The sequence below is a fragment of the Schistocerca cancellata genome, chromosome 8, assembly GCF_023864275.1.
Source record: "Schistocerca cancellata isolate TAMUIC-IGC-003103 chromosome 8, iqSchCanc2.1, whole genome shotgun sequence".
Classification (NCBI taxonomy): Eukaryota; Metazoa; Arthropoda; class Insecta; order Orthoptera; family Acrididae; genus Schistocerca; species Schistocerca cancellata.
The window spans coordinates 505,971,702-506,115,880 of NC_064633.1; the positions used below are offsets into that span (position 1 = coordinate 505,971,702).

General features: G+C 41.4%; 2 protein-coding genes across 2 annotated transcripts; both read left to right on the forward strand.

Moving 5' to 3' along the window:
• The first annotated feature begins 3,827 nt into the window (after positions 1–3,827).
• LOC126095654 (putative odorant receptor 85e) lies at positions 3,828–15,774 on the forward strand. Its single transcript, XM_049910413.1, has 3 exons — positions 3,828–3,973; positions 7,362–7,545; positions 15,637–15,774. The coding sequence occupies exons 1-3, from the start codon at positions 3,828–3,830 to the stop codon at positions 15,772–15,774; spliced, it is 468 nt and encodes a 155-aa protein (XP_049766370.1).
• Positions 15,775–25,481: 9,707 nt separating this feature from the next.
• On the forward strand, positions 25,482–72,900 carry LOC126095101 (odorant receptor 67c-like). The gene is made up of 4 exons (XM_049909805.1): positions 25,482–25,569; positions 25,765–25,875; positions 61,139–61,294; positions 72,686–72,900. Exons 1-4 carry the CDS (start codon positions 25,507–25,509, stop codon positions 72,743–72,745), a joined length of 390 nt encoding a protein of 129 aa, XP_049765762.1. The 5' UTR covers positions 25,482–25,506; the 3' UTR covers positions 72,746–72,900.
• The last annotated feature ends 71,279 nt before the right edge of the window (positions 72,901–144,179 follow it).

Here is a 144,179-nt window from a genome sequence, read left to right on the forward strand (position 1 = left end):
ATTGTAATTAAATTATGGAGTGTTGTGTGTCATTCTGTGTCAGTGAGTTTGGATCTCCAGTGAGAAAAAGACGACGATACCCATCACTGAGAATGTTTCCAGGAAAACATTAAAATTAGTGACTAGTTTTGGCTGAAATAATAATATAACGAACCTTTTATACCGGAAGTGATACATACCATTTATGAATTTTGTCAACATAGTTAGTCGTAACCGAGTGTGACTCATAGCAGCCAAAAGAACTTACACATCGTCTGAGAGTAGCTTTAATAGGAACATGAACTGTGGGAAGTTGTGGTCGTGTTAGTAATTTCGTAGTATTTCGTTGTTAGGTAGCTATCACTGCCCAATACAACTTCGCTTATTAAAAGAGCTTTGGAAGTTTCAGTATATTATTTCCACCGCAAAGGAAAACTATGTACCCCACTTCTTTACAAAATCTACTGCATAGCTATAGTGGATATACATTTACAGACATCAGTCCGAAGCAATTTAACTTTTAACTCAGGCTAGGGGACAGACTAATCAAGAAACTAGTCACGTCATTTATAGCAATTATAGAACGCCTGGGATCATCAAATGGTTCAAATGGCTCTGAGCACTATAGGACTTAACATCTATGGTCATCAGTCCCCTAGAACTTACAACTACTTAAACCTACCTAACCTAAGGACATCACACAACACCCAGCCATCACGAGGCAGAGAAAATCCCTGACCCCGCCGGGAATCGAACCCGGGCGTGGGAAGCGAGAACGCTACCGCACGACCACGAGATGCGGGCCGCCTGGGATAATCGAAATAGTCTTCATTATTACTGGTCCTATTCATCGAGCCTTTCAGCAATGTTTCCAAAGCGAAATAATTTAATTAAAGAAAGCCCATTTCATATAATTACATTTAATTTTAACAGAAATATGTGATGTAGTACAATAACTGCTGAACGCAAACATACAGTGTTAAAGTTGGAAAGTTTTACCGTATGATAATCTCACTGGGGCAGCCAGTAAAATGTAGTTGAAACCCATCTCAAATTTTGGATTTTGCGGTTGTAACAGCCTAAGACAAGATACGGAAGTTGGAATGCCAAGCGTGGCGAAGATGGCACAAAATACGTTCATTTAAAGAGAGAAAAAAAGTACAATAACATTAGACGCTGCACCGCCGGCCGCTGAGGCTGAGCAGTTCTAGGCGCTTCAGTTCGGAACCGCGCTGCTGCTACGGTCGCAGGTTCGAATCCTGCCTCGGGCATGGATGTGTGTGATGTCCTTAGGTTAGTTAGGTTCAAGTAGTTCTAAGTTCTAGGGGACTGCTGACCTCAAGTGTTAAGTCCCATCGTGCTCAGAGCAATTTTTTGACGCTGCATCCATCAAGCCACATTATTGCCCTTTTTTGACCTATCGCTTCACGTTCCTCGGCGTCCTGACGTTGTTATCGAGTACAGAAGCGGTGTTGCACTATGTATAGCACGAGGTCTAGTGAGGTAGACAAATTATTTGGTGTATCTGCTTATTTAGCTGAAAAGAGCTGGCTGTACAATAGACTGGATCTTGAAGAACCCTCGCTTCCGTTTCCGGAAAGATATGGAGACGTGTAAGAACACTGAAAGTAACACTGCTTCTTTACTCAGAGAGAGCACTAGTTTTATGCACTGCCAAAACTTGAAGTAGTTGTAATATAGTGATACATGGAAGTTGTACTTGAGTGGTAAAGAGATTAGAAAAGTAGAGAATGTAAGATTATAAAATCTGCTACTACAGAAGAGAGCTACTGTAACGTCTCTTAGCAAAACACATATTATATGTGGTAAAAAAGGAGAAAATAATAATTGAACTGGATGATTGTAATTGCGTGGACAACGATTGTGTGAACTTTGTGTAATAAAGAGAAAACATTATGTGTCATGTTTTATACTTGTATAGAATTATGTACCGTTTTTTGAAGATAATATCTGTGTCGTTTTCAGCTATTTAAATATTATTCGTGGTGCAGAGCTGCGCTACGAACGAACGAGCCGCTGCCGCGGCGCATTCAGTCTCCATTAAATGAAACCAATCATACCGTAAAGAAGCGGACAGGTGATAGTGAACTAAAATTATTTCTTTCAGCTTTCGGAATTGCAGAGCAGAGCAGCAGATTTTATGATATGTTTTACAGGTGGACGCGGGCTTATTAAGAGTGCAAAAACATAATTTACCTTCAAAACATAAAAGAAATCTTGCTGTGCGTAGTTCTGGTCTGGCAAACATTATAGTAAAAACATTTTTTTTCCTGATAGTAGCCTCATGTTCTCGTATTAGTCATGGTAATTATTGGTGTTTTACTCATAACAAAAATCCACTGCAAAATTTTGATGTTGAAGAAACATTGCGTACTGTGACATCAGTATTGATAACGAAATAATTTTCAGTAACCTTTCAATAAATTTAAAGTAAGGAAGATATGTTGTACGTTATAGAGAGTTACAGTAACGAAACAATGTTCCTTTAATAGAAGGCCAAATTCAGAATAATAAGAACACAATATATTTTTTTTGTTGAAAATTAATTATCCAAAGAAAGTCACAGCACAGCATCCTTAAAAAGTACAGGGCTATTACAAATGATTGAAGCGATTTCATAAATTCACTGTAGCTCCATTCATTGACATATGGTCACGACACACTACAGATACGTAGAAAAACTCATAAAGTTTTGTTCGGCTGAAGCCGCACTTCAGGTTTCTGCCGTCAGAGCGCTCGAGAGCGCAGTGAGACAAAATCGCGACAGGAGCCGAGTAAGCGTGTGTCGTGCTTGAAATGCACTCACATCAGTCAGTCATAACAGTGCAACGACACTTCAGGACGAAGTTCAACAAAGATCCACCAACTGCTAACTCCATTCGGCGATGGTATGCGCAGTTTAAAGCTTCTGGATGCCTTTGTAAGGGGAAATCAACGGGTCGGCCTGCAGTGAGCGAAGAAAAGGTTGAACGCGTGCGGGCAAGTCTCACGCGTAGCCCGCGTAAAATTGGCTCATGCCACAACTGGAGACCGACAGCGCCGACTTCATTTTTCAACAGGATGGTGCTCCACTGCTCTTCCATCATGATGTTCGGCATTTCTTAAACAGGAGATTGGAAAACCAATGGATCGGTCGTGGTGGAGATCATGATCAGCAATTCATGTCATGGCCTCCACGCTCTCCCGACTTAACCCCATGCGATTTCTTTCTGTGGGGTTATGTGAAAGATTCAGTGTTTAAACCTCCTCAACCAAGAAACGTGCCAGAACTGTGAGCTCGCATCAACGATGCTCTCGAACTCATTGATGGGGACATGCTGCGCCGAGTGTGGGAGGAACTTGAATATCGGCTTGATGTCTGCGGAATCACTAAAGGGGCACATATCGAACATTTGTGAATGCCTAAAAAACTTTTTGAGTTTTTGTATGTGTGTGCAAAGCGTTGTGAAAATATCTCAAATAATAAAGTTATTGTAGAGCTGTGAACTCTCTTCAATCATTTGTAATAACCCTGTATTTCAGGGCTCCTTTCGTAGCAACATATTTTATCTCATATATTAGTTGTTACGCGAGCAGTAACGAAGCAAAGAGAGACAGCGAAACTACAAACTATACTAGTTGACTAAGTACGTAATGAGGTAGTGAAGAGAATTAAGAGGGAGGAAGCCTTGGGGCTCAGTTTGACTAGAGAAAAAAAGTATTCATTGGTGATGCGCCTTCTGAAGCACCAGACAATAGTTAATTTGGTCGTAGTGGTAAGTGCAGAGCGCGAGCACGGTTTGTGGCCGCAGGTGGGGGAGAGCTTCCGCCGAGGCGCTCCCGGGCGCATGCGTCGCTGGCTGCGGCGGTCGCGCGCCTACACGCTCGTCTACTTCGTGTACGGCACCATCGTCTGCCTCTTCTGGCTGGGCCACCCGCTGCTCATCCAGCAGACCACGCACACCATGTTCAGCACCAACAGCACCAACCACAGGTCAGCAGCGCTCCGCCTCGTCCCCCTCTCCAAATACAACCCCAATACAGCAAGCACTCTACACGCAGCAACCTGCATTCGTCGGATTGCGAGTACCGGAATCGTACGAAACTCTTCCAGCACCGTCTGCTTCAATTCACCACTGATATTATGTTTCTTGTTTAAAAAAATGGTTCAAATGGCTCTGAGCACTATGGGACTTAACTTCTCAGGTCATCAGTCCCCTAGAACTTAGAACATCACACACATCCATGCCCGAGGCAGGATTCAAACCTGCGACCGTAGCGGTCGCGCGGTTCCAGACTGTAGTTCCTAGAACCGCTCGGCCACACCGGCCGGCTTCTTCTTTCAGCACAGTATAGAACATAACCTTTCGAATCAACACACACTCCGCTGCTGAGTGATCATTCATTCTGGAAACATTCTCCCAGTCTGTAACTAAGCCGTGTCTCCGAAATACCCTTTCTTCCAGAAATGTCAGTCCCGCAAGGTATACAGAACTTCTATGAAATTCTGAATGTAGGAGATGAGGTACTGACAAAGTAATGCAGTGAGAGTGGGTTGTGAGTGGTGCTTGGATAGCTCAGAATGTAGAACACACGCACGCGAAAGGTGAGGGCGCCAGGTTCGAGTCTCGTTCTGGCACATAGTTTTAACCTGCCAGGAAGATTCGTCACCTAATGGTTCTCGTTTCGTGGTACTGCTTAACGGAAATGTGTCGGGTATTACTTACAATAGAAAAGGAGTGCCTTAACGGTAGCTAAACGCTCCACATATAGGTTTGCACACCAATACTTGAAGTTTTAGAAAAAAAAAATATTTAACGAAATATATATATTTTCAAAAGGCATTTTAGACACCTCGTTACAAGCGGTTTATAATGAAATTGCGGGCCTGCTGATAATCGCCTGAGGTTTGCGAATGAAAAGTCTACAGTCAATTGAGAGGAAACCATGTAATGAAACGAAATACACGTCTGGCGTTCTCCAAGCTGTTGCAATCTGGGGTGCCCTCTTTGATTCTTTGACGACAGTTGAACTAAATGAGGAAACAGAGAAAGTCCAACGAAAAGTGAGGCCTTTCGTCACAGGATCTGTTAGTCGGTGAGCTTTACAGAAATAGTCAACAAACTCTACTGGCGGATACTACAAGTGAAGCGTTGTGCATCACAGAGAGGTTTACTATTGAAATTCCGAGAGAGTTCCTTGAGGAAGGAGTCAGCAAATAATAGCTTCCTCCGACATAAGTCTCGGAATGATCAATACGATAAAATTCGAGAAGTTAGAGCTTATACAGAGGTTTACCGATAATCGATGTTTCAATGCGCCATCCGTGACTGGAAAAGGGATGAGGGGATCGGTTAGTGGTTCCAGGAGTACCCTCCGTTACCCAACGTAATATGGCTTGCATGATACAAATGTAGATGAAGCTGTTAGCTATTGTTTAGTCAAGTTGTCAGCAGACCAGATGCTTTCAATTTGGTTTAAACAAAATAGGCAAGGACCTTGTCGCAGCTGTCACACCGGTTCCCGTCAGACCACTTGGATGGCTGGCCGCCCCCGTCTGCAGAGCGCTATTGGAAAGCGGAGTGCACACAGCCCTTGTGAGACTAATTGAGGAACTATTCGACTGAAAAGTAGTGGCTCCAGCCACGTAAAACTGAAAACGCCAGAGGCACATGCCCCTCCATATCCCGTGACGCCTGGGTGCTGAGGAAGACACTGTGGTCGGTCGATACCGTTGGGCATTCAACGTCTGTTCGGACGGAGAGAGAGAGGCTGGGAGAGAGAGAGGGTGGGAGAGAGAGAGAGAGAGAGAGAGAGAGAGAGAGAGAGAGATTTGGAGTTATACAACACATTTTCATCGTGCAAGAAGCAGCTAATGACTCTAAGCAATTAAATGTGTGACTTCCTCGGTTATGTTACCGTTATACTACAAATAGTAAAAATTAACAGTTGTCCGCTCAACTGAATATTCAGCGATTATAATCACAGGAATCACAAGTGAGAGCGATTTTTGTCTTCTGGAGGAATGATAGTCTGTGATGGATCAGTCTTTCGATTCTGAGTCAAACCACTGCAGTTCATTACGATTTTTGTCGTCACTTTCTGACAAACTCATTTTAGATCCACGTCGAACGGGCAAATCGTTAAGCAACAATACATTTCCTTTGTTGACCTCAGCCTCCTAATATCACGCCATTTCTGCGAGACAGTCAACGCAGACATAGTCACCAGGAGCAGGAGGAGGGTAACACCACGTCGGCCGCCGCTGAGATTGCTATGCCTAACGTATTATCTCACCCGCCATCGAAGAAGGAGTGATCTACGCCACTCACGACGTCGTCCGTCAAGCTGAGAACACGAAAGATGAAAGCGGCCATCTGTCAACACGCTGCCACATAAACAACAAGGAGTGATATACACATGCCAAAGTCCTTTCATCATCCTCACACGCCTTCATGGAAAACTGACTCTATCTGCCACGAAGTTTCATATCAGCGCACACTCCGCTGCAGAGTGAAAATCTCATTCTGGAAACATCCTCCAGGCTGTGGCTAAGCCATGTATCCGCAATATCCTTTCTTTCAGGAGTGCTAGTTCTGCAAGGTTCGCAGGAGAGCTTCTGTAAAGTTTGGAAGGTAGGAGACGAGATACTGGCAGAAGTAAAGCTGTGATACCGGGCGTGAGTCGTGCTTCGGTAGCTCAGATGGTAGAGCACTTACCCGCGAAAGGCAAAGGTCCCGAGTTCGAGTCTCGGTCGGGCACACAGTTTTAATCTGCCAGGAAGTTTCATATCAGCGCACACTCCGCTGCAGAGTGAAAATCTCATTCTGACTCTATCGAGTTTTTCTATGAAATAGTCCTCTACCACCCTCTGCCCCTTATTTGCTCAGTTGCTGTGTCACGTGTATGTCCAGACAAATTATCCTTGAGATTTGTATTTGTATTGATGGTTTAATAATAACTGTAAATATTTTATCATAGTAATCCTTCAAATAATTTGTCTTACTAAAGTCATAATGCTTAGTTATCTTCAAAAAGGTATTGACTGCAAACGTTCTAGAATAAATGGTCCTCTAGCGTTAACTATATGTTTCTATGACAGTCTCACGGTATAGCCACCTACGTGCTGACAGAGGTTGACTATCGAAAACGGTGACACGTGTACGTTTGGCAAATACCATCAGTCTGTGTCCCCTTCCCAGCATATTATAGAGCCAGTTCGTTGATTTACACCAGGGAATTTAGAAAACCAGTCGTTCCCAAAACATTGTATTTGTTCTGAGTGTCTTACCGGCAACCGTAAAACTTAGATGTGATGTATCAGAAGACGTCTTGCTGGCTGTATATGCCGTGCCGTGCAGTGCTGTGACGCCTGTCCACAGCCGGATGTCGGAGACGGCGGAGTTCCCCAGCGGCGCCTGGTACCCGTTCGACGTGCGCGAGCGGCGGGTGTACGGCGCCGTGTACGCCTTCCAGTGCCTGGCCATCTACTTTGCCGGCATGCTCATCATGGTCACCGACATCATGTTCATCACGCTCATGCTGCTCACCTGCGGCCAGTTCGAGGTACTGCGTTGAAGTATACGAGCTTTCCTAAAGTTCTCCAGCTTTGTCATTCGCAACAGAGCACGAAATCTGTAATCTACATTAAAATAATAGACAAAAGCTTGTAGTTGTAAAAACTATACATTATTCGTAGAATGTTGAAACTGCACGATTCATTTTAACTTTATATCTCCAGTAGCTACCTGCATTTACAGCAATGAGCCTCACCGTAGTCTATAGACGTCTTCTACTCTGCCAAAACTCACTGACGCTTTCATGTTCAATTTACAGTTTTACCAACTGCCAGGCAACGTATATATGGTGCCGACACCCTCTGGATTCTGTTAATACGTGTGGTAGAATGCCATAAACCATAGAAAACATACAAGTACTTCTACAGTTACGGTATTGACTCGCCCTAAAGTGTTACTACAACTTAGATTGTCGAACTCTTGTAGTATTACATAAAGTTAGTAAAGGGATCAGAATCGTCTATACAGTCCCCCATTAACTATGCTGTCATCGACATCGAGCTAGACAAGAAGAAGACTGATTTACTCAAGTCGCTGCCTCGAAACAGAAGAGGAGGAATTATATTACTGAGACACAATCATTGCACGAATGCCGAAAGATTTTGCAATCATTGACTGTCGAACGGAACTGGGAGAGCTTCATCACATATTCAGGAGAAGTGAAAACCTCAATTAAGCGAAAGTAAGCGTAAGGAGAAAAATTAGAGATACGTACAATGACTCTGAAATTAAAATTATGTCAACCGGTGTGAGCACAAACCTTAAGCGGTTCGAGATCCTCCATTGATTCACTCTGTGACCGTATTCGCACCGAAACGGAAGATAACAAAGAGAAGACCAAATACTGAATTCGGGCTTCCGAAATTGTTTCATCAGCTAAGATCGTAACAAGGGCCCTCCTTTCCATCACCATACAAATATCGAAAGGGCAGATATAGTGATAACTGATCACGACGCACGAAAAAAAATCGTTTTATAGTGGAAAGGCATCAGGACCATATGACTTACCTGAAAGGTTCTACAGAGTTTATGGGAATGAAATTACCCCATTATAGCAGGAGTATTCTTGTACATCGCTAGAGCAACGAAAGTTCCTTGTAACTGGAAAGAAAGCAGGTCGTTCTCGTTTCCAAGAACGGTCGTAGGACAGATGCACATAAGCCTGTATCAATGACCTCAGTATGTTGTATAATTATAGAACATATATTATACTCATTTGTTACGAAGCTTTTGGAAAACGAAACTCTCCTCTACAGATATCAACTTACACTTATCAAAATAGTTTTGCATCACCTAGGTTCCGAGGGTTCAGGAACCTGTACAGAAAATTGGAACAGAGATCAACGTAAACATCATTCACGCCCTTTTTATCCCTCATGAAACCCACACATTGTATGTTGTTGCACCTTACAGCGAGACCTTCAGAGATGGTGGCTCAGATTGCTGTACACACCGGTACCTCTAATACCCAGTATCACGACCTCTTGTATTGGTGCATGCCTGTATTCGTCGCGGCATACTATCCACAAGTATTGTCCTCAACGGCGATTCGGCGTGGATCCGTCAGAGTGGTTGGTGGGTCATGTCGTCCATAAACAGGTCTTTTCAATATATCTCAGGCATGTTCGATAGGATTCATGTCTGGAGAACTCGCTGGCCACTCTAGTCGAGCGATGTCGTTATCCTGAAGGAAGACATTCACAAGATGTGTACTATGGGAACACGAACTGTCGTCCATGAAGACGAATGTCTCGCCAATATGCTGCCGATATGGTTGCACTATCGGGCGGAGGATGGCATTCACGTATCATACAGCCGTTATGGCGCCTTCCATGACCACCAGCGGCGTACGTCGACCCCACATAATGCAGTGAACATCCACCTTACTGCTATAGCTTCGCAGTGTGTCTAAGGCGCTCAGCCTGACCTGGTTGCCTCCAAACACATCTCCGACGATTGTCTGGTTGAAGGCATATGTGACAATCATCGGTGAAGAGAACGTGATGCCTATCCTGAGCGGTCCATTCAGTATGTTGTTGGGCTGATCTGTACCGCGCTGCGTGGTGTGGTTGAGAAGATGGAACTCGCCATGGACGTCGGGAGTGAAGATGGGCATCATGCAACCTATTGCGCACAGTTTGAGTCATAACACAACGTCCTTTGACTGCACGTAAAGCATTATTCAACATGGTGGCGTTGTTGTCATGGTACCTCCGACCCATAATCAGTAGGTAACAATCATCCAGTGCAGTAGTAACCCTTGGGCTGCCTGAGAGAGGCACGTCATCGACAGTTCCTGTCTCTCTGTATCTCCTCCATGCCCGAACAGTATCTCTTTGGTTCAATCTGAGACGCCTGCACACATCCCTTGTTTAGAGCCCTTGATGGCACAAAGCGCCAATACGGACGCGATCGAACCGTGGTATTGACCGTCTAGGCATGTTTGAACTACAGACAACACGAGCCGTACACCTCCTTCCTGTTGGAATGACTGGAACTGATCGGCTGTCGGAACCAGTCGGCCTAATTGGCACTGCTAATGCATGGTTGTTTACATCTTTTGGCGGGTTTAGTGACATCTCTGAACAGTCGAAGGGACCTTGTCTGTGATGCAATATCCACAGTCAACGTCTGTCTTCAGGATATTTTGGAACCAGGGCGTGCAAGACTGAATCTTTGAATTTCCCTTTTCAGATTTTATGGCGTCCCTGCCACGTTAAAGCTATTCATAATCCTCGCCCTGACAGGTAGAGCGTGATCCTTTAATTGGTTATTCAAGCTTTACCTCATGATCAACTCCCCGTTGGCTGTCCCCTCCAAGAAATCCAGATGAGGAACCATCTTCTGCCAATATCGAGATCATTCCGACACTTTTTCAATTACAGGACACATGATACGTTGACTCATATCACGTGTCTTTAAGGCAGTGGCTTCCATTGCCCTCTGCATAATCGTGCTGCTCATTATTGCTGATTCTTTAGCCTTAAGGGCAATTTCCTACCCAAAAAGAAAGAGAGTGACCTGAACCTCTGTCGCTCCTTCGACCGCTCTGACAAGTTCGCTGGCCGAATGGGGGTGACTTCTTATGCCGGAAGTATCCGGCCGTCAATCCTGATTTTTATTCAAAATTTGAGCGGTGGCGTGGTTGATTACTGATCAAAGACGCTGCTCCTGGAGCTCGCATTACCTGCCAGTGGAATTTAATGAGGAGTGCGTCCGCGCATTACATTTATAGAGGCTTAATGTTCTGAGGGACACAATCTAGGTGGATGAATTTCTGTGGTGAAATGGCAGTTCACGCTTTCTCAAGAGCCGAAAACGGAAAAGGCAGTGATCTGGGACTCTCTGGTCTGGAGCGAAGCCAATGTTCTACCTAATCCCAAAGAATTTCTGTTTAGTTCAGTACGGGACTCTGTGCAGACCTGTCCACATTGGGAATGTTATTGTTCATAATCAACGGTCTCCGGGGAGCTGCTTTATAGCACTGTCTCCGAGCTGTTCTTCTGCAGTACACAGCGCATGTAATGTCAACATTTTTCAGAATGAAACGTTACCCTTACCGTAAAGATGGGACGATAATCTAACGAAGGAGCACAGTCCCATACCGCAATATCGCGTTGTCAGTCCTTTATTGTTGGCACTACGCATGACCGGAGGTACCGTTCTTAAGGAATGTGTCACACAAACCGTTCCATTTCATTGCCACAGGTTACAGCATGATCCATCACTACCAACCATTCGTCATGTGGCATTCGCCGTCCGTTGGTGTTGCTGCTTACACCTCCTCAAGTGTCTCTTATCACTGACTCCCGACACAGTGGTTTACGAGGAGCTGCTCGATCATTGGGTTCCATTCTGTTCAACTTCTTGAGCACTGACACTGCGGAAGCTTGACTTATAGTAAGACTTTGAAACTCACGACGGATCCCTTCAATTCATTTCATACGACTTCTGATAGCCATGTTACACAACGCTCGACGGTCTCTGTTGGCCAGTACATCAGGTCTGCCTGGTCCTGTTTTAGCTGCTGCTGTTTTTTCGCGTTTCCACTTCACGTTACAGAAGGCTACTTGGGCAACTTTAGAAGGCTTGTAATGTTCCTGATGGGTTTGTTACATCGGTGACATCCACGTCAGATGTCGATGAGCTTTCCTGCCCGATCCACTCTGCTGTTCTTGCTTCTGTACAGGCAACGCTATACTCCTCGCCTCCCCTTTATACAAAGGGTCCTGTAGTGTCGCGAATCAATACACGATAACTTTATTGCAGTAAGCTACTTTGCAGAACATCCCGTTGCATTGGAGCCATTGGCTGTGAAGGAGGCAGCCAGTGATGTCTTATCAATGACACATTTCAAGCTGCCACTATGCTAGCCGTGGGAAGCGGTATCTGTGTCACTTCGAGCAACTGAATGTTGAAACCCTTAAGAATCAAAATAAACTATATTAAATATTATTTAACTTTGTTCAAAGTCGAAACACTGCCTTTTGTTATTCAGGAGAATATGGTATACAAATTTCAGCCTTCTATCAGTCATAGTTTCTGGGTTACAGAAAATTACCTAAAACACCCCAAACCGACACTGAGACTAAAAACTTTAGTTAGGAATAATAACAGTTTGTCCTTTAGTACATTTTAAATGATGACTGGAGTTCACAAAATTTCAGGTCAATTTATTTGGATTTTCATATTAAAAATATTAACTACTTTTCATTTTCGAAATATAAAACCCAGAAAAGATTATTATTTTATTAATATGTATTTGTTTTGTTGTTGTGGAATGAATGAGAATGAGTGAGAGTGTGTAAGTGGGACATACATAGAAATTCAGTATTGTATAACGTACCACATTACGTAACTGTGTAGTGAGAAAGTTGTGTTTTCCCCTCATTGCTGATGACATATGTGTAACTGTACTTGCTTTTGTAACAAGCCAGCCAGAATAGTCGTTTGTAGAGTAATAGTTTTCTAAATAGATTCCCAGATTAATTTTCCTTTCATTTGGTTGTGTTAAACATTATATTAATATTTGAATATTGAAATAACGAGAATGCAACTGGGAATAGTGATTGGCGTAGAACAGTTTTGGCGCGAGAATGATCTCGAACGATTGTTCTGATTGGCTGGACATTTTGATCAACCAGAGTTCAGCAGTTCCCGTGCGCTGCCGGGTAGTTATAGGCTGTGGAAGGAACAGCACTGAGTAGTCGCCGGGCAGCTATTGTACGGGCAGGAGGTCATGTTGAACGTGTCCGTCTGCATTATGTGTAAAATGAATAACTTACTGGAATTTCGCTTGCAGATTGTGTTTCTGTAGAAGCAGTTGCATTTACGGACAGTTCTGTGAAGTTTGGAAGTTATAGAATTGTTCTGTTGGAAAGATTAATTCGTGTGAAGTTTCGACCTTTGTAAAAATTCTGTGTGGCACGTTTTGTATCCGTATATGGAATATTTGGCGATCAATATCTTTAACAGAAATCCACTGAAAAGAACTGAATGTGAAACTCAAACATAGTAACGGAGTATTGACTGTGAAATCACGTAATTCTTGGGATTGGACTTAAGTACATTTCTGGCTGCTTTGCATGTGTACTGGGTTGCGTGAACTGTAAACTAGGACAATGATGTTGTTCGCTAATTACATGGGGCTCATGGCAGGTATTTCTTTTAAACTGAAATGGAATACAAGATTCGTTTCAGAATTTTGGCATTTTACTGAGAGAACAAAGCAACCACTTTCCGCCCTAAAAGTATTATAAGAATTTATGGGACAGCTTGCTACCAGAGTTTACGCGGACTTTGCAACGTAAGTACTCTCGGCGATATCTTCAACGCTGCTTTTACGTCGTCAGCGCAGTGCATACGTAAGCAGAGATAGGTGAAGTTTTTGCAGTGAACAGTACAACGAACGAGAAAACTTTTGTAACCCGTCACGCTGCAGACCGTTTCTCGTGGCATCTGATGTTCAATTTCGCATTACGGAATGATGTAGGGTTACTTCCGGTAATACTGTGTATGTAAGTATGCGGGCGACCAGAATAAAAATATGTGACAAACGTTTCCTGAGAAAATATGTATGCAACTTAAACCTACAAACGTAAATGATAGTATGAAATAATACGTAATACAACGAAGTAATTCAAATTTCCTGTAGATATTTCCTCCTGAAGTTGTGTAATAAATAAAGGAATGCACTTCGTTTTACAAGGATGACACATACAGGAACAGAAGAACACTAATTATCACATAAATACATATTTGGAAATTTGAAAATTTGTGGTAAGATCTTATTGAACCAAACTGCTGAGGTCATCGGTCCCTAAGTTTACACACTACTTAATCTAACTTAACCTATCTTACGCTAAGGGGAACACACACACCCATGCCCGAGGGAGGACTCGAACCTCCGAGGGAGGGAGCACATATCTGCCAATCTCATCTATATAGGACAGCATAATTGAACTCACAGTCCTTTTGTTGCTTTCAGTAGACGTTAATTTCTCTCTGTATCCATAACGAACTCTTATTATTTTATCGTTATATCATTCAATATTGTACGTCAAAAGGACTTCCACTTTTGACTATACACAAAAATCTCCCTTGCGCTCACATTCCTTTGCAAATATTGCCCATATTTCAACTTAGATACCCCTTTCATTAGGCTCTCTCATACAGAAAAACCTGCAATACTCATCCATTGCATTACGAATTAGTTTAGCATCCGACGCTGATTTGCCAGTATATGAATTAGCTAACATGAACAGAAAATTTTTCTCATCAGGGTCCTGGGTGCCAATGACTTTGTCTCTCAACTACAATTGTCTATTTACCAATAGATGAATTAGTCAACATGAACTCAAAATTTTTCTAATGGGTGTCCTGGGTGCCAATGACTTTCTTTCTGACTTATACTTACAGCGATATATCTGGAATTATTTGTTGCACATACTCGATTCTCTGTCTTCTTCTAAATGGGTTACTCGCAAAGCTTCCTTCTAACAGGGTAGCAGTTATTTCCATATGCGTTAACAAACGTTATATGAAGTTATCACTCCAATTATTATTTTCTATATAGTCTTTTAAAAGCCGATTCTGCCGAGAACACCCAGACATATTTTACAAGTCTACCAGTCTGCAGCTTTCTTCTGCGACACTACATCAGAAACCAGTCGATTTTCTTCTCTTAGCGTTTTCCTACATTCCGTGATTATTCACTTACATACTATTCTGAGCTCCGCAGTAGAATTTCTATATATTTATTTTTGATTAATGTCTATGTTTCATACCAGAATATTTGTCTTGCCGGGGTAATGCTCTGTTTGTCTTTTGTTAGTCTCCTTCTTGTCTAGTCTTTGCTTCGTCCAACATGCCTTATTTGCATCAAAGGTGGCAGAGTTACTCCCTTTCGTCAAGTATGCGGCCCTCGAAAATCCTCTTACGTTTGTTGTTATCTGATTTCTGCTACCCCAGGATACTTTCGTCCTTCCTCTTATTCACCCTGAATCGGTACTCCGTGCTCAGTAGACGGTTCATTTTATTCAATATGTCCTATAATCTTCCTTCTGGTATTTACAGGTAATCAATTTATTCAAACAGACAGTCATTGAAATCTTTCTACCCTAAATTTTAATTCCACTTCTTAACCTTCGTTTAATATCCTTCATTGCTTATCGCACATACAGACTGAATAGAAAAGAAAAATGGCATCCTTACCTAACACCCCTTTCACTCCATGCATTTTTCTCTTGGTCTTCCATTTTTATTGATCATCCTTTGTTCTTGAACTTAATGTACATTACTCTCGTCTTCCTACTGTTAAAGCTTTTGTGAGAATATAAACCTATTGCACTAATGTGGACAAGTCACTGAGTTCAGAACGACGAGATGTATTACGTTCATACAGTGTAAAGTTGTAAACACTGTTGTATCGTGACGTCGGTAAATCATGTCTGTTTAATGTCTGTAGTTAGTAAATCTTTGTGCTACAGAAGTGCTAGCCTACATTAAACACCTTTTGAAGAGCTGTATAGAGAAATATATCTTCATGTACTTTTTCAACTCGGGGAAACTGTGCCCACAGGAGCTGGGAGATAAGCTGCGAAACTGCTGGGAGATTGCTGCCGCCAGGACACTGCGCCGTGCAGGGACCACGCAGGAGAGAGAGCTGCACAAGGTGGTTGCGCACTGCGTCCAGTACCACGACATGCTGCTCAGGTAAACAACTGCTGCCACTCGTAAACACTCTGCTCACAGCGCGTGCTGCTCGGGTAACTGACTCCACTCACAGATACTCTACTCACTCTGTGCAGTACCCTGGAATGCTACCCACTTAACTGCTGTCACTCGCAAACACTCTTCTCACTGCATCCAGCACCACGACATACTGCTCAAGCAACTGCCGCCATCTTGTCACCAGTCCAGAACCTGCTAATGTGTTCATAATCCAAACGATAGGTACCTAACCTCCAAAGATCGTAGTTCCTGATAAGCTCTGCATATTTCATCTGCGCTAATCCTCATTGTTCTTTGATCGATGAAGTTTCAACTATGGTACAACCGGCAGCCTGAATGACACGAGTACGCATATCTGTTGAGGCAGCTGTGGTATGGATTCTCCTGTAGTGCACCAAATGCGGAGTTGAGAATGTTTCCTCAACAATAACAACTGTTATTTTGCTGCCTTCGATATGGATTGTCAACGAAAGCATTGCAAGCGATGGCTGATACTAGGAATGAGTTTGCAACATATGCTGAGTGGTAGCTTTCCATGGGCAGCATCCTTGATGATGCAGAACGCCATGTCAGCTTGGTTATGTATGAATGGGGCAGCGAATACTACTGGCTCTCTGTTACGCTGGTGGAAAATGTACAGGCCGCAGGATTCTCGGAGACTGTCGATGTCACGCACTGCATGACCACTTCTACGCAGATCCACCTCAGCATGGAACCTTAGCGCTAGCTGATGCCGCATAGATCAGTGGCTTCACCTAATTTTATGGTCCATATATCGTTAGTACAGTTATTGATATGGAAGAACCTACAAATGATGGACTGAAGACGCACCTTGCATAGGTTGACTTAGACAAAGCATGCGATAATGCACCCACCAACAAACTGTGCGGTAAGTTGAAAGAGATAGAGTTGGATCAAAGGTTGCCTAAGTCTGTTATGAAATTTCATGAACACAACACAGAGAGTAAGGACTTGGAATAGCTGACCAGAAAGATACGGGATGAGTGGTCTGTAGCAGGGATGTGGTCTTTCACCAGCCCTCTTTAAGCTGTATCTAGGATCACTCCTGCAGACTTGCGTAAGAAATACCAGGTTATGGGACTGACAGTAAGGGCTGTCAAGATATTCAGCCTGTATTCTGCAACGACCAGATTGTAAAAGCAAAAGGTGAAGATGATATGATCTGTATGATACGAAAGCTTAAAGGGGAATGCAGTAAGGTTGGCCTGGAGAGAAACATGAAGAAGTATGAGTGCTTGGCTACTGGAGCAAAAAAAGTAAATTATATGGAGGTCGATGCAGAAGTAACTGTACGTATGGAACAGACAAATTATCTTTGAGCAATATTTAGTAAAGTGGTATTATTTAATAAACTAGTTGCATAAAGTTGTAGATTTAATAAAGGACGAGCTGTGACTAGGGCAACGAGCTCTTTCCTGTGGAACAAAAAGATAAGTAGGACAACGATGCAAAGAATCTATAAGACTGCAGTTCTGAGAGTAGTTTTGTACGGAGCAGAAGCATGAGACTTACGCAAAAAGAATGAGAATAATCTGCTTGCCACTGACAGGGATTAGTTAAGACAAAGTGCAAGCGGTAATAGAATGGATAGTATAATAAATGACGTAATCTGACAAAGGATGAAAATGGTTTGGGATATATGAGGCGGCATCCAACAAAACAGCTCATGTGGTTAGGCCATGAGAATAGGACGAATGACGACTGGGTAACAAATACGATACCACGATGGACAGCTTCACAGCGGAAGAAAAGACAATGTGAATAAGATGAATGAAGACAGGATACCAAATAGAATACCATGACAGACACCATCCCAGCGGAAGAAAAGGGATCACCCACGATGCAAATGGCCTAATGATGTGGAGGAGACAATGTGAGCAAGGAATATGATTGTTGAAGAAAGTCAAGACGGGATCAGATGGCGTGGGGGGGGGGGGGTAGCAAGAGCTCGAATCATAGATAAACCACGAGAAGAGGAAGACAGTAAATCATATTGACGTGGAAGAAGCCATTTCAAATACATACTTTAAATACATATATGAATATGAGCAAATACCGACAATATCCAAGGTTTCTTTAATGCTGTGTTAATACGTAGTTCCAGCCCACCACAATTTTTATACAAAATAGATAGAATATATTTAAGACTGAAAGGAGTTGTAAAGAAGAAACACTTTTAGATATTTGTTTATTTACACGTCAAGTTCTGTAAGACCAAATTGAGGAGCAAATTTCCAAGTTCGTGGAACGTATCAGTACATGGAATTACAACTTCAAGTAATAACAGATAAAAATAAAAGGTTTGTCAACAACAAAAAAGTCAAGCCACAAGTTTCAGTAAATGCAGTCAACAATATAAAAATCTGCTTAATTTTTCAAGGAATCTCTCAACCGAACAGAAGGAGTGAAAGGAGTGACCCATGAGGAAACTCTTCAGTTTCGATTTAAAAGCGCGTGGATTACTGCTAAGATTTTTGAATTCTTGCGGTAGCTCATTGAAAATGGATGCAGCAGTATACTGCACATCTTTCTGCACAAGAGTTAAGGAAGTCCGATCCAAATGCAGGTTGGGTTTCTGCCGAGTTTTAACTGAGTGAAAACTGCTTATTCTTGGGAATAAGCTAATATTGTTAACAAGAAACGACAGTAAATATTGAGAGGCCAATGTCAAAATACCCAGACAAGGGAGCAGGGGTCCACCACAAGAGATTCGCGAAACTTACACCACTTATTGCCCGAACCTCCTATTTCTAAGCCAAAAATATCCTTTTCGAATGGGAAGAGTTACCCAAAAATATTATACCATATGAAATAAGCGAATAAAAACAAGCAGAGTAGACTAATTTTAGTGTCGAACAATCACTTACTTCAGGCACCGTTTCAGTAGTAAAAATTGCAGCAATATGTCTTTGAACAAGATATTTAATGTGGGCTTTCCATGACAGTTTACTATATATCTGAACATCTAAAAATTTTGAACTGTCCGCTTTCACTGATCATATGCCCATTCTGTGAAATTAAAACGTCGGTTTTTGTTGAACTGTGTTAGAAACTGTAAAAATCGAGTCTTACTGTGATTTAGCATTACTTTACTTTCTACACGCTATGAACTTATGGCATGAACTGCACTCTCTGGAACCGAGCCAATGTTGCACACAACATCCTTCACTACCAAGCTAATGTCATCGGCAAACAGAAATATTTTAGAGTTACCTGTAATTCTAGACGGCATATAATTTACAGGTAAATAAATAAGGAACAGGAGTGACCACAACATTGAATTCCTGGGACACCCCTCCCCCAATTGACCATACCCCACATCACAGCCACTCTTAAAACTGTGAATAATGAACTTCTGCTGTCTGTTGATAAAGTAAGAGGTGAACCAATTAAGAAGTATTCCTCATATTTCATAATGGTCCACCTTCTGGAGAAATATGTCATGATCAACACCATCAAACACCTCACTTAAACTACAAAATAAGCCTAATGTTCGGAACCTTTTGTTTAACGCATCCAGTACCTCACAGAGGAAAGGGAATATTGTATTTTCAGTTGTTAAACAACTTCTAAATCCGAACTGTACATTTGATAGCAAATTATGTGATATAAAATGATCAATTGTCCTTACACAAACTTTTCAATAACTTCAGCAAACACTGATGACATACAAACAGGTCTAAAATTGTCTATATTATCCCATGACAGATCTTCATCTTCAGCGATTTAATTATTGACAGAATCTCCCGGTTGTAAGTATCACAGAGGAGTATTTCAGACGTTAGTCTCGGAAAGGCATTTCCTAAGAGAGTTATGATTCCCCGTAGAAACTAAATTTTTATTTAATTCACCAGGACTGCACAGAAAATGATTGTTAAATACTGTACATATTTTTGGTTTATCAGTAAAAGAAATATTTTTACTACGAACTGGTTTTACATCGCCGACCATGTGCTGCTGACTAGGCACTTCCTTCACAACTGACCATATAGTTTTAATTTCATCCAGTGAATTAGCTATTTTATTTGCGTACCACATACTCTTTGCCTTCCTAATGACATTTTAAGCACCTTAAAGTACTGTTTCTAATGGGCAACTGTAGCTTCGTTATGACTACTTCTAACATTTTGATATAATTCCCGCTTTGTTCTACATGATATGCTTATCCAACTAGTGAGCCACTGAGGCTGCCTTTTACTGCTAAAATATCCCGTTTAGAACGTTCTAATGGAAAACAACTCTCAATGAGTATGTGAAATATATTAAGGGAAGCATTATATTGGTCATTTATGTTATCGGCACTATAAACATCCTGTCACTCTCGTTCGCTGAGGAGTTATAAAGACTCTCTATTGCCGCTGGATTAACTTCCCTACATCGTTTGTAATTATATTTGACATTTGGTTGAGTACAAAAGCCTTTTAGTGTTAAAATTTGTGCATCATGGTCAGAAAGGCCATTCTCTCTTTTACTAACAGAATGCCTATCCAGTAATGAAGAATGAATAAAAATATTGCCTATGGCTGTGCTACTGTTACCCTGCACTCTAGTTGAAAAAAACACAGTCTGCATCAGATCAAATGAATTTAGGAGATCTACCAACATCCTTTTTCTTGCACCCTCACATACAAAAATCATATTGAAGTCACCACATATAACTAATTTCTGGTACTTCCTACACGGTGAATAAAGACCCCACACTACCTTGGACAAAAATGCTCTGATGTCACAGTCAGAGGACCTATAAATAACAACAATTAGAAGTTTAGTTTCGCTTAATTCAACTGCCCCTGCACACATCCAAACATCTGTTCAGTGCACTGCCGTAATACGTGTTTGGATTCACATGGAATATTGTTTTTACGGACATTGCCACTCCGCCTCCCTGCAAGGAACTCCATGAAAAACTACGAGGTAATTTGTATCCTGGTTAAGGAAGCCTCTGAACTGTCAAATTATTTAATTGGTGCTCCGATATACCAATAATTTCAGAGTCACATCTGTAAGCAGTTCACTAACTTTATCTCTAATACCTCTTATATTTTGACGAAGCATGCTCATTCCTTCTCTATTTGTAAACAGGACGTCCTCTGAAGGTGATTCAGTTTCGAATTTAATTATGTCAGACATTTTATAGGTCCGCGTGAATGATCGAAAACTTTGGTGGCAGCAATTAGCAGACTTCGTAGGAACGACTACCATAATGGGAAACAATCAGTGTAAATTTTCCTTCGGGTATTGTATCTGTTCCTTTTGAACTGCAGTGTGTCTTTTGGAACAAACTTCCATGGATGGCTGTTTATACTTACACAGTGTCTGCGGAGGCACAATCAGTATTTATTGATATGACAAGAACAGCCACGTGAACCAACAACGTCCGGTAAACATAAGCTTTATAATGCATACCTCACGAGCTTTGAACAGTTCTTCATCCCTGATACAGTGTAACTGTCCCTTCTACAACAAGCTCCGTGCAGATCTTGTGAGCTATGAGCACACGTTTACTGGGAAAATGTATTTCACAATAGCGAACATAAAAAAGTGCTCATAGCTCTAAAGGTATACATTGTAGGGCCCACGTATGCAAGATTATTTTTTCTTGTTTTGACCTGACTAGCTCCTCCCAAAATAAGAAACTCGAAGAACTTACAGTAGAAGAAAACTGTTTCACATTATCGAGGATATAATGATTATAGTTCTGAAGATATGCTTTTTAGACCCCATGGTTACTAGGCATTTTTGCATCAAATGATCATTTGTGTAATATCCTTGAATAGACACCAAGATTCTTGGGATGTCCTGGTCACTTTGAACCATTAGTCAAAATGTCCTAACTTCTATAAAAGTAAAGGAGGAACACAGGTGAACATATTATTACGTCAGCAGGCTTTTGAGCACAAAAAAAGTTTCTTAAAGGTAAATTACTCCTAAACGTAATTCCACTGAATGTTACTGAAGGAAAACTGGCAAAATATGTTAACTTTCCGATATTTCTCTCCTTAAGATTTGCGGTTGTATTGTTTGACACGTTCAAAAATGTGTTCCTCATCTCTATATTCTCAGGACTAGATACTTTTTTGGTTTATACCTTACTTGTTGTACATTAATAATTGCTGCAGTACCTCAAGATGTGTTGCACTGAGCAACTGACTTTTTAAAATTAAGAGTGAGTTCACTTGAAGATAATCACTCAATAATTCTTTTAAGATCATTAATTTCCATTTCTTCTGTTTCCTGTTGGAGTGATCACAAGACTGATGTCATCTGCACAAGAAACAGTTTCTCCTTGTTGTATATGAGATGCAAGGTAATTTACATATAAGAAAATAATGGTGGAGCTTATATTGTGCATTGTGGAATCCTATAAATGATTTCTCCTCAAAAAAATGAATCTCCCCTACTACTACCAGCTTTTTTTGTATTCTTTTGTTTATCTATAAGATTATCCATTGGTAGAATATACCATTGGTTCCATAAGACATGAGTTGATCGGTGGTGATACTGTGAGTAACGAATTCAAACGTCTTAGATAGATGACATAATATACCAGTTAAATCTATTTCGTTATTTAATGGTTGCACAGTTTGGAGAGTGTATGTGCAAGTGGCATTCTCATTTGAGCAAATCTTATGAAATAGAAACTGTTATCATGTGGTTCACACAGATTCCTAATCTAGAGTATTTCACTTTCTAAAAACTTTTGGAAATTATTTCATATGAGAAACTGTCAATACTTACTGATATCTCTTACAATGAAATATTTAAGTACTCCATTAGTTTTCATTACATATTTCAGACGAGACAGCATTTGCTATATGTGAAGAGTACCATAGTGCTGTTTTGGGGAAACTGAAATGAATATTTTGTTTTGGGAGAATATATACTTACTTATTTTTAGGACAAGTGATGGTTGAGACATTATTATCATTGAATTTAATGTGAGTTGCATTTTCAACACATTGTTTTGGTTTTTCTCTTGAAGTGCTTGTCAGTACATTTTGCTTTGCATTTAAGAAATGAATATTAAACATGCCTACCATATGTGATTATTGATAATCATCAGAGCTATCCTGTTATGTGTCTGTTGCTTGTTCCAACACATTTATGTAGATGTAAGTCTGTTATGGGAATTATTGGTTTCTAACATGAGGTGCAAGTTCTTAGATACTGAACAGTTTTTCAGACTGGAGTAGTTCATGTGGTGTGCAACTACTGCAGGATCTGTATTCTTTCTTCAGGCAGGTTCATATCCCTCCTCATCTCACTATGTATTAATCTCCTTGGTAATCCATAATTTCCCATAGGTATTTAACGTGCTTTCAGATTAGTTGTAGGTAAAGCTATTTTCAAATAATGTTATGATTTTATCATGAAACATTGTAAACTTATTCATTTCACTATAACTCTCTCCCCGGATCATCTTTTGTAAAATTTTATTAAAAATTCTTATTTTCACCTAGAGGAAAACTGTTAGATATTTTCTTATTTTTGCTAAATTACTAAGCATTATATCTTACAGAACATTTGTTAATGGGTATACAGTTATTTCCTTGCCTTGATGTTCATCAAAGAATACATTACGAATAAGAGTTCCACTATCCTGATCCATCTGTGCTTGAACATTATATACTGAGACCAAACTACAAAATCGAAATACGTTTTTCAGATCATTTTCCTGGTGGAATCACTTCAGAAATCACCAAACACTATTAATAGCTTGTTGTTGTCTAACATACAGCATGACAACGAATACAGTTATCTTATAATCATTTCAAAGTTTCTCAGTGAAGATGTATATACAGTTATTAGTGGAAGAGAATGTAAATGTGTTCGATAGGTTCGATCAATTGTAGATAAGATCTTGTAATACTGTAGGGTGCGGTTAAATTTATTCTTTAATGTGCGAACGGTTTAAATGGAAGACCATTATTCACCACATATTGCATGAATGTCATCGACACAGGAAATTTCTGTTAAAAAGGTTTTTTGAAAATTGTAGTGAAACAATGCAATTCTTGCTGTTAACAAAGATTATAAATATCGCTTGTATTTTTATTGCGATTTTCAACATCCTTCTCGTCTTGAAGATTCCTGTGTCCATGACATCTGTTCAACATGTGAACATGTGCTTGATTATTGCATTATACCTAACCCAAAACCGTATAAAAATATCACAGCTCATGATGGGCTACTTTTTCAGTGAGAGTGATTTATTTTCTGTATGAATTCACAAGCATTCCCTTCTGTGTGATGGTTTCTAACATAATATATTTGTTTCAGTGTTATTAAGCTTGTTTTCTGTTTTTTTTTAATGTGAAACAACTCTTTTTCCAATATTCTTCATGAGAAAGGACTAAAGTGTCATCCTTTAGATTTACCTTCTCTCATCCTGTGGCTTTGTGGTGTTCAGACAGGCAGAGGTCTACAAATTTTCCAGACAGGGAAGCTCTTTCACTTTATTTTTAAACCTTATGTTACGATCAAATAAAAAAAATAGCTCTGAGCACTATGCGACTTAACTTCTGAGGTCATCAGTCGCCTGGAACTTAAAACTAATTAAACCTAACTAACCTAAGGACATCACACACATCCATGCCCGAGGCAGGATTCGAAACTGCGACCGTAGCGGTCGCTTGGCTCCAGACTGTAGCGCCTAGAATCACACGGCCACTCCGGCCGGCTCAAATGAACATTCCTTGATGTGGTAGACTTAGTCGAAACTTGCAGTATGCCACCGGTGTTCAGTTGGGGTTAAAGTCTTACCATGAGTCTACATTCAGAATTATGCATAGTCGTGTACTCCCAACAGTGTAATTGATATACCCCTCATTACCGATCATGTTTCGTGGTTATTTCTCATGCATGTTTATCAATGAGTGCAATGTTAGTAGCATTCATTGTATGCTTAGTGATTAATCAGTTGTAAGATAATAGCGAATTCGGTGCTCGTTTTAAATAACTGAAATTAATTCTCTAACATTTATTAAAGGGTTTATTTCTTCACCGCCTATTTCTGTTGACGGAATTTACGTAATGAAAGGATACTAGTAAATACATTTTACTACTTGTTCTTATTAGTATTAAGGTTATATCTGCATCGAGGAAACGTTTGATGCATCAGAATATACAGTTTTCACTCTGTGATGGAGATTCGTCACGAATTTATAGACCATGCATGTTCTTCGTTTTCCTTCTGACAATAATTTTTCTAACTTGTTTCAAGAGTGAAAAAGCTGTTGAATTTCTTGAACTTCCACAGAGATGGATCCTCGTGATTTATCAATATCGAAAGAAATTTGAAAACTCATAAATGAATGAAATCGCATTGAGAGCAACCATTTGGAAAAAATAGAACATGAGACTTATTACTAGTTATTTTAATTTCTAGAGGCAGTATATCAGTGTGCTGAAGGCGAGGAATGCTTGAAAGTTTTCATCTAATTTTGTCTGCTGCAGTCATCTATTAAGTTTTCCTTAGATATGACCTTGATTTCATGGTTTAGCTTAGTGCCTCAAATATTCTATGCGATACTTACTGCACTATGATGACTGTTCGATGTAACATTTATCACCTTATCAGCGTTGTCAATAATTTCCTCTATTCTACTTTTTCATTTTTTTGTTGTAACCAAAGCATGCATGAGACCGCTCATATTGCAGGATCGTGGGTGACATAGAGGACCTACACTGGACGTCTATGCTCGTAAACTTCGTTCTACAACTCATCATACTGAGCTTCTCTGCTTTCGAGGCCACAGCAGTAAGTCCTGATTCTAATTACAAACTCCTGCCTAATTTCTAAAATTTAGTGAAGTAATCTTTGAATGGAGTTGTTTGTGCTTCATTCTCGTTACAAAATACGCTTACATCTTAAATAAAAATATTTATTCTTGTTTTTAGTGTACACAGTCAAATTCTATCATGTCACTGTTTTCCATTTGCTTTCCAATTCCAGTCAGCAGACCTGGCGAGCCCTTTAAAAGGCACAAACTTAATGACGTACCTCGTACTGGCCATATTCCAGCTGTTTCTGCTCTGTCGCTGCGGAGACAAGCTGATGGAAGCTGTGAGTATTCGCGCACTAAGCTGATGCGTCACATTCCATGAAACGTAATATATGTAGGTTTTTCTGTCGGTTTCCGGGTATTACAGCTTGATAAATGAATTTTATTTGTGACATTCTGAGTAAGAGGGCAAAGAGATACGGATATGGTTCGTCAAGGTAGAAATATTACATTGACTGTTGTGAAGTGTATTCAGCATACTTTCTGGTCGTTTGTAATTCTCCGAATGAAAACTGCCGTTACCTCTTGACCCGAAGCAGAGGCAGTCGGCTGTCACAATACTTGCATAATACGAAAGAGGACAAAATCGCCAAATTTTGCTACCGACCCGTACTTTGACATCTGTGGCAGGGAGCAAAATCGAAAAAATTGAAAAAGGAAAAAAAAGATTGCATAATGAATCTTCGACAATAAGCTTTTAAGTCCAGTTTCAATCTCATAGAGGACTAGCGCTATGCCGGTCCGGTTCTCATGTAACGGAAAAGCCGTCAGAGGCGCAAAGATACTTTCCTATATGTAGTACCCAAGACACCGAGAGTTTTCATAATAAAGAGACACTGAGATTACCTCAAAATGAATGAATACTCTACTGACAAACAAAACGCTCTAAATATTGTGCGTTAGACGTTTTAGAGGAGATAAAAACTTGAAATATCACTGTGTCCTTAGACACTGTCATTCTATCTAGTAATGTGAAATTGTGAAACTGTCCAGTACGCGGTCTCGTAAATCCTTCCTACTAGGATTAATTAGGAAGGAGGATTAATAGACAAGGTCACGTCGATGAAATGGTCATTAGAGAAGAAGCAAAAGTTTGACGAAAGGCAAACAGCAGAACGAAGTCAGCTGTGTTCATTTCAAAGAATCTGACCTAGGATTAGGTGATTGATGGAAAGCTTGGAAAACATAACGCTATACGGCCGACGGCGGAATGAACCACTGTCCTTCCCTAAGCTACTCCATTGTCTTATCACTGTGCCATCTCTCTTGGTCCTACTATAATAGATCTTACCATTCACGAACAAAATGGAATCTTGGCACAGTAATTCTGGGAAGTGATTTTGGAAGAAGCTCTCTGAAAAGGCACCAGCCGTCCAATCTCTACTGATACGTCACTCTAGACCCACATTCAATATCCGCAAGTTATCGTATGGTCACTCCTACCTTTAACACCTTTCCCCTTCCACCCACGAATGAAAGGAGAAATAGACGATTGTGTTCCTCTGTACGAGTGCTGCTTTCTCTTGTACTAAGTTCTCTTATCTTGTCTTCACGGTCCATACCGAAACTAACGTTGGGGCCAGTAAAATAGTTCTGCATTGAGCTGAAAATGTGGTTCTTTGAGGTTTATCAGCAGTGCTTCACATAAAGAACGTCGTATTCTCTTCAGAGGTTCCGATTTGAGCTCACGAAGCATCTCCGTAATGCTCGTGCTTTCATGGAAGCTACTGCTGACAAATCTAACAACACGCCTCTGAATTGCTTCGATGTACTCCATTATACTTACATGGTGGTGATCGCAAACACTCGAGCAGTGCTCAAGAATAGGTCGCACCAGTATTCTATATGCTGTCTACTTTATAGATGACCTATGCTTTCCTAAACCGCCCAACAAACCAAGCCGCCCATTCGCCTTTCCTCCTAACGGCCTTGCGTAGTCGTCCCATTTCATATTCCTTCGCAATGTTACGTCTGGATATTTAATCGACGTAGCCGTGTCACGCAGCATATCACAGATACAGTATTCGGTCATTAGCGGATTGTTTTCCCCACTCGCATTCACTAACTTTCATTTCTGCACATTTAAAGCGAGCTGCCGTTCATCACACCAAATAGAAATTCCTGTAAGTCATTCCGTATTCTCTTCCAGGCACTCAACGACGACGATACTTCCCATCTCTCCCTCTGTCTGTCAGAACATGGCACTAGTGTACTCACTCTTGTCTCTGATGAACACTTACCGTCGAGGACAACACACCGGATTCTAAATCGAAATGTTTCTTTCCCAATTACCCCTGAGGCGCATATTAAGTCGAAGAACAACATATTATATCTATTCTTCCAGTTAACCAAGAAAGGAACAAACATTTGGATGGATTTATGTAATGTGTCGCACTGGCTTCTGTTACTCAAAAAGACTACGAGCCAATCACGTAACCGGGAATCTATCATCGTGAGTCAATGGTGAGAAAAATGTGTTTAATGTAACGCTTCACCAACTGGGGAATGGGGTACCCCAAGCTCTGAGATACTAATGTCTCTGGATATTTGCCAATTTATGTCTACTAAAGTGACTGTCCATATGGCCTCTCCCACATTAATCGAATCATTTAAAATATTAAAACGCAAAAGCTCCTTTTCGACAAGTTAAACCTTTGAAAAACAACGAATTACGTAATTACGTCAATGTAACCCTGGGGATGTTTTCAGCTACACATGTTAGGCGTAAAACGTGCGTTAGACAATGATCTAAAGCCCAAGAAACCTATGTCGCCATGGATATAAATACGGGTCGTGAGATCACTCGAGCTCACTAGTTTCCAACATTATCATTCACTAGGATGCCGTTGGCGTACTCGCACTATTTGTTTCGGGCACAGAAGTAGTTTTTCTCTTTTCTGCACATAATCAAATTATGAACACTATTTTGGAACTAAAATAGAGCGTTTCGTTTAACCATAACAGGACTGATGGAAATGAGTAAGCTGAACTTCAGAATCACACGACAGGAGCATCATATGTCGGATGAGCTCGTAGTAGTATGAATTGTCAGTATACGTAGAAATTCCTCTTCGGGCGACCGTAGTGGGAATACCCTCACTGGAGACTATCGTCCCAACTTGTGGTGGAAAGTTGAGAACTTTGATGATTTCTGTTGCACTGTGACCTACGGTTCATTACCCTATGTTTTCCGTCATTTGTGAGACAGCTACATTTTGTAATTATACCAGGTACTGAAACTGTACTTCTTTTACCTCACTTCCGTTATTAGCATCAGAGTTGTATTTGATATGTTAGATGTGGACGTGGGTCATCTTGTCTGGAATTTGGTTGGTTTACATAAATATCATCTCCTCTTTCTACGAATTTTAATCATTTAGATTTTAATAGTGTCATCTTTCAGCTGTAAAATTTTGGCTTCCTTGTGTATCATTTACAGTATCAAAATCAAGTAGAAATTAACCACATAACTGGAAGATATAATTTCTGTTGTGTAACAATTACGAGAATACAGAGAATTAAAGCCATTACGCACACACAAATATTGCCTTACAAAGCCATGTAAATACTTAAAGCGAAACGCGGAATGCGACTTTTATAGATAGGAGCACAGTTAAGGTAACCGAGACGGCATTTATTAGGGTGGTGTAAGTTAGTTCACTGATAGACTACATAAAGAGTGAAATGCAAACATTAGTACGTAGGTGGTCATCGTTAGAGTCATCTCTACACGGCTCTCTGTAGACAGCTGAAAAGTGCCGGGATAAATGGATAATCCACAAACAGCACGTGGATGACAGTAAGCTTCTCAAAGTCGGACAGACAACTGGGAGATGGATGACACAATATGGGCCACGACAGTCCTTTACATGAGACGAGACGAAGAAAAATGCTAACGCAACACGCTCTCGAAAACCCATTCCGATATTACTTCTGGGGTGGCCTGTAAGTGTGTGCTCTAACGGCCACAGCTCATCTCAAACAAATCCTTCTGGCTTGGTCACTGTCTCAGTGAACAGTTTGTGTTGCAAGTTTTCGGCGCCTTATACTGGTTCTGGTATGGGAATTCATATGTTTCTATTGAGTTCGGCCATCTGGCGATGTAATTTGGCAGTATCCAAGCGCCAGCAGATGAGTTCCCCAACAGTAGAGTTTTACTCACTATTTCTTGTTATATCCTGTATCTCCTTCCAGTAACATTCCATTTCTTATTGCTGTCTGCGAGCGACGTCTGTTCTTCGTCTACTCGTGCTGCTTGCTCAGCTAACGTGACTAGCATTTCTCTCTTATGCTCTGGAATATCTGCACGTACTTCTGTTGTTGGCTGCGACTTCTAATCGATTTTTAGGGATTGCTTGGTAGCCAACTTGCAGGTCCCTGTTTAATAACTACTACCGCTGTTCGTGTTGCTGCCACACTACTCTGAAAAACTAATTCCGATTCTCATCCTGGGTCTCAGAATTTCATGACTGGTTCTTAATATTTAAATGAAAAGTCCGAAGAAACCTGCACTGCATAGCTCACACTTAAATTTGGGATAAGTCCTAGCTTTCACTCTAATACTACAACGCGCAGCTCTAAATTTGCCATTCTTTTCCCAGTGATTCACTTAATAATGACAAACCCTTAAAGTATGAAGGAACGCTTAAGTTGTGTATCTATAAACTGATATTAAAGAGATGGTAATAATGGCTTGGAGATGTTTGGGAAATCTAAATACGGTTTTCAGAACTGAGATTCCTATCGGTCTGAAATGAAAGAATTAAAATCACTATGTACTATCAGCTCTTAACGAGAAAACCACTGAAGAAGTGGAAGTTACAGAGCATGCAATGGAGAGATGGACATGGGTAACTACTGGAAGAAACAAGAAAACAAGTAAATGGACCAGGGAACACACAAGAGGGGAAGTACTAATTTCTCCAATAAAGGCAAGTAGTTGTGAGCGCGGAGCATTCTCAACGGATGGTGATTTGTGGGATTCCAAAGAAATATACAAATTAAAATTTTATACTCTCAAGTTTCCTAACCGACATGCACAATTTACAAACAATAGTACCGTACAATAGTAGATACCAGTTTCTTTCCGTGATCTTTATCAAAATTCAGCATCAAAATTCTGGTCTTGAAAGTGAATACGATGATAAATTGCGTATTTCTCTTTAATTTTTGGAAACTGTTTTCTATTGCATTCTCAGTTACTTATGATTAATAATTTTTTGACCAATATTTCCTTTCTTTATTTTCACACTTTGACTGACTTACAGTATTTAGCCTATCAGAAAATCCCCTGTTTCCGGCGCTTGAGGTAGCTGTCAGGACCAGAGGGAACTACATGAGTGACAGTAAGCTCCGTCGAGTTTTACGAGTCGACTTTATGCGCTACCCAGTACGCGAGAGTCCATATTCCCAGTATCGAACACTTTATTGTCCAGAAATGTAAATTAAATGCAGTTCGTGCTGCCAAACCTCCAACTACTTTTTATTGAAGTAGATCACTATGAATCACGTGTGAGTCCAAATTTCTTGACGGACAAGCGGGTTTCAATGCCGCGCCAATACATGGAGAAAAGGTTGCAGTAAAACTATACTCAAACTACACAAATGAAAACGTCCCATTAGGGATTATGTATCTCTCACCACACTAGAAGGTAAGAATAAATTCCTCAAAACCTATATGGTTCGAATCAAGAAAGAAAGGAGGAAGAGACAGACAGAGAGAGAGAGAGAGGGACAGAGAGAGAGACCACAACTGGTGCAATCATTTCGTTATATGAATAATTGTGCGGCTTATTGTCCAATTAAAGACGGTAAAAACACCCAGTACTCAAGACCGCTTCATGACTTAATTGAATGCCTAAACTGCGACTTATAATTAACATTTAATAATCAACTGGAGTAAGTAAAGTAGTATCATTTAGTCCACATCAAGTAGGAATGTAGTATACTGAAGACTTAACTCTACAAAGAATGAAGCAACTGATCGTAACACTGAAATTATTTATTAAAATTTCATGGTATTATGAACGTCTCAACTGCAAAATCTTACATGGTTTTAATGCAAAGCTAGACAAAAATCTAAACAGCTGTTCTAACTTACCACTTCCTTACTGATATTTGTGCTGCGACACTAACTCTGTATTTTATGGGCTGAACAGATACACCATTGTTAAACCTCTTGATAATAGTGATGAAAACAAAAATGTTAATACGTGGCATCCAGTTCCTTTACTAATATCTTTCTATAACCAATTCTGCTATGTAGTATTCTGTGCTGTTGTGCCATAATTTAGGACAAACAGGTACTTAGTACGTCGAACTTTGGTTTTAGAAGGATTGCTCGTATAAGTGTAGTAAACATACACTTATTCATTTATTAATATAAGACAGCTACTGGAGTCAGTGAGTACAGGAATATGGTCCGAAAATTTGTTTGTGTATACAGAAGAAAATGCCAGCTGGAAGTAATATATAAGTGAAATTCTCTAACAAGGAGGTTCAGAAAATGTGTGCTTTGCGTTATTAGTTGTTTCAGAAGCAAAGAAACCAAGATATAAACTCTTTTAGAATATTTCGCCTAGGTGATTTTGGCAAGTAATTTTCTTGGTCACTTTATCAACGTAGAAAGAAAGAATTATCATCAAACACCACGCTATGAAGGAAACAAAAAGACTTCTGTTATGAGATCTGGAGAGGTGTTAATTACGCAGCAACAAAAAAGTCTATAATCGTTTGCTCATTAATATAAAACGTACCACGAGAGGAAAAGCCGATTTTGGGATTTATAGCCAAATCATTTCTTCTGTAGACAAATTTTCACTTAAAATCTAGTTACATGAGTCGTACAGAGATAACTGGTTTGTTTTTAAATGTAGGTGTGTCTCATTTAGAGCATGACGCCCAAATGCATTAAATTTAAGTCAATGTGTTATTTCGCAAATTGTAAATGGCAGAAATGTAGCCAAAGTTACAAAAATATTTAAACATAGCATATACACTTGCCCATACATATTATTTATGCATAAATCGTGAAGTTGATCTAAGAACCAAAGTAGTATGAACTAACTGCAGTCAGCTACATGTCCCTTGAACTTTATCGCAGAAGGGATTGCTGTAAAAGTAATATTCAGTTAGGGTCTGAAAATAAAAGCTCGCAAAAATCTAAATCTTGTTGCTGGCCTGCACACGTCCATTATACTTTTGGTACAAATAAACTGATTCAGGACTGCTACTAAAACAGTTTAACCAGTGTTGGAAGTATAATCCACTTCGTCACTGTCGCATTAGAGACTATCCAAATACTTTCTCTTTTTGAAATTTCAAGAGCTTAAGCCGAGGTTCACATGAATGTCAAACACAGATTTAGGGGCTTCCGATTTTGACAGGAAGGCTGTTTACGTTTCTGCTTGACATCGGATTCACCTGATTTTGAAACAGATGAACGACACGTATAATAAATTTTTAATACTTGTAAGCATCTCATGCTACAATCATATCTGACAATGTGCAAAAACCATTTTGAACCTCTAACTGAGTTGCTGCTGTTTACGCTTGAAATCATATCGTTCAAGTGATAACGCTGTTTCATAACACAACAGGCAAAATATTTTTAGTGAAAGTCGTTACTTTAGTTTTCAGTTGGTGTAAGACCTGCAAGATATTTTGAAAGCTGTCCGCAACAGACATGAAACATCTTCGAAAAAATTTAAAGCTATATAAATAAACATGTATGAAGTTTAATTATCTCAGTTTACTTAATAAGTAAATGGCTTCTGTCTCTAGTGCACTCATACATAAAACTGCAACCTGTACTGTAGGCACGAAGACCAATTCCATTTGGAAGAAACAACAATATGGATACGAAGAAAGCTAACTAAGAGTTTGTGGACACAAAAGGCAAGACCTGAAATAGGTGTGGAAAACGACACAACTCCTACTCGCATAAAAAATGGAGCGAAGGAAGGCAGAAATGATGGGCCATAAGGTACTCTTAAACAAAAGGCCTTCCAAAAGAAAAAGGAAAAAATCTGAGGAAATGAAAGAGATCGATCAAAATCTCACTAAAAATGTTGTATCCAGGAGAAGTTAAGAAATAAAGCGGTACTGAAAGAGAAAAGACCATGAAGAGACAAGACATGATATGGAAGTCCGAATTGTATGAAGTATGTTACTTTCTTTTTTTCTTCAGTCGGTCATAAAGCCGAGCCTATACTGAACAAAATAAGTACATTTTCTGATCCATTCAATCAGATTTTTCTCCCTTTTTTATTGTTGGATTCGATAATTAATTTCCACATTTTTCGATACAAAACCAGTAAGGCTATACAGTCTTACAGAAACCGGGATACTATCGCTCAATCCGTACGAGAGTCCCTTGGTAGTATGGTCTGAAATTTTAATATTCATACAAGGGCAGTTCAATAAGTAATGCAACACATTTTTTTTTCTCGGCCAATTGTGGTTGAAAAAACCGGAAATTTCTTGTGGAATATTTTCAAACGTTCCCGCTTCGTCTCGTATAGTTTCACTGACTTCCGACAGGTGGCAGCGCTGTACGGAACTGTTAAAATGGCGTCTGTAACGGATGTGCGTTGCAAACAACGGGCAGTGATCGAGTTTCTTTTGGCGGAAAACCAGGGCATCTCAGATATTCATAGGCGCTTGCAGAATGTCTACGGTGATCTGGCAGTGGACAAAAGCACGGTGAGTCGTTAGGCAAAGCGTGTGTCACCATCGCCGCAAGGTCAAGCAAGACTGTCTGATCTCCCGCGTGCGGGCCGGCCGTGCACAGCTGTGACTCCTGCAATGACGGAGCGTGCGAACACACTCGTTCGAGATTATCGACGGATCACCATCAAACAACTCAGTGCTCAACTTGACATCTCTGTTGGTAGTGCTGTCACAATTGTTCACCAGTTGGGATATTCAAAGGACAACGCAAGACGCAAGACCTCACACAAGTCTTCGCACCCGAGAGGAGCTCACAAAACTTCAGTGGACTGTTCTTCCTCATGCACCCTACAGCCCCGATCTCGCACCGTCGGATTTCCATACGTTTGGCCCAATGAAGGACGCAATCCGTGGGAGGCACTACGCGGATGATGAAGAAATTATTGATGCAGTACGACGTTGGCGCCCGACATCGACCAGTGGAATGGTACCGTGCAGGCATACAGGTCCTCATTTCAAGGTGGCGTAAGGCCGTAGCATTGAATGGAGATTACGTTGAAAAATAGTGTTGTGTAGCTAAAATATTGGGGAATAACCTGGTGTATTTCAATGCTGAATAAAACAACCCCTGTTTCAGAAAAAAAATGTGTTGCATTAATTATTGAACTGCCCTCGTACTAATGAACGTACAGTTCCAACCTGATTCTTCCGTGTCTGCGCGACGATGGTGAGAGATTCACTTCGAGTGGCGGATGTATTTCTCACTGAGTCAGTGCTTCAATTTGTTGGTACTTCTACTCGTACTAGTACCGAAACATATCCCGACATCTCCCACGCTCCAATTTCGTCCTCATTCTTAAATTTACGTCTGACCCGTCGTGACATGGAAACAATGAGGCCTCAGTAGGTCGCTGGAGGAGTTGGCATCATTTCTGCAAGTCACCTGATTCCCGTAAATTCCGGTGAAAGGGATCATGATCCCTGACACCACGTTCAATCACATCCTGCACATCAAACTGGAACCCAACATTGTGCTCCACGAAACACTTTATCACACTCCTGAAAATGGCGCATTATCCAGTTTAAAAGTACCACTACCACAGGGAAACATGATCGACATGAAGGAGTCTGTGTGATCTACAACCAGTGTACGACACTCCTTGGCCGTCATAATGGCTAGCACAAGCTCCATTGGACCCTTGGATGCCCACTTGAATGTACCCCAGAGCATAAAGGAGCTACCGCCAGCTTGTCTCCGTCCAGCAGCACAGGTGTAAAGGAGCTGTTTCCCTGGAAGACAATGGATTCGCGCCCATCGACATGATGAAGATATCGCTATTCACCGAACACTTTCTCACTGCACCAAAGCCCACTGACGATGGTTACGTGCCAATTTCACTCGCAGTAGCCGTGGTGTTAACATAGACACGTGTGTGGGTCGTTGGTTGCGGAGGCCCTTCGTTGGGAGTGTTCGGTGCAGCCATATTTGTACTCTCCCCAGAGTTAAAGTCTGAAGCTTCGGCCATAAATATAATAGACTGGCCCTGACGTCATTTTCGTGGCTCCAACATCTCTGGGCTAAAGTCACGTGAATGTTGGCAAATCATGGTTGTTTCATGTTGCGCTTATGGCTGTACTCAGCGTTTTGTCGGGGAAAATGGCATTAAATTTCACGTGTGTTTCTATGACAGTGCAGATGCGTTTATTGAAACCTGCTGAAGTGACATTTATATGTTTTTTACACTTGAAATAGAGTATCACGTAAATTAAAGTGTTGAAAGTGATGCCTGTAAAGTCAGACTCATATTAAATTTTGGAAACTATCTGTGATGATTCGGTTACAGAAGTAAATATAACTGGTTCTCGTTCCTACTCATGGGGTCCCTAAGGATGAAGACCGAAGGCAGCTTTGGATACAGGCCCTGAAACGGAAAAAACTTTAAGCCATCGGCACATACGCGCCTTTTTGTATATACAAGTGAGATTATAATAAGGTAAGAGCACCTATAGTCGACACTTGAAGAGAATTTTTTTCTACCTTCTAATACTATTAAATAAAAGTAGGCTCCAAAATTATTTTCTGAAACTTCAAAGTCTCACCTTTCATCTAAAATATCATTTTTTTTAAACTGATAGTTAAAACTTTCGTAAAAATAGTAGGAACTGAACCTTTGAAGTGCACCTAAAATTGATACTCTAAAATGGACCTGCTCCTAAAGTCGACAATTTTGGCACCTATAGTTGACATAATTCCCATATCCCATTTTCTTTTAGAAAGTGACTAGAGCTCAAAACGCGGCGAATCCAATATTTAAAGTTTTGACACGAGCCCACTCTTAGTGTTTAAAAGAATTTTTACGACATTTTACTTTAATTGATAGTTTATAGTAATTTCATCCTGCTGCCCACCAGAGGGGCATTCGATGTATTTGTTAGATTTTATAAATGATACTGTGGGCAAATCCAGGTCAAGTGTAGTTCTGCCATAATTTTTCGCAAATAAAAAAGGAAGCGTTTGACAGTCAGTTGAGAAATGTGGGTAAAATACGATACAAACATAGGATGGCAGACCGCTGATTTGAAATCCCGCCACGTTTTGCCAACAGTCACGTGGTTTATGTTGGAGCCACAGCAGCCCTATAGCTTCTGCACAGCAAGACCAGTCTACTAGTATCTATGGTCGAAGGTGTGAAGTTAGTTTCGCCATGGTTCGCCACCTGTCCTGTCTTATGAGTGTGCCAAGACTACAACGTGTGAAATCTGTAATGAGGGGTGGCCGCCCGACTTCACGACGTCTGGACGTGGTTTCACCTCGGTTTCTTGAGGTGTTGAAGACACTCACCACAGCCCTCTTCGAACACCCGAAAACTCGCGGAGTTTCCGAAATGCTCGGGCCAAGCCGCCAGGCCATCGCAATCCGCCCTCGGTCTAACTCAGACAGAACGCGCGCTCACTGATGCTTCACGCAACGAGCATGTTTCTGACTGGCAGTCACTCCTCGCCAGGTGACGCTGCTATCTACTGGACAGACTTAAATGCATAGTAGGTCTGCGGTCATAATGTACTGGCTGATCAGTGTTTTGGTTGCAACCAGTATGTGAGTTTCCCATGGAATATGTGTGTAACTTACTACGAAAGACGAAATGCTCGCAGATACGTCTTGTAACTCAGAAATGCATGTACCTGAATGTAAAATCTTCTCCGGAGAACACTTAGCCAAGGTTCATTGGAGATCGTACTGCACGTCTTCTTATGGTGAGTAGGCAGACGGTTTTCGATAAATATTGTACTACGTCGATCTACCAATTTTCAGACGTCAATAACTTGCTGTCGTTAAAATACATGAATTAAGGGGCTCTGGAAAGGCCCAAAATCATGAAAAGTTCAATTTTTACTTTTTTGCGATTTCTGAATCTGCAGATATTACCTTTCAAAAGACATATAATTCATTCAATTCCGAAGACTACAACTATTTTTAATTTTTTTTTGAAATGTGTTCTACATGGGCGTGACCCACTGCGGCGCTGTTAAACTGCTGTCAAATGGTGTTATTATTAACGTCCGTGTTCATCAGGTACATTTTAGTGATGTGAGATAAAGTGTGTGTTGTGGCTAACCTGTGATGGTTCAATATATATCGCTGGTGTGATTGTCGATTGTTTCATGTTTATTTACTCTGTCGTTATCTCGAAAATATTCGTAATTAATTCTGTTTCTTGAGTCTCTGTTTTGTTGAAGTATAATAAGGAGTAAAAGTAAAGTTATTAGAAATCCTCTGAAGGCTTTTAAGAAGAGGAGAAATGTTGGAAAGCCAAAGGTATGTGTTATTACTGTAAATAATAACATTCTAACATGGTACGAGCGATGCTTGCTTTAGACAAGGAACGCCTTCGGGCTGCAGACAGGGCTGTAAAGAGTCTAGAAATACAAGCAAGAGTATACAGGAGGAGGAACAAGAGGAAGCTGGAGGAGGAGTTTGCAGAGGATGAAGATAATCCAGCCTATGGACCTGGAATGCACTAAAAAGTTAATCCAATCTTCGTCGCTCGATTCCCAAAACTTTTATTTTCTCATACTAATTACATTTTTTCTAAGGATCTTCCAAACATATTTGTTTCAATCTTTCAGTAAATGTTTCACAGTACCTTCTGCATAAATTAACACAGCCTTTTTCCAAAAAACTGTATATTTTTGAATATATAAATAAAAAATTGCAAAAAAATGTTGTGAATTTTCATTACAATTGAAAAAAAATTATCTTTAATAACAGAACTAAAATTTGGAAAATCCCTGTGTTAAGTTGTAGCCCATATTCCAATAAATAATCTGTCAAAACTTCAACTTCCTACCTCAAATAATTTGTGAGGAAAGATGTAATTTATAAGCGTTATTTTAACATTGCAAGTATAGGGCGTTCCGGAGCCCCTTAAGATGCTTTGCCATGAAAGGTCCATCGGTGACTCAATAATTAAATTTTACGCGAATGAGCAAAATATCAGACAGATCGCTACATAAATGTCGAACATTTATCATAAAACATAATTTAATTTAGAAACAAAGAAAGAAATTATCGTTCATTATGTTTAATTAATCATTTCAAAAGTAAATAGTAAATAGAATCTCTGGATGTTCAGCCACCTGACATGCACCGATGCATCCCAGTCGATACAAGTAAGCCTACATTCATTCAATATTCATTACGTAGGATGTTAAGAGTCCCTACATCACAGTACAGGATCAATAAGGAAATTGATAACTTGAAGCAGATTGAGAGAAGAAATAGATACACCAGCTCTACAGTTACACGTGTAAACAATAAATTATAACCAAACAAACACTGTTTTTAACCTTGTTTCAAATTTTATTATTAATGTTATTGAACAAGCTAGGTTTCGGGTTATAAGCTCACTTTCAAGTACATTACTGATTCCAAAAGATGATAATACATAGATAAACGTGATTCCAATGCAAAGATAATCTTAAGTTCTTGGGTCTAGATCCATAGCTTAATGTACACTTACATCAATGACCATTTTTTAACAAATTGCAACCATTATTACACATTCACCAATTATACTACAATGACCGGACTAAAGTTGTGCATCAGCTAAGATAATTTTAACTATGATGGACTGGGGTACACAGTCTTGCTTCTATCCTGTGGTTGTGATCTCATCTAAAAGGGGTGAAAAATTGAATTTGTTTTCTCGTTTAAAAATAGGTGTGGGGATATACACATCTCTTTTTTTAATTTCTAAAATTTCTCATTGTCCGAGTTTCGGCCCCCTTCCTCGATGTGTAGGACTTGTACATCTATTGTATAATTGTGATTATTGTTCAGGCACTGTTCTGCAAAGGCTGAATCGGGCTTCCTCAATGTCCAGCTTTTGTGGTGTTCCTTAAGCCTGGTACATACTGATCTCCTCGTCTGTCCAGTGTAACAAGACTGACGCTCCCGGGATGTGATTTTATAAACCCCACATTTTTGTGATAGCTGGTTGTTTCTCTTTTGCATTCAACAGGACACCACTTACTGTCTGAGGAACCTAGAAAAACACAGAGAAACCCTTTGCCTTCAAGATGTTACTTATTCTATTTGATATTTTCCCTAGAAAAGGTAATCTGCACCATTTCTTTTCCAGTTTGTCTATGTTTTTCGTTGTGGACAGTAGAGACCTGGCTTGCTTCTTTTTACTTGAAATTTTATCAATGGTGATGGGGTCAAATTCATTATTTATGGCCATTGTTTTTATTGTTTTGAGTTCCTGGTCAATGCCTTCTTAGGACATAGGGACAGAATGGAGACGCTGCATCATGTGATGGAATGCGGCAAGTCTGTAGGTTGTAGGATGTTGGGAGGAAGCCGGCATGAAAGTGTCAGTGAAGGAATCTTTTCAGTAAATATTAAATTTAGCGTTACTGTCTTCTATCTTTAGGTTAATGTCCAGGAAATTTACGTTGCGCCTCTCTAACTCCATGATGACATTTATGTTAGTGTGCCACTGGTTGATATTTTCCACAAATTGATGGAGTTGTCTGTTGGAAACTTTCCACATACAAAGAATGTCATATACATATCTGTACCAATAAACAACATGTTTTGCCAGTGGTTCTCTCTTCAGAAAATAAGTCTCCTGCTTGTCCATGAACATTTGTGCTAGTAAGGGGGATAAAGGTGAGCCTATTCCCAGACCATCTGTTTGCTGATAACAGCTCCATTGAAAGCAGAAGTTATTTTGGTTTAAACAACATTCTACTGTACTAACAATGCTCAGCTGCTCTTCTAGATTCTTGTTGTGAGAACACAATGAATGTGACACAATATCTATACAGTATTGCACTGGAATAGATGTGAACAAGCTATGCACATCGGACGAGACTAATTTTGCGTTTGCTGGAAACGTATTATCCGTTAACTTGTTAACTAAATCGAAACTGTTCTTAATCCTGTGTTTCCCTTTGAAGTTCAGCTTCTTCTTCAAGATGGCGTTGATTCTCCTGCCAGTCTTGTGTACTCGAGCAAGTATTGCTGATAACACTGGACGGATAAGCACTTCCGGTGTGTGGAGCTTCGGTAAACCATACAGCCATGGAGCCCTTGGGGTCATTTGCAGCACGCTCTTGCAGGCATGTTCCGAAAAGATATTGGAGCACTTGTTTACTACCTGCTTAGCCTGATCATTGTAACTAACTGTGAGGTCTCTCTGTAGTTTTTCTATCCACACTGATTGGAAAAAAATGCTCTACTTCGCTTATATAATCTGTTTCATTTAAAAGCGCTACAGTCCCTCCTTTATGTGCCCTTGTCGAAACCACATGTTTTCAATCCTAGTTTTAAGTTCCTTCATGACTAAGAATTCGTTGTTCTTCGGATATCGAGCATGATGTTGTTGTTGTTGTTGTTGTGCCTGCCTGATTTCTTCCACACGCTGCACTTCTGTTACCATATCTTTGTGTAGGGTTAGTTCCAGATGTACCCTTAGATGATATAACACTTGAGGTTTTGTTATCATCTCTCGAGCATATTTATGGCCGTTTGATAATAGCTTTTCTTCTGGCTCAGACAGGGTGAATGTTGATAAATTAACAATTCTGTCTGCAAAGTGGATCGGCATATTTGGGGTTAAGGTTCCCCCTTCAACGATAATAACGGTTCTAACTACTGAAACGTATTGTAAATGATGTCTGAAACCGTTTCCGTAACAGTGTTGCCCAACCACATAAATTCGCATGGATGAAGCAATTGAGTAAGCTGCATAAGTATTAATTTCAGGTGCAAACTCACATTATCACGAACTCTGAACCAATTCGAAATTTCTTGTTTAATCCACAGTTTTTCTGCTGCCTTCTGTCATACTGAAGCTGAGCTTTCTTTGGTCTTGATGGTATCGTTCTTTGGTGTTATTTTGTATTTTAGGCACTGTTTATTAAACCAAACATGTAGACATGCTCACGCCTTCTTAGTGAGGAATCGTCTATACAACCAAGTTAAGGTTGCTTGGCTTGAATTCAAAATCATTGTAATGAATCAACTGTGGGTTCTTGGTGAAACATTCTAAATTAACTAAACGAACACTGGTTTTAGCCTTGTTTCACAATTTATTATTAATGTTATTGCACAGACTAGGTTTGGGGTTATAAGCCCATTTTCATCTTTGCCTTGTCATCATGTTTAGCTATGAATTATCATATTTGGGGCTCAGTGATGTATTTGAAATTTGGCTTATAACCCGAAACCTAGGTAGAGCAATAACATTAATAATAAATTGTGAAACAAGGCTAAAAAAGTGTTTCAATGTTTCACCAAGAACCCAGAGTTCATTCAATTAAAATAAATTATAACGCAGACGACACGTACCTCCATTAAGGAGGAAATGTAATATTGTCAGTATGCCATACCGTGGCACATATTCTGATAGAACTAGAAGGTACCTACTTAAACCGAACTTAAAATTTTCCTTTAGAACATAAAATACTTTGGTACACGGGATAAGCATTAACATTTCACAGAGGATGAATAACTACACTGCTGGCCGTTATAATTGCTACACCAAGAAGAAATGCAGATGGTAAACGGGAATTCATTGGACAAATATATTCTGCTAGAACGGACATGTGATTACATTTTCATACAATTTGGGTGCATAGATACTGAGAAATCAGTACCCAGAACAACCACCTCTGGCCGTAATAACGGCCTTGATAAGCCTGGGCATTGAGTCAAACAGTGCTTTGATGGCGTGTAGAGGTTCAGCTGCCCATGCAGCTTCAACACGATACCACACTTCACCAAGAGTAGTGCCTGGCGTATTGTGACGAGCCACCTGCACGGCCACCAATGACGAGACGTTTTCAATTGGTGAGAGATCTGGAGAATGTGCTGGTCAGGGCAGCATTCGAACATTTTCTGTATCCAGAAAGGCCCGTACAGGACCTGCAACATGCGGACGTACATTATCCTGCTGAAATGTAGGGTTTCTCAGGGATCGAAGGAAGGATAGAGCCACGGGTCGTAACACATCTTAAATGTAACGTCCACTGTTCAAAGTGCCGTCAGTGGCAACAAGAGGTGACCGAGACGTGTAACCAATGGCACCCCAAACCATCACGCCGGGTGAGACTCCAGTATGGCGATGACGAATACACACTTCCAATGTGCGTTCACCGCGATGTCGCCAGACACGGATGCGACCATCATGATGCTACAAACAGAACCTGGATTCATCCGAATGACGTTTTGCGATTCATGCACCCAGGTTCGTCGTTGAGTACACCATCGCTGGCGCTCCTATCTGTGATGCAGCGTCAAGCGTAACCGCAGGCATCATGTCTGAGCTGATAGTCCATGCTGCTGCAAACGTCGTCGAACTGTTCGTGCAGATGTTTGTTGTCTTGCAAACGTCCCCATTTGTTGACTCAGGAAACGAGACGAGGCTGCACGATCCGTTACAGCCATGCGATTAGGAGACCTGTCATCTGGACTGCTAGTGATACGAGGCCCTTGGGATCCAGCACGGCGTTCCGTGTTACCCTCTTGAACCCACCGATTCCATATTCTGTTAACAGTCATTGGATCTCGACCAACGAGAGCAGCAATGTCTCGATGCGATAAACCGCAATCGCGATAGGCTACAATATGACCTATATCCAAGTCGGAAACGTGATGGTTACGCATTTCTCCTCGTTACACGAGGCATCACAACAACGTTTCACCAGGCAACGCCAGTCAACTGCTGTTTCTGTATGAGAAATGGGTTGGAGACTTTCCTCATGTCAGCAGGTTGTAGGTGTCGCCACCGGCGCCAACATTATGTGAATGCTCTGGAAAGCTAATCAAGGCATATCGCAGCATCGTCTTCCTGTCGGTTTAATTTCGCGTCTGTAGCACGTCATCATCGTGCTGTAGAAATTTTAATGCCCAGTAGTGTATTTACACTCCAGTTCGTTTAAAGTAACTATACTGGATCGAACATTTGAAACTCGCTTCAATGAACATGCACTTACACAAAGTAAAACTCTGCCACATATACGTTTATCAAAATACAGCCATAAAAGCAGTTATTTCAGCAGTAACACGGAGAATTGGCGTGTAACAAACGAGAGGCAGCATCTTGGCATGCTCGAAGTGCTCGAAATTTATACTGCCAAAAGAGAAGAACTACAGGCCTCTTAATGAACAAAATTAATTTTTCTGTAATCCTTATTTCATTATTTAGACGATCTTCTTCCTGGAAATATACAATGCCTGTTGTTCTGCTTTGTTCCGCTTAGATGGACATATTTTTCATACCGGTTGGCCGCAGATGGAAGGCGGTCGATGGAAACAGCATACTGCGATATGGTTAACACGTCGGCATATCGGTCGTCTCTCAGTCTCGTTTAATATGTGGTGCACTTCTGAAGTTTTCAGTATGGAGCTTCGCTCCCTATCAGGTAGACAGTATTTGGCTTGTATATGAAACGTTTTAGCAGTGCGAATGTGGACAACCATCAGCTGTATAATGGAATGACGATATGTAAATTTATGCCAGACTGGGACTCGAACCCAGATTTCCCGCTTATCGCATGTGGTCGTCTTACCCCTTATCATTTGACTATCTGATCACGACTGAAGGAGAGACGCAAGCTTCCACATGCCGTCAACCATGTGTCTACAAACAGTACCCGTACATCCATTATGTGTGTTCTCGTACAGGGGGGATATTCTACTTAAAATCATGTGCAGGCATGTCGAAAGGAACATTGCATTGTGATTCAGATTAACATAGGCAAAGCAGTATTCCAGTCAAGTAGAATGTCTCCCCTGTTCGGGAATATACAAAATGGATGTACGAGTACAGATTCTAGACACGTGGTTGATGACGTGTGGATGTTTCGGTCTGGCCGTGATTCGTGCACGGATAGCCAAATGGTAAGGCGACCGCTCGCGATGGGTGAGGAATCTGAGTTCGAGTTGCGATCCGTGATAGATTTTCGTTGCCTTCATTCAGTGAGACAGCTGATTGTTGTCCATATTGGCAACTCCGAATACCTTTGACGTATTTCATAACGGCTATAGTCGTCGCAGTGCCTGTTCCTTCGCAAATGCATGCATACCCGGAGGAAATCGCATAGCAATTCGGAATAACGCACGCACTGCGATATTGTACCGTATTGGTTCAAATGGCTCTGAGCACTATGTGACTAAACTTCTGAGGTCATCAGTCACCTAGAACTTAGAACTGCTTAAACCTAACTAACCTAAGGACATCACACACATCCATGCCCGAAGCAGGATTCGAACCTGCGACCGTAGCGGTCGCGCGGTTCCAGACTGTAGCGCCGAGAACCGCTCGGCCACCCAGGCCGGCAGTTCCGTATTGTTAGGCAAGGATAGCAGACGGTGTTTCTATAGTGAGCAGAACCTGAGAAGACCGCTACAGACTCGTGAGCCCGTACAAACTGTCTGATTCTTCAAGGTCCGTCAAAAATTAGCAGAAAGACAAGAGCAACGGAAGTGGCAACTTAGAGGTACTGCGGAATAAGAAGCCAAACGAGTAAACTAAGAGCGAAGTCCTAAGGCTTATGGAATCCAGAAATCAAAAACAACGCTGTTTTCCGATATCAGTACAAGGACATAGTGGAACCGCGACTGACGACGTATCTGTCGCAGTGTCAGCTTTAGAGGGGGGCGGGTGCACTGACAGGCCGGCAAGGGGGCGTGGCTGCATGGCCAACGCTGCAGCGGCGATGCACTGCCGTCTAGCGGCCGGGCCGTCAGCGAGTTGTACGCCCTCCGTCGAACATTCCGGATAGCTGGTCCGTGATATCAGAGTTCTGTCCATTAGTGAAATGTGTAGAACTAAAAATATTAACAAATGGTGCACAAAACACTATCTCAAACATTAGAAAATGCCATAAACTGCATATGCCGATCTCTACTGTGCAATTATGTATGTGAGTCTAAAATCGGTCCCTAGATTGAAACTCCGACCTCCGACGTCGAATAATTATGTTTTCTTGCTACACTATCTTCAAATTACAACAATCTCTCCCACTAGACCGAGCAGAAGTTCCCATATGACCAAGTGTTTTCAATGGTGTTTATATTTTATCGTCTGCATTTACATTTCGTCATATGTGTACTGTGTTCGTGAAAATGCCATGAGATCCCATTTTAGAAGAAATGACGCTGTTTATGAAGTTAACGTAGTGTGGAGCGAGAAGCATTTAACACTCGGCAGTTCGAAATATTTGCGTTACTGATATGTAAAAATTCCACTGGAGAAAATACGAAACGTAGGTGACACGGTCATTTCGTGGAGCATCACCTGACGTCGGCGAAGAAGCAAGTTCCAGATATACATATATATATATATATATACTAGGGTCATTCAATATGTAACGCCACCCATTTTTTTTTTTATAAAAGCCATTAATGTACGTGGACAAATGTTCATTCTCGTGCTTCACATTTGATGGTTGTTCTGTGCGCTGGTGAAGCTTCGAACTGTTCTGGCAGACGGCAGAGCCGTACTACAGCGTCAAAATGGCGTCTACATACGACTCAAGTTACAAGTATCGTGCTGTTATTGCATTCTTGTTTGCAGAAAAAGAAACCGTGTTGAACATCCATAAACGTTTGTGAGCATTGTATGTCAATGCTGCAGTTGACAGGAGTACCGTTGCACAATAGGTAAAGAAACTCAGAGTCTCAGGAAATGCAAAACCGGAGCTCCATGATGAGCCACTTTCGGGACGTCCTGTTAGAGCCACTGCTACAGACTTGCTGAATCGTGCGGACGCCTTTATTCGTGCCGACCGGCGCATCACAACTCAACAATTGTCACTGCAATTATCGGTCAGCATTGGTATGCAACAATCGAGATTCTTGGATACTGAAAGAGGAGCTGACGATGGGTTCTAAGAATGTTCGCAGCGGACCAAAGCCTCAAGGAAAGGCCGCTTCATCTGCATTGTTGTAGCGTTTTGAGACCAAAGGAGGGGCCTTTCTGTCACGGATCGTTACGGGGAGCGAAAGCTGGGCGCACCACTTTGCGCCGGAAACAAAAAGGCAATGGCATCAAAGTGGAGTGGCATCATCCTCATTCACCACAAAGGAAGAAATTCAAGACAGCCCCCTCTGCCAGAAAAGCCATGGTGACACTCTTCTGAAATTGTGATGGCGTCATTCTCGTGGACGTGATGCCAAAGGGGTCAACCATCAACTCAGCAAAAACATGGCTACGTCTACAGGACAAGAGCTTTCACCAGCAGGGAATACATGCTCTTCCACAACGTTGGCGTACGGCCATAGAACGTGATGGAGACTTCGTAGAAAAATAGGACATGTATAAGACAAGGTGATGTACATTGTCACAAAATTCTGACTGTTAACAGTTACAATGTTCTGAGAAAAAAATGTGGGACATTACTTACTGAACGACCCTCGTATTATACACTCCTGGAAATTGAAATAAGAACACCGTGAATTCATTGTCCCAGGAAGGGGAAACTTTATTGACACATTCCTGGGGTCAGATACATCACATGATCACACTGACAGAACCACAGGCACATAGACACAGGCAACAGAGCATGCACAATGTCGGCACTAGTACAGTGTATATCCACCTTTCGCAGCAATGCAGGCTGCTATTCTCCCATGGAGACGATCGTAGAGATGCTGGATGTAGTCCTGTGGAACGGCTTGCCATGCCATTTCCACCTGGCGCCTCAGTTGGACCAGCGTTCGTGCTGGACGTGCAGACCGCGTGAGACGACGCTTCATCCAGTCCCAAACATGCTCAATGGGGGACAGATCCGGAGATCTTGCTGGCCAGGGTAGTTGACTTACACCTTCTAGAGCACGTTGGGTGGCACGGGATACATGCGGACGTGCATTGTCCTGTTGGAACAGCAAGTTCCCTTGCCGGTCTAGGAATGGTAGAACGATGGGTTCGATGACGGTTTGGATGTACCGTGCACTATTCAGTGTCCCCTCGACGATCACCAGTGGTGTACGGCCAGTGTAGGAGATCGCTCCCCACACCATGATGCCGGGTGTTGGCCATGTGTGCCTCGGTCGTATGCAGTCCTGATTGTGGCGCTCACCTGCACGGCGCCAAACACGCATACGACCATCATTGGCACCAAGGCAGAAGCGACTGTCATCGCTGAAGACGACACGTCTCCATTCGTCCCTCCATTCACGCCTGTCGCGACACCACTGGAGGCAGGCTGCACGATGTTGGGGCGTGAGCGGAAGACGGCCTAACGGTGTGCGGGACCGTAGCCCAGCTTCATGGAGACGGTTGCGAATGGTCCTCGCCGATACCTCAGGAGCAACAGTGTCCCTAATTTGCTGGGAAGTGGCGGTGCGGTCCCCTACGGCACTGCGTAGGATCCTACGGTCTTGGCGTGCATCCGTGCGTCGCTGTGGTCCGGTACCAGGTCGACGGGCACGTGCACCTTCCGCCGACCACTGGCGACAACATCGATGTACTGTGTAGACCTCACGCCCCACGTGTTGAGCAATTCGGCGGTACGTCCACCCGGCCTCCCGCATGCCCACTATACGCCCTCGCTCAAAGTCCGTCAACTGCACATACGGTTCACGTCCACGCTGTCGCGGCATGCTACCAGTGTTAAAGACTGCGATGGAGCTCCGTATGCCACGGCAAACTGGCTGACACTGACGGTGGCGGTGCACAAATGCTGCGCAGCTAGCGCCATTCGACGGCCAACACCGCGGTTCCTGGTGTGTCCGGTGTGCCGTGCGTGTGATCATTGCTTGTACAGCCCTCTCGCAGTGTCCGGAGCAAGTATGGTGGGTCTGACACACCGGTGTCAATGTGTTCTTTTTTCCATTTTCAGGAGTGTATATAAGACTTTCTGTAAATTTTGATCCGCAGTGAATCAGATCAGGAATTTCCTAGGGCACTCAGCCATTGCGTGTCAGGGGCTAATTTCATACGTTTACCGTACAGTTACTGTAACCTTCTGCTGTAAACCACAAAAACTTTCTAACCGAGGGTTCCTTCCAATCACATTGCGAAAAATATCAATCACACAAGCCAAAGACTCATGTTACCAATGAAGAAATATGGTGTATTTTGCTAACTTGAAATGTCATAACATGCGGCTAAGCTCCAAAAGGGAAGCTACACACACCTCGCGATGAATTTACACCAAGGATACAAGCCGAATGACGGGAGCAAAGAAGCAGATGGGTGTGTTACGATCGTCGGAAATAGAACACCAATAATATGTTGCATATCCAACGACACAGGGGTTGTGTGATCACAATTTCAGATAAACCATCGTAAAATCCGCGTCAAGGGTCATTGCAGCACCTTATTGCTCCTCGCCACTCTCTGGTAAAACCAACGAAGTACATGACTATCCAGGATATTGGTAGGGATATGAGACTATATTCCTAGAATTAGTACAATTTTGTGTGAATGTAACCCCTTCTCACATAAGGTGACTACTGTATTAAAGTACAGTATTTCATCATATATGGTGCTTACAGAGTAACCTGGCGTTAGGACAGGTTAATTTGTAGTCGATGAGACCATATTACTAACTTCTGTAAGGGAATCGTTTGTTGAACAAACTACAAGAGGAAGTCGAATGAAAGCATTAGATATTGTTTCTAATATCTTTTGCTGAACCAAAGTGGGACGTAAGCTTATCATTTCTCGATTTAATCTCCCTGTCGTTTAACGCACTTCTTCTAGTGCGTATGAAGTGCAAGGATTGCTCTTTAAAAAATTTTTAAGGAAATGTATTTTGATCGTGTCCGCAGTTACTCGTGCATCGCCCGCTGGATGGTTGGTTGGTTTTGGCGGGAGAGGACCCAACTGCGAGGTCATCGGTCTCATCGGATTACGGAAGCATGGCGACGGAAATCGACAGTGCCCTTTCAAAGGAAGGCATTTTCCAGATTTAGGGAAATCACGAAAAACCTAAATCAGAAGAGCCGGGCGCGGGTTAGAACCATCGTGCTCCCGAATGACTAGCTGGTGTGCTAACCAGTGAAACACTTTGCTTGGTCATTGCCTGCTATACCTGATCATCAGTATAAAATTTGTTTCCTCCACATCTCTCTCAGGGGTCCCACCATATGACGATCACTCGGTTCGAGGTCTGAGGCGCACGCTGAAAGTGGCTGAGTATCGAAGTTGCTGGACTGAGCTGTCATGACACCCACCTTGCAGACACTTTAGGAAACTCAAGCACTTCATAAGTGATACGAAGTGCTGAGCCATTATCTTTCAAATATGCAGCTGATTCATCCACCGTCAAACGGCGATTTTCCACCACAATGGCTTCAGCTGCCGCAGTATACTCTGGTGTCACAATGCGGTGTGGCTGACGCGGTAGCTGAGCTACACCAGTTCCGAAATAACTGCTTTATTTTCACTCATACATTTGCTCCAATGATAGACATGCATAAAAACACTGGACTTTCATTCGTCGATTGGTTCAATAGGCTTCGTACCTTCACTGCCCAGTGTAATGGGACGCGAAATTGAAGCGTCACCCATCCATCAGTGTCAGTCCAGTATACAGGTGAATATAAATTTAATTTAGTGTTTTGTTTATGTATTTCTGTAATCTTTGTAATTGTTGTGAATTGTCTAAAGTTTTGTATTTAAATTTTTATGTTTCATGTACGGAGAGGGCGGCGCAACGAACGGAGACAGCATCTTCACTGCCGGGGCCAGAGACAAACTTGCTGGCCACTATACGTCGCAGGTCGACAGCCAGAGAGCAACAGAAGATCCTGAAAACGAGTTGTTGCGTCGTGCTTCTAAAAAACTGAAAAAAATAAGATTTTGTATTTTTGTACAACAAGGCGTCATAGAAAGTTTAATCATGTTGTAAATGGTCAGTCCTATCTTGTCAAGGCTCAGGTTCACGTCTATATGTATGAAGATAATAAACTAGTGGACACTGCTAAAGTCCAAATACGTGTTCCGAGAATTTATTTATGAATAATTATGTGAATGAATTGATTATTAATTTTGACAGCGTTCATCGCGAGTTTGAATCTGGAAAGTTTATTCAATGTAGTTCTAATATTTGTTAAATTAGATAACTTGCATTAATATAATTTCTGAGAAGAAACAAAACGACATCTAAATTGAAAAAAAGTTTGCACAAACAAATTTGAGTGAGTGACGTAATTCTGCGCATACGACTCAAATGATGATGTTTTACAGTTTCGTTCAAGAACCATTCAAAGACAATTTAAAAAGAATTTAAATAATTTTGAAGTGTGTTGTAACTGACGTAGGTGACGAAGTCTGCACATGGTCATATGTCAAAAGGAAATCATTTATACAAAACTTACGTCGTTACACTACACTGTGGCGACCTTATAAACAGGACTTGTGAGCAACTAAGACGAAACAAAACATCGAGAGTCCTTCGGAAATCAACGCGAGTTTTCGTGGAGCCTTCACCAGCCAGCAGCGACTTCGCGGGTGTCGGTATCTGACGGAGCGCAGCCAAGCAGTACGGTCACGCGGTTATTCCACGAGAAGGCGCATCTATTGGGCAGCAGCTGAACGGTGCAAACCCCGACAACCTTTCTCTCCCTAAACTAACAGGCCCAGTACGTCAGCTGGGGGGCGTTCTCCCGGCTGGTATTAGAGGTGTTGCTGAGGGCTTCGCCTGCCGACGGTGGGGCCGGGCGTGGTTGCAGCCAGTGACGTCTCCGGTGTTCGACTCAGCGTCCTGCCGGTTGCGGAAGCGGGGTCGCAGCATCTCAGCGGCTGCATCGACGGCTGTTACTTCTGCAGCCCATAGCAGCACACTGATCACCAAGAACTACAAACTACAATATTAGTGTGCGGCGAGTCTGTTTTAAGTTGGAAGTGGAGTGTTGTATATAGGGAGTGTGTTTTATAGGATTGTTGATTACAAGTCTGCGTGTGTAACTAATTAATATCTTACAATAATGTCGGGAAGTGAAATGTCAGACGAAGAGCAATCCATGTCCGATAGGCGCATGAGATCCCTCTTTAGGGCGATCGCTAAATTAAAACAATCTAACGGGGATTTTTTACCTAAATTAAAACAGTCTAACGATGAATCTACTGCTAGATTAAAAGAGGAATTAAAACAATCTAACGAATAAGCTACTGCTAGATTAAAAGAGGAGCTAACAAAATCTACAGACAGTTTACAGGAACATCTTAATGAAACCAGTCGAGAATTAAGTGACAAAATAGAGGCTTATAAAGTTGAAATGCAGGAAAAAGTAGTAGGACTTAGTAATAAGATTGCTGATAATTGTAAAAGGTCAGAAGAACATATCCAGGAATCCCGTGAGGGAAAATCTCGCATGCGAAATGATATTACTGACTTAACCAAGAGACTAGATAATGTCAATGTCTTAGTTGTAAATGAAATAGAGAAAAATAACGATAAGTTACGAGATGATTTTTCTATGCACGCAGAAACTGTTCGTAGAGAATTATTAGAATCTATTAAAGAGGTTTCTACCAAATCTGTAGAGACTTCTTGAATAGATAATGTAGAATTAGAGACATTAACTCATAGAGTAGAAAAAGATCATTCTGAAATAGAAAACATTAAATTTTTAATTACTGAAATATGCAGAAACCTTGAGACTTCCAAAGATCACAACATTGACGTAGGTACAGAGCGTTCACATCGTGAACACAGTGAAGAATCGATATTAGCTAACCGCGTATCCAATACAGAAATGCGAATACAGGGAATTACTAAACGGTTATCGGAATTAGATAATAATGAAAACATTTCAAGTAGTAAAGGTAATAACGTAATCAGAGACAACAGTCGCATCGTGTTTGCTAGCTCGGACGACAACAATACAAATAAAGAAATCACGGCAAGCCAATCCGATGCAACTCCGTCTCTGCAATCTAAACAAAATCCAACTATGTCTCTCGCAGAATGTTGTGATGATATAACGGCAAATTAAAATGTAGCAAGTCGATTTCCTGTATTCAATCCAGGAGGCGAACTTCACCCTATAATCTTTATAAAACCTTTTGAAACTTAATTATCTCCTAAATGGAGTAATGAAAAACGGATTCAATTTGTAATAGGACATTTAGAAACAGAAGCTGCGGAATGGGCAGTACTGCATAGAACTGAATTTAGGGACTGGGATGATTTTGTTAAGCGGTTTAAACAAAATTATTGGTCGAGAGGAAAACAACAACACTTAACTTTAGAGTTGTTAGACCCTCCTCCATATTCTAAACGGTTGGGAGGTTATAGGAATTATTTCGAATGGCATTTAAACCGTGCTAAATTAATTGAAGAACCAATTATTGAAAGTCATCTAATACGAGTTCTAATTAGTAGGTTACCATATTATGTAACGGAAAGAATGATAGAAAGGGAATGGTCATAACCTTGCGAATTATTAGGATATTTAGAACAGTTAGATATACTTAATAGAGAATGGGAAGATGAGAAATTTAGATTTGGTAGAAATGACAATCCTCGAAATAATAATAATTCAAAACCACGAAAATTTAACAACAAAAATCATAGCCGGTTTTGTTATATAAAACGTCAATCTAAAGATAAAGAGAGCCAACAAAATTGTGGTAATAACTCTAAAATGCGGAAATTACACAATAACGATAATGAGATAAATCATTCTGAAGTAATTAATGAAGGTCAAGTTGTAGGTGACGTTATCATAGAAAGTTCGGAAAACTATTAAATTCCTTTAGTACGGGTCGACTAAAGGGAACTGTTAGTCAAAATTATACAAGACCCAATTGCAATTGATCGTTAAGCTGCCAAAAGGAAGGTGATTGGCAACAAGATTTACTTCAGGAAGACAATCGGATTAGGAAGAATATAACTTATAAACCCGTTATTAAAGGTTATATTAAAGATACCGAAGTTAATATTATAATCGATTCGGGTAGTGAAGTAAGTATATTATCTAAAGAATTATTTCAACTTGAAAGAAAGTATTGGAATTTCCCAACCTTACCTGTAACTGGGGTGAAAGTTATGGGAGTTACTGGTAAAAGAAGTCAAAATATTACTGAGGAAGTTTATTTAACTTTTCAAATTTCTAAACAATTATTTGCTCACTCCATACTTGTCGTAGCCAACTTGAATGTGGCTATAATTTTAGGTATAGATTGGCTGTCTAAATATAAAGCTATATTAGATTTTAAAGACTCTTCCTTAACCATCCATAAGGAGGCATGTGCTTTTAAAGTGAGGTTTCCTAATAATCAAGTACATGAAAATTGCTACGAATCCTTACAGATTAAGTACACACAGACCATGAACCTATTAATAGATTCTAGTGATCTTGAATATGAAGTATACCAATGTGATGCTAGTAATAGTATCGAAACCGAAGTGAAAGAAAATTGTTATTCTACGAATTGTCTATCCGAACGAGAAAAGGAAGAGTTGGAATCTTTAATATTAGAATTTAGAGCCGTCTTCTCAGATAAACTGGGGAGAATCCAAGATTACGTTTGTAAACTTGAGATTAAAGATCAAACACCATTCTGTAAGAAACCTTATCCTATTCCAGTACAGTTCAAAGAACCGGCTAGTAGAGAAATAAGTAAGATGCTAGAACAAAATATTATCGAACGATCACGTTGTGCTTTTAACAGTCCTTTGTAGGTAGTTAAGAAAGCTACTGGTGGCGTACGACTGGTTCTGGATGGTCGTGAATTAAACAAAATTATAGAGATGGAAAGAGACAGACCTATTCCTATGGAGGACGTACTTCCCAAGATTGCTGGTTCTCGTTATATGAGTACAATGGATTTAACTGCTGGCTACCATCAAGTAATATTACACCCGGATTCACGGCAATATACGGCTTTTCTTTTTGAAGGCAGATCATATCAGTTCCACGTTTTACCTTTTGGACTTAATATATCAGTGTCAACTTTCATTAGGGCATTATATTCTGCTTTGGGTCAGCAATTATTACAAAAGATTATTTTATATGTTGATGATATTTTGGTAGCCACTAAAACGTGGGAAGAACATGTAACGATATTACGGGAGTTGTTTGACCGTTTAATTGGCAGAGAAATTACTTTAAAATTATCTATGTCTTACTTCGGAAAGGAGGAAGTGAGATTTTAGGGGCATATAGTGGACAGTAAAGTTATTAGGCCAGACCCGGCACGGATTGAAGCTATTGCTCGATGCCCGAGTCCTAGAAATTGGAAACAACTGAAATCATTCTTAGGAATGGTAGGATTTCTGAGCAGATTTCTTCCAGGGCAGGATATTGTTAATCCTAAATTACTGGATTTATTAAAAGAGAAATCAGTATGGCTCTGGGGAAAAGAGGAAGATGAAGTTTTAATAAGATAAAAGGAGCGTTAACAGAAGCTAAAATGTTATACCATCCAGATTTCAATCAGGACTTTTGTATGTGTACGGATGCCTCTGATTATGGTGTATCTTGCGTAATATTCCAAGGGGATCTGACCAATGAAAAGGGATTATATCAACCTATTGGATTCGCTACTAGAACTTTAAATAAACATGAAAGAAATTATTTTGTAACCGAGAAGGAAGCTCTCGCAGTGATATGGGGTTTTAAAAGATTTAGAGGATTATTAATTAAAAGGAAAACAATTGTATATACTGATCATCAGGCTTTAATCTTTTTGAACAATTGTCGGTTACTTCACCGTAGATTATTACGTTGGGTATTACGCTAGCAAGAATTTCAGTACGAAATTAGGTATATAAATGGATCTCAAAATGTAGTTTCGGATGCTTTGTCGAGACTTCCAGTAGGAATGGAGAATATTAACATTTCAGAGAAACCAGGAACAAATTACCATGTTTATTTCCTTTTAACTCAGGAGAACGAACGTAAGTTTAAACGGATAGTAACCGCTATTAGATGCAATCAAAGAAATGACGACCAATATAGGGAACTTACACAAAACCTTACAAATGGGGACGAAACAGTTAACACCCGGGGTGCGTGGTTATATTTCAACGACTTGTTGTATTGGAAAGCACAGAGGGAACACCAGAGATGGAAAATCTGCATTCCGAAAACTGTTGTGTACGAATTAATTACTTATATTCATGAAGGTTACGGGCATTTGGGGATTCATAAATGTATTAAACATCTAACGAAGTAATATTATTTCAAAAAATATGTCCCGTATTGTGAGAAGTATTATTAGGACTTGTGAAACCTGTCGAAAGGTTAAAGTTAATAACAAATTCAAGCGTTATAAATTATATGCTGCAATTCCTCGAGGTCTGTGGGATCTGCTGTCACTAGATTTTTTCGGCCCTCTGCCTCGTAGTTCAGGAGGATTTACTTACGTGTTTGTTGTAATGGAATGTTGGTCCAAACATGTGAAGCTATATACTTTGAAACGAGCGAATACAGCAAGTGTTATACGCTGTGTTACTCGGAATTACTTTGTTAACTGGGGCATTCCTAAACGACTTATGTCTGACAGCGGTAGTACCTTTATCAGTCAAAAGTTTCAAGATATGATAAAACAATATGGAATTAAACATGTCTTAATCTCGAAATATCATTCTCTAAGTAATTTAGTAGAAAGAGTCATAAAAGAATTAGGACGATTATGTAGAACCTATTGTGCATATAAACATACTCGGTGGGCCAAACTAATGCCTGAATTCGAAAAGATATTAAATGAATTGCCTCATCTAACGACGGGATTATCACCTATAGAAATTTTAGGCAAACGAATAATAGGTGAGCCTTTACTAGCTGCTCTACCTTGGCCACCAGTAAATGAGATCCACCAATGCATTCCAAACGAAAAAATTCGCGAACAGATTGTTAAAAATGCTGAACGGAGAATTAAAAGTTATAATCAACAGGCCACAGAACCCTCATTTCAGGTAGGAGATCTTGTATTAGTACGATCTCATCCTAAAGGTTCGAAGATCAATAAGGAATGTAGAAAATTCTTCTTTATCTTTGAAAGTCCATACGTTGTACATAAGATTGTACATCCCAAAGCGTTACTTCTTATGGAACCTTCATCAGGTGTAATTAGATTATATCGCGTCGATCAAATTAAACCATTCATTCCTAAATAAGTTAATATTTAGTATATGTTACATATGGACGAGCGTTCATAGTTTATTCATGTGAGGTTTTTCGTGATAGGTACGGATTATTTTTAAAAAAATGACAGGAAGTTTAAACAAGTGCTCTACAATAATCTACCGGTACTTCAAAAAGGGAAAGATAACTAAAAGGGGATTTATATGGAAGAAAGTTTTGTTGTTAGGTCATAAGTAATTTTGTATATATCATATTTACTCAGATAGTAGGAACCAAAGGGGATGGTTAATAATTTTAGGGACCATGGGCGTCCAGAGCTATATGGCTCATGAGAACATAGCAGAGTGCCTTTAATAGAGATTTGTAATAGTGTTAATGTAGAACACACCAAACGGGGCTCTCTCGCTTGTTTCTCCTAAATAAATTGCCATTACCCAACAAAGTGTCCGGAGGTAAAGAAAGCCGCGCCGAGATTCTAAAGAAAGTTTTGCCTGATTTCTTCTTGACCTCAGACTTAAATAAAGCGTTAGTGAAAAGAACGACATAAAGTAAATAGTACTATTAGTTATTGTGAGAAACTTATTAGTAATATACATTTTGGAAAGAATAACTCTAGTAAATGAATAAAACTGAAAGTAACCTATCACAATTTGAACGCTCTGTCCTAATGTAACAACGTTAAAGAACGTACTAAATTATAATTTACTAGCAACTATTAAATGAAAAGGAGTAATCTCCATATATTCGGTTGTGAATTACCATAATAGCACAATTAAAAGTAAATGATAGTCACAACAATATTTTCATTAAAGGATTGAATGTATCTAAGAGCAACGACTTTAGATTACGGAAAATGTGAGAAAAATCTATAATATTAATAGTTAAATATTGTATATAGAAGAAGTTTTATTTTCGGTTAAGACCAGACAAACTGAGCTTGTGGGTGGTGTATGTAGTGGGACGCGAAATTGAAGCGTCACCCATCCACCAGTGTCAGCCCAGTTTGCAGGTGAATATAAATTTAATTTTGTGTTTTGTTTATGTATTTTTGTAATATTTGTACTGTTGTGAATTGTCTAATGTTTTGTTTTTAAATTTTTATGTTTCATGTACGGAGAGGGCGGCGCAACGAACGGAGACAGCATCTTCACTGCCGGGGCCAGAGACAAACTTGCTGGCCACTATACGTCGCGGGTCGACAGCCAGAGAGCAACAGAAGATCCTGAAACCGAGTTGTTGCGTCGTGCTACTAATAAACTGAAAAAATAAGATTTTGTAATTTTGTACAACAATGACGTCATAGAAAGTTTAATCATGTTGTAAATGGTCAGTCCTATCTCGTCAAGGCTCAGGTTCACGTCTATATGTATGAAGATAATAAACTAGTGGATACTGCTAAAGTTCAAATACGTGTTCCGAGAATTTATTTATGAATAATTATGTGAATGAATTGATTATTAATTTTGACAGCGTTCATCGCGAGTTTGAATCTGGAAAGTTTATTCAATGTGGTTCTAATATTTGTTAAATCAGATAACTTGCATTAATATAATTTATGAGAAGAAACAAAACGACATCTAAATTGAAAAAAGTTTGCACAAACAAATTTGAGTGAGTGACGTAATTCTCCGCATACGAATCAATTGATGATGTTTTACAGTTTCGTTCAAGAACCATTCAAAGACAATTTAAAAAGAATTTAAATAATTTTGAAGTGTGTTGTAACTGACGTAGGTGGCGAAGTCTGCACATGGTCATATGTCAAAAGGAAATCATTTATACAAAACTTACGTCGTTACACTACACCAGGTCGCAAGCGGGTCAGTTATTTTTAACTGGTATTGCGGCCGCGTTTCGCTTCTCTGTAGTATGCCGCCGCCTCTGAGGCTTTCTTTACAGGGAGACGCCAGATCCATCACCGTAACACTTCTCCATGACGTCACTAGAAATTAAACATCCCCAGTTGCGACCATTTGGGGACCTCTAACGACTTTGGAGGTCGTATGGTGTTCTGAAAAGCGAGAGGAGCGATATTTAACAGGTTTTAAAGTCACTATCTATGCCCTACGAATGCATGTTGCTTCAAAACTTAGAATCTCTCGAGAACGCCTAAAAATATAAGGGCAGTTGAAGTGTTCGTGGCATTTAAATGTAGAAGATAGCAGCGGTTACCATGTGTCTACAGTGGCGAGGTGGTTAGGTTATCACATTATAAAAAGAGGTTTAGCTGGGGCATCGGTTCGTATCCTATAACATGCAAATTTATGTAGGGAAGGTATGGTATTTAATACTTAATGTAATTTATATATAAGAGTGCCATCTCCCAAGAGTGAGTTGTTATTCTCAACAATTAACAAATTTAACGTTAGAGGTGCAAATGCCAGTAAATTTTCCAAATATGTTTATCACCTGTGAAACAAAGAGAGTGTAACTCAAAAACAAAGCCCACAGAAAAGGTGTACATTTGGTAAAGAGTTAAAAGGTAACTTTTCCTTAGTTGCGTATAAAGTATAAAAGAAAATTTACTCGCTAGTTACTTTAGGTTATTTTTTTTCCAAACAAGAACATCTTATACACCTGCAGGCGAAATGTGTTGTGCTACTGGTACAGGAATGTACCAGGAGCTGCTTTTTATCGTAGTTTCAGTCAACAAGCGCAAAGGAAGAAGTTAATATTTCTCCGAGCGAATTATAATTTTTCCCACGACTGAGACCGAACGCGTACTGCACACAAGCACCACATTTTTACAGTCGAGGAAAGTTGTTGTCAAGTACTTGTTGTAACACATAATTACGGTATGTAAATATTGAGTATGAAGTAGGCGAGTTCTTACTTTCAAAGAAAGAAAAGGCAACAATAGCTTCCAAAATTGTAAGGAATGCACCAACTGAAGCTATGGTTTGTTGCTTTCATTCGTGAGCATGAAGAGCTACCAGTACCACAGTCACAATGATACTCCGTATTTACTATCTTTTAACGGTTTCGGAAGAGTGTTACGGTAATACTACATCCGTTACTGTGGTGAGCAAATATCTATTAACTTTTATATGTAACTAAACAAACTTACTTTACGTATTGGCTCCTCAAATTAGTAAACAGATCAACTGAAACGAAGTCAATGAACAGGTCAAATCGAGTGAGAGACGATGTGACTTATCTGCTGGTACTCAACCAAAAAGTCAGTTTCAAATTTTTAATATTAATTAGGCCCACACAATGGGTCTGTATTTGCAGAACATTTCTGAAAAGAACAGAACTTCGTTACCACAATATTGTATTGTATTGTCTTGTATGTTAACCGGGGACCTAGAAACGACGGAGAGGCTCCGTCCCCGCCGCAGCCGCAGTGGTCCACAAACCCACGACGACTACCGCAGTCCACTTCAGCCCTCCGCAGCCCCACACCGAACCACTCTTTCAGGGTTATTGTGCGGTTCAGTTACCGGTGGACCCCCCACGGAACGACTCACACCAGACGAGTGTAATTCCTATGTTTCCGTAGTAGAGTAATGGTGGTTTACGCGTACGTGGAGAACTTGTTTGTGTAGCAATCACCGACATAGTGTAGCTGGGGCGGAATAAGGGGAACCAGCCCGTATTCGCCGAGGCAGGTGGAAAACCGCCTTAAAAACCATCCACAGACTGGCCGGCTCACCGGACCTCGACACAGGTGAGACCGCTCGGCTAACCGGGCGGGCTACCCACATATATCATACTTGGAAACGGATGGGAATTCAAACAGCAACTAGTCGCAATATTTGAGATCTGTTAACTGCTACTACAAAAACAGCCTCTTTGCGGTGACATGTATCAACACGATGGTGGTGCTAACCCCGAAGTGAAATCGAGATACTATATGCTCACCGCGGTGAAAACTTACTGTGGTGTTAACACAAGATGGATTCCGGTTCCACGGGACGCTCAACATGCGCAGAGTCGATACGACAACGGAAGTCGGTAGACGTGCCCGACCGTCCAAAGTGGGCGTGTATGCGTCATAGTGACGTCACGAATAAACGTTACCGAGGTGAATCTAGCGTCTCCAATTATTCACATCGTTGTTATCAGTACCGCCAACTTGCAGAAGAATGACGCGAAATGTCGATTTTTAATTACCTTTTTAAAGTTGTCATTTGACTCTGCTCCATATAATCTGTATCCAAGGGCACAACTAACATTTGCGTATTGGAAATACGCAATAATTTACAGCTTCAGTCCAGGGGCAGATGCGGCTGACCCGTGCAGCAAGGCTGCCGGAGCCTGCGTTCCAGTGTGAGGTGGAGATTGTAGGCAGTGCTGGCGGGCGCCTGTTGCAGGAGGAGGCGGTGTCGCGCGCCGTCTACGAGTCCCAGTGGTTCGAGGCGCCGCAGAGCGCCAAGCGCAGCCTCGGCATCATCGTGATGCGCTCCCGGCTGCCGCAGCGCGTCACCGTCGGCAAACTGGTCGGCCTCAACCTCGTCACCTTCAGCGAGGTAACTACCGACACGCCGCTAGCTGCTTAATACTTGCTCCTGTCATCGTAATAAAAAATTCCTATTATTACAGATTCCACCAAAACAAACCCTTAAAATATCCTTCATCTCCGTGATAGGAATTTAAACGTCATGGCCATCTTGTAATCAGGAAAGACAAATGAACTGCATTAACGTTACCGTCGTTCCTGAATTTAAAAAAATGGTTCAAATGGCTCTGAGCACTATGGGACTTAACATCTATGGTCATCAGTCCACTAGAACTTAGAACTACTTTAACCTAACTAACCTAAGGACGTCACACTACACCCAGTGATCACGAGGCAGAGAAAATACCTGACCCGGCCAGGAATCGAACCCGGGAACCCGGGTGTGAGAAGCGAGAACGCTACCGCACGACCACGAGCTGCGGACCGTTCCTGAATCACGAAATACGTTGGAGACCAATATTCTAGTACACTACTGGCCATTAAAATTGCTACACCACGAAGATGATGTGCTAAAGACGTGAAATTTAACCGACACGAAGGAGATGCTGTGATATGCAAATGATTAGGTTTTGCAGAGCATTCACACAAGATTGGCGCTAGTGGCGACACCTACAACGTGCTGACATGAGGAAAGTTTCCAACCGATTTCTCATACACAAGCAGCAGTTGACCGGCATTGCCTAGTGAAACATTGTTGTGATACCTCGTGTAAGGAGGAGAAATGCGTACCATCACGTTTCCGACTTTGATAAAGGTCGGATTGTGGCCTATCAGGATTCCGGTTTACCGTATCGTGACACTGTTGCTCGCGTTGGTCGAGACCCAATGACTGTTAGCAGAATATGGAATCGGTGGGTACTGGAGGGAAGTACGGAACGCCGTGCTGGATCCCAACGGCCTCGTATCACTAGCAGTCCAGATGACAGGTATCATATCCGCATGGCTGTAACGGATCGTGCAGCCACTTCTCGATCCCTGAGTCAACAGATGGGGACGTTTTCAAGACAACAACCATCTGCACGAACAGTTCGACGACGTTTGCAGCAGCATGGACTATCAGCTCGGAGACCATGGCTGCGGTTACCCTTGACGCTGCATCACAGACAGGAGCGCCAGCGATGGTGTATTCAACGACGAACATGGTTGCACGAATGGCAAAACATCATTTTTCGCATGAATCCAGGTTCTGTTTACAGCATCATGATGGTCGCATCCGTGTCTGGTGACATCGCGGTGAACACACATTGGAAGCGTGTATTTGATGGCATGGGGTGCCATTGGTTACACGTCTCGGTCACTTCTTGTTCGCATTGACGGCACTTTGAACTGTGGAAGTTATATTTCATATGTGTTACGACCGTTGGCTCTACCCTTCATTCGATCTTTGCGAAACCCTACATTTCAGCAGAATAACGCACGACCCCATGTTGTAGGTCCTGTACGGGCCTTTCTGGATACAGAAAATGTTTGACTGCTGCCCTGGCCAGCACATTCTCCAGATCTCTCACCAATTGAAAACATCTGGTCAATGGTGGCCGAGCAAGTGGCCCGTCACAGTACGCCAAAACATGTAAGTTCGAGTATAATATATTTGTCCAATGAATACTCGTTTATCATTTGCATTTCTTCTCGGTGTAGAAATTTTAATGGCCAGTAGTGTATTTTTTTTTAATATTGATACTCTCCTGTAGAAGGAGCACTGCGCCCCCCGCCCCTCGCCCTTTCATTGCCGTTGAGTTAATGGTTTTTGTCCATATTCACTTACCGCTTTCAGACACCATGATTGCTTGATATGCTACAGAAGTGATCACCTACAATGGGATAACGATATATACAAATATAGGTGGCGGTAGGTGTGTACGCACAAAGTGTAAAAGGGCAGTGCATTAGAGCAAGTGCCATTTGCACACGGGTGATTTATGTGAAAATGTTTCCGACGTGATTATGGAGGGACGACGGGAATAAAAGGAATTTTAACACTGGATGGTCGTTGTATCTAGGCGCTGGAGATAATACATTCCTGCAATCGTTAGGAAAACTAGTATTCTATGATCCACAGTGTCAAGAGGCTGCTAAGAATATCAAATTTCAGGCATTACCTCTCATCTCGGACAACGCAGTGACCGACAGCCTTCACTTAACGATCAAGAGCAGCGGCGTTTGCGTAGAGGTGTCAGGGCTAACAGATAAGCATCATCGTGCGAAATAACTGCAGAATTCAATGTGGCACGTACGACGGACGCATCCATAAGAACATTGTGGAGAAGTTTATCTTTGGTAACAACAGAACATCGCATGCAGCGCCTCTCCTGGGCTCGTGACCATATCGGTTGAATCCTAGATGACTGGACAACGCTGAATGGATCCGATGAGTCCCGATTTCAGTTGATAAGGACAGACCTCACGAAGCCATGTACCTACGTTATCAAAAGGGCACTGTGCTAGGTGATGGTGCTCTATAATGGTGTCGGTTATGTTTACATGGAAATGACTTGATTCTCTGATTGGACGGCTATTAAAGAACCTTTGCAGCCACTCATGTACATGTGATGCTAAACAAGAATAGAACTGGCCACAATTTTTTGCGATTGGATTGAAAACATTCTGGATAATTAGAGCGAATGATTTGGACATCCAGATCGACCCACATGTATCCCATCGAACATTTATGGGGCATAATCGAGAGATCAGATTGACCACAAAATCCTGCACCGGAAACACTTTCGCGATTATGAACAGCTCTGCAGTGTGAACATTAATAAAAACAAACAAACTGCAGGGACGGATTCCTAACTGGAAATCGAGGAAAATAAGTCCAATACACTGTGTACAAGCAACAACAACAAATCGTCCCGGAACACAGTTCAGAGCTGTATCGCCTCGACGTCACAACAAATGATAAAAGTGATCTCCATGAGATGCAACTCACACGTTCACACGTCGTATCATGGATTGCCGCACTCTTTCGCACGTTCCGGCCTGTCTTCGAATAGCGTCACAAGCGTCTTGAACACGCTGGTGAAGGGTCTGCACATCGGCAACTGGTTCAGCATTTACAACACTGTTCAGATACGCGCAGAGGTAAAAATCCATATGGTTTAAGTCTGTTGATCTACTACGACATACTACACGGCCTCCGTGTTCTATCCACCGTCCGGGGAAGATGTTGTTGAGGTGTCGGAGACCTGTAATGCGGAAGTGGTGTGCTGCTCCGTCATGCAGAAACCATATAACCTGCTGTGTGGTAAAGGCACACGCTCAAGCAGTCAAGGTAGAGTATTTTGCAGGAAGCCCAGGTACGTTCCTCCGTCGTGGAGTATGTGGTCGCCAAGAATCCCAGCTCACACATTGAAAAGATGCTAATGAGATGCCTCAACCGTTCCCGGACGATTGTCAGTAGCCCACAAATGCGTTATGCACACTAATGACGGCAGTTTTGGGGAAAGGTCGCTTCGTCGGTAACGATGACTGATGACGAAAATGCCGTAATTGAGATGGTCTGGTGCATGAGACATCGACAGAATAGAGGGACGTGCGCCGCTAGTAGTCCTTGCGCTCGCTGCAGGTCACTTATACATCTACATCAACGTGATTACTCTGTTATTCACAATTAAGTGTCTGGCAGGTAGTTGAGTGAACCACCCTCAAGCTGTCTATCTACCTTTCCACTCTCCAACGACGCGCTCGAAAAGCGAGCACGTAAATATTTCTGTGCGAATCCCGATTTCACTAATTATTTTATAGTGATTATCATTTTTCCATATGTAGGTGGATGCCAATAGAATGTTTTCGCAATCGGAGGAGAAAATTGGAGAAGATCCCGTCTCAACAAAAAACGCCTTTTTTTATGATTACCTCTCCAATTCACGTATCATGTCTGTGGCACTATCTCCTCTCTTTCGCGAGAGTACAAAACGAGCTGCCTTCGCTTGAACTTTTTCGATGTCATCTGTCAGTCCCACCTGATACGGATCCCACACAGCACAGCAACACTCCAGGATAGGGAGGACATGCGTGGTATAAGCAGTCTCTTCAGTAGACCTGTTGCACCTTCTAAGTGTTTTGCTAATGAATCGCGGTCTTTGGATTGTTCTACCCACATTATCTATGTGATCGTTGTAAATGTATTCCGTAACGATTTAGTTGAATTTACAGCCTTCAGATTTGTGTGAATTATCACCTAATCGAAATTTAGCGGATTTCTTTTCGTACTCATGAGAATAACTTTACTTCATTCATGCAGCGCGAGGTAGCCGCGCGGTCTCGGGCGTCTTGTCACGGCCTGCGCGGCTCCCCCCGTCGGCGGTTCCCTCCCTCAGGCATGGGTGTGTGTGTGATGTCTTTAGCGTAAGTTAGTTTCAGTTACATAGGGTGTAAGCTAAGGGATCGATGACCTCAGTAGTTTGGTCCCATAAGACATTACGAAAAATGTACAATTTTTTCTTTATTCAGAGTCATTTGCCACTTTTCGCACCATACAATATCTTACCTAAATCATTTTTCAATTCGTTTTGGTCATCTGATGACTTTAAAAACTGTAAATGACAGTATAATCTGCAAACAATCTAAGAGGGCTACTCAAATTGTCTCTTATGTCGTTAATATATATTCATGCTCATAAATTAAGAATAATTCCAGAATGTGGTACTACACAACGTCGCACTACAAAAAACTGGCGGTAATAGCATAGGCACATAGGGAACACACACGACACAGATCTGTAAGTCCACTCTATTGGTGACAAGTTGAAGACCGTTCCGAAACACATGTTCTACAAAACGCCACTGTTTCCCGCATGTACCCCGACATCAATATGGGATATAACCACCATGCCCACGTACACAGGCCGCATACTCTGGATCAGGTCGTCGAGCAGCTGCTGCGGTATAGCCTCCCATTCTTGCACGAGTGCCTGTCGGAGCTCCTGAAGTGTCGTAGGGGTTTGAAGACGCGCAGTGATACGTCGACCGAGAGCATTCCGGACGTGCTCGAAGGGGTTTAGGTCTGGAGAACAGGCAGGCTGCTCCATTTGCCTGATCTGTTCTGTTTCAAGGTTCTCCTCCACGATGGCAGCTCGGCGGGGCCGTACGTTATCATCCATCAGGAGGAAGGTGCGACCCACTGCATCCCTTAAAAAGGCGGACATACTGGTGCAAAATGACGTGCCGATACACCTGACCTGTTACAGTTCCTCTGCCACAGACATGCAGTAGTGTACGTGTACACCAATCGTAATCCCACCCCACACCATCAAACCACGACTTCCATACAGGTCTCTTTCAAGGACAGTAAGGGGGTTTGTATCTGGTTCCTGGTTCAGCCCAGATGAAAACCCGGCGAGAACCACTGTTCAGACTACACCGGGACTCATCCGTGAACATAACCTGGGAGCACTGATCCTATGACCATGTACTGTGTTCTTGACCCCAAGCTTTACGGGCTCTCCTGTGAGCAGGGGTCAGTGGAACGCACCTTGCAGGTCTTCGGGCGAATAAACTAGGTCTGTTCAGTCGTCAGTAGACTGTGTGTCTGGAGGCAACTGTTCCAGTGGCTGTGGTAAGGTCCCGAGCAAGGCTACCCGCAGTACTCCGTAGCTGTCTATAGGCACTGATGGTGAGGTCTTTTTGTGTTATTGTACACTGTGGACGTCCCGTGCTGTAGCGCCTGGACACGTTTCCTGTCTGCTGGAATCGTTGCCATAATCTTGAGATCACACTTTGTGGCACACGGAGAGCCCGTGCTACGACCTGCTGTGTTTGACCAGCGTCCAGTCGCTGTAGTATTCTACCCCTCATAACTTCATCAATATGTGTTTTTTGAGCCATTTGCAACACACAGTCACCATTAACACGTCTGAAAACGTCTGCACCTTACTCGCTGCACCTTACTCTGACATACACCAACACACTCTACATCTACATCTACATTTATACTCCGCAAGCCACCCAACGGTGTGTGGCGGAGGGCACTTTACGTGCCACTGTCATTACCTCCCTTTCCTGTTCCAGTCGCGTATGGTTCGCGGGAAGAACGACTGTCTGAAAGCCTCCGTGCGCGCTCTAATCTCTCTAATTTTACATTCGTGATCTCCTCGGGAGGTATAAGTAGGGGGAAGCAATATATTCGATACCTCATCCAGAAACGCACCCTCTCTAAACCTGACGAGCAAGCTACACCGCGATGCAGAGCGCCTCTCTTGCAGAGTCTGCCACTTGACTTTGTTAAACATCTCCGTAACGCTATCACGGTTACCAAATAACCCTGTGACGAAACGCGCCGCTCTTCTTTGGATCTTCTCTATCTCCTCCGTCAACCCGATCTGGTATGGATCCCACACTGATGAGCAATACTCAAGTATATGTCCTGCGTATGTGGACTGCTGCCAGCGCCACCGTGCGACGACCGCAGGACAAATGCACCGCTCGGTCAAACCCCGAGGTGATTTAAGCCCGCAAACCGCCCATCAGAGCATTGTTTCACCATTTATCTGCATTATCCTTAATTTGTGAGCATGAGTGTAGATCAGGAACAATAGATGGTCTATAACACTTCTTTGGGGAACGCCAGATATTACTTCTGTTTTTTCGATGTTTCCGTCTATTACTACGAACTGTGACCTTTCTGGTAGGAAATCACGAATCTAGTCGCAAAACTTAGGCGATATTCCATAGGCGCAGTTTGGTTAGAAGACGCTTGTGAGGATCGGTGTCCAAAGCGTTCTGGAAGTCTAAAAATACGGAATCAGTTTGACATCCCCGGTCGAAAGCACTCATTACTTCATGAGTATAAAGAGCTAGTTGTGTTTCACATGAACAATATTTTCTGAATTCGTGCTGGCTATGTATCAATAAATCGTTTTCTTCGAGGTAATTCTTAATATTCGAGCACAGTTTATGTTTAAAAACCCTACTGCAAATCGACGTTAGCGATATGGGCCTGTAATTCGGCTGATTGTTTACTTCGTCTTCTTTGACGAAGTCGTTTCGGAAAACCGTGTTTAATAACTCTACTTTAGTGGCAGTGTCATCAGTGACTTCACCATTGTTACCGGGCGGTGAAGGTATTGACTGCGTCATGCCACTGGTGTGCTTTGTGTATGACCAGAATCTCTTTGGGTTTCCTGCCAAATTCCGAGACAGAGTTTCGTTGCGAGAATCATTAATAGCATCTCGCATTGAAGAACGTGCTATGTTCTGCAAAACTTTGCCAATCTTCGAGACTTTGTGTTCTTTTAATTTTGGAATGCTAGTAGCCGTTGTCATGTAGCATACGCATAATCGTACTCTGGCATACACCATGTTGGCGGACCATTCAGTATCCTGTAGAACCCAGTCTCCAAATTTTGTGTACGCACAGTCTGCTACGTCCCTGCACTTTCGTCTGCCGCAAAGGACCCATGATCACACAAACCTCCAAAAAGGGCTTGAAATGTTGTGTGCTGAGCTTGATGTTTGTGAGGGTACTTGTTTTGGTATAGCCGTGCCGCCTCCCGACCGTTTCCAACTTCTTTGCTTGTTTCCGACACGAATAAAGGACCAATCTGCTGCTTGCAGTCTGCTGCGTCAATCACACAGCCTACTACACAGTGAGAACATACGACACGTGGACAAAGAAACTTTCAATTGGCATCCCCATGTACTGTGGCAACGATGCATTTGCGAACACATGTTCATAGGACCTTCCTTCCTCCATATCCAGTCAAGAATCCAATCCTGCAGTTTCTCGATTTTGTTAATGTTTACCCAGAAGAGGCAGAATGTTTCAGTATTTTTGCAGTGGGCTTCCAACCTTGAGTCCATGCCACGAGCAGTCGCTGCAGTATTGGGTCCGACACGAGAATAGGAGGTGTCCCGTTACTTTCGTCTCGTCAGTGTATATTTCGGGCATAACACATCTCTATCCTCTACTAATGTAAGGTCACACGCTTGATGTGTAAATTTTACCTATGTACATGATATCAAGCTTTGCGTCTTCTCTACCTTAGCACACACTAAACCGGAATTTCCATCTTAGGCATTTCCAATCGTGTGGTTATTTTACAGCATTTTCTAGTAAGTTTTTTCCTTAATTGTTGAATACCCACATTAATTATGTGCACCTAGAGAACTTTTAATGACACTTCGTCGTCTACGCGATAGTAAAATCATTTTATCTCTTGTAATATTTAGTGAACATCTGCGTTCTACCTAACCATGATTATAATTTTATTTCAAATACCTTTTATGTATTCAGAGTGCTTGCTCTGCACTTAAACCCTACATAGATCTCTTGCATAACGTTTCTTAATTCTGACTTCACACTCACGCTACATACCATCAACGTTCGTTATCGGGTTCATATAGGCTCCTTCTTACAGCTATATTTATCAACCCATTGCTTCGTTCTTGCTCTTTCATAACGGAGCGGTTATTTTAATCCAGCTTCCACTTAATTTTCATAGTCACTTCTACTTAATGTGTCCTTTTCCGTTGGACAGTACTCTCAATAATGAGGTACAACAAACCACCTTTTTATGGTACTGCTTCATTCTAATGGTTAACAAATTCTTGTCCTACTAGTTCATACGCCGTATTTCTTTTCTTATATAACTTGACAAGTTCTCCCTACGTGTCTTGCCGATCGGGATGTTCTTTCAAGCGAGTGGCCGCTGTTTCTTGCTGCCGGTTAACATGTTTCCACTCTATTTGGTGTGTCTACCAGTTAGTATGTGTTTCACGAGATAGCTTGGTATACTTTTGTATGTGACATTATCCATTCCTATTTCCATCTCAGCATGGGAAATAATTTATTTTGATGTGACACACACATTTTACTCAATCGTACCATCCCTGTTACATTTTTTTGTGATGTATCTTATTTTTGATTCGCTTCTAAGTGTATTTCATATCGTGGACGTTGAATATGTAGGTTCACTGCGCCCCATTACAGTGTCAGCAGATATCTTAAAAGCTCTGATGTTCTCATACCCTATATCTGTGAACTACTGTTGATCATATTATTTTATTTCATATTTGATTACATATATGTATCTGATGTAGCAGTTATATTTATACTTTATTGTTTTAAGCGTTTATTGTCACCATATAGGGGCCGGAAGAAGGCGCTACGGAGGCGGTGAAACTAGTAGCCTAAATAAGTTTCTCAAATACAACGGCTGGTGGTATGCGTTTCTACAGTTGCATCTCCAAGTTCGAGCAGAATTTGGAGCTTTTACACGCTACTGTTCGGGACAGTGAAGGAAGATCTCGCTGGCGGATTATAGTGTATTTGACAACGAGTTCGTGACGTCAGCGGGTAATGTCGGTTGTCGCGGACTGTAGCAACCGATACGCTGACCCTGTGCAGTATATCCATTGCCAGATTAACTGTTTATAAAAAGAACCGATGAGCAGCCGTGGTATACAGAAGCATATCCACCATTTCTGATACATAACTACAGTCGTACCGGTGCTCGCCACACATTCACAGCAAAGGGGTCAGCAGGGGTGCCAGTGACTGAACATCACACCTTCGCAGCATAGAGATTATCACTTTGACGACCTAGTTACGCATGCGTTTAAAATTATTGTAGACGTTGGATCTTCCATATCGCCAGGGCAACCTGCCGATAACGAGGTAGGTACCATTGTTCTGACCACAGAAGCGCCAATTGGGATCGACAGACTGCCGTGTCACCCTGTGCCTTAGGCGTCATTTCGATGCGGTACTGGTGGTTGGGTTCAACACAACGGTCTCCCGACCATTCTCGGCTTATAAGACTTGATGCGGCTACTTCTCGGTCAAGCGTCAGAGGAAAAATGCCTGGAAGAATGGGGAATCAAACCCAGGGCCCCCGCTCAATGAAGGAGGCGGACAGCCCGCCGACAGAGGCTGCAATGATTCTCATTTAAGAAATTCCTACATGGGCTGAAAGTGAGCACTTGAAGCATCTGCTTGATCATCTTGCAATGAAACTACGTAAATATCTGAAGATACGTGTACATTTATTTTTTTCTCGTTCTGTTTTGTAAGAATGAATTGAGAAACACTCCGCGGGCATGTTACTACTTTGTGGGTCCTACGTGTCAATTAAACGTATTTTATTGTTATTTTCAGACAGTCAGGTGGTGCGGGCTGGGATTTAGTCACCTGCGGTTCCTTTCTCAAACTCTGCGCGGTTGCTGAGTTTCCTCTTTTGTAGGTACGTGCATAGCTTTTCCAAGCGAGGCACGTCACACAAGGAAAGAGCTTAACAGTGAGTGATTTATATTGATCACATGAGCAGCCTGTATATTGACTAACAGTCGATAACACTACCCTCCGCCTCTGGTATAGGTCAGCCATTAAATTATTTTCCTAGGTCTACTGTATGCTGTTGAGTACAGCTGGAACATCATCGCGAGAGCTAAGTTCGCTTGGAACCGACTGATAATCATCTTCGGATCGTCGGCGGATTGTGAATAAGGAAGCTTCAGAAAGGAGTGTATGTCATGACACACTAGAGTCAGGGCACACTATTACATAGTTATTTGTGCATGAATTGACATAGTTGGGTCACATAAATGTATTCTTGATATCGAAAACGAATTTTTTACCAAATACCACTTTATAATGAACTCTTATATGTACACTTATTCCTCGTAATGAGTAATACGTTGAAAATAGAGACATGATGCGCAACATTTTCATTTCATACACGGCTCATTTTCCCTTGTGTATTTTGAATATATAGTGTCTTCTTCGGAAACGGGAAAGAGCAAGAACATATAATGCTTGCTTTCGTTCCAAGCCACACTCGTGAATTATTTTAGTGAGTGTTTGTACGTCATTTAGTGCAAGACAGCGCTTTGTTACCATTTCTCTGAATGAAATTAAAATTTTTTATGAGATTGTGGAAGAGGAACTATGAATTCAGAAAGAAAACTGAAAGCTGAAGTTAATAGCACGGTCGAAAGGAACAAATAATATCAGAAATAGGCCATTACAATACACAAAATATTGGAATTGTAATCGTATATTGGTCTGTGCAGCAGTAATGTAATAAGAAAGGGAACTATAGGTTGACAGAGCAACAAACAACACGGGTGCTGTTAAACGGTATTTGTTTTCATACCTGCAAGAAATCAAATTTTTTGCATGCTCAGAACTAGCAAATATGGATTCGTTTAAAAATTTACTTTTGTTCCAAACAGGCGATAAGAATTTAGTGTTAATTTTCAGTAGCTGAGATCCGTAAAGCTTCATTTACGTAACAAGATAATCAGCGGACGAACCACGGTACCTATAGAAACTGAGTTTGAATATGATAACCCTGTCGTACGCCTGTTTAGCTTCAATAAATTTGTGATATTTGTTTAGTTAAACTTAGTTTGTGACAGCGATTCTTGGGGGTCGTTGAAGGGAACTGTTTTATGTGTTACAGACCCTCAGCCGGGCTTTCTCGTACTTCACAGTGCTGCGGCAGATCCGGACGAGCAACTGAAACTGTGTCAGACGAGGAGAAAGGAAGATAGCTGCAGGGCAGGAATAATCTCTTGCTTTAAGACTGTAATCCGGCTGCTGATAGATGCCACTCACTTCGATCACTGTCACATAAAAGTAGGATGTCCTGAAAATAAACTCCGGCACGTCACTCAATACAAGAAGAGAATGCATTATGTTCAATGTTTAATTGTCGTTAGTATGTGCAAATTGACACTAAATTAGACACGATGTACCTATTCACTTCAGTGTTTTACAAACAAAAAGGTAAACTGATATTTGAGTGCTTGAAATTCTACTAGTTTGCTGATACATATACTCAAATAAAAGATATAAAAATCATGCTGCATCATTTTTAAATACTTCTTCCCTTTCATGTTTTGTTAACTACGGAAGTAAGAGTTCCGATACAGGTCCGACTTGCATCATAGTTAACACTGAGATGATATAGTCCTGTTCTGAAGGGGTAGGATTCGTTGTGAACAGAAAGTTAGGGTACAGAGTGAACTACTGCGATCTGTTCAGTGATACTGTTCTTCTTATCAGATGAGACGGAAAATCAACGCCGACAACTATAGTAGCCATATACAGGGTGATATAATTAAAGTGAAACATTGACACCGCTGTAGAAATGACACCACTGGTAAGAATGACAGCAAATTGCAACGGAATATTATCCGGGAAGGGGGAAAACGTATGGTGGAAGAAAAATAAATACACTCCTGGAAATTGAAATAATAACACCGTGAATTCATTGTCCCAGGAAGGGGAAACTTTATTGACACATTCCTGGGGTCAGATACATCACATGATCACACTGACAGAACCACAGGCACATAGACACAGGCAACAGAGCATGCACAATGTCGGCACTAGTACAGTGTATATCCACCTTTCGCAGCAATGCAGGCTGCTATTCTCCCATGGAGACGATCGTAGAGATGCTGGATGTAGTCCTGTGGAACGGCTTGCCATGCCATTTCCACCTGGCGCCTCAGTTGGACCAGCGTTCGTGCTGGACGTGCAGACTGCGTGAGACGACGCTTCATCCAGTCCCAAACATGCTCAATGGGGGACAGATCCGGAGATCTTGCTGGCCAGGGTAGTTGACTTACACCTTCTAGAGCACGTTGGGTTGCACGGGATACATGCGGACGTGCATTGTCCTGTTGGAACAGCAAGTTCCGTTGCCGGTCTAGGAATGGTGGAACAATGGGTTCGATGACAGTTTGGATGTACCGTGCACTATTCAGTGTCCCCTCGACGATCACCAGTGGTTTACGGCCAGTGTAGGAGATCGCTCCCCACACCATGATGCCGGGTGTTGGCCCTGTGTGCCACGGTCGTATGCAGTCCTGATTGTGGCGCTCACCTGCACGGCGCCAAACACGCATACGACCATCATTGGCACCAAGGCAGAAGCGACTCTCATCGCTGAAGACGACACGTCTCCATTCGTCCCTCCATTCACGCCTATCGCGACACCACTGGAGGCGGGCTGCACGATGTTGGGGCGTGAGCGGAAGACGGCCTAACGGTGTGCGGGACCGTAGCCCAGCTTCATGGGGACGGTTGCGAATGGTCCTCGCCGATACCCCAGGAGCAACAGTGTCCCTAATTTGCTGGGAAGTGGCGGTGCGGTCCCCTACGGCACTGCGTAGGATCCTACGGTCTTGGCGTGCATCCGTGCGTCGCTGCGGGCACGTGCACCTTCCGCCGACCACTGGCGACAACATCGATGTACTGTGGAGATCTCACGCCCCACGTGTTGAGCAATTCGGCGGTACGTCCACCCGGCCTCCCGCATGCCCACTATACGCCCTCGCTCAAAGTCCGTCAACTGCACATACGGTTCACGTCCACGCTGTCGCGGCATGCTACCAGTGTTAAAGACTGCGATGGAGCTCCGTATGCCACGGCAAACTGGCTGACACTGACGGCGGCGGTGCACAAATGCTGCGCAGCTAGCGCCATTCGACGGCCAACACCGCGGTTCCTGGTGTGTCCGCTGTGCCGTGCGTGTGATCATTGCTTGTACAGCCCTCTCGCAGTGTCCGGAGCAAGTATGGTGGGTCTGACACACCGGTGTCAATGTGTTCTTTTTTCCATTTCCAGGAGTGTAGTTACAAAATGTAGAAATAGATGACGCCGTAAGCATCATAATTTAATAGTGGTCGACTGCAAATGACAAATTACTCGTACAACAATGCCTAAGGTTTACGTTTGACGTTAAACAAATTGTACCATTCAGTGTGCATGGGTGTACAGGTGTGATACTGTTAGTTTCGTAATTCCATCCAGCACGCCAAGGTCATATCACATCGGAGGGGAAAAACCGGTTTTTAATTCTCCTGTGCCCAAAAACCGTATAAAAAGCATCACTCACATAGGATTTTAATTGTCATGAGGCCAAAATCCGCATAAACAGCATGAATCACATCGGTCTTTTACTTTCCTGAGGCGATAAACCGCATAAAGAGCATCATTCAAATCAAATCGGATTACTAATTTCCGTGTGACTGGCGCAAAACATTTTCAGTATGTTATACACCGTTTTCTGCTATCGAATCGAGAAACAACTCGTCCCACAACTGACAGTAGTGTTTTCTGGGTCAGGTTCAGAATGTGCTGCGCAATGCGTGCCCTTCAATGCAGCGAAGTTTGCAATCGGAACACTGAATACGACATCTTTCCGACAGCCCCACAACCTTAAGTCACGAGGATTAAGATAAGGTCATCGGGACAGCCAGTCTGTAGGGAGATGGCGGCTGATAATTCTAGTATTTTCTAAATGGCGCTTCAGCAGGTGCTTAACTGCATTTGCAATGTGCGGAGGTGCACCGTCTTGCACAAAAATGTTCCCATCCACGCATCCACGCTGTTGGAGAGCTGGAATGACATGGTTGCGCAAAAGACACTCACAGCGCTTACCAGCCACGATACAGGTAACAGGACTGCCCCTTCGAGAAAATATTGCCCTGTGATAAATGATGCAAACCCGCACAACACAGTGACCTTCTCAAGATGAAGTGGCAACTGGTTGCTCATATTCGATAATTCTGTGTATTGACATATCCTGTGAGATGGCAGTGGGCTTCGACTGTCTACAAAATCTTCCACGGCCAATAATTGTCCACTTCGATGCGAGGAAGAATTTCTAAAGCAAAGGACTCTCTTGCTGACAGGTCATCAGGAAGCAACTCGTCCACGTGAGTAATTTTGGATGGATCACAAAGAAGGATGTGTCGTAGGATTTCACGCATCATGCTCACGGGTGTGCCCAATGTTTGGGCAATTCTCCTTGCATTACACGTTTCCACCCCAGCACTCGTCTCCTCCTGCATTGGTGTGGTCACTGCTTCCACTGTCGTCGAATCAATGTTTCCTCCCTCTACCAGACTGCACACCAGAAGAACCCATCGTTCCTAATTTCCGAATCATTTTCTCCAGGCCCATGGCAGTCATCAGCCCAACATCTTTTTTCAAAAGCTTCAGTGTCCGGAACTTACGCAGAGCGACGTGTGCAGTCATCAATCTTGTAATACAGCTTAACAAGCAGAGTGCGCTCTTGCATTGAGACAGTCATGGGACTTAACATCTGAGGTCATCAGTCCCCTAGAACTTAGAACTACTTAAAACTAACTAACCTAAGGACATCACACACATCCATGCCCGAGGCAGGATTCGAACCTGCGACCGTAGAGGTCGCGCGGTTCCAGACTGAAGCGCCACACTGGCCGACCCACGTCGGGAACTGAAGGGGGTTTGAACTCTAAGAGAAGACAGAGATTTTATACATCCAACAACTAATTGAGGGAGTAGATTACAAGTGGTACTCTTGAGACGAAGTGGTTGGCACAAGAAGAGGAACTTGTGGCGGGCCCCATTAGACCAATCAGAAAACCGATGTCTGAAAAAAATGGGTGAGATCACCGCGATGATCTTTTGTAGTCACTTAAAACTGACCGCTATGCTTTGACTTGGGATAGGGGCATAGATTTGCGAATCGATCTGGCACGACTTCAAGCTTTCCATAAATTATCATAATTCTCTTCACTAAGTTGTACTTTGTCATTACTGTGATTTTTTTAAGCTTCTCTGCTTTCAGTGGCATTGCAATTTTGGATGTACGTTTAGCATTTAAGGAATAGTGGGTTTTCCATAGGAAACTAAAATTTAAGTATGGTTGCATCGGAGTAATTACTAATCATACGAGAAGAAATTTTCATCTTTGGGTGCCATTCGTTTCGCCAATCAGTCGCTTACTATCCTACAGGAAAATGTCACGATAGCCCAAGAAACCTCAAAACACTGATGACAGCTTCGTTTCTTTCAAGCCGTTCTTGAAGTATCAGTGAAATTATGGCTGAGACTACGAGTCTAATTGCACTGCAGTATTTTAATAAAAAGGTCGTAGCATGGCATAAGAGAGTATTACGAGACACTTATGGATGCAAAATGTAGTATCAACTATTAGAAGCCCATGTGTGATTTTTTAAACTAAATCTTCTAGATACCTGGTACTTCAGAAGAAGAAAACGTAATGGTCAAGTTATAATTTACTGCACTGCGTGAGAAGTTACCAGAGACTTTCCAGGTAGATTTTCTTTCGCAATCATATTACTTCATTTTCCATCAACTCCCATTCTTTTTATTTCCCATAGACAAACACAGTGTGGACAGGGGAAGTATACCGGATACAAAGAAGCCTACATATAAACTGCCGTTTACTGCTGACAGTGGCGCTGTGCGGTGAAAAAACTCTGTCCAGTGGACAAACATAATTAAAACACGATTTTCTTTCCTTTATATCGAAATATATTCCATTAACTAGAAGTTAATAACGTGTCATTAAGAGGCAACAAAGTAGCTGAAATAACTCGACACCATGTTGCTCTAAGGCATATACATTTTTTTTATGTCTCCAGTACTCATTGGGGTAATCGTTAGTTTATTATGACATGATAGCAGCTATTTGAAAGGAAAGAAAAACAAACCTCTTCACAGCCGATCAGATCTGTTCCACCTGGTAACTCTGTTGTCCTGGCATCATCCTGGAGAACAAAAGTTATTACAAATGACTATGGACTTGTATTCGCTGCACTAAGAACACTCTTACGTGTTATTTGTCAAACGCAAGTCAATAGTATTATGAGAAAAGTGTCACTACGTCTATCCTGCCGCTGGTGCTGGCGTACATCAGTGCAAAACCGATTTGTGTTGAGCAAAAACTCATCTTCCGCTTTTAGTTTACCATTTCATAAACTAATTCCCTCTGCATCTTCTGATTTAATTCAATTATACCGCAATATCACCGTTTAAATTTTGTTGATTTTCATTGTAACAACCCCTTTTCAGGATCCATCCATTCCGTTCAACTGCTCTTCCATGTCCTTTAGTACTTAAAGAAAGACCCTAGCTACAGGTACTGTAAATCCTATTAGCTCCTAGTACCCACACAGCTTCCATTCGACGGTGAGTCGCCTAACTTTAGTTTGATATCTGAATCTGCCTTTCAAAGAAAACTACACTCCTGGAAATTGAAATAAGAACACCGTGAATTCATTGTCCCAGGAAGGAGAAACTTTATTGACACATTCCTGGGGTCAGATACATCACATGATCACACTGACAGAACCACAGGCACATAGACACAGGCAACAGAGCATGCACAATGTCGGCACTAGTACAGTGTATATCCACCTTTCGCAGCAATGCAGGCTGCTATTCTCCCATGGAGACGATCGTAGAGATGCTGGATGTAGTCCTGTGGAACGGCTTGCCATGCCATTTCCACCTGGCGCCTCAGTTGGACCAGCGTTCGTGCTAGACGTGCAGACCGCGTGAGACGACGCTTCATCCAGTCCCAAACATCCTCAATGGGGAACAGATCCGGAGATCTTGCTGGCCAGGGTAGTTGACTTACACCTTCTAGAGCACGTTGGGTGGCACGGGATACATGCGGACGTGCATTGTCCTGTTGGAACAGCAAGTTCCCTTGCCGGTCTAGGAATGGTAGAACGATGGGTTCGATGACGGTTTGGATGTACCGTGCACTATTCAGTGTCCCCTCGACGATCACCAGTTGTGTACGGCCAGTGTAGGAGATCGCTCCCCACACCATGATGCCGGGTGTTGGCCCTGTGTGCCTCGGTCGTATTCAGTCCTGATTGTGGCGCTCACCTGCACGGCGCCAAACACGCATACGACCATCATTGGCACCAAGGCAGAAGCGACTCTCATCGCTGAAGACGACACGTCTCCATTCGTCCCTCCATTCACGCCTGTCGCGACACCACTGGAGGCGGGCTGCACGATGTTGGGGCGTGAGCGGAAGACGGCCTAACGGTGTGCGGGACCGTAGCCCGGCTTCATGGAGACGGTTGCGATTGGTCCTCGCCGATACCCCAGGAGCAACAGTGTCCCTAATTTACGGGGAAGTGGCGGTGCGGTCCCCTACGGCACTGCGTAGGATCCTACGGTCTTGGCGTGCATCCGTGTGTCGCTGCGGTCCGGTCCCAGGTCGACGGGCACGTGCACCTTCCGCCGACCACTGGCGACAACATCGATGTACTGTGGAGATCTCACGCCCCACGTGTTGAGCAATTCGGCGGTACGTCCACCCGGCCTCCCGCATGCCCACTATACGCCCTCGCTTAAAGTCCGTCAACTGCACATACGGTTCACGTCCACGCTGTCGCGGCATGCTACCAGTGTTAAAGACTGCGATGGAGCTCCGTATGCCACGGCAAACTGGCTGACACTGACGGCGGCGGTGCACAAATGCTGCGCAGCCAGCACCATTCGACGGCCAACACCGCGGTTCCTGGTGTGTCCGCTGTGCCGTGCGTGTGATCATTGCTTGTACAGCCCTCTCGCAGTGTCCGGAGCAAGTATGGTGGGTCTAACACACCGGTTTCAATGTGTTCTTTTTTCCATTTCCAGGAGTGTATATACCCTCAAATATATCACTTCCAGCAATGGCAGCAGTTCTGATTGATAACATTCTGCGAAAACTGAGCAGAGTAAAATTACTCCACTTCTGTACGGCCGCGGAAAACATCACCTTACATTTTAAGAAAACTTCGGATAACATCGTAAAAAACTGATGTCTTACAACTACAGACGTGTATTTTATAATACCAACAGGATATCAACTTTTTTGTTAAAAGGTAAAACCAAACTAAAACCCTCGGCATAACTTAGTGCGTATAAAATCACATACAAGCACTGTGGATAATATATATCGGTCAATCAGCCAGGGCTTTCGCAGTTAGTTCGTCTGAACGTGAAAGAAGCTGGAGATTGAAAAAGAAAGAACATTCATTCATTCATGTGATGTAGAACTTTGAGTCTTACATTCTGTTAAGAAAGGCAGAAACGTGACCCTAATGGAAGTGTTGTAAATCGACAAATATATGACACAGAATTCAAGCGTGGTGTTAAAGATCAAACTTAGCTTCCTTTTCCCATCCATTAAAGTAAGATTTAGTTGAAAATACCAGATAAAAATGCTAAGTCTTGTTTAACCCTTGATCAACTATTAAATGAATGTGAACATAAAAAATTTGTCTTTCCTTTTTAGTTAGAAAAACTATTTTTGCTGGACACATTTTTATTTTACTATCATCTTTACGAATAGTATTTAAGTCGCAGTCAGTTTTTAAGTGTTTGCAACATTCAGTAGTCACATGACGATGGCCTAAAAAGCCGAAAGGCGGTTAGTTTTGAAGAACGGTTGGAAATGTTTGCTATTTATTATTTATTTATTTACATGAATTGGTCAACTAGGGACCGCGTTACAAATTTTATTTCATGTTCACTGTTTTCTTTCTCTTCTCTCGGGCTGCTCTTCTGCTTGCTGCCATTTTTTCCAGATGTTCAGCTGTTAGTTTCCCGTTGGTCTTCGGTTTTGGAGCCTCTTAACATCCTCGAATTCTGTTATTGCCTTTCTCTATTGTTTCTGTTCTGTAAGTTCAATGCCGCGTAGGATTAGCCGAGCGGTCTAGGGCGCTGCAGTCATGGACTGTGCGGCTGATCCCGGCGGAGGTTCTAGTCCTCCCTCGGGCATGGGTGTTTGTGTGTGTTTGTCCTTAGGATAAGTTAGGTTAAGTAGTGTGTAAGCTCAGGGACTGATGACCTTAACATTAAAGTCCCATTAGATTTCATAAACATTTGAACATTTCTGTAAGTCCAAGTTCATGAGGTCTTTCTTTATTCCTTGCAACCAAGAGTTGGGTGTTTTCCTGTGTTCAATTATATTGAAGATTTTCTTCGTTAATTTGCCATCATCCAGTCTCATCAGATGACCAAAGAACATCAGCCTTGTCTTTCTCATTTCCATTGTGACTGGTTTAATAAACTGGTAGATCTTCTCATTGCTCATCTTTACCCATTTTTCACCACTTTTTTGTGTCCACCAAGAATCTTCCTCAGAATTACTCTTTCCCTCTTCGCGAGATCATTTGCTATTTAATATCATTATTATTAATATTACTTGTACCTGAAACGCAGCATTTTGAGCTGTATTTTAATGCAAATTAATTACAATAACGTTGATGTGTTGTTGCCCAGTTGATGCAAGCCAGTAATGGGCGAGCCACATCGTGATTTCTCCAGCGGAGAGGAAGGAAACTCGCTCTCTCTCTCTCTCAGCACTTATTGTCAGTAGGAGGAGTAGAATGGCTCTGAGCACTATGGGACTTAAATGCTGAGGTCACCAGTCCCCTAGAACTTAGAACTACTTAAACCTAACTAACCTTAGGACATCACACACATCCATGCCCGGGGCAGGATTCGAACCTGCGACTGTAGCGGTCGCGCGGTTCCAGACTGTAGCGCTTAGAACCGCTCGGCCACCCCGGCCGGCGGAGGAGGAGAACTTGCTTCCTCAAAGTTTCACCGATGTCCGTTGAAGATTCTAAACTTTCCTAGCATTAATCATCCTCCTAAACGTCGATTCTAATGTCGGTAAGTAATGTGACTGTAACATTCCGGAAGCGAATATTTGCGATGATACGCTCAGGAATTTGATGTGACAAAGCTCTTTGCTCTGAGGACAACGCTCTTTGCTGAAAAAAAAAAGAGAAGCGTTTATGTCGGACATTGTGTTTTTTTGTTGGAGATAAGTTTGCGCATAGAAGTAAAGTGAAGTGCAGAGGTCAACATGTAACAGCGATTATCAAGAATAAAAACTGAATTTGCGAAAAGGTATACATCGTTTACGAACTTTCATTCGATATTGGATCCCCGGACCTTTTTTTTAAAAAAAATTGTTAGGGTGATTTGCAATTCAGTGCATAGTGATTTCTTCGCGAATTAAGAATACTGGGCGAATCTCCTACTATCACGGTCCGAAACACGCACAATATTTCGCCGTCAGCTTGTGTGTTCAGAACGTTCCCCAAGCGACCACTTTGTTCAACCTTCTCATGTTGAAAGTGTTTTAGAGAAAATCTTACGTTGACTGTGAGTAATTTTGTGGCCAAGAGAGAGATGGGGTCTTCATCACGAGTTGTATCAGTTTTTTCCAACCTTGCCTGGCGCTCTCTGAGAACCGGAGGAGCGGAAACCTCCGACCGCCAACTCGTCCTGTACTTCACCCGTTCTCTCCTTACAGCAACCACGAAGAAGACATTCATGTATAGATAATTTTTTTTCACAGACTTTTTGTCTTAGACACAAAAATTTTTTCGAATGTATCAATCTAAGAAAAAGAATCAAAAGCAAATTTAAATCGAGTACCTGTCTTACCTATGTTAAAGACAAAAAGTCAAAGAGCAAGCAAGTTAATTAAATTATTAATTTTTTCTTTGTGAGTAGCAGTGTCGTTTCATGTTGAAAATTAAAACAACAGATTCAACACTGGTGGACTACAAAATCTTAAGAGAAAGTAATTTTTGAACCGCACGTGTCAAGCAAAGAGTACAGGACACAGACAGGGCAGCTGAACGGCAAATTTCTTGTGTGGCGACTTACCAAAGGTGCGCACGCCGCTGGTTTTGCGCGGTCTGTGGCCGCCTGCCGCGTTTCCCACGAACGACACACACATGCACACACAAAACACACACACACACACACACACACATACACACACACACACACGCATACACACACACACACATACACACACACACACACATACACAACGCGCGCGCGCTTGCTGGACATATTTCCCTCGGCTCAAAGCATCGTATTGATTTCTTCTTCGTGCGTGATCCGCTTACAGCTTCTGTCCAAAACTTCGCAGAATTACTCTTTTCCAACTTCAGTCTGACTACAAACCATCGGTCTTTGATAGCAAATATTTTTCTTCCGTTCTTTTAAACTACGGGAATAATCACCAGGGTCGGGAAGGTCCATATTCAGACATTGTAGGCTCGCACGTAAAAACCCTGTTTCTTTTTTTGCGATGTGGAGATAAAGTCAACCCCAATCTAAAACTGTTCGTCGCGTGTTTCATACGACTTCTGATTGCAAACATTTGTTTAAAGGATTTTGTCATGTACTTAAAGATTTCAACAACATTTGCGATGACAGGGTTGCCACTAGTTTCCAAAATTGAGTTTCCTGATATTTCCCTAATTTCCAGACAAGTTTTAGGATTTTTCCATGACAAATTTTGATATCTCACGGATAAGTAAAGATATAAGTTGACAAAAAACATTAACATATTTTGTAATGAACTGTTTTTAGACGGAGAAAGCAAGTCGAATGATACATATGTTTCACTAAGACCATTGACGTTATTGTATTTCAATAAAGCAAAACACATTTCAGGACAAAAATATGCATTTTGTTGCAAGAAAAATGTAAAATACCTTCACTACTTTCAGAAAAAAGTAGGCCTCTTGAAAGAAATGTGTAAGGTGGGGAAGAGTTGCCTAAACCAACACTATAGGTGACCGCCAATAAAATGTTGCTTCTACTATGTTCGTTATTGTCGGTTATTACCCACTGAGCTATGTCTGCTATTGTACAGGTATCTATCTACATCCATACTCCTTCAAGTCACCTGACGGTGTGTGGCGGAGGGTACCTTGAGTACCTCTGTCGGCTCTCCCTACAATTCCGTCTCGTATTCTTCGTGGGAAGAAAGATTGTCGGTATGCCTCTGTGTTGGCTCTAATCTCTCTGACTTTATCCTAATGGTCCCTTCGCGAGTTATACGTAAGAGGGAGCAATATACTGCTTGACTCCTCGGTGAAGGTATGTTCGCGAAACTTCAACAAAAGCTACTGAGCGTCTCTCTTGCAGAGTCGTCCACTGGAGTTTATCTATCATCTCCGTAGCGCTTTCGCGATTACTAAATGATCCTGTAACGAAGCACGATGCTCTCCGTTGGATCTTCTCTATCTCTTCTAGCAACCCCATCTGGTACGGATCCCACAACGGTGAGCAGTATTCACGCAGTAGGCGAACAAGTGTACTGTGACCTACTTCCTTCGTTTTCGGATTGCATTTCTTTAGGATTCTTCCAATGAATCTCAGTCTGGCATCTGCTTTACCGACGATTAATTTTATATGGTCATTCCATTTTAAATCACTCCTAATGCCTACTCCCAGATAATTTATGGATTTAACTGCTTCCAGTTGCTGACCTGCTATATTGTAGCTAAATGATAAAGGATCTTTCTTTCTATGTATTCGCACCACATCACACTTGTCTACATTGAGATTCAAATGCCGTTCCCTGCACCATGCGTCAATTCGTTGCAGATCCTCCTGCATTTAAGCACAATTTTCCATTGTTACAACCTCTCAATATACTACAGCATCATCCGCAAAAAGCCTCAGTGAACTTCCGATGATATCCACAAGGTCATTTATGTATATTGTGAATAGCAGCGGTTCTACGACATTCCCCTGCGCATACCTGAAATCACACTTACTTCGGAAGACCTCTCTCCATTGAGAATGACATTTTGCGTTCTTTTATCTAGGAATTCTTCGATCCGATGACAAATGGTTTGATGGTCCATATGCTCTTACTTTGTTCATTAAACGACTGTGGGGAACTGTATCAAACGCCTGGGAACCCGTGTCTATGGCCCTCTGAGTCTCGTGGACGAATAGCGCGAGCTGGGTTTCACAAGATCAGAAACCCATACTGATTCCTACAGAGTGGATTTCTAGTCTTCAGAAAAGTCATTATACTCGAACATAGTACGTGTTCCAAACTTCTACAATTGATCGACGTTAGAGATATAGCTCTATAGTTCTGCACATCTTTTCGAAGTCCCTTCTTGAAAACGGGGATGACCTGTGCTCTTTTCCAATCCTCTAGAACGCTACGCTCTTCTAGAGACCTACCTTGTGTGTTTTTTTTTATTTTTTTCAAGAAATACATGAGTACAGAGTTTACAAACTATGCCAGAATTTTCTTCTTCTTATCGACCATAGTTTCTAATACACAAACTACTTTCGAAGTGCCAAAATGAACTGGAATTAATGAAATGTCTATAAAACGCTGCATTATACAATAAACTTGCGGAAGACACCCGGAATTCCTGAAATCCATCGTCCGTGGCCTCTGGCCTGCCGAGGAGCGCGACAGTCCTGAGTCCATGGATAAGCAGTGAAAAGGGACTGGGCGTTGTTCTGTCCTTAACATCATTACATCCTCATCACCGGCGCGCAAGTCGCATATAAGGAAACCAGTGGAACTAAGCATCAAAAGAAATATATGTATGTTTACAGAATGCCTAAGGTAGGCGGTTGATGTCAGGACAGGAAGAGGATTTAGGGGTAATAAGGAGGCATACTTAACACACAAGTGGTTTACTCAGAGAGCGGCACGTGAACCTTAGATACAGGGAGGCACAAAAAATTCTTGCATTCTCATGGCTATCAAGGCTGAGACTCCGTCAGCCGCCTGTCGAGACCAGAAACAGACTGAGCGAGCAGCCTCCCCAGACTTACTGTACGTAAACCTCACATGATTTGTCAGGGAGAAGATGATGGCTCGTTTGTGTACCGTCTCACTATCATCGCTGACACAGCAACATCAGCGCTGGGGTTACAACACATGGGCTGTCACTCCTCTGCCCTGGTTTGGGTGGAGGAATCAGAATTAGTTTTGCTATTTTGGTGGTACTAGTTATACAGTGTATATTTTACATTATCCAAGTTGAGAAGGCCAATTAATTATCATCATCATCATCATCATCATCATCATCATTTAAGAGTGATTATGACTTTCAGCGTTCAGTCTGGAGCATAGCCCCCCTTATACAGTTCCTCCATGATGCCCTATTCAGTGCTAACTTTGGTGCCTCTTCTGATGTTAAACCTATTACTTCAAAATCATTCTTAACCGAAACCAGGTACCTTCTCCTCGGTCTGCCCCGACTCCTCCTACCCTCTACTGCTGAATCCATGTGTCTCTAGGGTGACCTTGCTTTTCCCATGCGGGTAACATGACCCCACCATCTAAGCCTGTTCGCCCTGACTGCTACATCTATAGAGTTCATTCCCAGTTTTTCTTTGATTTCCTCATTGTGGACACCCTCCTGCCATTGTTCCCATCTACTAGTACCTGCAATCATCCTAGCTACTTTCATATCCGTAACCTCAACCTTGTTGATAAGGTAACCTGAATCCACCCAGCTTTCGCTCCCATACAACAAAGTTGGTCGAAAGATTGAACGGTGCACAGATAACTTAGTCTTGGTACTGACTTCCTTCTTGCAGAAGAGAGTAGATCGTAGCTGAGCGCTCACTGCATTAGCTTTGCTACACCTCGCTTCCAGTTCTTTCACTATGTTGCCATCCTGTGAGAATATGCATCCTAAGTACTTGAAACCATCCACCTGTTCTAACTTTGTTCCTCATATTTGGCACTCAATCCGTCTATATTTCTTTCCCACTGACATTACTTTCGTTTTGGAGATGCTAATCTTCATACCATAGTCCTTACATTTCTGATCTAGCTCTAAAATATTATTTTGCAAACTTTCAATAGAATCTGCCAACACAACTAAGTCATCCGCATATGCAAGACTGCTTATTTTGTGTTCACATATTTTAATCTCACCCAACCAGTCTACTGTTTTCAACATCTGATCCATACATCATATGAACAACAGTGGAGACAGGTTGCAGCCTTGTCTTACCCCTGAAACTACTCTGAACCATGAACTCAATTTACCGTCAACTCTAACTGCTGCCTGACTATCCATGTAAAGACCTTTAATTGCTTGCAAAAGTTTGCCTCCTATTCCATAATCTTGTAGAACAGACAATAACTTCCTCCTAGGAACCCGGTCATATGCCTTTTCTAAATCTATAAAGCATGCATACAATTCCATGTTCCACTCATAACTCTTCTCCATTATTTGCCGTAAGCTAAAGATCTGGTCCTGACAACCTCTAAGAGGCCTAAACCCACACTGATTTCCATCCAATTGGTCCTCAACTAATACTCGCACTTTCCTTTCAACAATACCTGAGAAGAGTTTACCCACAACGCTGATTAAAGAGATACCTCTGTAGTTGTTACAATCTTTTCTGTTTCCATGTTTAAAGATTGGTGTGATTACTGCTTTTGTCCAGTCTGATGGAACCTGTCCCGACTCCCAGGCCATTTCAATTATCCTGTGGAGCCATTTAAGACCTGACATTCCACTGTATTTGATGAGTTCCGACTTAATTTCATCCACCCCAGCCGCTTTATTGCACTGCAATCTATTGACCATTTTTTCCACTTCCTCAAATGTGATCCTATTTTCATCATCATTCCTATCCCATTCTACCTCGAAATCTGAAACATTACTGATCGCATTTTCACCTACATTGAGCAACTCTTCAAAACATTCCCTCCATCTGCCCAAGGCAGCCACAGGATTCACCAGCAGTTTTCCTGACCTGTCCAAAATACTTGTCATTTCCTTCTTACCTCCCTTTCGAAGACTGCTAATTACACTCCAGGATGGTTTTCCAGTAGCTTGACCCATAGTCTCCAACCTGTTTCCAAAGTCTTCCCACGATTACTTCTTGGATGCTGCAATTATCTGTTTGTCTTTGTTTCTTTCTTCAACATAACTTTCTCTGTCTACCTGGTATCTGGCATGTAGCCATTTTTAAATGCCTTCTTTTTCCTTTTACAATCTGCCTTGACTGTATCATTCCACCAAGCTGTTTGCTTCATCCTACTTTTACACACTACTGTTCCAAGACATTCCTTAGCCACTTCCAGTACTGTGTCCCTGTACCTTGTCGATTCCTTTTCCAATGACTGTAATTGACTACATTCAACTAACTGGTAACTTTCTGAGATCGCTGTTATGTACTTGTGCCTGATTTCCTTATCCTGAAGTTTCTCCACTCTTATCCTCCTACATATGGACCTGACCTCCTGCACTTTCGGTCTCACAATCCCAATTTCACTGCTGATTAAATAATGATCAGTGTCATCAAAGAATCCCCTGAATACACATGTGTCCCTCACAGACTTCCTGAATTCCTGATCTGTTATTATATAGTCAATGACACATCTGGTTCCCCTGCCTTCCCAAGTACACCGGTGAATGTTCTTATGTTTAAAAAAGGAGTTTGTGATTACTAAGCCCATACTGGCACAGAAATCCAAGAGTTGTTTCCCGTTCCTGTTGGCCTCCATATCCTCTCCAAATTTACCCACAACCTTTTCATACCCTTCTGTTCGATTTTGAATCCTGGCGTTAAAATCACCCACGAGCAGAACACTGTCCTTGTCCTTTACTCTAACAACTACATCACTAAGTGCCTCATAAAAACTATCCATCTTATCTTGATTTGTCCCTTCACAATGCGAATATACTGACACAATCCTAATTTTCTTGCTAGACACTGTCAAATCTATCCACATCAGTCGTTCGTTTACATACCTTATTGCAGCTACTCTGGGTTCCATTTCTTTCCTGATGTAAAGCCCTACACACCATTGTGCTATTCTTGCTTTGACTCCTGAGAGGTAGACCTTGTATTCTCCAACTTCCTCTTCTTTCTCACCCCTTACCTGAATGTCACTAACAGCCAAAACGTCCAGTCCCATCTTACTTGCAGCCTCTGAAAGCTCTACCTTCTTCCCAGAGTAGCCCCCATTGATATTAATAGCTCCCCATCTCATTACCATTTGTTTGCCAAGTTGTATCTTAGGAGTCGCTGGTTTGTCAGTTAGAGGTGGGACTCCGTCACCTCGAAAGGTCCGAGGCATTTTGCTCTGATTGTTGCCAGCATCATATTTAAAGTACCAGGGAAGCAGGTTGCTAGCCTTACTTGCCCCGAGTCCCATTGGATTTTACCCCTAACGGCTGAGGGACTAACCGGTGGATTTGGTAGTCTTTGCCGTATGAGCACAAAGGTGACCGCGACTCAGAATATGCCCGAGATGCCCAGCCTTATTCCAAAGTAACTGGTATCCCGACTGTCGGGACCACTTACATGGCCACTCATACGTTGCCCGTGGTTCATGAACTAGGACATGACTGCAGGAACCCACACCGTGAACCACAATTGTATTTACGTTAATCTTCTTCGAGTGAGCAGTAGCTCTGGTTTATCGATCAAATGGAGGGGCTATCCAGGGCAGAGTATCTAGCTGCCGCTACAATGGTGGGGGTTGATAAATGAAAGTAAGCTGAAACATATAGATCTCATATGATATGGTAATTGAAGTATTTTAGACTTCCATTTGCAGGTAGGGCCATATAGCCTAATGGTACAAGATTTGTTGCTAACCCTCTTAAATTCAGTTTTTAGGTTTTTATTTCAAGGAGACATTAAAAGTTTGCAGTCGTTCCAATAGTTCCCCGATTTTTCTCCTTTTTTTAAAGAGAATGTAAACATTTTAAGAAAGCAATGACAAAATCTGTCTAATTACTAAATAATAATATACCTCAATTGGAGTAATGGAAACGTGACGCAAACTAAATATATTTAACTAGCTTAGCTCTCTTTGCTTTTCTAGCATTTGCATAGTAAATACAATAAAAGTTCTTTCTAAATATACACTCCTGGAAATTGAAATAAGAACACCGTGAATTCATTGTCCCAGGAAGGGGAAACTTTATTGACACATTCCTGCGGTCAGATAAATCACATGATCACACTGACAGAACCACAGGCACATAGACACAGGCAACAGAGCATGCACAATGTCGGCACTAGTACAGTGTCTATCCACCTTTCGCAGCAATGCAGGCTGCTATTCTCCCATGGAGACGATCGTAGAGATGCTGGATGTAGTCCTGTGGAACGGCTTGCCATGCCATTTCCACCTGGCGCCTCAGTTGGACCAGCGTTCGTGCTGGACGTGCAGACCGCGTGAGACGACGCTTCATCCAGTCCCAAACATGCTCAATGGGGGACAGATCCGGAGATCTTGCTGGCCAGGGTAGTTGACTTACACCTTCTAGAGCACGTTGGGTGGCACGGGATACATGCGGACGTGCATTGTCCTGTTGGAACAGCAAGTTCCCTTGCCGGTCTAGGAATGGTAGAACGATGGGTTCGATGACGGTTTGGATGTACCGTGCACTATTCAGTGTCCCCTCGACGATCACCAGTGGTGTACGGACAGTGTAGGAGATCGCTCCCCACACCATGATGCCGGGTGTTGGCCCTGTGTGCCTCGGTCGTATGCAGTCCTGATTGTGGCGCTCACCTGCACGGCGCCAAACACGCATACGACCATCATTGGCACCAAGGCAGAAGCGACTCTCATCGCTGAAGACGACACGTCGCCATTCGTCCCTCCATTCACGCCTGTCGCGACACCACTGGAGGCGGGCTGCACGATGTTGGGGCGTGAGCGGAAGACGGCCTAACGGTGTGCGGGACCGTAGCCCAGCTTCATGGAGACGGTTGCGAATGGTCCTCGCCGATACCCCAGGAGCAACAGTGTCCCTAATTTACGGGGAGGTGGCGGTGCGGTCCCCTACGGCACTGCGTAGGATCCTACGGTCTTGGCGTGCATCCGTGCGTCGCTGCGGTCCGGTCCCAGGTCGACGGGCACGTGCACCTTCCGCCAACCACTGGCGACAACATCGATGTACTGTGGAGACCTCACGCCCCACGTGTTGAGCAATTCGGCGGTACGTCCACCCGGCCTCCCGCATGCCCACTATACGCCCTCGCTCAAAGTCCGTCAACTGCACATACGGTTCACGTGCACGCTGTCGCGGCATGCTACCAGTGTTAAAGACTGCGATGGAGCTCTGTATGCCACGGCAAACTGGCTGACACTGACGGCGGCGGTGCACAAATGCTGCGCAGCTAGCGCCATTCGACGGCCAACACCGCGGTTCCTGGTGTGTCCGCTGTGCCGTGCGTGTGATCATTGCTTGTACAGCCCTCTCGCAGTGTCCGGAGCAAGTATGGTGGGTCTGACACACCGGTGTCAATGTGTTCTTTTTCCATTTCCAGGAGTGTAAATTGGGCTGGCTCTGTGCACTATGGGACTCAACTGCTGTGGTCATAAGTCCCATAGAACTTAGAACTACTTAAACGTAACTAACCTAAGGACATCACACACATCCATGCCCGAGGCAGGATTCCAACCTGTGACCGTAGCGGTCGTGCGGTTCCAGACTGTAGCGCCTTTAACCGCTCGGCCATTCCGGCCGCCTATAAATTGGGTGTACTGAAAAACAATGTATGTATTAGTGATCCGTTTATTTTCTGTTCAATTCTCATAAAGCCAATGTGTTGTGGTCACTGTTAATCAACTGTCTATGATTTAGTTCACCAATTGCACGAGCTTTCCAACTTTTCACCCTAATCAAAGCCAAAGAAGCAATGACTTTTCCAAACGCACTTCTGACCAAAATGCGATTCTTGTTGCTGGAGCCGGAGATTTCTGTTAATCTTGCCTTTTGCGATCTTGTAATTATGTTTCTATAGAAACTTTAAAAACCTGAAACTTATTTCCTTAATTCTAATTCAACATTCAAACAACAATTTTCGTAGATGTAGCTTTAAAAATGCTTTAAAAATGATTTTTTTAAGAAAGAGAAAAGACTTTCACGCAGTCGAATATCCAAAAATGCTGAAACAAATGTTTCTTTTATTTCCAATTGAGAAATCAGATATCAATTTTTGTAGTTCTAGCTGCAAAACTGCCTTAATTACGACGTATAGTCAAAAACCCTCTTATCGTCTAATTCGCTCCCTAATGGGTGGAATTTCGAAAACTCTTCTTACGCAATGCCTTCATTGTAAGACCAACATCACCTTCAAAAATCAAGTTTCTATCACCCGCTGTTTCGGTAGATCGATGATAAGTCTGCCAGGATAATTTTGAGATACGATATTTCAAGATTGTCTTTTTGTTATTTTCGTTGAAGACTAATTAAAATAAACTTTGAGCTAATACTACATATCCTAAGCACTTACTGCCTCCTACCTTTGACATTGGATTTGGCCAGAAGTTCAAGCCGCTTTCTGTGATTGTTTCTTCTTGAACTACGAAATCCTTGTCATGATTTATTTACAAGCAGTTGTGAACTTTTAGTAATTATGCTCTACTTTACAATTTCAAATTCTGTATCAATCTTGGCTTGTAATATTCTTGAGAGTCTTGATGATTAGACTTCTCTGTGAATGTTAGTGAGATGTTAATGGTTCACAGTATATATAAGATGTGTCATATCGTGACACATTACGTTACCGAGTCTTTAAAGGAGCGTGCACAGCAGAGCTCGTGGTCCTTTCAACGAATTTCTTTTGTTGCATAAGGACCCTTTCTTCAGTGTTCATCAGTGCTGTAAGATCGGAACAGTTTGGGCAGGCACAAAGCGGAAATATCTTAGTGTTCGTGCGACTAGGAATAGATATGTGGTCGCGAGTTGAGCACTTGGAAAAATTTCATAACTGTGTGTCCTGGAAGAAGCCATGGGATCGGTAGTAGGTCTTAGTGTACCCTCGCTTAGCTTCCGAGGGACTGTGTATCTTCCGCAACCAGACGGGGCAGCCGGTGCTACTACGACTTCAGCGGATCGGCCTCGCTCGCAGAGTCAGTCGTGTGTTTGAGTTGGTTGAGGCATTTCCACCGTTGATGACTCAGAAGAGCTACATTCCCGTTGTTGTGGCCGGATGGGAAACTTGTACTTGGTGCCTTCTATATCCCGTGACCATCCTGCAGTCCAGACTTGCCTGTTAATTTTGAGAAGTGATTTTAAACAGAAGTTACACTAAATGGATGGAGTTCGGCACACAACATCTGAAAGCTAGGGAACTGTTACGCCAGGACGATCACAGAGAAAATTATTTAATGAGAACTTTATGCTAAAGTTGTCTGGTAGGATCTCACCAGAAAATTCGCACTGAACATTCTCTATTTGCTGTTTGCCATGGATGTTTACCTGCTTATGAACATGACTTGTTTTGAGGTATGACATTATCTTCCTCTAATTGGAATGATAACGGATCAATAGTGTTAATCGTGTTTTCGTTACCTCATCTGCGGTCATTTTATGACCTCTGTGTTTCTTAAGTTATATGATAAACTCGGAAGTGGCGAAGCGTAACATAATTTCGGCGGTGCTTAATCACTGTTACCCGTTGTTAACATTTTGTTGTATTCCTTAAATGTTCAAGGTCTTGTTTAAACTGATATTTTAACTACGTGAACTCTCCTTTCTAATTGTGTTCTTTCTCTGTTATTGTTGTGCATTGTAGAAGATTTTCTACGATCGTGGACTGGGTGTTGTCTTGTTCTCATAATCATTTCATCCTCATCACCAGCGCGCAAGTGCCCCAATGTGACGTCGACTGAACTAAGACTTCCACTTGGTGGCCGAACTTCCCCGAATGGGGCCTCCCACCCAACGATGCCATACAATCATTTCATTTCATTTGTACATTACATTATTTTATCACTCTGTTTATCTCTCTGCTAATAAAAGTTGTCAGGATTAAATCTGTGTTAGTATCTGAGCATAAAAGCTAAAATTTTAGGTTGCACATCGTTCACACTAGTTACCACCCCTGCCCAACGCCCACTCAGGTACAATTAGTAATAGACAGCCATAGTAATGCTGCAATGTTAAGTACAGCACTAGTGATCATTTTTTTCATTATGGCTTAACTGACAATAGGGGGAAATGTTGTCTACTAGAGAAATCATAGTATCCAGGGTGTCCTCGTTTAGTGACGAACACAATGAAATTGTGGTTTAAGATAATCAGTGGGAAATCTCAATAAATTAGTAATGATTGTGCGGCACAATGAGAAATTCATACAAATGGTCGCTACAGCAAGGAGGCAAGTGAAACAAAAGCACCCTGACGCAGAGATAAAAGTCTTCAGTGATACCAATATTAACACCGCACTTAGTCAGAATTACTTGATGCCACACACACACACACACACACACACACACACAGAAGGTGACAAATTGCCGCGGTCACACTGCAACTTCTTGTATTGATTAATGTTGATGAGCCGCAATAAAGTAATTTGGAATTTTTGGCCGTTTTACTGGCGCCGCACTGCGCTCCCCAGTACAACTTTGATACCAGACTTATTCAGTGTTGATAATCACGGAACCACTGCATATCACGGGCAGGCTTGGCTCTTAAAATAACGAAGCTTTCGGTGCTCTAAGACACATTTAGTCGTGCTGCCAATCACTACGTGTGGCTACAACCTGAGAACGTAGGCCTACCGGAACCATGAGAAGCTGGTCTATGTCGATCTGCCTGATACCTGTTTGCTGCGGCAAGTTAGTACAGCCCCCTGGCCAACGTGAATATGTGCTGCAGTCTTTTCGACCCATGATGGATAACCAAGATCTAGTCGTCATGACAACCGACATCGTGGACCATAGCCAGCTGTCCTCACCTGAGTGTGCAAAGGGCCATCTTCGAGAGCAGAAAGGGGGAGCCGCACTGGACCACAGAACATCTGGGGAGGCGAAGCCTTCCCGTCTTCTCCTGCAACCAACCCATCACACAACCGGGGCTTACGAACCAGTGGGACGACGTCACGTCACGCTGGCGAGATGCCAACACTTCTTCCCAGAGCACGCTTACGCCTAACCACCGCCTAGTGCCATGCAGAGATTTTACTACTATGTAAAGTCAACACGAGAAATATATGCCATTGTAGATGCCACTATGTCTCTGCCCGCCTGCAGACATAAACTACACCACTCACCCACACTCCGTGCCTGGCCTTCTGCTAGAAACGCTACCCCAGCTCCCCATGTCTCGACTCTGGTGATAGAATTGGCTGTCACCTCATGTCTTCGGTGACAATGGAACCATGTTCGGCTGCCAGTTCTGTGAAGACAGCTTGACTACTGCAGGGTTGCAGTTTCGTCATCATGAGGTATACTTTTTTGTCTGAATGCAAGGATCATAAGGAGTCGATAGACATTCTGCCAAGTGCCTAGTTGTGAGTATTGATATGTATAGAATAGAGGATGAGAATGGAGATAATGATCATAGATTGCATGTATTAGTTTGTACCGATTTTTGGGAATAATCTGTTTTGTCATGGTCCTTGATCACTCATTGACTTTGAGTATGGGGTAGATACACTCATGAGTGGGCATTCTGTAGGAACGTTAGGTCGTAATAAGTGTATGATGGTGCTGTATTTATATGTGTGAACCGTCGTTTTGGATTCTTTCTTTTGCTGGATTTTGTTAAGTTCTTCTTCCACAAGGCGATACCCTGGAGGAAACATTATTAATTTTATCGGTAACAGTAGCTCATTAATGGGAGAGGAGTGCAGAGCAACTCACGAGCACTAGGGACATGCTTAGCAAAGTAAAAGCTATACGTGCAGATTACGAAGATTGCGTAGTTTCAGAGGAGCAACGAATTAGAGAGGGAAAGGGAAATAGCTTTCAGAAGACTCCTGAGTACGCAGAGGAGATGCAGAGAAGTCGTGAACACTGGTTAACTGAAAATGGGCCTCGGGACATGTGGAATAGGTTTTTATACAGAGGATGGAGGGAAGGAGTAGAAAGTAAGCGGAGAGGAGGAAGCTGAAGGAATTACAGTTGCAACGTGCTTGTACGGAAAAGACAATGGATTGATTTCGTTTTGGTGGAAGAGACCAAACATCGTTGGTCTCATAGGATTAGGGAACGATAGTGAAGGACGTCGGCCGGGCCCTTTCAAAGGAACCACCCTGGCGTTTGTCTGAATTGATTTAGGGAAGTCGCGGAAAACCTAAATCACGATGGCAGGACGCGGAATTGAACTGTCGTCCTCCCGATTAACAAAAGGAAAGACAATGCAAAAAGTTGTCATAAATCGAAGGTTGTGGAAGTTTACTTGATACCTGAAGTACTAGCATTGTGGAAGCAACGTTGGGTAACGTAAAGGTTTGAGATCAAACATCTTGTGAAAATACTGACAAGGGAATGGTCAGACTTGTCATGTCTAAACTTGTGTTGCTTTTTTTACCACTGTGAGTTAACATTGCAAGAAGTCTGTATGCAGAATTTTAGCTGCTGACATGACCTGGAAGTCTGTATACAACTTTATGAAGTAAGACATTATTGCCGCATGGTTTACGCGCTGATAACTGCCTCTTGTACAACCCTGACGCCTCTCGCTACGTTATACCAACGCCATCTATGGACAAGGTGGCGTCAGCTACGCGCCGCTCTCTTGCCACAGCAGTGAGAGAACTGATTCCCCCAGTGAAAGCGATCGTATGATAATTAAAAATTCGTTGACAAATATGGCTGATATGTTATCTACAACATTTTTTCCAAATAGTTATGAAATAGACACAAATAAATATACGGTTTTGAACACGTCCAAATTTTATTTCTTGTAATTACCGCAAAAATGCGAAATATTGATACAATGTTCAAAACCTAGGTTTTTTGTGCACCAAAAACATGCAAGCAAAGACGACCCTGCGAATCACAGACGTTGTTAGATGTCCGTAGACAAAACTGGGCTGGTGTTAGGAATGAATCAGGCCTAGTATCAGTATATTTCGAGGAGTGCCACGCGTATTTAATCCAATTCTGAAACCGTGGGGAGGAAAATTGATAATGTACTACTGATTGCAGCTTCAGAATATTGTCACGGTGATAGACAGGAAATTGCAGTGATTCTGCACACAATAATTTTCTCTGTTAATTTTCTGTAAAATGCTTTCCACTGACGGAAAAATTCTCTGTCTAAAGGTTGAATTACGTTCGTCGTGCCGGGTGGAATCTGAAGCTTGTAACAATTCAGACCTTTTACGACCTGACCACGAATCTTGAAGGAGAAGAGATTTGTTCCCGCAGAACGGAAGAAAAGCATGACGCATGAAAAGTATAACGTTTTCATTTCCCATTTTTCCAGACTTCGATGCGTCTACCACAAGACTGTTTGCGTAGAACATTGTTCTTCTGACACGTGATCCAAAACGTCCAGGTGGTTCTTGACGACACACATATAGTTTAGGCAGCAATGAACCATCCAGAGTAATTGTGGGCATTATAGTGTTTGAATGGGTGAGTGCAGTCGTGGACTGCGCAATCGCCTCAATATGTTTTTCCCCTTTGAATGACAGTGTTCTTTTCACATGGATTTCTGTCTGAAAACCTGACTGATCTGCATTGTACACGTACTATTCACTAAAGCTAGCGATCTTATTTTTTGCATTCGTAAGAAAAGCTTCTGTCATTTCGATTTGTGTCACTTCAGTTTCCGACCTGTTTCTCGATACAAATTTTGTTATTTTTCTTGCCGCAATTTTATGTGATCTTTTGAAGCGACTAATCCAACTTTGCGAAGCTGTAAATTCTTTAGCGTCTATCGCGTTGTCAATCTCTAACACCCAATCATGCAAAGTTGTATCGCTGACACTAAATGACTGTTGTCTGGCATCGGTAAATAGCTCAAAATATCGCGCATTTGTCTCCGCCGTAATTTCCAGTCGACTCTTACGTCGTCCAGCGACTTCCTTTTTCCATCTATACAATTCACGTTCAGAACGGACAAAGCGATACTTATTTTGAACAGTACTGACACATAGGTGTTTCTTACCACTTTCATTCAACCAATACGTCACCGCTTTTTCTTTGTCTGATAAGGTAATAGTAGTTACTGGTGTTACTTTCGGAGATAATTGATGATGGTAAGTGGCACTATCACTCGAAGAGCCTTCATGAGTGCAACTTCCGTCGGTGTCTTCGCCGTCTGTAGATTCACAGTCTGCAATATGGAGTGTTTCAGTTGTTTCTAGCCACATGTCTGCGCCATTTACATGCTCGTCTAGAAGTTTAACAACCATGTCGCACAACACATAGTCTTCACGCGTGTTTTCTGTTGATTGCTTCATTTGGCGTCTGTGGTATATCTCCATGGCAAGCAGCAAAACATTTATTGAGTTCGCCATCACCTGTGAGGGGAGATTGAATGTTCACCGTAAAGTGGCTTGAGGGGTATAGATGAACATGTACAGAACATCTTTCACATATCTAACCAGTTTGAGGACGGTATGTTTCGAAATACGTACCAGAAATTAAAAGGACGTGCATGCCACAGAAACGAATATTCGTTTCCCCTTTCCACCAGAACCGTGCAGCGGTATTCCTCTTTAGCGAACGCCGCGATAAGACGGCCGCACTTCCCGCGCATGCGCACAACGCTCGCGACTCGCCATTTCCAGGGGTGGCCAGCCGTCACTGCAAGCGCCAAGCAGGAAACAGAGCCGTGTTCGTGATTTTTTTTTTTTTTTTTGTGACTTCCAGTTCATGTCAGCAGCTACAATTTTGCGTACGGACCTTTTGCACAGTTAAATAACAGTGCTAAAAAAAGCAATACATGTTTCGGGATGACAAGTCTGACCATTCGCTTGTGAGTTTCAAATATCTAAAGTGCCACACGAAGTAGGTGTGTGCTGTACGGGAGTAAATAGGTTGTAAATAGCGATGTTAATAGCAACATGGATTATACTAATTCAGATGCAGTAGTGTCTACGGCACTTGCTGATAAAAATTATCGTTGTTTTGAGGCCGTAGAGCCTCGGCCAGATGTACAGGGTAGTGAGTGTTCTACCGATTTATGCACTGGGCTCAGTGGCACTGGAGTCACTGATTATATGGTAGATGTTACGGAGAATCAGTGGAAGCTATTAATGACGTTGCTCGTGTGACGAATGTCGTTGAAAGCAAGTAGTACAGACAGATTTATTTTCAAAAGATACAGGTTAGTCAACGTTTTGGGTGGCGCCACCTTTTCAAAAGGAGTGAGGGAGGAAGAGAAGAAGGAGGAAAAATGCTTGTAATTTTAAAGACCGAGATCGGAGGACTCAAGTCTTACATGAGTGTTTGCCTCAGAATGCATTCAATGTTATAGGTAATGTTGGTAAGAGGAAACGTCGTGTAATATTTCATATACACAGAGTAAAATTTGAGGAGACATGGTTTCAGCTAGAGGAGACAGAGAAAAGGGTTACATCGCTGTAAGTGTATATTATGATAAAACTAGAGTCACCTAAAATTTGTACGGCGTCAATAAGCTTCAGTGCTAACAATGCAGTGCAGAAGACCATAAGGAAGTTGGCTTTGAAAGAAAAAGAAGTAAGGAAGTATGACATTGCAAGACGAAGTCAGTCTGTAATTAGTTATAAGATAAGTGATAACTGAAGCTACTGACCATTATGTTGCAAGACGAAAATAAGGACAATGTAGCATAAATGTGAGTAAGGCTCAGGAAAACAAAACGTACGAATTATAGTGAGCCGTGCCGGATTCTTTCTTTCAAATCTCCCGACGTGCGCAACAGAGAACTAGCGATTCCTCGCCACAGAGGCCGCTCCTCCACCAGCGGTCACGGCCGTGCGACCGCGACGGGTCAGGTGGTTGCTGTCAGCCGCAGTGTCGTTTGCAGCTTCCAATGCAACTCGGCTCGGCTGGCGTGGGGTCCAGTTTTGCTCACGTTGGTCGTTCGTACTTGGCATGAGGCCTGTTGATATTGCGGTTCTCCAACGTTATTCCCGAGTGCGCATCATTGTAAGCGTTTGGCCCAGTGCATTCCTTGAGTGCCGATGTTCATTTCATTAGTATTATGTAACGTCCCCTTAGAAAAATTATACAAGACTGTGCTTAAACTGACACACAATATTTTTAGCGTTACGCAATCTGACTTTCAAAAATCCCTACAAAAGAATGGCTCTGACTAACATTAACCTATACCTTCCACAAATCACTTACCTCACCAAAAATCTTCGTTACTCGAACTACTGCAATACAGCGAGCGCCACTACTGCCAGCTAAATAAAAGATTCAAACTACGGAAGGCACTAACTACTGATAGGCATAGTTAGCAAATGAAAGATTTTAATAGAGAACAAACAATGTGTTTACCTTAATAGTGTTGAAAAATCATAATATACATACCAGTTCATAATATCCATTCTGTACTCAAAAATCCGCCATCTCATTTCCCACATCCACCACTGCTGGCGGCTCACCGCCAACTGCGCAACACTACGCGCTGTTCACATCCAGCTGCCGCTGCCCAACACTACAATGGCAGACAACAATGCAAACTAGCCACAGACTGCACACAGCACAGCCAGTGATTTTCATATAGATCGCTACGTAACGTTGCCAATAAGAAAACATAAACAGCCTACTTACATAAAGAAAAAAAGTAAACAGCGTACTTACATAGCCCCCATGCTCCCCACAAAAAATTTTACAAATTGTTTTGGGCAGTGGCCAATAATGATTTGAAAAAAGTTCTCATAATTACAATAACAAAGATATCAAATGCACACACTTATTTATACAATGTTGGTCAAAAGCTAAAATTTTCTCACAGTCCATAAAGACAGTCCAGATTGTTCATCACAGTAAAATTTCAGTGTTTTTTTTTTTTCAAAGTCTGAGCAGTAAAAGACAATGCACACGGAAGTAGTGGATTTCCATGCAGTCTTGAAGAAGTAGTGTTGTCCTTCCAACTGAAAGACAGTGCTGACTCTTGACATGCTGACAGGTAATGGGCCACAACAGAGCAAACCCACAGCAGAGTCATTCGACGTTTTGAAGAAGATTGGTAGGTAGGTCATCACAGAGCAGACCCACTGGAGTCCTGGTAGAGAGTATGGTATTGGTGGGCCACCAGAGGTGCAGACCCACTGTAGTCCTTGTAGAGACAGCCAGCAGCCATCTGTTGCGACTGTGCAGGTGCACATTCACCATCAAAGAGTCTTGCGGAGAATATAGCAAGTCCATAAACCACCACATGTACAATCACAAAGTTTTTGGAATTGTCCTTAGAACCAGCAATGCTGTTATCCAGTCCCTTGCTGAATTAGTAACACACGTGCAAACACTAACAGTCACAACTTCTCACATTTTGTGCATTACTGTGACCAACAGAAATGTGTGCAGTGAAATGAATGCTTACAAGTTACTTAATTTGATTAACTGGTGTCAATTACAATATTATAACACGAGAATACAATTACAAAGGTACAAAATACATCATTAAAGAACATAACAATACAGATATCATTTGTAGTACAAGCTTTACAAAACAATACAAATAAACATACACATTAGTGGTACAGGAATTATTACATAAGTACATACATAAAAGATCAGAATAACTTTTGAAACATCAACTTTACACGTGAGCATTACAACAAAACAGAATAAATAATGTCTAAGCATATTTCCAAGGTAAATAACATATTATTAATGCCAATTATATTTGAGAAGAACAGTATTCCCTATCATAGTGAATGTAGCTTAATATTAAAAGAAGAAAAAATTCTATGAAACTACACAGAGACAGGAAGAAAACAAATACACAAGGGTACACAAACACATAGTGGGATAACACAAAAGGAAAGGACAGGGTTTGTTTTTAGTGTAACATTTGGTACTGCAGTCCACCCCAAAACTTCATTCCATATATCTTTCCTCTTATTTCATCCTCTGTTTCCACCAAAAAATTCTATCTAAGCATGTTTTCTGTATTTATATGTTTACACATTTCTTACCTCATCATTTATTTCCAAGAAAATCCTACCTAAACCTGTTTTCTGTACTTTTTTTCATATAACTTCTCAATGCATTTCTTCCAATTCATCGCAACTCATTCTCTTATATAGTCTACCCCCTGTTAAGCTAACTTAAATCTACTGAGCTCAGATGCTAAACTAAGGGACAAGGCAATGCAGCAGCACAAAACAATTAACACAAACATCAAGGGCAAAAATTTTAAATAGGCAAAGCTATTGCAGTACTACAACTAATATATGGCACTGTGCAGGAAACAAGAAAAATAAATTAGTAGTAAAACTGGCTTAACAGCGTAATACAATGTCAAATTCAGTAACACTATGCCTGGCAAACAGCAGCAGCAACTTATATCTAAACATGACATAGCTCAAGCAAAAAAAACATTACACTAAAGAAAAAACAATGCAGACAAGGGAAATGCATATTCACATCTTAATGTCTATGTAATTAAAGTGGTGCACCACAACTTATTCTACGTAAAATATTACCAAGTAGTTGAAAAGAAAATTATGTATGCAGTTACTGTTATTAGTCCCTTCTTATTTTTCTTTCCATTCCAAGAGCTCCTTTATCGAAGAATGTGGGTCATAAAATAATTATTTAATAGATCTGTTGACAGAAAGTGTTCACATTAGCAAATGCATCGAAGTTTATTTTATAAAACTAACGCTGCAACACAGCTGGAAACCAGATATTAAATGAAATAAGCAATTACGATAACCAAAGCATAAAAATATCATTCAGTAGTCATGTGGCATTTCATAAGTTAGTAGAAATTCTCTCAACTCTCGTAGAAAGACGCTTGTCATAATCAGGTGTGCAGATGTAAGTATCTTTCCAAGTAATGAGGGTGTCGCATTTGCAATGTTTTCTCTAAAGGAATGTCAATGGCGAGGATAATGGCCTCCCTTTTTTTTCTTTTCTACCTGAGCGTCTGAAAAGGCTTGTTCTCCAGGTGTCTGACACAGCTGTGTGCCCACGACGCACGTGCAGGTGGTCACTTAACTTTCTTACGGAGATATTTACGACAGCAGTTTCCGCTACAGTGACAGTCTCATATAAAAATATTTCACAGGTCAAGAATTTGCGTTACAAATCTGTAGAAACAAAATCCTATAAATACACTCCTGGAAATTGAAATAAGAACACCGTGAATTCATTGTCCCAGGAAGGGGAAACTTTATTGACACATTCCTGGGGTCAGATACATCACATGATCACACTGACAGAACCACAGGCACATAGACACAGGCAACAGAGCATGCACAATGTCGGCAGTAGTACAGTGTATATCCACCTTTCGCAGCAATGCAGGCTGCTATTCTCCCATGGAGACGATCGTAGAGATGCTGGATGTAGTCCTGTGGAACGGCTTGCCATGCCATTTCCACCTGGCGCCTCAGTTGGACCAGCGTTCGTGCTGGACGTGCAGACCGCGTGAGACGACGCTTCATCCAGTCCCAAACATGCTCAATGGGGGACAGATCCGGAGATCTTGCTGGCCAGGGTAGTTGACTTACACCTTCTAGAGCATGTTGGGTGGCACGGGATACATGCGGATGTGCATTGTCCTGTTGGAACAGCAAGTTCCCTTGCTGGTCTAGGAATGGTAGAACGATGGGTTCGATGACGGTTTGGATGTACCGTGCACTATTCAGTGTCCCCTCGACGATCACCAGTGGTGTACGGCCAGTGTAGGAGATCGCTCCCCACACCATGATGCCGGGTGTTGGCCCTGTGTGCCTCGGTCGTATGCAGTCCTGATTGTGGCGCTCACCTGCACGGCGCCAAACACGCATACGACCATCATTGGCACCAAGGCAGAAGCGACTCTCATCGCTGAAGACGACACGTCTCCATTCGTCCCTCCATTCACGCCTGTCGCGACACCACTGGAGGCGGGCTGCACGATGTTGGGGCGTGAGCGGAAGACGGCCTAACGGTGTGCGGGACCGTAGCCCAGCTTCATGGAGACGGTTGCGAATGGTCCTCACCGATACCCCAGGAGCAACAGTGTCCCTAATTTGCTGGGAAGTGGCGGTGCGGTCCCTTACGGCACTGCGTAGGATCCTACGGTCTTGGCGTGCATCCGTGCGTCGCTGCGGTCCGGTCCCAGGTCGACGGGCACGTGCACCTTCCGCCGACCACTGGCGACAACATCGATGTACTGTGGAGACCTCACGCCCCACGTGTTGAACAATTCGGCGGTACGTCCACCCGGCCTCCCGCATGCCCACTATACGCCCTCGCTCAAAGTCCGTCAACTGCACATACGGTTCACGTCCACGGTGTCGCGGCATGTTACCATTGTTAAAGACTGCGATGGAGGTCCGTATGCCACGGAAAACTGGCTGACACTGACGGCGGCGGTGCACAAATGCTGCGCACCTAGCGCCATTCGACGGCCAACACCGCGGTTCCTGGTGTGTCCGCTGTGCCGTGCGTGTGATCATTGCTTGTACAGCCCTCTCGCAGTGTCCGGAGCAAGTATGGTGGGTCTGACACACCGGTGTCAATGTGTTCTTTTTTCCATTTTCAGGAGTGTATAACAGTGTCCAAAAATTTTTCGCCGGCATTGTGATACATTCACGAATTTATACACATTTCATAACTCTTAAAGTACGATTCTTGGTTTCCAACAACCTTTTTCACAAACCAGAGTCCCTAAACACTACTCATTATTCCTTACCTTATTCGTCGACACTTCTTCAATATTTCATCGTAACAGATACGTAGCTTAATCAAATAACTTATATAGCATCAGCTTATTGATCATAAACATACCGCAACAACATAATACACATCGTCGTCAAATCTCAAAAACGTCGTAGCTTCCTGCAATAATTTCAAAACCTAAAAAAATTCTCTGCTCATGTCAAAAGTGTCATCAACCTGAAACGTACTTTAAAATCATGCTCCCATACCAAATATATCATTCAAAGCTCTCATAGTATCACAATGGTTCCGAAAAAAATGAACAATTCACACAGTACAGACAAAATACAGTTTCATAAGTATGAAGTTATCCAACCGTGTAATTGTGTAAACGTTTGTCACTGATGTAAGAAAGTTTATCTCTCAGTTAAATGATCAGATAGCTGTGTAATTTATGTGTTAGAGGAATATGGTACTGATGTGTAAAGTTGTATAAGCAAATACCATATTAGCTAGGGCTCCTTGTGCTTGCCAAACACATGATACACAAAGTAGGTGTGTACCCCCCTGAGGATTAATGTAATTATACCCTCAGGTGTTACAGATTACAGCAATGGATTGAAATGGATCACGGAAAACTTTCTTTGTAATTCAAAAATCTTAAAAAATAAATGTTTTAAGTACAAAATTAATCACTCAAATACGTGTGCTGTAGCGCTAAATGTGCGTCTTGCTGTAAGATAATCTCTGTGGAAGTGTCGTAGTTATTGTCCTCCGAAAGCTAAGTTCTGCAGAAGTCAATGTACTTACCTCATGATAAACAAAAGCGAATTGCTTTGCGTATAGATATCTTAGTTATTACGCTTATTATTGTGATGATGAAAGTACTGTGCTGTAACATATTGTTGTGCTACGGAAAAGGCTGTCTCCTCGTAGCTATACCACAAAAGTTACTACTAAAACATGTTTTACTTTCCAGAAGAATTCAGAAAAACTGTGCAGATATTAAACAGAAACACCTCAAAAGCAACAATGTAAATTGTGTCACACATTAGTAACGTCGTGATATAATCGTGTAGCTGTCACATAAACTAAGCACTGTGTCATCTGGTATCTCTCAGAAAGTACTTTAAATCCGGAATGTATTTTCAAGTAAACCAAAATGTTTCATTAGAATCTCATTAGCAGTACTGGTAAATGTTCTAAGTATGTGAGCCTTATAGTCGTTACGTAGTCGTGCAACTAACAAGCAAAAATGTACACACACAATAACACTGTGTCGTCTGTTTGCAATAACAATGCATTCGTAATTTCTGTTTAAATAAGTTCTCTTGGTTCTTGAGTGGATATTGAACTTCAAAACATTGTTGCATGTTAACAGTTTCTCAGTGTGACAAATTGTACAAGTAACCATAAGTGAAAATTGCAAAGACTAAGTTAAAAAGCAGATTATCTGTCAATAAATGGTTTTACATGTGAAATGTGGTGTAAACCTTTACTCTTCCTAGTACGCAGTGTTTCAACTTCAACGCAATTATCATGTGGTATACGTCGGATTCTGTAAGGTCCATTGTAAACTAGAAAGAATTTGTGACTCAAGTGTTTCTTCTTATGTGACCATGAATGAGCTTTAATGAGAACTTTCTGACCAATACATAATTTCTTTGCATTTGTAGTTTTCTCCTTTTGTCTGCTGCAGATTTTATATTTTTAAGAGCCAAATCAATTATGTCTTTGTGTCGAAGTTTACGTGTATTCGGGAAAGGTACAAGCCCTCTGATTCTGTTCGGTGGTTCTTCATTCTTTAGTACAAGAGTAGGTGGTAAAGCAGTGGTTTCATGAGGCATTTCATTCAGCACATTTTGAAATAAGCGTAAATATCTGTCCCAATGCTGATGCTTTCTGTGACAATAAAGTCTGCAAAGCTTATTGATTTCTTTCATAATCCGTTCAGACGGGTTACAATGTGGTGAATAAAATGAAATAAAAGCAGGTTTGATTTTATGATTCCGAAGCATGCGTGACCAAACAGTAGATCTGAATTGCGGTCCGTTATCTGAAATGACTTTAGCAACGTGGCCAACTTCACGTAAGAAATTTTTAACAAAGGCGTTGGATAGAGACCGTCCAGTGGCTTCACGTAACGGAGTGAGAGAAACAAATTTTGAAGTAAGTTCAAACGCGACTAGAACGTACGAAAATTCTTTTAATTTGGAAGGAATAATAGGAAACAACGGAGCACGATGTGAGATAGTAGATGGTTTCGCCTTTTGACAAAGTTTACAAATAGACAAGACTCTTCGAATTCGCTTTTCCATATCGTTAAAATAACAAGTCGTTCGAAGAATATGATAACATTTTCGTGGACCAAAATGTGCGTAGTTGAAATGAATGTACCAAATAAGCTTATTAACAAAATCGTCTGGAATGCAAAGTACCCATAGCTTGTCATCAACAGTGCAGCGTTCGAAGAGTATGTTGTTTCTAACCAGGTAATAATGCCGAATCTGAGTGTGTGTCTTTTCATGCCATTTACTTTTGATGACTTTCCAAATCGGATCTTTATCTTGTTCATGAGCAATGTCCTTTAAAGATGTGGTGATGATGTTCTCAAAGGCGACTTTCTGAATGTAAAGAATACTGAAATTTTTCTCGAGGTTGCCTTCTGTGTTACTTTTCTCAAGCCCAGCCGGTGCGCGTGACAGCGCGTCCACAACAATGTTCTCCTTGCCGGGAATGTAGACTATTGTGAAGCGGAATTCTTGCAGAAACAATGCCCAACGTTTTAACCTATCATGATTTAATTTTGAAGACATAAGAAATTGTAATGCACGATGATCACTGTATACTTTTACGTGCTTACCAGAAAGAAAGAAACGGAATTTGTTAAATGCCCAAACGATAGCTAAAGCTCCTAATTCAGTAACGGAATAATTTTTTTCAGATTTTGTTAGCACTCGGCTAGCAAAAGCAATGGTTTTCTGAACAGTAGTGTCATTTTCTGTGGCTTCTTGAAATAAATGAGCACCAAGACCGACTTTAGAAGAATCCGTGCTAAGGCAGAAATCTTGTGACAGATCTGGATGAGCTAGAATTGGCGCGTTAAGTATCGATTCTTTCAAAGAATTGAATTCCAACTGTGATTGTTCGTCCCAGTTCCAAATAGTATTTTTTCCAGTGAGAACAAAGTTTTGGTGTAACTAGAATTTGCATATTCAGAAAACGACGGTAAAAATTTACGAGACCTAGAAAACTGCGGACTTGTTTTTTTGTGGATGGAACTGGAATGGCTCTGATTGCTTCTAACTTTTCAGGATCCGGCTGAATGCCTTGAGAAGAAATAATATGTCCCAAAAACCTCACCTTTGACCTACCGAATTCAGACTTTTCCAAGTGAACTGTAATTCCAGATTCTGCAAAAATACGTAACAAACTGTTGAGGATGCGATTATGTTGTTCCCATGAAGCTTCTGCTATTAGAATATCGTCCACATATAAGGTGATGTGACGTTTTAAGAACTCAGGTAATATGGAATTTAGCCCACGAAAGAATGCTGCTGAAGAAATGTTCAAACCAAAAGGAAGTTTCCGAAACTGATAACAAACGCCGAAGCAAAGGAAAGCTGTGTATTTTCTACATTCTGGATGAAGTTCGATCTGATAAAAGCTGGATCTGAGATCAATGGAAGACAACACTTTTACACCATTAAAATTTTGAAGAAGTTCTTCCATCGTCTGCGGCCTGTCTGTTTCAGGAATGATGATAGTATTGATTTGTCTCGAATCTAAGACAAGCCTGATCGATCCATTTTTCTTCTCAACAACATGTAACGGATTGTTGTATGAGCTTACTGCGGGCTCAATAATGCCCTCGTCAAGCATAGATTGAATTTCTGTTCTAACAAGGTCCCTATAATGTGCTGGAATTACGTATGGTCTAACACAAAATTTAGTATGCTCACGAACACGAAATTGGTATTGAAATCCCTTGAATGTTCCTGTTTTGTGAGTAAAAACTGTGGAATGTGCTTGTAAATTCTCTAAAAGGTCCTGCCTATCAGTGTCATTACAATTCTCAGTTGTTTGAATTTTATTCTGAATTAACTTATTAATTTCAAATATGCCGTCGATATCATCCCTGTCAGTACTTGCAGAGTGATTGTTAGTGTCTAGTTCCATAGAAAACTCCGAACTGTTGTCTAACAGAACGTAAAGCCGATTAATTTCCTCATCATGGTTTGAGAGCCAGTCTCCAAATTTCAAAGCTATTGACTTACCTTCTTTCTCTAAAATTATTTCAGCATCGTGAAAGCTTAAGATTGCTTTGTATTCATTCAAAAAGTCTACTCCCAGTATAATTTCCGTCGACAATAATGGAACAATAAGAAAGTTCATAGAGAAGCTGTGGCTTTGACAAAAGAATTCTAAGTTGGTTCGTTGGCATACATCTACACTTTTTCCAAAGATTGCACCTCGTAATTTAATCTTACGTAACGGAAGTGTGGGGCAATCGTTCGATTTGTTGCACTTGCTAAAAGTTGTTTCACTAATTACTGAAATGGGACTGCCAGAGTCAAGTACTGCCGTAAATTTTACGTCATTTACAGTAATGTAAATCACAGGATATGCAATGTTGTTCAGTTTTACGTCGTGTTCCTGGAGTAAAATGTCCCTAATGTCTTCCATTTTTACGTAATTACTAGCTACGGCAGCTGCGTCGTCAGTTTCATAAGTTCGTTTTGTGGCTTACCAGCGGTGTGAGTCATTGCCTATTGTCTCTTTGTTGGCGCGCGTCGTTATTGGGATTTGGAGACCTAACTTCTACAAATTCACTGTGACGAGAGTGCTCTGCTCTGTTTGAATCTCGCCAGTTCTGATGCAATTCAGATCTGTCGTTACGATCATATCGTCTGTCGTCATGTCGGTAGGTTCGATAGTTTCTTTCTTGTCGGTCACGTGGTGGAGAATTTCTCCCTGAATCGTAACTGCGCGCTGGACCGTTGCATCTAAAGTTATTCTGCCTCCCTTGATAATAATTATTTTGGTTCCCATATTGTCTGTTTCTCTGATTGTCTCTGTGATAGTCATTACCGTGGAGAGGTGATCTTTCCCTGTAATTATTACTACTCTGCCAACGATTGTCATACAGGTGGTGTCTCTTTTGGTCACGATTTGTGTGGTGAGAATAGCCTTGTCGCGTCCAGTTATCGTTTCTGTCGTCACGGAATTGTGACGGATGTGACCTGTAGTGATTGTTTTCCTGTTTTCGCATCCCGCGACTGTCTGTGTCAATTTGTAATTTTTGTAACAGTCCCTGAAAAGCTTCAATGTCGTCTTTGCAACGTCCTGCTAAAATAATATGTCGTAAATGTTCAGGCACTTTGATTAAGCAAATGCGGATGAGTTCTGAGGGGCTGTATGGGTTTGAAAGATACTGATTCTTATGCAACATGTCTTCAAAATATTTCATAAGACTGGAAAATTCAGACTGTTCGAAACGTTTCATCATTATGATGCTATGTTTTACTCGGTCTTGCGTAGCTTGAGACCAATACGCTCAGAGGAATGCATGATAAAAATCTCCTTCACTGTGACAATCGTGAATGACCGATCGCATTCTTACAGCTGGTTCATTCTCCAAGTAGCCACACATAAATTCTAATCTGTGTTCTAATGACCAGTTGGGAGGAAAACAATGAGAGAATTGATGGAGCCATGCTTGTGGATGAATGTCGTTGCCAGAATTCTTAAACATTTTGAATTTACGTGTGGTAACGAACAGCTTATAGTTAAAATCATCATGTCGGCGAGTCACATATCGGTCATTGTTACGTCGTGTCGGCGGTTCCATCTGAAAATTCGGTGCACCTTGCCAATTTCTTTCATAATTACCGAAATGCCCTGTGTTATTATTTTGTGGCTTTTCCGTATTTCTAAGTTTCTCTTCCCATGTTGGAGCGCGAGTGTCCTCTGAAATATGTAATTCTTGTATTACCTGCGTCAACTGATCTTGTACTTCCCGGATTTCTCTTTTGTATTGTGTATTGATTTGATTTTGATTTTGTTTGAATTTTCTTATTTTTTCATACTCTTCTGTGTCAGTGAAGGCTACGGGTCTTGTGTCATTCAGATCATCATCTACCTTTGTAGATAAGTTAGTGACCTGATCCGAAAGTTCGGCTACTTTCTCCGATAGTGTACTTATTTCCTCCATGTGTCTTTCTGAACCAATTTTCAGGGTATCTACTGTGTCCTTTAAGTTTTCCTGAGTTTTTGCAAGTTGCGTAACCGAATCGGTAGATGCAACTGAGTCAATTTTAGCTTGCAAGGTCTCATGATTTTCATGAACAATGGTTTGCAGTTCTTTTATGGCTGCTTCGTGCTTCTATAATGCATTTTCATGACGCGAAAAAATAGGTTGGAAATGCTCACAAATTTGTGTTTTTACGTCATTACAGACCTTTTGACATTTCGATTCGATGTTATGTAACTCAGTGGTTAAATCTTCACGTGTTTGTTCAAGTGTGGTGTCTAACTTTTGAAGATTTTGTTCCATTGTGTCTAACTTTTGAAGATTTTGTTCCATTGTGTCTAACTTTTGCTGTGTTTGTCTCTGATTTTGTTCCATTGTGTCTAACTTTTGCTGTGTTTGTCTCTGATTTTGTTCCATTGTGTCTAACTTTTGAAGATTTTGTACCATTTGTTGCATTAATTGTAATAACAATGCATTAGTGTCTGGAATCTGTTCCTCTACGCTTTTAGGCAGTGCATTTGCACCAGCAACATTCACATTTTAACAAGCAGAAAATGTGTCTTGACTTATTTGAGAAAACGGTGAGGACGCAAAACCTGAATCTACAGTATTTGCAAAATTGTGTCCTAACATTTCGGATTCCTGAGGCGAGCTGTTGCCGAGCGATCGATCGATAATGCTTCCCTGTTCACTAATTGTTTCACTGCCTACGCCATTGTTTGCCGCCCGCTCCATTTCCCTATGCACAGTTACCAAATTACTACTTGGAATGTCTGTTAATTCACTACACAGTAGTGCTGATAAGCTACGCTCGTCGTCACTATTATTTCTCAGATTACTTTGGAGCCTAGTTTTACGTTTTTCACCTGCCATTATTGTGACAATATTTCACACGATAACACAGAAAAGCACAATTTGAAGAGCAAAAATAAGAGAACACATTGACATAGCACTGAAAATAATATCTAGTTAATTGCAGCTGCGAAATACTTGGTGCAAATCTACATGCATGCCACAACTGTTTTACTGTACAACAATGAAAGACTGCAACTACAAAGGAGATTTTCTCTACAATTACGCGCTAGCAATAAAGAAAATCTACACTAATTACACAAACTACAAGAAAAAATCAGAAGATTCCAGTGAGGTATCCTAGGCTAAGGTTCGACATATGAAACGTCCCCTTTGAACAATTATACATGACATTGTTTAAACTGACACACAATATTTTTAGCGCTACGCAATCTGACTTTCAGAAATCCGTACAAAGGAATGGCCCTGATTAACATTAACCTGTACCTTTCACAAATCACTTACCTCACAAAAATCTTCGTTACTCGAACTACTGCAATGCAGCGAGCGCCACTAATGCCAGCTAAATAAAAGATTCAAACTACTGAAGGCACTAACTACTGATAGGGATAGTTAGCAAATGAAAGATTTTAATAGAGAACAAAGAATGTATTTAACTTAATAGTCATAATATATATAGCAGTTCATGACAAATTACAAAACTCCGCCATCTCTCTGCCCACATCCACCACTGCTGGCGGCTCACCTCCCACTGCGCAACGCTACGCGCTGTTCACATCCAGCTGCCCAACACTACAATGGCAGACAACAATGAAAACTAGCCACAGACTGCACACAGCACAGGCAGTGATTTTCATACAGAGCGCTATGTAACGTTGCCAATAAGAAAATATAAACAGCCTACTTACATAAAGAAAACATAAACAGCCTATTTACAGTATATTCACGTCATATACCTCTCATTTTGATATTCCGTTAGCCTAAATTAATGTACAGAGAGTCTGATGTTTTGGACTGATTCATTAGGTGATTGGCCTTTGGATTATGGGATTACCGTGCAGTCCGTCTGCCCAGTGTGCCTGGAGCTGGTTAAGCACGTTAGACGGGCTAAGTCAGGAGAAGACATTTGTGGTGTCCGGGTTTGTTTCCCGTGTTCCTGTATCCTGTCTCCCAGTGCTGGGCAGATTCAAGAGGTTGCATTGCTTGAGATGCTGTTCTAGTAATCGTATTGTTCGTTGCTACACTCGACAATAAATCTGACAGGGTAAAAACATTTAAAATTGTATTAATTATTGGTGACTCCATGTGTGGAGAACTGTCGAATTTTGGTGAGGTAGTGCCTGTTAAGGGAATCTTATCCTGGCTGAACACCCCATTACGGGAGATCGTGAAAGGGGCTAGTGGTGCGTCAACATCGACGCCCCCTTAGTTTGCTCCATTCTTACACCTGTTTTGACACACCCAGAGGACACCGAACCTGTTGGCCCCACAGTTCTCTAGCGAACCCGCCGCCCGATGCGTCGGCTGCCAACATCACTTTCACCGAGTCTGCCACTGCTAGTATCACCTTATGCTGCAGAGAATGAAATAGATATTGTCCCTTTGTATCTTAAATAAATGTTAGTCTAATAAGAGTTCCCGTGGGTTAATGCTTTGCAGAGCCGTGGACAGCCGTTGGCCAAGTTGTTAAATGTCCTTAAATTTTACCTTCTGGTGTCGGCCACGTTTAAATTTTTGAAGATCCGTGATTACCCGTACCTCAGTTTGTTGATTTTTTTAAGTCTATTATTTGACACAGGACAAGTTTTCCTAATTACAGAGGCTCTTAGCTGTAGAGGCAATGTGTTAATGGGATGCATTTATATGTAATTGTCCTTATTAACCATCATTTCTTGGTTTCATATTAAACGAAATCTCGTTTGTAGAAATGAACTGTAATGTAAGATTTCAGAAGGCCATCTATTCCTCTTTATCAGAATAATAACGCTGTATGTTGACACCTTTTTTTAAATGTGTAAACTCAAAATTACAGTGAATTCCATTGCTTCTTGTTGAAGTTTTATTTGAGTGACTTATGGGTTAATTTTTATATTGTTGAAGTTTTTCTTTCGATTCAGTCTATTTTAAATTAATTGTCAATAGCCGTTCGGTGTATTCCCGAAAGTTTGCCTATTGTAAAACTGGATGTTTACTAAGTCTCTTATTATAAATGTTTTACAACTGGTCATTGATCTTTACCCGAAGCTCACTCAAGACGTTCCACATAATTTATCCTGAGCGCCAAGGCGCCATTTGAGCGGCCGTAATTATTTCCTGGGACAACGGAAGGGATTCTGCCCTCATATCAACGTTCACAATTCATATACTTGTACATACATCTACTTCTATATGGATACTCTGAAAATCACACTTAGGAGCCTGGTAGAGGGTTCACCGAACCACCTTCACAGTATTTCTCTATATTCCACTCTCGAACAGCGCGCGGATAAAACGAACACCTATATCTTTCCGAGTGATCACTGATTTCCCTTATTTTATTATGACGATAGTTTCTCTCTTTGATTGTTTTCCTTCTATATATATTTTAATATTATTTGTTCTCTTGTATATTGGCAGTAACTGAATCGTGATTCTCAGATATTTTCTGCTGAGAGTAGAGTCTCGTGACTGTCCCGGATTTTGCCTTTTGAAAAAAGGAACATTTGGCGCACCAGAGCAGAATATTCCACGTTCCGCGTGACGGAAGCATTGCTGAATTAACGGCACAGCTGCTCGCGGGTTAGGACAGCACGTTGATTATCAGCACTGGCAGCGTTGGTGAGGAAGCGACCGCGCAAGCTGATTGTGACGCTGTTGTATCGGCCGTAAGTCCGAACACGGAATTTTTAGAACTCAGTCAGCCCACCCGAAAGGAAATTTACAGGCCGCAGGCGCAGCTTGTTCATTGCAATAACGTTTAGGTGATACTGAGCAGTTGAGCTCAGTGCTAAGCAGGTTAAATTAGCGAGATGTACAGGGTAGCGTAAGCTGTTTCGGATTAGACCACTTATGGTCAATGAGTGTGGAGCATGAGTCTTGCCCCAGCAGCTACCTGTCGGATGTAGGTGCAGTGAAGAGGCCAGCTGGGCATTCCTGCAGTAATTTGCATAGCCCCATGATGCTTTTCCTTGAGAGGATTGAGGAACTTTCACTCGAAAGTTTTAGCCAGGTAGAATGAGTTCTGTAAAATATTTCAGCTTGAACACTCTGTTCAAGAATCACAAGAGAAGAAGGTATACTTGAAAAAGGCCGGCTTATACGGGAAGATTTCACTTTTATTACATTATGCTCAGGTAGAGATTCCGAAATCACATACTGGATCATAAGGGAAGAAATACTTCAGTTGATCGCTGAAGGAAGCACACATGTGTTCAGGAAAATTTAGCCATGCAGTAGCATAAGTTGCCGAGGAATGAAATAAATAGGAAGTGGACGGTAGCTGAGACGAAATGGTTACACGTAAAATGTGAAGAAATCAAGAAAAAATAATTGTCGAAAGGACTGCCTCAGCATATAGGGAAGTGAAAATAACATTTGATGAAATTAAAAGCAAGGGTGGTAACATCAAGAATGCAACGGAGATCCCACTATTAAATGCAGAGGAGGGAGCGGATACGTGGAAAGAGTATAACGCAACTGAGTGTGCCGTCCCTTAACCAATAGAAGTTTGAGTGTCTCCATTTAACATGAATTTCGAGAAAGAGTTTAATTCCACTAGAGATAAGTATCAAAACCTCAAATTGGCTCTTGCTTGCAAAGTGGACGTTCTCGGAATTAAATTTTTGCAACGTGGTGATTTAATTACGGGACATAACGCTATTTACAGTAGAATATATGTTTCGACATTCGCCTGGCTTTCAATTGCGTAGCTACGGTTCGGATTTTCAGGTCAGAGGAAGGTGAGATGTAACTGCCGCGTTTATTCCGTGGACAGAGAAAATAGCGCTTTTGCTTCATTCTATTTTGTTGGACGAAGACGTGTGCGTGAAACAATAATTCGTCTTGGCGATTTGTCCGTATTATTTCTAGGGAAAAGTGCTACATTGTGTAATTGGTAAATTAATCCAATTCTGTCACGTGACAACGTCGACGGGGATAGTTTCAAGTCACAGAGAAAACACAAATAACACTTTGGTATAGGACACGCTCAGACGCATTGTGTGCGATTGACTTTGCCGAATTAATTGAAAACTTACAAATTTGAACTGCAGCGCGATAGACAATAGTGCAGTGCGTAAATAATTTGTGGCGATTTAAGGCCTCGCACGTTATAAGTATTAAAATATTAAATTATGAAATAATCGGCAATACGGAGTAGCTTATTGATTCCGTTGCTAGGTTGCATGAATCATTCAGCACAATTACAGTTGTACTCGAAATCACACTATTTAAGATGAGTGGACGAAGAGTGACTGCAGTTTTATTTCACAGGGATCATTTAACCGCTGTTCGACATAGTCAATGACGTTCGATTTTCTCAACGTAATCCCAATCTCTTGAACTTTGAATGCCAGTACACTACATACCTGTCGGAATTTTGTCGCGCTTACCGAAACTCTACATGTCTTTCTCCCTCTCTCCTTCCCTGAGACGAGTAAGACGGAATACAAAAAGACACTACCCCAAGCGGTTCACGTGGTGATGCGAAAGAAGGAGGGTTCAAATCGTTCAAATGGCTCTAAGCACTATGGGACTTAAAATCTAAGGTCATCAGTTCAAAAATGGCTCTGAGCACTATGGGACTCAACTGCTGAGGTCATTAGTCCCCTAGAACTTAGATCTAGTTAAACCTAACTAACCTAAGGACATCACAAACATCCATGCCCGAGGCAGGATTCGAACCTGCGACCGTAGCGGCCTGGCGGTTCCAGACTGCAGCGCCTTTAATCGCACGGCGACTTCGGCCGGCGAGGTCATCAGTCCGCTAGACTTAGAACCACTCAAACCTAACTAATCTAAGGACATCACACACATCCATGGCCGAGGCAGGATTCGAACCTGCGACCGTAGCAGCAGTGCGATTCCAGACTGAAGCGCCTAGAACCGCTCGGCCATACAAGTTGGCAAGGAAGGAGGGGGAAAAGCGGGTCTCGTTGGCGCCCAACCTGTCGGCCTGAGGGCGTTGCAGCACGAAGGGCAAATTTGGAACTGCAACATAAGGCTTGGGTAACAGCCTCAGGTCTGCAGTAAGACCCTAAGAGGAAGATAAGTAGCGACCATTAACCTAAGTCATCTACAGGCATGCGAGTTATCTACATACGTATCTACTTGGAAATGTTGTGTTAATGCATGAAAGTGTTGTCTATAATGGATAAAGATTGTATTTTATGTTAAATGTTTGTCTCAGAATAAGTAACCATGCACACCAGAAATCGTAGAGTACGGGGTGAAGTAAACTCGAGGATGCAAATGATAAGTGAAGATAAGGGGGTTGAATATCATAGGGAGATGACTGTTGAAACTGGTGGGGAAACACTATCAATGGAGGTTGCTGTTTCAATTGTTGCGGCAACATTGGATGTAGATTCTATCCAAATAAAGACAACGACGTGGGAGAATCTGTAGATGTGGTAACTTCGAAGGAAGGGAAAGATGACATTTCGAAGGTTACAGTTTTTAGTGGTGATCAATTTATGCACTGATGGATTTCATGACGAAGCTTGACAGTAAATTTGATAGGCAGGAAAACATAGGTTCTTTAAAAGAGGACACTAAGCAGTTACAGGAAGATATGGATTCTTTGAAAAATGATAATAAATCATTGATTGAAAAATTTGATAAATCCACTCTTGATTGTAAAGAAAGTTAAGTGAGGAATTTAAAGGGCTTGAAAGCAAGGTTTCTAAAGACTTAAATCAATTACGTTCTGAAGTAATGGGAAAGGTAGAGAACGTTGAGAAATAATGTAGGGAGATTCTTGAGAGGACGAATGATCTAATAGATCGAATTTCAAATTTCGAAACTAGTTCCGTAAAAATCTGTAAGCAAATAGACAATTTGATGGGGACGTTCGCCGACTTTGAGAAATATGCTTGTCCAGGTATAGATCAGTACTTTAAAAAGCCGACGGTGAAATTAGACGAGGATTTAAATGACTGGATAGAACTGAACAGTAAAGAGGTAGAGGAAAAATGGGAGGTATCATTAAGTCACAGTATTCAGAGTTAGTTCAAGAAATCCAGACAAAAAATGCTGAACTAATTGATTCATTTACAGATGAGTTCCAGACCATTAAAGAAAGAGTTTGTGAAGATTTTTCGATATGGCAACAGGAAACGGAGGATAAATTACTTGATTTGCGACAAATCTAGGCGAAACCTGTTAACAGAAGACCAATATTCCGTAGACAAAACAAAAGGTAATCAACACTGGAATGACGTGAAACGTTGGGGGAATGAACCGGATAAAGTTGATGATTGGTATTCGAACGAAGATAATCCGTTTGTGCAGAAGGGATATTTGTCGTCTCTAATAGTCGAGATAAGTATTTTTAAAAGTAGGCATTTACCTAATTTTTCTACAGAAAAGAATGGCCCACGCCCTAAAATGTTTATAAATAATTTTAAACGTATTATTCCAAGGACTTTGTCTGAACAGGATCTAAAATTAAGAGCGAAGCAGCACTGTGGGCTGCGGAAGCAATCGAAAAGTTTCAGAAATGTGCTGACTTGAACGACTGTTTCTAGCATAGTATTGGTCTAACAGTAAACAAGATCGACTTTGCAAGGAAGTATACCAGCCAGAATTTTATAATTGCAAACAGGGTTCTCTGAAACAATATTTTGAAAAATATATTAATGAGACTGGGTACTGGACTGGTCCGATATCTCATCGAGAAGTAATTCGTATTTTGAAAGGCAGACTGCCAATCCATATACGACAAAAACTTATTAACGTCCCAGATTCCGATGTGGAACAATTTACGACAGTCGTTGACTCGATAGATATGACTTTAGAGATTGCAAGAGCTTCTAAAGATAACGATAAAATGTCTAATTTACAAACAAATAACCAGGGCAATAATAATAACCAGAACTTTAAATACAGCCATAACAGTAAAATCTGGAATCAAGAGAGTAGGAATAACTATGAATATTCCAAGGAAGATCGCAACAGTGGTACCCATCCTGTAAATTATGTGAAGTCGGAGTAAATCAGCCAAAAAGAGGAAATTTAATGATGTTCATGATCAAGACACTAATTTAATGAGAGACATTACCTGCCCAAAGAAGAGCCGTATCGGATAGTTATCTGGAAAGATACTTCGAATCATCGGGTTCGGCTAATGTATCGAAACAACCATCAGGAGTAGTAGCGCTTGGTGAGAGGATAGTAACATCACGGCGGGAACCACTACCCAACTCCGACCATTCATTACACGTTGTTGAAAATCACAATCCATTAATGATTTGATAAAATTTTTCATAATTACACTAACAAAGATATCCAATGCACACACTTATTGATACAATGTTGGTCAAAAGCTAAAATTTTCTCACAGTCCATAAAGACAGTCCTGATCATTCATCATAATAGTAATTACAGTTTTTTTTCACAAAGTCTCACTAGTAAAAGAAATTGCACACAGAAGTAGTGGATTTCCATGCAGTCTTGAAGAAGTAGTGTTGTCCTTCCAACGGAAAGACAGTGCTGACTTTTGACATGCTGACAGGTAATGGGCCACAACAGAGCAAACCCACAGCAGAGTCATTCGAAGTTCTGACGAATATTGGTAGGTAGGTCATCACAGAGTAGACCCACTGTAGTCCTGGTAGAGAGTATTGGTGGGCCACCAGAGATGCAGACCCACTGTAGTCCTTGTAGAGATGATGGTATTGGTGGGTCATTAGAGATGCAAACCCACTGTAGTCCTTGTAGAGATGGCCAGCAGCCATCTGTTGTGACTGTGCGGGTGCACAATCACCAGCGAAGAGTCTTGCAGTTAATATAACAAGTCAATAACCACCACTTGTGCACTCACAAAGTTTTTGGAATTGTCCTTAGAACCAGCAATTCTGTTATCCAGTCCCTTGCTGAATTATTAACACACGTGCAAACACTATCAGTCCCTACTTCTCACATATTGTCCATATACTATGACCAACAGAATGTGTGCAGTGAAATGAATGCGTACAAGTTGCTTAATTTGATTAACTGGCGTCAATTACAGTTATATAACATAAGAATAGAATTACAAAGATACAAAATACAACATTAAAGACATAACAATACAGATAATATTTGTAGTGCAGGCTTTACAAAACAATAGAAATAAACATATACATCAGTGTTACAGGAATGATGACATGAGTACATACATAAAAGATCAGAATAACTTTTGAAACGTCAACTTCACACATGAGCATTAAAACAAAACAGAATAAATAATGTCTAAGCATCTTTACAAAGAAAATAACAGAGTATTAGAAAAATTCTACAACATAGCTCTCATCAGCTAAACACATAAAGACAGGAAAAACACAAATACACACAGTGGGATAACACAAATGGAAAGGACAACACACAATTACATATTGGGAAAAAGCAGCAAAGAGGAATGGACAGGGTTTCTTTTACTGCAGTATTTTGCTTGGAGATCTCCCTTCATTCCATAGATCGTTCGTCTTATTTCAACCTTTGCTTCCACCAAAAAAATCCTATCCAAGCATGCTTTCTGTATTTATGTGTTCACATATTTCTTACCTCATTATTTATTTCCAAGATAATCCTACCTATACCTCCTTCCTGTATTCTATTCATATTTCTTTCAAAATAATTATTTCTGATTGTACAATACTCATTGGGGCCCAAATCTTTCTTCGCAATGCATTCTTTACCTATTCTCCATAGTCAGTTTCTTATATAGTCTACCCCCTCTTAAGCTAACTTAAATCTACTGAGCTCAGATATATATACCAAGGGACGAGGCAATGCAGCAAAAAAAAAATAATTAACACAAACATTAATGACAAAATATAGAAATGGCAAAGCAAGCAGCATAAATTAGCAAAGCAAGTGCAATATTACAACTAATATAAGGCAATGCAGGAAACAAGAAAAACTAGCTTAGAAGAGTAACACAAAGTCAAATTCAGTAACACTATGCCTGACAAACAGCAGCAACTTATACCTAAACATGACATAGCTCAAGCAGAAAAAATATTACAGGAAAAACAACAATGCAGACAAGGGAAATGTATATTCACATCTTAATGTCTATGCAAATAAAGTGGTGCACCATAACAACTGATTGTAAAAAAATACTACCATGTACTTGAAAAGAAAATTATGTTTTACTGTTACGAGTTCCTTTGTATTGTTCTTTCCTTTCCAAGTGCTCCTTTTTAAAGAATGTGGATCATAAAATAATTATTTAATAGATCTGTTGACAGAAAGAGTTCACATTAGCAAATGCATTTTATTTTATAAAAGCAATGTTGCAACACAGCTGGAAACCAGACATCAAATGAAATAAGCAACTACGAAAAGCAAAGCATAAAAATATCATTCAATAGTCATGTGACATTTCATTTCGTAAGTTAATGGCTCTCAACTCTCGTAGAAAGACACTTGTCATAATCAGGTGTGCAGATGTAAAAATATTTCTTGTCATTTTGTTAGGCATTTCAGTAAATATCATAAATTTTTAAGTAACGAGGGTGTCGCATTAGCGATGAAAGGCACATCCTAATGGCTTATTCTCCAGGTGTTTGACACAGCTGTGTGCCCACAACGCATTACAAAAATCATATGTTTTCAAGTAACGAGCGTGTCGCATTAGCGATGCCCTCTACAAAGGAATGTCATTAACAGAAGTTTAGGCCTCTCTTTGTCCTTCTCTTCCACCTGTGCCTCTGGCACACCCTAATGGCTTTCTTTTCTACCTGAGCGTCTGAAAGGCTTGTTCTCCAGGTGTCTAACACACCTGGGTGCCCACGTCGCATTATGTGCAGGTGGTCACTTAACTTTCTTACGGAAATATTTACGACAGCAGTTTCCGCTACAGTGACAGTCTCATATAAAAATATTTCACAGGTCAAGAATTTGCGTTACAAATCTGTAGAGACAAAATCCAATTGACATAACAGAGTCCAAAAAATTTTCGTCGGCATTGTAATACATTCACGCATTTACATACATTTCATAACTCTTAAAGTACGATTCTTGGTTTCCAACAACGTTTTTCACAAACCAGAGTCCCTAACCACTACTCATTATTCCTTACCTTATTCGTCGACACTTCTTCAATATTTCATCATAACAGATACATAGCATACTCAAATAACTCATATAGCATCAGCTTATTGATCATAAACATACCGCAACAGCATAATACACATAGTCATCGTAAAAATAACACCTCAGTCAAATCTCAAAAACGTCGTAGCTTTCTGCAATAATTTCAAAACGTAAAGAAAATTCTCTGCTCATTTCAGTAGTGTCATCTACCTCAAACGTACTTTAAAAATCGTGATCCCATATCAAATATATCATTCAAAGCTCTCATAATATCACAATGGGTCCGAAAAAATATGAACAGTTCACAAAGTATAGACAAAGTACAATTTCTTAAGTGTGAAGTAATCCAACTCTGTAATTGCGTAAACATGTGTCACTGACGTAGAAAAAAAATGTTTGTTTCTCTGTTAAATGATCAGATAGCTGTGTAATTTATGTGTTAGAGAAATATGGTACCGATGTGTAAAGTTGTATAAGCAAATACCATATTAGCTAGGGCTCCTTGTGCTTGCCAAACACATGATACACAAAGTAGGCGTGTACCCCCCTGAGGATTATTGTAATTATACCCTCAGGTGTTACAGATTTCAGCAATGGAATGAAATGTATTGCGAAAAACTTTCTTTGTAATTCAAAAATCTTTAAAAATAAATGTTTTAAGTACAAAATTAATCACTCAAATACGTGTCCTGTAGCGCTAAATGTGCGTCTTGCTGTAAGATAATCTCTGGGAAGTGTCGTAGTTATTGTCCTCCGAAAGCTAAGTTCTGCAGAAGTCAATGTACTTACCTCATTATAAACAAAGTGAAATGCTTTGCGTATAGATAACTTAGTTATTACGCTTATTGCCGGGATGAAGGAATTATTGTGCTGTAAAGTATTGTTGTGCTACGGAAAAGGCCGTCTCATTGTAGCTATACCACAAAAGTTACTACTAAAACATGTCTCACTTTATAGAAGAATTCAGAAAAAACTGTGCAGATATAAAACAGATACACCGCAAAAGCAACATTGTAAATTGTCACGCACTAGCAGCGTCGTGATAAAATCGTGTAGCTGTCACATAAACTAACCACTGTGTCATCTGGCATTTCACAGAAAGCACCTCAAATCCAGAATCCACTCGTAAGCAAACCAAAATGTTGCATGAAAATTTCATTAGCAGTGCTGGTATATGTTCTAAGTATGTAAGCCGTATATTCGTTATGTAATCGTGCAACTAACAAGGAAGAATGTATAAATAACAACACTGTGTTGTCTGTTCGCAATAACAATGCATTCGCAATTACTTGTCTAAGTTACCTATGTTCTTGACTGGATGGTTAGTTAACTTTAAAAACATAGTTGCATGTTAACAGTTTCTCAGTGGGACAAATTGTACAAGTAGCGTGAAGTGACAATTGCAAAGACTAAGTTAAAAAGCAGATTATCTGTCAATAAATGGTTTTACATGAGAAATGTGGTGTAAACCTTTACTCTTCCTAGTACGCAGAGTTTCAACTTCAACGCAATTATCATGTGGTATACGTCGGATTCTGTAAGGTCCATTGTAAACTAGAAAGAATTTGTGACTCAAGTGTTTCTTCTTATGTGACAATGAATGAGCTTTAATGAGAACTTTCTGACCAATATATAATTTCTTTGCATTTGCTTTACCGTGTAGTTTTCTCCTTTTGTCTGCTGCAGATTTTATATTTTTAGAGCCAAATCAATTATGTCTTTGTGTCGAAGTTTACGTGTATTCGGGAAAGGTACAAGCTCTCTGATTCTGTTCGGAGGTTCTTCATTCTTCAGTACAAGAGTAGGTGGTAAAGCAGTGGAATCATGAGGCATTTCATTCAGCACATTTTGAAATAAGTGTAAATATCTGTCCCAATGCTGATGCTTTCTGTGACAATAAAGTCTGCAAAGCTTATTGATTTCTTTCATAATCCGTTCAGACGGGTTACAATGTGGTGAATACAATGAAATAAAAACAGGTTTGATTCTATGATTCCGAAGCATGCGTGACCAAACAGCAGATCTGAATTGCGGTCCGTTATCTGAAATGACTTTACTAACGTGTCCAACTTCACGTAAAAATTTTTAACAAAGGCGTTGGATACAGACCGTCCAGTGGCTTTACGTAACGGAGTGAAAGAAACAAATTTTGAAGTAAGTTCAACAGCGACTAGAACGTACGAAAATCCATTCGATGTTCTGACAAGGGGTCCCAAGAGATCAACAGCAGCAAATTCTTTTAATTTAGAAGGAATAATAGGAAATAACGGAGCACGATGTGAGATAGTAGATGGTTTCACCTTTTGACAAAGTTTACAAATAGACAAGACTCTTCGAATTCGCTTTTCCATATTGTTAAAATAACAAGTCGTTCGAAGAATATGATAACATTTTCGTGGACCAAAATGTGCGTAGCTGAAATGAATGTACCAAATAAGCTTATTAACAAAATCGTCTGGAATGCAAAGTACCCATAGCTTGTCATCAACAGTGCAGCGTTTGAAGAGTATGTTGTTTCTAACCAGGTAATAATGCCGAATCTGAGTGTGTGTCTTTTCATGCCATTTACTTTTGATATCTTTCCAAATCGGATCTTTATCTTGTTCATGAGCAATGTCCTTTAAAGATGTGGTGATGAAGTTTTCAAAGGCGACTTTCTGAATGTAAAGAATACTGAAATTTTTCTCGAGGTTGCCTTCTGTGTTACTTTTCTCAAGCCCAGCCGGTGCGCGTGACAGCGCGTCCGCAACAATGTTCTCCTTGCCGGGAATGTAGACTATTGTGAAGCGGAATTCTTGCAGAAACAATGCCCAACGTTTTAACCTATCATGATTTAATTTTGAAGACATAAGAAACTGTAATGCACGATGATCACTGTATACTTTTACGTGCTTACCAGAAAGAAAGAAACGGAATTTGTTAAATGCCCAAACGATAGCTAAAGCTTCTAATTCAGTAACGGAATAATTTTTTTCAGATTTTGTTAGCACTCGGCTAGCAAAAGCAATGGTTTTCTGAACAGTAATGTCATCTTCTATGGCTTCTTGAAATAAATGGGCACCAAGACCAACTTTGGAAGAATCAGTGCTAAGGCAGAAATCTTGTGACAGATCTGGATGAGCTAGTATTGGCGCGTGAAGTAACGCTTCTTTCAAAGAATTGAATTCCAACTGTGCTTGTTCGTCCCAGTTCCAAATAGTATTTTTTCCAGTGAGAGAACAAAGTTTAGGTGTAACTAGAATTTGCATATTCAGAAAACGACGGTAAAAATTTACGAGACCTAGAAAACTGCGGACTTGTTTTTTTGTGGATGGAACTGGAATGGCTCTAATTGCTTCTAACTTTTCAGGATCCGGCTGAATGCCTTCAGAAGAAATAATATGTCCCAAAAACTTCACCTTTGTCCTACCGAATTCAGACTTTTCCAAGTTAACTGTAATTCCAGATTCTGCAAAAATACGTAACAAACTGTTGAGGATGCGGTTATGTTGTTCCCATGAAGCTTCTGCTATTAGAATATCGTCCACATATAAAGTGATGTGACGTTTTAAGAACTCAGGTAATATGGAATTTAACCCACGAATGAATGCTGCTGAAGAAATGTTCAAACCAAAAGGAAGTTTCCGAAACTGATAACAAACGCCGAAACAAAGGAAAGCTGTGTATTTTCTGCATTCTGGATGAAGTTCGATCTGATAAAAGCTGGATCTGAGATCAATGGAAGACAACACTTTTACACCAATAAAATTTTGAAGAAGTTCTTCCATTGTCTGCGGCCTGTCTGTTTCAGGAATGATGATAGTATTGATTTGTCTCGAATCTAAAACAAGCCTGATAGATCCATTCTTCTTCTCAACAACATGTAATGGGTTGTTGTATGAGCTTACTGCAGGCTCAATAATGCCCTCGACAAGCATAGATTGTATTTCTGTTCTAACACGGTCCCTATAATGCGCCGGAATTACGTATGGTCTAACACAAAATTTAGTATGCTCACGAACACGAAATTGGTATTGAAACCCCTTGATTGTTCCTGTTTTGTGAGTAAAAACTGTGGAATGTGCTTGTAAAATCTCAAAAAGGTCCTGCCTATCAGTGTCATTACAATTCTCAATTGTCTGAATTTTATTCTGAATTAACTCATTAATTTCAAATATGCCGTCGATGTTAACCCTGTCAGTACTTGCAGAGTGATTGTTGGTGTCTACTTCCGTAGAAAATTCCGAACTGTTGTCTAACAGAACGTAAAGCCGATTAATTTCCTCATCATGGTTTGAGAGCCAGTCTTCAAATTTCAAAGCTATTGACTTACCTTCTTTCTCTAAACTTATTTCAGCATCGTGAAAGCTTAAGATTGCTTTATATTCATTCAAAAAGTCTACTCCCAGTATAATTTCCGTCGACAATAATGGAACAATAAGGAAGTTCATAGAGAAGCTGTGGCTTTGACAAAAGAATTCTAAATTGGTTTGTTGGCGTACATCTACACTTTTTCCAAAGATTGCACCTTGTAATTTAATCTTACGTAACGGAAGTGTGGGGCAATCGTTCGCTTTGTTGCATTTGCTAAAAGCTGTTTCGCTAATTACTGGAATGGGACTGCCAGAGTCAAGTACTGCCGTAAATTTTACGTCATTTACAGTAATGTGAATCACAGGATATGCAATGTTGTTACGTGTTACGTCGTGTTCCTGGAGTAAGATGTCCCTAATGTCTTCCATTTTTACGTAATTACTAGCTACGGCAGCTGCGTCATCAGTTTCATAAGTACGTCTTGTGGCTGCCAGTGGTGTGAGTCATCGCCTATTGTCTCTTTGTTGGCGCGCGTCGGTATTGGGATTTGGAGACCTAACTTCTACAAATTCATCGTGACGAGAGTGCTCTGCTCTATTTAAATCTCGCTAGTTCTGATGCAATTCAGGTCTGTCGTTACGATCATATCGTCTGTCGTCATGTCGGTAGGTTCGATAGTTTCTTTCATGTCGGTCATGTGGTGGAGAATTTCTCCTTGAATCGTAACTACGCGCTTGACCATTGCGTCTAAAGTTATTCTGTCTCCCTTGATAATAGTTATTTTGGTTCCCATATTGTCTGTTTCTCTGATTGTCTCTGTGATAGTCATTACTGCGGAGAGGTGATCTTTCCCTGTAATTATTACTACTCTGCCAACGGTTGTAATACGGGTGGTGTCTGTTTTGGTCACGATTTGCGTTGTAAGAATAGACTTGTCGTGTCCAGTTATTATTTCTGTCGTCACGGAATTGTGACGGATGTGCCCTGTAGTGATTGTTTTCCCGTTTTCGCATCCCGCGACTGTCTGTGTCAATTTCCAGTTCTTGTAACAGTCCCTGAAAAGCTTCAATGTCGTCTTTGCAACGTCCTGCTAAAATAATATGTATCAAATGTTCAGGCAGTTTGATTAAGCAAATGCGGATGAGTTCTGAGGGGCTGTATGGGTTTGACAGGTACTGATTCTTGTGCAACATGTCTTCAAAATATTTGACAAGACTGGAAAATTCAGATTGTTCAAAGTGTTTCATCATCATGATGCTATGTTTTACGCGGTCTTGTGTAGCTTGAGACCAATATGCTGAGAGGAAGGCGTGGTAAAATTCTCCTTCACTGTGACAATCGTGAATGACCGATCGCATTCTTACAGCTGGTTCATTCTCCAAGTAGCCACACATAAATTCTAATCTGTGCTCCAATGACCAGTTGGGAGGGAAACAATGAGAGAATTGATGGAGCCATGCTTGTGGATGAATGTCGTTGCCAGAATTCTTAAATGTTTTGAATTTACGTGTAGTAATGAACAGCTTATAGTCAAAATCATCGTGTCGGCGAGTAGCATGTCGGTCATTGCTACGTCGTGTCGGCGGTTCCATCTCAAAATTCGGTGTACCTTGCCAATTTCTTTCATAATTACCGAAATGCCCTGTGTTATTATTTTGTGGCTGTTCCGTATTTCTATGTCCCTCTTCCCTTATTGGGGCGCGAGTGTCCTCTGAAATACGTAATTCTTGTATTACCTGTGTCAGCTGATCTTGTACTTCCCGCATTTCTCTTTTGTATTGCGTATTAATTTGATTCTGATTTTGTTTGAATTTTCTTATTTGTTCATACTCTTCTGTGTCAGTGAAGGCTACGGGTCTTGTGTCATTCAGATCATCATCTACCTTTGTAGATAAATTAGTGACCTGATCCGAAAGTTCGGCTACTTTCTCTGATAATGAACTAATTTCCTCCATGTGTCTTTCTACTGTGTCCTTTAAGTTTTCCTGAGTTTTTGCAAGTTGCGTTACCGAATCGGTAGATGCAACTGAGTCAATTTTAGCCCACAAGGTCTCATGATTTTCATGAACAATGGTTTGCAGCTCTTTTATGGCTGCTTCGTGATTCTGTAATGCATTTTCATGCAGCGAAAAAATAGGTTGGAAATGCTCACAAATTTGTGTTTTTACGTCATTACAGACTTTTTGACATTTCGATTCGATTTTATGTAACTCAGTAGTTAAATCTTCACGTGTTTGTTCAAGCGTTTGTTCCAATGAGTCTAACTTTTGAAGCTTTTGCTGTGTTTGTCTCTGATTTTGTTCCACTGTGTCTAACTTTTGCAGATTTTGTCCCATTGTATCTAACTGTTGCTGTGTTTGTTTCTGATTTTGTTCCATTTTTTGCATTAATTGCAATAATAATGTATTAGTGTCTGGAATCTGTTTCTCTATGCTCTTTGGCAGTGCGTTTTCACCGGCAGCATTCACATTTTGACAAGCAGAAAATGTGTCTTGACTCATTTGAGAAACCGGTGAGGACGCAAAACCTGAATCTACAGTATTTGCAAAATTGTGTCCTATCATTTCGGATTCCTGAGGCGAGCTGTTGCCGACCGATCGATCGATAATGCTTCCCTGTTCACTACCTGTTTGACTGTCTACGCCATTGTTTGACGCCCGCTCCATTTCCCTATGCACAGTTACCAAATTACTACTTTGAACATTAGTTAACTCATTACACAGTGGCGCTAACACATTGCTTTCGTCTTCACTGTCGTTTCTTAGTTTACTTTGGAGCCGAGTGTTACGTTTTTCACACGCCATTATTGAGACAATATTTCACACGATAACACACAAAAGCACAATTTGAAGAGCAAAAATAAGAGAACACATTAACATAGCACTGAAAATAATATCTAGTTAATTGCAGCAGCGAAATACTTGGCGCAAAGCTACATGCATGCCACAACTGTTTTACTGTACAACAATGAAAGACTGCAACTACAAAGGAGATTCTCTCTACAATTACGCACTAGCAATAAACAAAAGCTACACTAAATACACAAACTACAAGAAAAAATCAGAAGATTCCAGTGAGGTATCCTGGCAGGGTCGCCATATGAAACGTCCCCTTAGAACAATTTTATATGTGAAACGTCCACTTAGAACAATTGTACAAGCCTGTGCTTAACCTGACACACAATATTATTTAGCGCAACGCAATCTGACTTTCAGAAATCCCTACAAAACAATGGCCCTGACTATCTTTAACCTATACCTTTTACAAATCACTTACCTCACAAAAATCTTCGCTACTCAAGCTACTGCAAAACAGCGAGCGCCACTACTGCCAGCTAAATAAAAGATTCAAACCACTGAAGGTACTAACTACTGATAGGGATAGTTAGCAAATGAAAGATATTAATAGAGAACAAACAATGTATTTACCTTAATATTCATAATTGACATTCAGTCTTACAGATTATCAAAACTCCGCCATCTCTCTCCCCACGTCCACCACTGCTGGCGGCTCACCTCCAACTGCCCAACGCAATCTGCTGTTCACATCCAGCTATAGCAGTTCATGACAACAATGGCAGGCAACAATGCAAACTAGCCACATACTGCACACAGCACAGCCAGTGATTTTCATACAGAGAGCGCTACGTAACGTTGCCAATAAGAAAACATAAACATCAAACTTACATAAAGAAAACATAAACAGCCTACTTACAGAGGTTAAACCAAACCCGTCTCCTAAAGCCTTCCGAGAACGACTGGGGAAGAAGGGGAAGGCAATCATCATTTTAATGTAAACGTCTTGCGGTTTGATGTTGTTGTGGTCTTTAGTCCTGTGACTGGTTTGATGCAGCTCTCCATGCCACTCTATCCTGTGCAAGCTTCTTCATCTCCCAGTACCTACTGCAGCCTACATCCTTCGGAATCTGCTTAATGTATTCATCTCTTGGTGTCCCTCTACGATTTTTACCCTCCACGCTGCCCTCCAATACTAAATTGGTGATCCCTTCATGCCTCAGAACACGTCCTACCAACCGATCCCTTCTTCTAGTCAAGTTGTGCCACAAACTCCTCTTCTCCCCAATCCTATTCAGTACCTCCTCGTTAGTTATGTGATCTACCCACCTAATCTTCAGCATTCTTCTGTTGCACCATATTTCGAAAACTTCTATTCTCTTCTTGTCTAAACTATTTATCGTCCATGTTTCAATTCTATACATGGCTACACTCCATACAAATACTTTCAGAAACCACTTCCTGACACTTAAATCTACACTCGATGTTATCAAATTTCTCTTCTTCAGAAACGCTTTCCTTGCCATTGCCAGTCTACATTTTATATCCTCTCTACTTCTACCATCATCAGTTATTTTTCTCCCCAAATAGCAAAACTCCTTTACTACTTTAAGTGTCTCATTTCCTAATCTAATTCCCTCAGCATCAGCAAACTTAATGCGACTACATTCCATTCTCCTCGTTTTGATTTTGTTGATGTTCATCTTATATCCTCCGTTCAACTGCTCTTCCAAGTCCTTTGATGTCTCTGACAGAATTACAATGTCATCGGCGAACCTTAAAGTTTTTGTTTTTTCTCCATGGATTTTAATACCTACACCGAATTTTTCTCTAGTTTCCTTTACTGCTTGCTCAATATACAGATTGAACAACATCGGGGAGAGGCTACAACCCTGTCTCACTCCCTTCCCAACTTCTGCTTCCCTTTCATGCCCCTCGACTCTTATAACTGCCATCTGGTGTCGTTACAAATTGTAAATAGCCTTTCGCTCCCTGTATTTTACCCCTGCCACCTTCAGAGAGAGTATTCCAGTCCACATTGTCAAAAGCTTTTTCTAAGCCTACAAATGCTAGAAACGTAGATTTGCCTTTTCTTAATGTAGCTTCTAAAATAAGTCGTAGGGTCAGTAATGCCTCACGATTTCCCATATTTCTACGGAATCCAAACTGATCTTCCCCGAAGTTGGCTTCTACCAGTTTTTCCATTCGTCTGTAAGGAATTCGTGTTAGTATTTTGCAGCTGTGACTTATTGAAATGATAGTTCGGTAATTTTCACATCTGCCTACGCCTGCTTTCTTTGGGATTGGAATTATTTTATTCTTCCAGAAGTCTGAGGGTATTTCACCTGTCTCATTCATTTTGCTCACCGGATGGTAGAGGTTTGTCACTACTGGCTCTTCCAAGGCTGTCAGTAGTTCTAATGGAAGGTTGTCTACTCCCGGGGCCTTGTTTCTACTTGGGTCATTCAGTGCTCTATCAAACTCATCACGCAGTATCATATCTCCCATTTCATCTTCATCTACATTCTCTTCCATTTCTATAACATTGCCGTCAAGTACATCGCCCTTGTATAGGCCCTCATTATACTCTTCCACCTTGCTTTCCCTTCTTTGCTTAGAACTGGGTTTCCATCTGAGCTCCTGATATTCATACAAGTGGTTCTCTTTGCTCCAAAATTCTCCTTAATTTTCCTGTAGGCAGTATCTATCTTACCCCTAGTGAGATAAGCCTCTACATCCTTACATTTGTCCTCTAGCCATGCCTGCTTTGCCATTTTGCACTTCCTGTCGATCTCATTTTTGAGACGTTTGTATTCCTTTTTGTGGTGTCACCGCCAGACACCACACTTGCTAGGTGGTTGCCTTTAAATCGGCCGCGGTCCGTTAGTATACGTCGGACCCGCGTGTCGCCACTATCAGTGATTGCAGACCGAGCGCCGCCACACGGCAGGTCTAGAGAGACATCCTAGCAGTCGCCCCAGTTGTACAACCGACTTTGCTAGCGATGGTTCAATGACAAAATACGCTCTCATTTGCCGACACGATAGTTAGCATAGCCTTCAGCTACGTCATTTGCTACGACCTAGCAAGGTGCCAGTACCAGTTACTATTGATATTATGAATAATGTACCGTTCAAAATGGTTCAAATGGCTCTGAGCACTATGCGACTTAACTTCTGAGGTCATCAGTCGCCTAGAACTTAGAACTAATTAAACCTAACTAACGTAAGGACATCACATACATCCATGCCCGAGGCAGGATTCGAACTTGCGACCGTAGCGGTCGCTCGGCTCCAGACTGTAGCGCCTATAACCGAACGGCCACACCGGCCGGTTAATGTACCGTCAAGATCGACGTTCACCAGTTATGGATGAAAGTTAAGTATTCCACCAGCTACGTATGTTTTTCTAAAGTCCAAATTCTATGTCCTGTTCCAGATCTCACGCCAGCCTGCGTGAGCTAAAACGCGTGCCTTTCGACTTCCTCTAGGACCCGGTGTTGGCTCTCCTGCCAACCCACAACACTTTTTGCCTGCTTCATTTACTGCATTTTTATATTTTCTCCTTTCGTCAATTAAATTCTATATTTCTTGTGTCACCCAAGGATTTCTACTAGCCCTCTTCTTTTTATCTACTTGATCCTCTGCTGCCATCACTACTTCATCCCTCAAAGCTACCCATTCTTCTTCTACTGTATTTCTTTCCCCCATTCTTGTCAATTGTTCCCTTATGCTCTCCCTGAAACTCTGTACATCCTCTGGTTTAGTCAGTTTATCCAGTTCCCATCTCCTTAAATTCCCACCTTTTTGCAGTTTCTTCAGTTTTAATCTACAGTTCATAACCAATAGATTGTGGTCAGAGTCCACATCTGCCCCTGGAAATGTCTTGCAATTTAAAACCTGGTTCCTAAATCTCTGTCTTACCATTATATAATCTATCTGAAACCTGTCAGTATCTCCAGGCTTCTTCCATGATTCTTCTTTTATGATTCTTGAACCAAGTTGATTAAGATGATTAAGCTGTGCTGTGTGCAAAGTTGCACCAGCGGCTTCCTCTTTCATTTCTTACCTCCAATCCATATTCACCTACTACGTTTCCTTCTCTTCCTTTTCCTACTAACGAATTCCAGTCACCCATGACTATTAAATTTTTGTCTCCCTTCCCTATCTGAATGATTTCTTTTGTCTCATCATACATTTCTTCAATTTCTTCGTCATCTGCAGAGCTAGTTGGCATATATAATTGTACTACTGTCGTAGGCGTGGGCTTCGCGTCTATCTTGGCCACAACAATGCGTTCGCTGTGCTGTTTGTAGTAGCTTAACCGCATTCCTATTGTTTTATTCATTATTAAACCTACTCCTGCATTACCCCTATTTGATTTTGTGTTGATAGCCCTGTATTCATTCACCTGACCAAAAGTCTTGTTCCTCCTGCCACCGAACTTCACTAAATCCCACTATATCCAACTTTAACCTATCCATTTCCCTTTTTAAATTTTCTAACCTACCTGCCCGATTAAGGGGTCTGACATTCCACGCTCCGATTCGTAGAACGCCCGTTTTCTTTCTCCTGATAACGACGTCCTCCTGAGTATTCACCGCCCGGAGATCCGAATGGGGACTACCTTACCCAGAGGACGCCATCGTCATTTATCCATACAGTAAAGCAGCATGCCCTCGGGAAAAATTACGGCCGTAGTCTCCCCTTGCTTTCAGCCGATCGCAGTACCAGCACAGCAAGGCCGTTTTGGTTAGTGTTACAAGGCCAGATCAGTCAATCATCCAGACTATTGCCCCTGCAACTACTGAAAAGGCTGCAGCCCCTCTTCAGGAACCATACGTTTGTCTGGCCTCTCAACAGATACCCCTCCGTTGTGGTTGCACCTACGGTATGGCTATCTGTATCGCCGAAGCACGCAAGCCTCCCCACCAACGGCAACGTCTATGGCTCATGTGGTGCGGGGGGCGTCTTGAGGTACAATAACGATATTGATTTGCAGGAAGAATTATTTGAAGAAAATCAGTCAATATCTAACCAAACTGGACGAATTGTGCAGGCAATGGTGTATACGAAGATAAATAAGGTTGAAACGGACATTTTAATTTATAAAGGGGCTATTGTTAGTGTAATGAAAATGGAATGTTACAAATATATCAGTTGTGGGACAAAGGTACCCACATTCCCAGTCTCAGGATGCTCTGTATCTGGCGCTTTCAGTACTAAAATGCGAAGGATCTTACCTTCCTGATCGTATTGAAGATAACTGTGCCTTGTATTTGGGGACTAAATTTTTTATGTGATGCCAGAGCAATGATCGATTTAAAGAGAAGGAGCTATACCTTATACTCTGGGGACAAGACTGTAACAGTTTCTTTAGTGAAGGGTGAAGTAGACCCAAAACCTTTATTTATAAAGTTAATGATTGATTGTGTTAATAGTAATTATCCTGTAATAGACGGTGTTTGTTTCTTTGAGTGTGTTGAAGATAAGATAGAACAAACTATGAGAGAAGAAAAAGTAGCCGAATTTTAAATTTTATCTGTTAATCAACAGGAAGAATTTTATTGCCTTTTAAATCTTTATTTGCCTAATTTGACAGACGTCCAGGAATAATTAAGTCTTTTGAATTTAAAATTAACACTTACCCACATCAAGCTTTCTTTCGAACATGCTACCACATTCCTTGGTCAAAACATGATGCAGTCAAGAAGGAAATCGACAAAATGTTGAAATGGGGAATCATTGAACCATCTCATTTTGAATATTGTAATCCTTTGTTGGCAGTTTTTAAAGCAAATGGTGAAGTAAGACTTGTTTAAGATACTCAGGAAATAAATAAGATCATTGTACCTGTTCAAACAACACCGGAGATAAATTACTGCAGAAGTTTCATGGTGCTCGGTTCCTAACTTCCCTGGATATGAGAAGCTCGTATTGGTAAACCAAGATCTCAGTAAAATCTAGAAAGTATACTGGTAGAAGTTACCAGTTCACTGTCATGCCATTTGGACTGAACATAAGTGTATTCATTTCAGCTCTTGATACTGTGCACGGACGGGAATTGCTTGACAGAGTAACATTGTACGTGGACGATCTTCTAATAGCCACCGAGAATTGGAAAGAACATGTTGAATTATTGAAGAGAGTTTTTGTGAAGTTTTCTGAATATGGGGTTACAGTGAACTTACAAAAATCTAAGTTTGTGAGTAGGCAACTGAAATATTAAGACAGATCATTTTACCGGATGGTATATTTTCAAATCGAAGTAAATTGAAATCATTCAAGGAATGTCTTTTTTTTTTGGTCATCAGTCTACTGACTGGTTTGATGCGGCCCGCCACGAATTCCTTTCCTGTGCTAACCTCTTCATCTCAGAGTAGCACTTGCAACCTACGTACTCAAATATTTGCTTGACATATTCCAATCTCTGTCTTCCTCTACAGTTTTTCCCCTCTACAGCTCCCTCTAGTACCATGGAAGTCATTCCCTCATGTCTTACCAGATGTCCTATCATCCTGTCCCTTCTCCTTATCAGTGTTTTCCATATGCTCCTTTCCTCTCCGATTTTGCGTAGAACCTCCTCATTCCTTACCTTATCAGTCCACCTAATTTTCAACATTCGTCTATAGCACCACATCTCTAATGCTTCGATTCCCTTCTGTTCCGGTTTTCCCATGGAATGTCCTTACCCAAGGAATAAGTAAGAATTTTTAGGCTTACCATAATTTTTTGGTCGATTTTTGCCAGAAAAAAATTATCAACCAAGAATGTTTGCTAGAGTTACTGCGAAAAAAGAATGTGGAAATGGGCTATAGAATGCTCTCAATCATTTGATAAAATACGTAATGCTTTAATTAATGCACAGTTGTTGCACCACCCAAAACTGGACCGACATATGTGTATCGCTATTGATGCTTCGGAAACTGGCTTGGGAGCAACAGTTTTTCAAATGGAAGACATGCAAGATATAAACACCATAAAAATCATTGGATATGCAAACAGAACGTTGACGAAATGCGAGCGAGCGTACTCAACCACTGAACTGGAAGAGCTAGCTGTAGGATGGGCACTGAAAAAATTCAGGTATTTTGTTTACGGGAGACAGATAACTATATATTGTGATCTCAAGGCATTATCCTACATTTTAACTAGCAAAATGTTCCACTCGAGATTGACTCGGTGGGCGTTGATTCTACAGGAATACGATGTATCTGTGCAATATATCAAAAGAAAGGACAACGTCATAGCTTCAGCGCTGTCAAGATTCCCTAAAGAAAGGGATAACAAAGAAGATGAGAATTCAATTATCGACTTCTGAGTGATGAACATCACAACGAACTTTTGTGAGACCAAGATGTCAACCTTATTTCAAAATTTATCACGACTACAGCAACAAGATTCACACTGGAAGAAGATAAGAAACAAAGTAAATCAAGGAGCTACCACTATTTCTGATAATTGGTACACGATTCCGGATAGTACATTATTCAAGAAAAAAATTCCAAACAACAAGTGGAGAGTATACATTTCAAACGATTATATCGAACCTTTATTGTCTTACACGCATTGAACTAGGGGACGTTTCGGACCCTTGAAATGTAAATATAAATTATATCAATATTGTTACTACCCCAATATTTAGCCAATAGCTAATAATGAACTCAAGAGATGTAAAATTTGTCAGGAAACCAAACCGATCAACTACTTCTGAAAAGTAGAACTACACCCCATAATACCTCATCAGACTAGATCATTAATATCCTGTGATGTGTGTGTGTGGACTATGTCCCGTTTCTTGTGGAAGATTCAAGTATATATTGCCATTCTATGATGTATTCTCAAAATATGTAAAATTATATCCATTACGGAATCTACATGCTCAGCCTATGTTAAGAAAACTTGTTGATGATTACATAGCTAAGGTAGGAAAGCAAAAGTCATACTAACTGATAATGCAGCTTACTTTACTAGAGGATTATGGAAGGAAAATTTAAAAAGACTAAATATAAAGCAAATATTTATTTCCAGATTTTACCCTGACGGGATCCCACAGGAGCATTATATCGAGAATGAAATCTGTTTCTTCGAGTGTACATGGTAGGTCAACACTGCCAGCGGATCGAGTGGTTGCATGAGTTTGAAAGAATTTAAAATGAAATACCACATTCGGCCACAGGATATACACCAAACCAGATCATGCACGGACAGATTAATTCTCGAGAATAGTTACGAGGAATGCCTCAATTTCAAGAGAAATAGCTGACTCAAGAACACATTTTACAACAAGCTTATCTGAACTAACAACATCAAGCACGAAGAAGAAAAGCAAAATATGACCGAGCATTAAAGAAAGTAACTGAATACAATGTTGGAGAAGAAGTTTTATTATGAAACCATCGAAAGGCCTTATCAAGAAAGAAGTTGAATTAAAAAAAGGCAGTATCCATGTACTGGTCCCTATAAAATAATTCAAATTCCACACTACGGATGTTACTTTCTAGCCGATTGTGATTCCGACTTGGTCAAAGGATTGTTTCATCACACGGATATGAAAAATTTTACAAATGAATACCGTAAGTGAACATGGAACTACGAAGACGCGATGAAGGAACGATACTGAATTCGAGACATCAACTAATGCTATATATTGAAGAAACAATGTAAAAAGTGTGTTATTGATTAGTGGAATTGGATGATAGTCAGAAAAGCACTCTGTGCAAGGACAATTAAAAAAATCATAAAGCAGATGTTATTTATAATTTTGTGTGAACATAATGCGAAGAATTAGGCTAGAAGAGTTCATTGTGATTATATGAAGATTTTGTACCGTTCCACAAGTTGAAATAATTGTATTATGAATTTCCATGTATCCCCATTGTTCTACGTATTATTTATGTTTTAGAAATAAGGAATATAGTGTGTCTCACTGTAGTAGAGTGATCAAAAACAAAAAAAACGACAAGTATGAAGTAGTAAAGACTGCCATTTGAGAAAAAGGCGACAACTTCGGAAAATATTAATGTAAAACGATTTGGATATCAAACTAAACTTCAAAACTGTAGGCGATAATGTTTGAAGAAAACATCAAAACACTATTGTATAATTAACACTCACTAAAACAGCATGAAGAGTAGAAATCCATTAATCCATGGAACTTTTATAAAACGAAGAACCAACACTCAATAATAAAAAACGTAGGTTTTGTGAATATGATAAAACAATTGGAATAATATCAAGACGAAATATTAACAATGTACACAAAAGGAGATGAGAATATCACGCACGAACAATCACTGGTCTCCAATAAATAATGATGGAAATTTTCTTTATTGTTGATGGAGGGACGTCGTTTAACATTCATCACAGTCCACAAACGTATTCAAACTGTTACCTGATTACAAAGAAGAGAATACCAAGTAAAGGGTCCACCTTTCTACGAAAGAAGTTATGAGAAGTATTGTGAAACAATCGAAAGTTCAGGATAGACTGTCGATATGATAAACGGTGGGTTTGAAGTATTGAGATTACCGATCAGCACGAGACGGAAAGAACGTGAACTGCTCTGCAAGACTGGATCGTTGTTCGTCGAAGACCGAAAACAGACGATCGGACCGAATTTAGTAGCTCACTCGGTCCAATGCAAGTTCCTGGGCACGGCTTACAGTAGCTGCAATCCCACCCTAGTACAGTTAGTCAAAAGGACATCTATCAACGTATGTCTGTGTTGTGCTTCACATCAAGATGTGAAAATAAAATTAACTCAATGACCTTGCAAATTACATCTAACCAGGCAGTTTTTGTTAGGCCTTTATTTAACCCACTTATTGTTCATGTAAACTGTTTGTAAATTGTTTGTAGTATGAGTCGTGGCATGACTGCAGTGAAAACAACGACACAGTAACATACTCAAACACGTTTAGAAAACTGCACTGTCACCGATACACATCGTGACATTACAGACTTGCGGTGGGGGGGGGGGGGGGGTATAACGTGACTGAATGAGCCGTCCCCTAGTCAATAAAAGTTTGAGTGTCTCAATTTAATATCAATATCGACAAAGAGTTTAACTGCACTCGATATAAATACCAGAACATCAAATTGGCTCTTGCTTGCAAAGTGGACGATCTCGGAATTAAATGTTTGCAATGCGGTGATTTAATTACGGGAGTTAATTCTATTTACAGTAGAATATTTGTTTCGACATTTGCCTGGCTTTCAATTGTGTATATACCTTTATTGAAGTGTTGTGGATTTTCACGTCAGAGGAAGGTGGGATGTAAATGCCGCGTCTATTCCGTGGACAGAGGAGAGAGCGTTTTTGCGTTATTCTCTTTTGTTGGACGAAGACGTGTGCGTGAATCAATCATTCGTCTTGGTGATTTGTCCGTACTATTTCTAGGGAAAAGTGCTACATTGTGTAATTGATACATTAATCCAATTCTGTCACGGGATAACGTCAACGAGGGTAGTTCAAAGTCACAGAGAGAACACAACTAACACTTTGGTATAGGATGCGCTCAGGCGCACTGACGATTGACTTTACCGAATTAATTGAAAACAGGCAGATTTGAACAGCCTCGCGATAGACAGTAGTGTTGTGAGTAAATCATTAGCGGCGATTTAAGGACTCACCCGTGCTAAGTATTAAAATATTGAATTTTGAATTAACCGGCGATACAGAGTAGGTTATTGATTCCGTTGCTAGGTTGCATGAATCATTCAGCACAATTACAGATGTACACTAAATCACACTATTTAAGATGAGTGGATGCAGAGTGACTGCAGTTCTATTTCAGAGGGATCAACAAACCGCAGTTCGACATATTGAATGTTGTTCGATTTTCTCAACGTGAAACCAATGTCTTGAAATTTGAATGCCAGTACACTACATATTTGTCGGAATTTCTTCACGCTTACCGAAACTCTTCGTGCCTTTCTCAATCGCTCCTTCCATGAGACGGGCAGGCCGGAAGACAAGAAGACACAACGCCAAACGGTTCATGTGGTGATGCGAAAGAAAGAAGGGAAAAAGCGATTCAAAAGTATATTGAAGGCATGTATGAGGCTGAAGATTTGTCTGATGTAATAGGGGAGGACACTGGGGTAGATTAAGAACAGATAACGGATCCGGAATTGGAACCACAATTTCAGATTCGGAACCTTAAGACCGAATAAGACTCAAGGGATCGATAACACTCCATCAGAATTTCTAAAATCATTGGGAGAATGGCAAAACAACGACTGTTTACCGTGGTGTGTAGAATGTATGAGTCTGGCGACATACCATCTGACTTTCTGAGAAATATCATTCACACAATTCGCAAGACTGCAAAAGCTGACTAGTGCGAGAACTATTGCACAATCAGCTTAACAGCTCAAGCATCCAAGGTGCTGACAAGCGTGATAGACAGAAGAACGGAAAAGAAAATTGAGGATGTGTTAGATGATGATAGGTTTGCCATTAGGTAACGTAAATGCACCTGAGAGGGAAATCTGACGTGGCAGACGTTACTGAAAGCAAGACTAAAGAAAAATGAAGATGTTTTCATAGAATTTGTCGATTTGGAAATAGCGTTCGACAATGTCAAATGCTGCAAGATATTCGAAGTTCTGAGAACTATAGGGATAGGAAGAGCCTGGTAACAAACAATATGCACAAGAGCCAAGGGGAATAATAAAAATGGACGACCAAGAACGGAGATGTCGGTTTAAAAAGGGTGTTTAACAGGGATTTAGTTTTTCGTCCGTACTGCTCAATCTGTACATCGAAGAAGTAATGATGGAAGTAAAAGAAAGTTTCAGGAGTGAAATTAAAATTCAAGGTGAAAGGATATCAATGACACGATTCGCTGACGACATTGCTATCCTCAGTGAAAGCGAAGAAGTGTTATATGCTCTGCTGAATGGAATGAACAGCCAGGTGAGTACAGATTATGGACTGAGAGTAAATCGAAGGAAGACGAAAGTAATGAGAACCAGCAAAAATGACAACAGCGAGAACTTAACATCAGGATCGATGGTCACGAAGTAGATAATGTTAAGGAGTTCTGCTACCTAAACAAAAAATGGTTCAAATGGCTCTGAGCACTACGGGACTTAACATCTGAGGTCATCAGTCCCCTAGAACTTAGAACTACTTAAACCTAACTAACCTAAGGACATCACACACATCCATGCCCGAGGCAGGATCCGAACCTGCGACTGTAGCAGTAGCGCGGTTCCGGACTGCAGCGCCTAAACCGCGTGGCCACCGCGGGCGGCCAACCTAAACAGCAAAATAATCCATGACGGACGGAGCAAGGAGGACATCAAAATCTGATTAGCAGTTGCAAAAAAGGCATTCCTGGCCAAGAGAAGTCTACTAGTATTAAATATAGGCGTCAATTTGAGGAAAAAGTTTTTGAGTATGTACTTTTGGAGCACAGCATTGTATGGTAGAGAAATATGGACTGTGGGAAAACCGAAGCAGAACAGAATCGAAGTATTTGAAATATGGCGCTACAGACGAATGTTGAAAATAATTTGGACTCATAATAGGGACAGAATGATATCACATGTGTCAAGATATCGGAGAAAGACTTCCATGGTGCTACAGGGAGCTGTCGAGGGCAGTAACTGTGGAGGATGGCAGAGGTTGGATTACATCCAGAAAATAATTGAGGACGTAGTTTTCAAGTGCTACTCTAAGATGAGGAGGTTGGCTTGGCACAGGAGAGGAATTCGTGGGGATCCGCATAATACCATCCAGTAGACTGATGGCTAAAAAAAATCCATTCTGTGGCTACGATATATTTCAATTTCATCTCGCTGACTTATAAATCTCCCATAATATCGTGCTTTGGTTGTTGTACCCCCTTATGGGTGGTGTTTTGAGGCTCATATTCTCTGAAATTTTGCAAGAACACGGGGTTACGAAGGATCTGCGAGAAACGTTTTATCAGATTGGAACTATCCCCCTGCATTAGGCGTCAAATTGAGCTGATGCACATTTGGGAAGGTTCATGCCTCCCCCTGAGAGATTAAAGAGCTATATAGAGGACATTCGGAATGCTATCTTAGTTTTGGAATTGCGGCATACGGAGCTGCAAGTGTTTGACAACAAACTGGAAAGCATGAAACCAGAGGACTGTTCTCGCATTACAGTCTTCAATGAATCGTCTAACTTTGTTGAATCAGATACTTTTGTTACCGCTCTTGAAGGACCGAGGTTTACGAAAATCAACAGCGGGGCAGATGGGAAGGGGAACTGAGTGTAATTATCAAGATGCCCGCGTGGGTTTCAGACAACCAAAACTGGTCTTATTGAGAAAGGATAGGAGGAACGTGTGTTTTCGATGCCACATTGACGGGCACTTTGTGCATCGGTGCCCTGTTCAATACAGGGTGAGGCGAAAAAGTTGACGCCAGTTCAGGCAGGAGATCCGTAGGGGATGTGGTTTACCTAAATGCTGTCTAGGTATTAAGGATGTGGTGGCGAGCCCAACTTGATCAATTGCCTGTGTGTGCACTTATTGGTTCAGGTAGCTCTTTTTCCCTCCTTGACTATCGGTGCTAATTGGAATTTACGACTATTTCTAAGTTGCCTTACTCGCACCCTTTCCCCAATGGATGTCGGAATATTAACGTGCAGACGTTGCCTCCGGTTGGGGAGTTGCGAGTAAAATTGTCTGTTTCGAAATTTTCACAGTAGACAACTTTGTCGTGCTCAAGAATTTATCGATGAATTCAGTTAATGATTAAGACATTATACGAAGCTGGAGTTTGATGTTGGATTGTCAGGACAGCGTTGTTTAGTTTGAGTTTCGTCCTGCTGAGAGCTTGCTCTTACGCTCCATTCAAGTTACGTTGGGAAATTGTAGTGTGTTACCGTCTCCCACAAGATTTCAATTCAATCATTTTCGTCTGGTCGACGCAAAGCAGCTTTTGGAAGTCCGTCGTCACTTTCTGGAGGTGCCGACAGACAAACTGTGGGTTACCAGTAAAATTGAGCGTAAGATCAGTCTCACTGATCAGATCCCAGTGAGGCAAAATCTGCATATGGTTTCTCTGCCGAATGACTTTGATTATGATATGCTGCACGAGAGGTTCATCAGGCCTTCCACATCACCGTATGCTTCACCCATATTTCTGGTACCTAAGGACTGGACAGGATATTTTTGTGAAGTGGTTGATAACAGGTTACTTGACGAAAAGATAGTTCTAGACCCAATGCCGCTGTCAGATTACATAATTGTTTCACTTGGTTTGCTGGAGCTCAATTTTTTTACAGTTCTTGATCTCAACCAGGCATACCATCAGATTCTTTTAACCAACGATTTCAATCACACTACCGCCTTTGGTACTGATTGGAATGTATACGAATTCACCAGGTTATCTATGGTTAGTCAACGGGAGCTGGCGTCTTGTCCCAACTTCTAGATTAGGTCCTGAGTACTTTTAACTTCAAGTGTGTATATAATTATTTAAATGGTCTGGCCACCTACAGCGCGATCTGTTGGGAACATCTGCAACACTTCGAGGCAGGTTTGGTCCGCCTTAGAAAAAGACTGACCGTGAAGCCGTCTAAAATTGCGTTAGGACGCCGTCAGATTTCCTATTTGGGGCATCTAACTTTCTGCAGAAGGCATCAGGGTTCACCAGGAGTGGACTAGTGATTTGTGTTACATTCGTGCACCTAAGAATAAGAAAGGTGTCACCAGATTCATTAGCATGGCCATTAGTTTCGGAAATTTGTGCCCAATTTGGCACAGTTGGCCGGTCCTCGTAATTATCTGTGGAAGAAAGGAGTCGTTTTTTAGGTGGGACGAAAGTCATCAGACATCATTTGAAGCCATTAGCGATCCACCCGTTTTGGCCATTCCGAGAGTTCGTTTGTGGACCGAACAGATGAGTGTTATTCTGGAGTGGCTGCCGTGCTCTTGAAAGGGCAAAATGTTGAGCGACACCCAAAAGCTTATACATCAGGAAACTGTCGTCTGCTGAGATGAAATGTTCAATATACAAATGGAAATCCTTGACGGTCCTCCTTGATCTCTGAAAATTCAAGTTTTATCTGGAGCCTAGAGAGTTTCTTTTAGATACCGACATTTAGGCCCTAAACTTGATTCTGGCGCGTCCCAGGGAACCTGGAAGGATTGCTGGGTGGGCGAATCGCATTTCCACCTTTCATCTTAACTTCTAACTGGCGACGTGCCCATCTTGTCACAGGCATATTTATTTATTTGTAAAATGCATTTTTTTATAAACTTGGCTTGTCATGTTCCATAAAATGTATTAGGAGTGAGCCGAGCAGTGACGACGCATTAAGATAAAAGTAAACAATAAAATATGTTTATATTACAAAGCACTCTCTGAAAGAATAAATTATA

Coding starts and splice junctions, on each gene's coding strand:
- LOC126095654 (XM_049910413.1), top strand. CDS start 3,828: ATGCGTCGCTGGCTGCGGCGGTCGCGCGCCTACACGCTCGTCTACTTC. Junction 3,974..7,361: donor ACCAACAGCACCAACCACAG/GTCAGCAGCGCT, acceptor GCCTGTCCACAG/CCGGATGTCGGAGACGGCGG. Junction 7,546..15,636: donor TCACCTGCGGCCAGTTCGAG/GTACTGCGTTGA, acceptor CTGTGCCCACAG/GAGCTGGGAGATAAGCTGCG.
- LOC126095101 (XM_049909805.1), top strand. CDS start 25,507: ATGCTCGTAAACTTCGTTCTACAACTCATCATACTGAGCTTCTCTGCT. Junction 25,570..25,764: donor CTGCTTTCGAGGCCACAGCA/GTAAGTCCTGAT, acceptor TTCCAATTCCAG/TCAGCAGACCTGGCGAGCCC. Junction 61,295..72,685: donor ACCTCGTCACCTTCAGCGAG/GTAACTACCGAC, acceptor TATGTGTTACAG/ACCCTCAGCCGGGCTTTCTC.